Consider the following 144,179-nt stretch of genomic DNA (forward strand, 5'->3'; position numbering starts at 1 on the left):
AGGAGTAGGAGGGTTGGTCAGAGAGTCAGCACAGGGCCAGATCCTGTTAGGCCGTGTAGAGTGCAGTTGGAATTTTTTCACTTTTACCAGGAGTGAGGTGGCAGGCAAAAAGGGTCTTGAGCAGAGGTGTGATGTAACAGGATCACCGTGGCTGCTGTGTCAAGGATAAGCAGAAGCAGGGAGAACAGTTGGGAGGCTCCTGAAAGTGTCCAGCCAAGAGATGCTGGCGATTTGGAGCTGGGTGGTAGCAGTGGCAGTGGTGAGAAGAGGCTGGATTCTGGATATTGAGTGAAGGTAGAGCCAAGAGGATTTCCTGGCCAGTTGAATGTGGGATGGCTCCAGAACTCTTGGGCTGAGTAACTGGAAGATGAAGTTGCCATCCTCTGAAATGCGGAAGGCTGCAGGCAGAGCAAGCCAAACAAAAGAATCTGGAGCCACAGAGCCTGGTGCGAGCGCTCAAGGAGAAACATGTCATGTTTTCATTTCATATGTCTGGGAGCAAGTGGTTTTCAGTTTTTGTTGGAACATGTAGTTAGGTGTCTCCCGCTCCCCCACTTAAAAGGAAAAACTAAACTATCGGATTACCAAGTCCTCGCAATTGTCAACAGTTGGCAGGCACTAAAGGCATCCGAGCTAGTACATCACCCTGAGCACAAACAGTGAAGACCCAACTCATTGTGATGGAAACGGAGGGCTGGACGGACCGGGAAATCAGGTTAGCGCCAGAAGTCACACCGCCTGGTACCGCCCCGGCCCCATCCTCGTTCTCTCAGAACGAACCTTCAGTGAAAGCCACTTGGTGCTTGGCTTCTTCAGGCAGAGATGAAGAGAGCCTTCCTCTGCCTACAGGGCCACCAGTGAGGCCAGGAGAAGACCTGTCCAGGGCACAACGTGGCCAGGCTTGGTCAGCAGCTGGAGACCTCTTTTTTTTCCCCCGGGTTTACTGAGATATAATTGATGTGTCATGTTGTGTAAGTTTAAGGTGTACATTGTGATGATTTGATACACGTATATATTGTGAAATTATTGTCATAATAAGGATAATTAACACATCCTTCGCCTCACATAATTACCATTTTGTTGCTGTTGCTATGGTGAGAACCTTAAACCTCTACTCTCACAGCAACTTTCAAGGATACAGTAGAGTATTGTTAACTAGAATCACCAGGCTGTACATTAGATCCCCAGAACTTACTCATCTTATAACTGAAAGTTTGTACCTTTCGACCAACAACTCCCCATTTCCCCACCCCTCAGCCCCTGGAAGCCCCCATTTTACTCTCTGCTTTTATGAGTTTGATGTTTTTAGATTCCACATATAAGTGCAGTCATATGGTATTTGTCTTTTTCTGTCTGACTTATTTCACTTAGCGTAGGCTAAGTGAGGCTCCTGAAAGTGAGCCTCAAGGTCCCTCAAGGGACCCTCAAGGTCCATCCCTGTTGTTTCAAATGGCAGGATTTCCTTCTTTTCTTGGGCTAAGTAGTGTCCCATGGTGTATATACATACCACATTTTGCTCATCCATTCACCTGTCATGGGAACTTAAGTTGTCTCCATGTCTTTGTCTCCAGCATTGTAAATAATGCTGCAATGAACATGGAAGTGCAGATATCTCTTCAAAATAGTGATTTCATCTCCTTCGGATATATACCCAGAAGTGAAATTGCTGGATCATGGGGTAGTTCTATTTTTAATTTTTTGAGGAACCTCCATACTGTTCTCCATACTGGCTGCACCAATTTACATTCCCACCAACAGTGTACGAGGGTTCCCTTTTCTCCATATCCTTGCCAACATTTGTTATTTGTAGACTTTTTGATGATAGCCATTCTGACAGCTCTGAGGTGATCTCTTATTGTGTTTTTGATTTGCATTTCCCTGATGATTACTGATATTGAGCACATTTTCATGTACTTGTTAGCCATTTGGGAAAATGTCTATTCGAGTCCTCTGCCCATGGGATTGTTTGGATTTTTTGCTATTGAGTTGTGTGAGTTACTTATAGATTTTGGATATTAACCCCTTATCAGACATATGGTTTACAAACATTTTCTCCCATTCCATAGGTTGCCTTTTCATCTTTCTGATTGTTTCTTTCACTGTAGAGAAGGCTTTTAGTTTGATGTAGTCGCATTTGCTGATTTTTGCTTTTATGGCTTATGTTTCTGCTATCATATCCAAAAAGTCATTGGCAAGACTGATGTCAAGGAGCTTCTCCCCTATGTTTTCTTTTAGGAGTTTTACAGTTTTCGTTCTTACACTTAAGTCCTTAATCCATTTCGAGTTAATTTTTGTGAGTGGTGTAATTTGGGGTCCAATTTCATTCTTTTGCACGTGACTATCCAGTTTTCCCAACACCATTAGGAAAATGGAAGAGACTATCCCTTTGCTGTTGAGTATTCTTGGCAGTTGGGGACCTCTTGATGGAACCTTTATGAAAACCAACAAGGAACATGCCAAGGCCACCTGACATATGTTGTCCTTTAAAAAAATTCACTGAATTTGTACACAGCCCTATGAAGAACATTTGGCTTATATCGTGCAGTTTCAGCACTAGGAGCCTTAAAAATCATCAGTTTGATGATTTTACAGATGATGAAAAAGAGTCTATAGGTTAGCGGCGGTTACACAGCTAGTCAGGGGCAGAGCTGAAACAGAGATCCCACCATCCTGACCCCCCCGGGGCCATGAGTGTGCCTGGGGAAGCCAAGAGATGGCAATGGTCCACCAGTTCTTGTAGAGAGAAAACTTTGAACCTGTTTCTTATGTATACAGTTGAAATTATATTCGACCAGGATTTGTATAGCCCTCCCTGGAAGCATCCTAAATTCCCAATTATTATTTTGACCTGTGAGACTTCAGGGTAGCATCTGCCTCCACAGTGCTACATCTAATGTGGCCACATTTCACAGCACCACCCCCTGTTGTGTTGCTCTGATACTGCGGGTTTTGTCAGTGCCATGATGTGAGAAGGGTCGAGAACTTTTCCTTTTTATATATATTTTTTTATCTTTTGATAATTTTAAAATATACCAATGTTGGTGGAATCTACTTTCCAGGTCATCAACCCCTTGACAATCATATTTCTTGAAAAGCTTGGCTGAGTACTTCCCTGGTGGCACAGTGGTTAAGAATCCGCCTGCCAATGCAGGGGACACGGGTTCGAGCCCTGGTCCGGGAAGATCCCATATGCCGCGGAGCAACGAAGCCCGTGCGCCACAACTACTGAGCCTGCGCTCTAGCGCCCATGAGCCACAACTACTGAAGCCCGCGTGCCTAGAGCTTACGCTCCGCAACAAGGGAAGCCACCGCAATGAGAAGCCTGCACACCACAACGAAGAGTAGCCCCTGCTCACAACTAGAGAAAGCCTGCACACAGCAACGAAGACCCAACGCAGCCAAAAAAAAAAAAAAAAGCTTGGCTGAGGGTCGTCTTAGACCAGCCTTTCCAAGGGCAAAGGAAAGATGCTCAGTGTGGCACATGATGGGAGGAAGGAGGCTGTACCTCTCAGGCTTCAGCCACAGTGACGGGAACCCGTCAGGAACGCTCAGCCTCCATAAGGAAGGCGGCAACTGGACCTCCTTTAGACTGTGATCAATTTCCTTGTGATAAATGTTCTGAAGCTCTGAAATTCTTGCATTGTTTCTCGAAGTTTTCTTCAGTCCAAGTCCATTTTTTAAAGTCTTCTAGATCCCATTTTTTTAAGTCTTAAGAATAAGGTGTGTGTAAGGCTGGCAAAAAGAATGTTCAATAAACGTGTGTTGAAAGCATATTGTGGTTAAAGTATACAAAGTCGTATGATAAAGTAAGTGATCATGCTCCTTATCGGCTTTAACTGAATGTTTCTTAGGACTTTTCTAAGTTGTAAAAAAAATAGTAAATCGGTTCATTCAGTAAAACAAAACAGCAAATATTTGCTAAAAGGTTAACTTAAAAAAAAAAGATTGATTGAGACTAAATTCAGCAGGATCATCAGTGCATTATCACCAGGATGGTGTGATGTGATATGTAGATTATTTGCTTAATAATCCACACAAACAACCCCAAATAACCAAATGGTAGACTGTCTCAGTCACCACTTTATTTTTTTATCCAAGGATAATGTAAACTACATTGAAATTACTGTAATATGTGGAATACTGGCAAAGCCTTCTAGCTAGAAATATGCAACTGTAAATGAGATGAGCTTATACACTTTGTTCCACTGTGCACACCCATGGGATCTCAATTGTACAGAGTACTTGATTTCTTTGGAGAGTTATTGAGTTGAGGGTTTCATCTCTGTTCTTATATTTAAGGTCCTCCTTTGCTTCCTTTTGCGGGGGAGGGGAGAACTAGAGGTCCACAGCATGTCATGTCATATGGATATGCAATCAATATTAACCCCAAATAATTTAACAATATGTTCTTCATAAAAATAGGCCTTTGTTACTCTTTATACTCTAAGCATTCACACACACACACACACACACACACACACACACTCTATATTGTAAATGAATGTACCCCGATAAAATATATATATATATATATGTCAAAAAAAAGAAAAAGCGGGGCTTCCCTGGTGGCGCAGTGGTTGAGAGTCCGCCTGCCGATGCAGGGGACACGGGTTCGTGCCCCGGTCCGGGAGGATCCCACATGCCGCGGAGCGGCTGGGCCCGTGAGCCATGGCCGCTGAGCCTGCGCGTCCGGAGCCTGTGCTCCGCAACGGGAGAGGCCGCAACAGTGAGAGGCCCGCGTACCACAAAAAAAAAAAAAAAAAAAAAAAGCAACACTCTAATCGCCTACAAATTAACTATGTGCGTTTCCAGGAGCATTCACAAAAGCAATACCGTAGAATTATTGTAGGCTGAATTCCTGCCCTTTCACCACACAAACACACAGCCATTTCATCCCACCTGCCAAATGACCAGTTTGATGCCTATCAGTGAACTTCTGGGAATACTATACTCTATTTGTGAAAACATATTCTAATCCTTACCCCCCCATCTCTTTGTATTACCAGGGATCATGCTAAACTGCCCTTTAATCTGTCACCCCCCAGCATGCCCAGTGATCAATGGTTCCTCCACGTGAAGCCTCACTGTTCCTTTTTTAAATCATAATCCTTTTTTTAAACATCTTTATTGCAGTATAATTGCTTTACAATAACAAAGTGAATCAGCTATACATATACATATGTCCCCATATCCCCTCCCTCTTGCGTCTCCCTCCTACCCTCCCTATCCTACCCCTCTAGGTGGTCACAAAGCACCGAGCTGATCTCCCTGTGCTATGCTATCCTCACTGTTCCTTGACTGGAGCATGCAGACGACTCCTCAAGGCTTAGCCCCCTTGCAGTTGGGCATGGCCGTGTGACTAGTCCTGACCATTGGGCTGGGAGGAGGAGGGAGTGTCCTTTCCGGGAGAAAGCACAGAAAAACCCCATGGGACCCTCCAGGGTGATGAGGGGCAGCTTTTACTCCAATGGGCTTCTAAGTGGCTGTGTGGGCAGAGCCTCCTGCCGACCGAGGGGAGCACGTAACAGGAGCAGGAAATGAAGGTTGCTGCGTTAAACCCTGGAGCTTGGGGGTTGCTTGTTTCTACAGCATCCTGATGAATCCAGAGACTTTAGCTGGCATTGCTTCTAAGCCACCTGGACCAGGTATTGTCCCTATCAATGTTCTGCACCTTCTCCAAGAAGCTCTATTTTCCAACCCTGCGGAAGGACACAAAAATTTAGTTGCACAGATAGAGAACTTCTCCAGGAGGTGCCTCTTCTACCTCAAGAAACACCACCTTCTTCTGGCCCGCCTCACACGCCCCTCTGCCGTTCTTCCCAAACACGTTCGTGAGCATCCCGGAAAGACAGTAGCTGGGCATCCCTGTGCAGCTCTCTTCCAGGACGCTCCTCCCGGGCAGCTCATACCCAGAAACCAGCTCCCTCGGGAAACTAACCTGTCCTTAGCTGGCTGCCCGCCAGCCCACGCACTGAATTCAATTCACAGCCCACTTGTCTGCAAAGCAGACTGAGACTCGCCTCGGTACCTAAGGAGAGACGCTCCGTTCTCCCTCAGTTCATAAGCAAACACCTGTATTTCTGTATTTCTCTCTCCTCTACCAAGGAAGGAATCAGCTGCTTTCCACTGGGAGCGAGAAGCGGAAATCTGAAATGCAGTCCCGAGGTCACAGGGATGATCTCACACATCGTATCGTCCACTCCAACGCAGGCAGTTCCTGGGTACATGCTTCCACCTAAAACTTCCATGCTCCACTTCTGAGTTTCCAGGGTTTCCTTGTCTGCCGGTTTAAGCCTGCTCCCTCCTGTTATTTTTAGATTTGGTTTTACTCCTTATAAAGGGCCAGGGGTGGGGATGGGGAGAACATTTTTTCTTTTTCATTGGAAACAGATGACAAAAGACAAGTCAGTCATGGGGATAACAGGAGTCGCACTGTCTCTGTCCATTCCCTCCACCAGCTGCCACTGAGCAGAAAAGCAGCCACGCCAATCCAGTCTCCTCTGCCTTTTCTAGAAGATACGCATTATCTAAGCAGGTGCCTACTGAGATTCCACTGGAAAACGGCATATGGTGTTCCCTTTCCATTCCTGCTCACAGAATGACTGCATCTTAGAGCTGGTAGGGAGCATCTGTGATTGTCTTCATGTTACCAGGGAGGAGCCTGGGGCAAAGGGAGGCCAAGGGAGGTGACCTGAGAAGGTCTAGCTTCTTGAGGTCTCTCCAGTTCCACCTTGCAAACACTGAGCCTGTCTGCTGAATCCACGTTTCTCTGCTGCTAATAATCAACATAGAGCAAGAGCTCCTTCCAGGGAGGGACCCCTGCCTTGTATTTTCTGTTGCTCAGGCCTCAGGAAACTTGCCCAGGCAAGTCATGGTTCAGGGCGAATCACTCGGCTTTCACTCATTCTCCCACGCATGCTTCTTGTTGTTTACCTCCTTTCCAATGACTTTTTTCTGTCTCTCAACCAAATGTAGCCTTGTGCATACTCTGTAAGCCTGGATATTTGTTTGCTTGCCTGTTTCTTGACTCAAAGATAGTTTAATTCCAGATTTTCTTACAAGACTTCATTTAGATTCAAAGTCCCATTATTAAATGTGTTTACAGTTGAGATGTCCCTATACTGGATGTAATAATTCAAAAGTCCTGGTCTGTGTGCTCAGGTAAGTCACACCGAACAAGCACAGTACTTGTGGTCATGGCATGGAATGCAGTTTGCTACTGTCAGACTCTTGCCTTCCTTCCTTGTTTCCCCAAATGTAAGAAGGCGGCCATGGGGCGAGTGTGACCAGATGACGTCACTTTCAGGTTTTCCGCGGGATTGAGCCAGGGAAGGCCTGCTGAGGACAACCTCCGTTTCCTGTCCTACAGCTGATGGAAAAGGCGTGTGTTCTGGAATCTCTGTGCTGCACACCAGGAAAATTAGGACACTCGATTGCAAAAGACAGAAACCCAAACTAGCTTGAGCGAAAGGGCAAACTTACTGGAAGGCTCACATCCCCGTCTGGGGTCTGGGAAGGGCAGAGAGGCCGCTGTACATCAGAGGCGGGGCACGGGGGGGTGGGGGCCAGGGCCTCACAGCCCCCATGTGCTGTCTTTCTCCCCCTCTTCCTCTGAGTCAGCATTATTTCTCCCAGGCAGGCTTTGTCCATGGAGTGCAACCACGACCTCTTCCTCATCCCCAGTTTAAGCACTGGGGAGAGGTTAGCTCCCTCTCCCCAGTTCCAGCTGCAAAACCCCTAGGGAATGATTCGGTTGGTCTGCCGAGGGTCAGGTGCCTCCCCCACGCCTGGGTACTGTGGGCCTTTCTCAGATGAGGGGAAATCACAGTCAGCCCCGCAGCTACCTTGATTCACTTCCACCGCCACATGTGGCGATGGGCAAATTCCTTAGCTTCCCTGAACCTTGCTTTCTTCACTGTAAAATGAAAAATTAGGGGTTTTTTTTGGGGGGAGGCAAAAATAATCGCTTCTTCAAAGAGCTGTTGATCATTTTACATAGACAATCAATGTCAGTGGCTGGTGCAGAGTCTGGTGTATATGAAGCATCAATAAATATTCATTTTCTTTCAAGGTGAGTCTTAAAGTCAAGGAAGAAGTCAGTATGTTAAAATGGAGAGGAGAATTATTTGGAGCACAGGGAACCAAATGGGAAATGCTATACAATTCAGAGTAAGAGGCACTACAGTCGTTGTTAAAAGGAGGGTAATTGAGTCTTAAATCATTCCTACCCTTAAATCACACACAAGATCTGTATTCTAGAAAAAGGGGGGCCAGCATTAGCTATCGGGAACCTGGAATGTCAAGTGGATCAATCCATCTGTAGTTTGTGAGACATTCTCTGCTATCCAGGGGAAGATTATTTCAGTCAAGTAACATTTTAGGGCCAACACAGAAAGAATTGTAAAAGGTTTGGATTTTTATGAACTCCGAGGAGTAGAAGCTGCCTTTGCTCACATTCCCTTTATAACCTTTTGGAGTCAGGCCAATGAACGGACGCAGCTGTGCAGTAGGATAATTTGAATTTACTACAAGTTCTACAAAAATATATCCGTGTTGTCTTCCCTCATACATTTCAACCTTAAGTTTTTGTTTTTGTTGTTTTTTTTTCGGTACGCGGGCCTCTCACTGCTGTGGCCTCTCCCGTTGCGGAGCACAGGCTCTGGACGTGCAGGCTCAGTGGCCGTGGCTCACGGGCCCAGCCGCTCCGCGGCACGTGGGATCTTCCCGGACCGGGGCACGAACCCGTGTCCCCTGCATCGGCAGGCGGACTCTCAACCACTGCGCCACCAGGGAAGCCCTCATCCTTAAGTTTTATGAGAGGAAAAATAGACTTCATATTATACATTTCTTAGGTACGATTACTACACCAGTGCACCAATGGAGCACTGAAATCAATAGATTGTAAAATTTCCAGTTTTCCCAAAGCTTAGAGAATTTGGTACACCTAAGATTTGGTGGTTTTTGCATTTGAATCAATTTAACTCACACCAATATCTGCTCTTGATAAAATACTATGAGATTTAATATCTTCCTGGTGGCACAAAATCAAACCCTATCCCCTGTCCCTACTCTTCATCCCTTTCTTCTGTAGTCTCCATGTCATCTGCTCCCCCAGTTTGTAAATGACCATGACATCTGATAACTCACTAGAATTCACCCACCCCACAACACACTTGTGGTGTGTGGCGTCCTGCACAGTTCAATCTCCACACCTGTCAGGTTCATCCCACCCCCCTTGAGCTTTAACTCAGCCCAGAGCCTGGCCCTAAGACCCAGCGCCTCAATGAAAGCATCCCTTACTGTCCCAGCACAAGGCACATTCTCCTCCCAGCTCTTACTTAACAGCATCAGTACTTTGATCTTAATCAAAGGCTGCCTGGTATTGCAATTTCATCTTCACGTGCCTGTGTCTGGGACCTTGCTGAGTACTTGTTCCCTGGTACCCAGCACAATGCCGATACATGGTTGCGGCTCCATAAATACATGCATGCGTGAATGAGTGAGTGAATGGAACGCTTTTCTACACAGCTTGGCATTTAAGTCTTTGGGAATTGAGGTCTATGTGTCATATTTAGGTCTAAAGACAGCAGATTTTGGCTCAACCCTGTCAATTTCTCTTATAACAAATTGTCTCATGGATCTGGAGAAGCTAAGATCAGCATATGGAGATAGAATGAAACAGGGGGACGTGAGGGATGAGCTGTGGGCAGGCACAGATGTGGGGATGGTGACACAGGATGGGGCAAACATCCCCAATCCTTGTCCAAGAACCACGTGACCTGCATTCTGCCCCTGGTCAATCACGAAAAAGCAGGTTCTGTGATCTAGGGCAAGTCACTGAATCTTCCTGAGCCCAAGAAAATTCATAGACATCTACCAATGTGTATGTAAATTCCTCCTCTTCATTGGCAGAACAAATTCCAGCACCCATTTGAAAATCTAAGTCATGGACCCACTGTCAACCTGGCAGGAGACTTGCTACCCCAGGAGAAAATCATATGCAGGCCTGAGGGCTGCTGGGGTAATCACGACAATGTGGGCAGGCCATCAAGATCACTGACAGGTGACCTTCATATTTAAGGATCAGCTATCCCCTCTCCCTTGACACACTGGACACCTGAGCATCCCCCTACACCAGAAACCAGATCGGCTTGAAGAGGAGGAAGGGGGAGAAACTCCCAACGTTTGAGCATTTACCAGTAAGACCCTGAATTAACTGTTTTAAAGCAGAAAATAGAGATATCAGTCTTCAGTTTTCAATTAAAAATTTTTCCCCATCCCCTAAATCATCTGTGGGATGGGGTTCAAAAATAAGTTGAGGCAGGGCTTCCCTGGTGGCGCGGTGGTTGAGAGTCCGTGTGCCGATGCAGGGGACACGGGTTCGTGCCCCGATCTGGGAGGATCCCACATGCCGCGGAGCGGCTGGGCCCGTGAGCCGTGGCTGCTGAGCCTGCGCGTCCGGAGCCTGTGCTCCACAACGGGAGAGGCCACAACAGTGAGAGGCCCGCGTACCGAAAAAAAAAAAAAAAAAAAAAAAAAAAGTTGAGGTAAGTTATATTCTATACAGAAAAGCCCTATAATGCTGAGCAATGTTCCACAATAGACCCGCTGCTTTAGCTGAGTCATTCTATACCATCCGTTAGGAGATCCAGTACTAATGCCCAATGCTGAGTTTGGGATGAAAAGAGGGGGAAGTCCTAAAACACTTTTAGTGTTTTTTTATAAATATATTTATTACAACGTTTTTTAAAAAAAAATTATCAGCAAAACCACCAGTAACTCCAAAACTCCAAACTCACATATTTATTTTTCTAGCATAGGCTTGTGGGTCTCCTTCACTTCATGTTGCTTTAAGGCTGCATTTCCAAACCTCCCCAAAGGTAAGAGCCATTAGATGCCTGTTAACAAAACTAAGCCCAAACCCCTCCCTGGACAGTCTGGGCAGGACCCAAGATCCTTTGTTCCTTAACAGGTGCCCAGGAAAGGAGGGGAAACACTGCTTTAAGGCAGTGGTTCTCAAAATGTGGTCACTGGACCAGCAGCAACAGTGTCACTTTGGAACTTGTTACAAATGCAAATTCTCCTCCACCCGCAACACACACACATCTACTGAGTCAGAAGGTCTGGGCGTAGGGCCCAGTGATTTGGATTTTACCAAGCTCCCCAGATGATTCTGATGCACATTAAAGTTTGAGAACAATTGCCGTCAGGAAAGGATAAACAGGGAATGATGAAAGTTTATTATAGCTAAATGCCACTCATGAACCCACACCCCACCCACACCCAAGAACCCAACAAGAATTCACCTGTATCCCTGTGTCCGACATGGCGTGAGGTTGCTGTGACAAAGCTTCCCAGACCTTGCTGTATGTTAGAATCTCCCAGGGAGATTTGAAAGCTCCCACTGTCCACAGGGCTCCCCATATGGATCAAATCAGAACACTGGGGTGGGAGCCAAGCACCAGTATTGGTTTCGGATACTCAGGTGATTCCAGTGTGCAGAGAAGTTGAAGAACCACTGGCAAAGCGCTAAGCAAAGCCCCTGGGATCAGACTTGCCAGAAAAGATAACAAAATGCAGACAAGAGGCTGGATAAAATAGGGCAGGCCCAGCAGGGAGACTATCCTTTATGGAATAAAATGACTAGAAGCTGCTTCCCAGGAGTCACTGGAGAATTAAGAACACACTTTCATCCTCTTGAATGTTCATCCAGAGGCAGCGAAAAGTGGATAGGTCAGAACAAGAAGGGTGAAGCTTCCCCTCCCCCTCCCCTTTGACCCTTTTCTGAACACATGTAGCACTATTAGCATTTTAATTAACATCTGACTCCCTAGTAGGGCTTGGTAAATAGCTACTGAGCAAGACTGGGTCCCTGGGTGCAGAATGTTGGTGGCAATGAGGAGGAAGAAGAGGAAGGCGAGGGAAGGAAGAGGGCAGCAGGAGGAAGAGAGCTAATGTTCTTGAGAGGTTCCCATGTGCCAAGCTCCAGGCCCCAGTCATTTTCTTGTCTCCCTTTTGCAGAGGGTGACCTGAAGCCAGGGCAGGGTAAGAACTTGCCCCTGGTCACACCTGTGAGTAGCAGAAGTTCTCACCAGTCAAGATGTGAAGGCTGCTGAGGGATCAAGGATGCCAAGGGACAGGAAAGAGACTCGAAGAGGGCAGACAGAGGATGCTTGAGGCTCACTGGGGCCAGATCTGTGACACAGTGACACTTTCCAAATTAACCTTACCATCAGGTTTAGTCTAGGCATGACATTCTGGATCATGGGGGAGTGAAGGGAGGCTTCCCGTGGGGTCCAGAGCAGCTGGGGTGAGGGAGAGGGCTTGGCACAGGGGCTTGGGGCAGGGGCATCTACCAATGGGCACAGATAGATGTCCACATTCAAGCAGCGTGTGCCAGCAAAAGATGAATCCTGGTTTAACCCAGTGCGGACACAGAGCATAAGGTTTTTTGTGGTTTAGCAGATTTAAATTTTTTTAAAAGCCCTTTGGCATCCTCCTTAACCCATCTTTAATGAGGTCCCAGATGTCCCAATTGGGCCTCGAGCACAAGCGTATCCAACTGCATCCAAGAGAACACGGCTCCCCTCCCTCCACCGGAAGGCCATCCTGGGGCCTCTGATTGGAACTTGAGGTAAATAGTCATTGCACGTGAGGAACTAGTAGGTAGAGTGGTAGGGAGAGGCGGGGGAGAGATTCATGAAACACTACCCAGATTTATCTCAACTTTCACATTTGAGCTCGGAAAACACACCCAAAACATAACAAGTAGGAGCAGCTCATTGCTTCAATATTGCAAGCTTCCAGTCTGCTAGGCATGGGTATCACAGTTTTGTCATCTTCAGAGAAAATGTCGTCCAGCTGGGAGGGAGGGTGACTGAGAGGAGGGAGGGGCGAGGCCCACAGGAGGGTCAGAGGATTATGACAGAGCTGGGAGTCTCGGGAGATTTCAGTGAAAACAAATCACAAGTTTGCCACTTCAGAGATGTTAACCAAATTATGGCACAAAAATTCCTCAAGAAAAATGTGGACTGAAATGTATTGTTTCTGCAATGCTCTGGCAATCGTTTTGCACAGGTTTAAGAAAATCAGAGCGTAGAAAAGGGGGCATCCAGTGCCAGTGACCCTGGTTTGAACTTTAAGCCAAGCGTCTAACCGTCTGTCAATAGTTACAGGGTGACGGTGAAAACTGAACTACTTGGATGTAAAAGTCACCTAAAAGCTAAATGTCACCACTCCGAAGATCCCAATTGATGACACAGCACTTAGAATAGTAGCAAACAGCACGTGTGGAAAGTTTACCTCGTGCAAGCACGTCCTGGCTATGTTCTCGAGTAGCCAATGTGGCAACCTGTCCCCAAGTTACAAGGGAGGAACAAGGGAGGCCACACAAGTGGCACAAGGAAGAGCCTAGGGGTGACCTCAGGCAGCCTGATTCCAGAGCCCATCATTTCTTTATAGTTACGTGCTCTTTGCTTATGCTGTAAATCAGTGACATTTCCAGGCACTGTCCTAAGCAGTTTACAGGTATTAATTCATTTCATTCTCATTGTTATGAGATACTACTCACACACTTTTCTTTTCTTTCATTCTTTCTTTTTTTCTTTTTTTTTTTTTTTTGACAAATGAGAAAACTGAGGCACAGAAAAGAGATGTAAATTTTTCCCAGATTTCATAGTATGCAGTGGAGCCAGGGTTCAAAATTAGGTAGCCTGATTCTGGGCCTCACCAGAATGCTCCTCACCAGCCAGTAACTGCCTAAGAAACACACACATCAGTGTTGAGGAAAAGCTTTCACTGAAAGCGTGAAAGCAGGAAGAATTTCTGCTGCCTGAAATCTAATCATGGTCACGGGTGGGGAAAACCTCCACCCGACTGCCCGCATTAAGGCCGAGGGAATCATGGGAGCAGGTGATGAGCTCACCCCTTGGTGTTGCTGCCGTGCGAGCCTGGGTCCCAGTTTAACATGCATAGCTTAGCCTGGGTACCACCCTCTCGGCACAGGTGGGATGGATCTCCACCCAGGTCAGGGCATCCCTGAACTCCTTTGTTTCTCTCATAAAGATGGTCCCCCTCTTTAGTTTCCCAAGCATGTGAATCTGCCCCAACTAGTATGTTGAGTAACCAACACTCCAGCCGTGTCAGGGAGCCTAAGTTCAGACTGCTGCAGCCTGCTCCAACCCAAACCCACGGGAGGAAGTGACATCTATGGAAAGGTATATTTACTCTAGGTCCCAGCCTTGCGTTTAGATGCACCAGCAGAAAGCTGAATCCCTGCACTATGTCACCCTCGTCCCTCATAGAATGTCTTTCCTAGAGCTGCATTTGGATATTTTTCTGTCAACATTTACCAAAAATCCTTTGTGAAGCCATCAAATGAAACTCTTTACAGCATCTGCCATGGGAAAATTTTTGAGGATATTTTCCTCTGTATCACCCAGGCCCCAAAGGAAAAGCCCCCATAAAAAACTTCCTTTTTTTAAAAGCTGAGTAAAGCTTTACTTACCTTGAAAAAATAATATGTTTTGTTATTTCTGAGCATGAAAATTATGTCCTAACTGTCCATCACTCTTTCTGTCTCTCTCATTTTTTTAAGCTTCTAGGAAGCTCAGAATCAAACTTGAAGTTGTGGGCCTTTATAGCCTATACCAGGGGCCCCAAAACCTTTTTGTTTTTTAATCTCACCATCTCCATAAGGGAAAAATTTAAAGATAAATCCCTATTAGGTATAGGGATTTATCTTTAAATAAAAGGTAATATAAATCATAATATACACAGAGGTTGAAGTTCATTGTTAATGAACGGGGATATAAATGCATATTTCAAAGGGTCTTCTAATAGTTTCAAAATTATTTTAGCCTCTTCTTTCAGCCCCAACTAGATTATATTTACTTTTAATGAGTCTGACAAAGAGCTTGCTCAAGCAACACCAGTACCTTCTTTGCTTGAAGATAATACCAGTATGACAAGCAAAACCAGCAGTTTCTTTGCAGAAATATTTTTAAGCTACTATCCTCCTTTTGTGAGGATATACTTAAACATGGGCAATACAAAACAGAAATCCACTTAACTGGACACACGTGTGCTGCAAGATGCCCCAGCCTGCTGCAAGCAGCCAAGCAAACAAGGAGGCTCTGGGGTTCTCCGGCTGTAGGGCGTCTGCCCAGGGTTCCTCAGACGCCTTCCAGAAGTGTCAGGAGCCAGCTGAGGGAAGCACATGAAAACACATGTTAGATGGCAGTAAATCTTAACACCTCTCATTCTAGATGAAAAATGTCTCTAACTAGACATTCTAATGTATTTTCTTCCCATACCACAAATGTTCTTATATATGCACACCTCTCTGGAGCCTACCTGTACCTCTGTCTGTTTTTATCTTTTCCTGGTCCTGACCCCCTACTTATGCTTTTCCTCGCCCTCCCTCTATTTTTATTTACACTACCCATTATTTTGGCCTGCGTTCTCATTAAATCCTCTACGGAATGAGAGTGTGTGTACATTCCTACATGTTGTGAACAGAACAGATACGAGAAAGTGAATGAAAACACTTTTCCTCAATGTCCTTATTGTTATTTTAGCTGATCATATATTTGAGGATCTGTAAGTTTGGGGTTATTTCATACACCTATGTCTCCGAACATTTCAAGGCCATGTTCAAAGGAATAAATGTGAGCTGGCATTGATTATCTGCTGAAACAGAAACATTTCGGCTTTAACAAGATGTTAAGTATCTACGTAATCAGGATTAGATTTGATTAGGAAACCCCGAGAAAACAGTGAGAAACCCTGAGAAAACAGTGACTTTAACCCACTAGGTTTTAGCCTTTCATGTAAAAGAAGTCCAGAGAAGGGTTCTCTAGCGTTAGTCTGGCAGCTCCATGAAATTATCTGGGACGCAGCCACCTTCAGTCACTCCCAGGATGTGGTCTTCATCCTGGTGTCCTAAGAAGGCTGCTGGGGCTCCAGCCACCTCGCGCCCGCTTTCCAGGCTAACAGCAAGAGGAAGAGGGGAAGGGCTTGTGTCCCTAAGGACACACCGCAGGGGGCTCCACACCACTTCCCTCACATCTTCTCAGCCAGGACACAGTGAGACGGCAGGTGGGCGGGAAACTGAGGCACTAAAATCGGGGAGAATGGATATTAGGAGAACAGCAAGCAGTCTTGGCCACAACCGCTTTAAAATTTGAGCTTTTCATTAGCCAAGTACAGGATCCAATACTAGAATTGCATTCAACAGAATTCTAATTCTAGGCCATCAACTTATAACTGATTCCAACCTTTTTTTTTTTTTTTTCTATTCGAAGACCCATTATCCATTGTTACCCAAGGGTATTTAAAACAAGAGTCATCCCAGGAATACGTTGTACATTGTAGAAGCCCTGAAACATGTCTCTGTGAATGCACAACGAATACAGACATATCGAAGGACAAACTTTTTCTGCCTAATAGAAACCACAGTAAGTATCTTCCTAAGACATTGTTTTGCATCAGGTTTTGCAAACCTGATCCTCCTTCAAATGCATTAGGAAAGTCAGCTACTTCATGGAACCCACAGTGAATGTGAGGCAGGGATTTGGGGGTGGGGGAGACTTCCATCTTATAATGTGAATAATCACACTCTAAAACATCTGTATCAGAATCTGAAACGTTCACTTATCAGATTTTCCTAAATTAATACAATCTCACAGGTGATTTGAGCAAACTAAAAGAAAGCCTCTGAAATAAACCCCAAATGTGAATCTCATTATGGGTCATCATTTCCCTTTTTAAGTCTCATCTCAGCCACTGCCGTGTGTTCTCCAGTAAAGGCCCCACTGGGAAGACAGTCAGTGGATTTTGCTACTTTCCCATCGACTTGACTTCCACAGTGGGAGACGCGGGCAGACGCTGAGTGGCGGTCTTGCTTCTGTCGCTGAACATGAGTCAAGCGAGGATTCATTGTGCGACCACGCGCCCCTCTCATCTTTCAGATGCCAAATGTTCCAAGCAGAAAAATACCTCAACTGGTCACTGAGTGGAATAAGACAGGCCGTGTTGCATTCATGAGCTCACACATCATGGGTGACATCACACTCTAACCAGGAGGGCCTGTGCAGTTTATAACTCATCAACCATCAAGCCTCAAATAGACAAACGTTCTCCTTTGCTGGGCCTCATGCCCCCTCACCAAAGCTGGAGTGCTTGCTCACTCGAGTTTTCAGGAGAAGTGCAGGAATCTGGAGAGCTCCATTAAGCTGAAGAGTAAAACATGCTGGGGGACAGGGGTTGAATTAAACTGTGTCCCTTACCAGTAATGAAACGGCCATCTCAAGAGGTGTGGTTTCCAGAGAGCTGCCACCATTGTGAGAACATTCACCGACCCATCAACGTCACTTCTAACCCACAGGAGGGGAGGAAATCTCTTCCTCCGTTTTGTATTTTTCCTCTCTGAATTTTAAGGGAAAGAGGAAAATTATAAAATCAGGAGACTGCCTATCCCCTGAGACATTTAAATTTAAGCTGGACCAAGCACTACCCCTGTATCACAGGCAACAATTTCACCCTGGCAGGGAAGTGGACTAAGTGACTTAATGGGTATTTTCCATCTCTAATTTCCATGATTAAAAGAAAGAGGTTGAGAGGGGTACATGTGGAGCCTATTGTGAGTTTGCCAATGAATCCTAATTTAGATCAAAGAGAGCCTATGTGACACTGAACCATAAACACCCTAGTGTGCGTTACTTCAAGGAAGTTGTTAGTGTGTCCCCGATGGCTATTATGGGATATAGTTGCGCTCTATAGGCTGCACCCTTTAATTACTAATATAGAAGAAAATCCCATATAAGAGGGAGGAATGTAAATGAGACCTCTGCTCTTTTGAACATTTTATGCACTTGCCAAATTAAAATTTGCTGTGGACTTTGGTTTTCCCTGAACACTGTTGGTAGTGATCATTTGGCTCGTGGGATTAAATCTGACTTTCCAAAAACTATTTCCAATCAGTGTACAGATTTCCAATCTTTGTGTGCACTTTGCTTAAGACATGGATCATCAGAACCAGACTGGGAACAATTTCTTTGACATTTTCAAAGGTAGGGAAGAAATCCTCTTTCATCCTCATCTTTCTTTGTGCCAGGCACTGTTCAGTGCAGGTTGAGAGGGCTGCCACTGAGAGAGGAGCCCAGGGGTCCAGAGGCACAATGTCACACCACACTCGTGCACTGCCCCCAACACATGCATGTGCTCCCGCACTTTAGGGACATGGGTCTGGCTCAGTAAGCACAACCATGCTCAAAGATGGGGGGCTTGCTCACGCTGAGTTTTAATGCACAATTTCAGGGTGAGGACAATCACAAAGGAAAGCATGGTAGGTCTCTAGGCAGGAAACATAAGAGAAGGAAAAGACCTACAAAAAGAAACCCAAAACAATTAAGAAAATGGTAACAGGGACATACATATTGATAATTACCTTAAATGTAAATGGATTAAATGCTCCAACCAAAAGACATAGACTGGCTGAATGGATACAAAAACAAAGCATGATTTTAATGCTACTTCCTTCCCTAGGATTCTCCTGTCCTCGGCCTTGTGTAGGGGAAAAGGATTGAGGACAACTTCGCATTTAAATGAGGAGCTGAGTGTAGGTTCACATGGATGAATGGCCCCAAGGTGAGGGACAGACGCCCCGCCTCTCCAGGGGACTCTTCAAGACCAGCAGCCCTGTGGCTGACAGGGTCTTGGTGCTCCGGCCTGGCATCAGGCCTGAGCCTCTGAGGTAGGAGAGCCGAGTTCAGGACATTGGACAGCCAAAGACCTCCCAGCCCCACATAGTATCAATCGGCAAGAGCTCTCCCAGAGATCTCCATCTCAACGCTAAGACCCAGCCCCACCCAACGGCCAGCAAGCTCCAGTCTGGATGCCCCACGCCAAACAACTAGCAAGACAGGAACACAACCCCACCCATTAGTAGAGAGACTGCCTAAAATCAGACTAAGTTCACAGACACGCCAAAACACACCACCGGACGTGGTCCTGCCCACCAGCAAGACAAGATCCAGCCTCATCCACCAGAACACAAGAACCAGTCCCCTACACCAGGAAGCCTACACAACCCACTGAACCAACCTTAGCCACTGAGGGCAGACACCAAAAACAACTGGAACTATGAACGTGCAGCCGGCGAAAAGGAGACCCCAAACTTGTTTGTAAGTTAAACAAAATGAGAAGACAGAGAAATACACAGCAGATGAAAGAGCAAGGTAAAAACCCACCAGACCTAACAAATGAAGAGGAAAAAGGCCGTCTACCTGAAAAAGTATTCAGAGTAATGAAAGTAAAGATGATCCAAAATCTTGGAAATAGAATGGAGAAAATACAAGAAACGTTTAACAAGGACCTAGAAGAACTAAAGAGCAAACAAACAATGATGACCAACACAATAAATGAAATTAAAAATTCTCTATAAGGAATCAAGAGCAGAATAACTGAGGCAGAAGAACGGATAAGTGACCTGGAAGATAAAATAGTGGAAATAACTACCACAGAGCAGAATAAAGAAAAAAGAATGAAAAGAATTGAGGACAGTCTCAGAGACCTCTGGACAACATTAAATACACCAACATTCGAATTATCAGGGCCCCAGAAGAAGAAGAGAAAAAGAAGGGTTCTGAGAAAATATTTGAAGAGATTATAGTTGAAAACTTCCCTAACATGGGAAAGGAAATAGTCAAGTCCAAGAAGTGCAGAGACTCCCATACAGGATAAATTCAAGGAGAAACACACCAAGACACATATTAATCAAACTATCAAAAATCAAATACAAAGAAAAAATATTAAATGCAGCAAGGGAAAAGCAACAAATAACATACAAGGGAATACCCATAAGGTTAACAGCTGATCTTTCACCAGAAACTCTGCAAGCCAGAAGGGACTGGCAGGACATATTTAAAGTGATGAAAGGGAAAAAGCAACAACCAAGATTACTCTACCCAGCAAGGATCTCATTCAGATTCGACGGAGATATTAAAACGTTTACAGACAAGCAAAAGTTAACAGAATTCAGCACCACCAAACCAGCTTTACAACAAATGCTAAAGGAACTTCTCTAGGCAGGAAACATAAGAGAAGGAAAAGACCTACAAAAAGAAACCCAAAACAATTAAGAAAATGGTAATAGGGACATACATATTGATAATTACCTTAAATGTAAATGGATTAAATGCTCCAACCAAAAGACATAGACTGGCTGAATGGATACAAAAACAAAACCCATATATATGCTGTCTACAAGAGACCCACTTCAGACCTAGGGACACATACAGACTGAAAGTGAAGGGATGGAAAAAGATATTCCATGCAAATGGAAATCAAAGGAAAGCTGGAGTAGCAATTCTCATATCAGACAAAATAGATTTTAAAATAAAGACTATTACAAGAGACAAAGAAGGACAGCCTCTTCAATAAGTGGTGCTGGGAAAACTGGACAGCCACATGTAAAAAATGAAATTAGAACACTTCCTAACATCATACACAAAAATAAACTCAAAATGGATTAAAGACCTAAATGTAAGGCCAGACACTATAAAACTCTTGGAGGAAAACATAGGCAGAACACTCTATGACATAAATCACAGCAAGATCCTTTTTGACCCACCTCCTAGAGAAATGGAAATAAAAACCAAAATAAACAAATGGGACCTAATGAAAGTTAAAAGCTTTTGCACAGCAAAGGAAACCACAAACAAGACGAAAAGACAACCCTCAGAATGAGGAAAATATTTGCAAATGAAGCAACTGACAAAGGACTAATCTCCAAAATATACAAGCAGTTCATGCAGCTCAATATCAAAAAAACAAACAACCCCATCCAAAAATGGGCAGAAGACCTAAATAGACATTTCTCCAAAGAAGATATACAGATTGCCAAAAAACACATGAAAGGATGCTCAACATCACTAATCATTAGAGAAATGCAGGTCAAAGCTGCAGCAAGGTATCACCTCACACTGGTCAGAATGGCCATCATCAAAAAATCTACAAACAATAAATGCTGGAGAGGGTGTGGAGAAAAGGGAACCCTCTTGCGCTGTTGGTGGGAATGTGGATTGATACAGCTACTGTGGAGAACAGTATGGAGGTTCCTTAGAAAACTAAAAATAGAACTACCAAATGAACCAGCAATCCCAGTACTGGGCATATACCCTGAGAAAACCATCATTCAAAAAGAGACATGTTACCATAATGTTCATTGCAGCACTATTTACAATAGCCAGGACATGGAAGCAACCTAAGTGTCCAGTGACAGTGAATGGATATAGAAGATGTGGCACATATATACAATGGAATATTACTCAGCCATAGAAAGAAACAAAATTGAGTTATTTGTAGTGAGGTGGATGGACCTAGAGTGTGTCATACTGAGTGAAGTAAGTCAGAAAGAGAAAAACAAATACTGTATGCTAACACATATATATGGAACCTAAAAAAAAAAAAAAAAAAAAGGTTCTGGAGAACCTAGGCGCAGGACAGGAATAAAGACGCAGATGTAGAGAATGGACTTGAGGACATGGGGAGGGGGAAGGTAAGCTGGGATGAAGTGAGAGAGTAGCATTTATATATATACACTACCAAATGTGAAATAGATAGCTAGTGGGAAGCAGCCGCATAGCACAGGGAGATCAGCTCGGTGCTTTCTGACCACCTAGAGGGGTGGGATAGGGAGGGTGGGAGGGAGACACAAGAGGGAGAGGATATGGGAATATATGTATACATATAGCTGATTCACTTTGCTATACAGCAGAAACTAACACACCATTGTAAAGCAATTATACTCCAATAAAAATGTTTAAAAAAAGAGACACTTAAATTGTAATTTTAAAGAAAACTTAAATTAAAAAAAAAAAAAGAGCTGAGTGTAGAACCAGGCCCTGTGCAAAAGCCAGGATGCTTATTAGAAAGAATGAATACTGCAGATATTAACCATTCAGGGAGATTTGCCATGTCCAACACTGCATCTTGTGCAGTAAAGCAAACTCCTTCTTTGCCATCTGTCTCATACTACAAAGGGATAATAATACTAAAATCATTGCTTAATGAGTAAACTAAGTAGAGGATAATTCCTTGGTAGATCATACTGGTGTTCTTCTCCAAAGGATGCCATATTCTCAATGAGGCAGAGAACACAGGGGAGAGTGTGTGCTCATGCACAAACGAGGATGCCTAAAATCAAAAACCACTGCAGCATATGTCAGTATTTAAAGCCCCATCAAAGAAACATCCAACTTTTCAGCTGTAACCCAAATATAAATTTTCCTTACCCCATCAATTAGCAGATTACAAAACTTCTGTAGCAGGAAGACCATTCTGCCAACAAAGCCATAGTGTTTGGAATGGGTCCAGGTCTGACAGATGGTGTGGAAAAGAGGTGCAATGAGACGTTCCCTATCAGCAGAGGCAACTATTCTTCCGTGCAGCAAACGTAACCATCGAAGGGAGGAGCCCCAAGTTGAAATGCATCTCCACACAGCTGGAGAAGCCTACACTCGTCCAGAATCGCCATAGTAGTCAGTGACTAGCACAGCAATGGGCTGGCTTATGCCGAAGCATTTACAGAAGGAAAATATGCAAAATATTAAATAACCGGAAACCTTGGTTTTTGGCACCTAAAATGTGCATCCCCAACCCTAAGCCGATGGGCATAAAAAAGCAGAATCACATCTTCTCCAAGTAAGACATGATTGCTAAGTTAGGATAATAGTTCTTGCTCTCTTTGGAATGCTGACTATACTATAAACACTTGAATGATGTAACCACAAGGGGAAGACAAAGAACATGTGTTATACTATTATTAAATGCCGCCTGTACATGTCACAGTCTGTTTGCAAAACTGGCTCACTTAGAAACAGCACCTACCCAGCTGCACAGAAAAGCTTGATTCAGAGTTGGTGATCGGTGAAGTTATTATGAATAGTAATAACAGTAACAGCTCATTGGATTTTAAAAGTGAGTTAAAAAACATAAACACTAATTGATGACTTAAATTTTTTTTTAAGAATTTAAATTCGCTTTCATTAAAATCAAAGGAGCAAACCTACTTCTTTAACTGAAATATTTTTAGGTCAGTAAAAGTGACCTTGTCACTATTTCTTTAAATTAATAGTGAGCAAGCCACTAGTAAGCACCAACAGTACACAACCTTTGACGCTTTACATGTGTCAACCTACTTAACAGCCCTCTAAACAGCCCTACAAAATGGAAAAATTCTCATCATTTTAGAGGTAATAAATTAAAGATCCAAGAAAGGAACCTGGCCACAGCAGCAATAACTCAAAGCACTGATATTCCAAATCCTGGGGTCTAGCTGGAAGGCTGTTTTCTCTCCACGCCACTGCAACGCCCTCAAGGAGGGAGTGGCTGCTTCCTGCAAGTTCTAAGTCAGACTTTTGCCTTCAGATGGAGAAGTGCCACCTGTTGATGTGCAGATGAATTGATCCAATGCAAAACAACCGGTTTCTTTATGTCCTAATTCCTATTTTAGCTAGCTCCAGGTCTTGGCTAGTAGAACATGATTTTGCACCATGACGTTATTTGCGCCCAAGCACAGGCTGGAGTCTTACGTTGAAGCAGCCCTTCCTGAAGGTGTTCCTGCAGGACAAGGAACCTGGTTCCACCCGGATGACTGTCTTCCGCCAAGTGAGAGATATACACAACACATAAGGAGGGCCTGGCACTTTAGATCTTCTTGGTGCCCTTCCTCCTTCTATTGGTGCCCACTCACAGAGGCTGTGGTGGCCAGGTGCTCTTGTTGACACAGTGTAGAGAGGAAGACACCAGGGCCATGATCCTGACCCACACTGGCTAAATTCTTTCCTGCAGCTTTAGCAAAAGTGGACTCTGCCTTCACACAGAGGATGCGTTTTCTTTGCCATGATCTTGATCGAACAAAATAGCACATGTCATGCTCTGTCTGCAATAGCCCCTGATTAAAGAGACTATAGACCTGGCAAAGCATTTGATGCTGTAGAGATTTCAGAACCAAAACAAGGTTCACCCACCAAGCCTGGAGTGAAATTTTATGACTAGCACCACTGTTTTCACTTTGCAATGACCTATAAGAAAGGTCGTGATTAAAACACAGTGATTAGGACTTCCCAGGTGGCCCAGTGGTTAAGAATCCTCCTGCCAATGCAGGGGAAACGGGTCTGAGCCCTGGTCCAGGAAGATCCCACATGCCGCGGAGCAACTAAGCCCGTGCGCCACAACTACTGAGCCTGCACTCTAGAGCCCGCGAGCCACAACTGCTGAAGCCCGTGCACCTAGAGCCTGTGCTCCGCAACAAGAGAAGCCACCGCGATGAGAAGCCCGCGCACCGCAGCCAAGAGTAGCCCCCGCTCACTGCAACTAGAGAAAGCCCGCGCACAGCAACAAAGACCCAATGCAGCCAAAAGTAAATAAATAAAATAAAATAATTAATTAAAAAAACACACACAGTGATTAAAACAACGATTAACTTGGTCATCAGTTTAAACTTTTCAACCCAGGCCCCTGCCCTATATCCACACCCTGAGAAGAGAAGAAAAAGAAAGCACAAAAGCCTCACAGAAGTAACAATTGCCTACTTTAATGTTGGCAACGTATAAGTGACAATTATGTTGTTAATTGATAGTTATTTCAGCGAGTTGTCATCCATGTAGATTGTTCAGATTAGCTATGTTGTTTTTGCATTGTGATTAAAACACCGAGTAGCTGCACAAAAACTGTTGTATTCTATGGTAGATACACTCTAACAACTCAGAAGAGAAAAGGGGCCAAGCTTTGTTTGTTTGTTTTTGAATTTTTATTGGAGTGTGTTTGATTTGCAGTGTTGCGTTGGTTTTGGGTGTGCAGCAGACTGGATCAGTTATACATATACATATGTCCACTCTTTTTTGGGTTCTTTTCCCATATGCGTCATTACAGAGTATTGAGTAGAGTTCCCTGTGCTATGCAGTAGGTCTTATTAATCTGTTTTGTGTATGGTAGTGTGTATGTGTCAATCCCAATTTATCCTTCCCCCCCTTTTGTGTTTTGGTTGGAGTCCTCCTGGGTTTCAAACTCTCTTTTCAGTGTGTGCACAATAAATTTTTACTAATTACAAGAAAAAAAAAAAAGATATAGATGACTTTTAAAAGAGTCTGGGAAATACAAAGTTTTGTTAAAATGTGATTTTTAGCAGAAGGCTGGATTAGTGAAATGCAATGTTTAATTAAAGAAGTTTTTTTCTATGTAAATGAAGTATTAATTAGACAGAAGGCAGTGAAAGAGGGGAGTGATAGTTAGCAGCACGGTTACCGAGCATGCCAAGGAAAATATTACTCCTGCCTGCATGAGGCTAACGGAGCCTGTCCCTGGAACTCTCTCTCAAACTCATGACAGGGGCTGGTTTCTTTTTAGGGCTGAAGACCAGAGCAAGTAAAACCCCAAAGAAGTCTGACCTGAAGGAAAGATTTAGAATAAATTCACAGCCCAAGACTAAATAGCAATGGATAACCCTACATCTTTTAAAAGAAACTCCCCAAACTCTACATCTTACTTAAGTTTTCTGTGGCTTTCCAATCTTACAAAAACAGATTGAATTTCAAAGTTTTCCTACTGTGTAGAAGCTTAAAGCTATAGCCACTTGATTAGTAACATAAAACAGTGATCTTGAAATCTGAGGGCAGCAACTCCAGAAGGCCTACTGGCCCCTCCAATCTCATGGGGCAGTCCTGGCCACAAGGTGGCAGCTGCCCAAATCTTGGGTAAGTGACCTGTTGGAAGTAAACAGAGTCTAGAGGCCATTTCATAGAGTTTCTCCTTTTGGGTTGAGGTCTGGCAGGTCTCTACTAAAATGTAAATGCTGTGGCCCAATCTATAAATATTCATCCAAGTTGTATCTGGAAGAGTAATATATTATTAATCATTAGCAACTTAGCATCGATTTATTAACCAGATTAGAAGTCTAAGAGGAGAGACCTGGATTGTGTGCTGACTTTGGGGGAGCCAGGTAGCAGGACCCAGGTGGAGGGAAGAGAGAGGATCAGAGAGAAGAGGAATAGAGAAGGAAGACTGGCACAGTGCCAAGAACAATCTGCCTAAGTTTCCTATCTGCAGCTGCCATTTGCAGGAATCATATCAGCCTTGTTTAAGGGGCGTATTGGATCAGAGCCACCACGTGCCGTTATGCAGGACATAACCTGGACAGGAGTGCAAGCAGGGACTGAAATCTAGCCAAGTCCCCTTGCCAAGCCCTGAGTCCAAGAGGGGCTGCATCTGCCCCGAGTGCCTTTCTCTGGTTGGTGCAAATACTTGTCAGTGGGAGCCCTTCATCAAAATCATTTTCAAGCCTTTTTTCACCCATGGAGGGACAAGAGCATGTTGATACTTCCTGGTGGCACAATCTTCTCCCACTTTGGGGAAAGTGATAAGGGACCTCGTCACCTTCCACGTCAATGGTACACCCAGGGCAATGTCCCCCAGTCACTCTCCTGACATTCAGGCTTGTTTGGGAGGTGACAGAACGCAGAGGACTGTAGCCCAGGAAAGAACATCGCGGCAGTTATCAAATTATTTTCAGTGACAGAGCTACTGGAGCCAAGTCTGTACTGGAAACATTGTGGACACTGATCTATCATCAGGGTGGTCAGAGAAGGACAGCGGAGGAAGCTTCCATGTTATAAGAATCCTAGTCAACAGAAATCAAAAATGAAACATTTTTATCTTCTCTCTTTTCTGCTATGTTATTTACTGGAAAAAACAACAACAACAACAACTAGAATCAACGTTAGGGAGACCCTTGTGCCCTATAAGTTCTCTCTCCCGACACTTTCAGGACGTTAGTTTGCAGGGTTGCTTCTATCATATTTTGACAAGGAAGAAGTGGCCAGTTAGCTCATTATTTCTTTTGAGCAGTGCCAAGAGGCTCAGAGAAAATCCTGTCTGGCCTTAGAGTATCTTACCTGCTGCACATAACCAGCAAATGTTCATTCTAGTTTTGCCCAAATTCTTTTCTACAACAGCAGGCATCCTTGGTGAGCCCAGAAGGGAGCCCAAATCCCAGTCACGAAGGAAGCTTAGGCAATCACCATTGCATTTACTCCCTTGGTTTTTCTTTCAGTATTCCCAGTTAATGACATAATGCAGACGCTGAATACAGAGGAGATGGCCACCTAGGAGATTTTAATTTGAGGCACCAACTGCACTTAAGCTCTTCCTCCCAGTTGTCTGCTGCTGCCCAAAATGTTTGCACAGGGTTAAGGGATCGTGTCTCCCAATGGTCCTGTTAAATGCAAGCCTGCTATTCTGGAGGGACAGTACATTAGCAGCCCCTTCCTATAATCATGTAACAGGTACTTATTGATGACCTACTGTGCCCAATGAGGTCGTATGCTAAGCTCTGAGGAGACAGGCCTAACCACACAGATACATGGAGCTGCCTGCCTAATTTGCCATTCTCATCTATCCAACTTTTTCCTCTTCAGCTTTTGTCACTGCTCCAGGAAGCCTTCCGTGAGCCTCAACTCTGGTTTACATGGCCCTTTCCTATTCTCCCCTAGCAGTCTGTGCATCTGCCCACAGCCCCCAGCACTAAAAGGAAACTCCCGGTTTCCAGGATTTCAAATAGGGGCAGAGGTGAGTGTACATCTCAAAATCTCCTTTCATTTTCCCTTCAGTTGTAAAGGACCAGGTAAAATTCTTAAGTGCTCCTCAAAGGAGGGAACAATTGATATTCATTGCACAAAATCTGGAAAATATAGAGTCCATATTGCTCAAAATGGCAAAGGTAGGTTGTGAGTCATGAATCTGGTCTAAATCACTAAAATCCGTAAAAAAAATAATTACAACGTGTTCGTAAAACACCTCCTGAGAGACTTTCCATGACAAACTTGAGGAGGTAATGAAACATCAGACAATGGGAAGTGCTAATTAACTCAGGCAAAGCCTTCAGAGGCTTGACTTTATTATCTTTATTATCGTGCATCACGAACACTGCACCATCGACACGTGCCTCCATCACCCGGGGTTCTAGTACTGATGGGCAAAAGGGCTAGAGTTCTTTCTGCCACCGGACTTATAGCCCAGATTTTATTTATGAGCTTCACAATGTACCTTCATATGTCTTCCTGCCCATTCCTGGGTCACCAGATAGAATAGCTCCTGTAATTGAGAATTGAGACTGTTAAGGGCCCAGGTCCCAGGTTCAAAAATTGAAATTAAAACCAGACCTATAAATCATAGTGCAGGATGTGAAAGGAAAGTAGAGGGGAGGAAAATTACCAAACAGGTTAAGAAAAGTCCTTTCACATCTAGTTTCTCGCATAAAATATGGAGTCTTCGGAAAATTCATAGTATCTTGGATTCAGAAAGCCCTTTTTACTCTTTCTCCTCTTTGCATTTTTCTTTTTAATCCATAATAGTCTTGGCCTCTGTTCTTAGGTTTCCCAGACCCACTAGCCATTCTGTATTACCATGGTGTTTATCATCATCTTGAGCTCTTGACAAAAGCAGAGGCAATTCTCCATCATGGTGAAACATTTGCTAAGTACTGACAAATACTGTTTAATACTATCTCCAAGAGGAACTACTTTTGACGTGATAAAATGAAATTAGATTACAGAGAAATCTTTAGTCATAATAATCTTATTATTCATGATGACCCATTTGATTTCACAAAAAATAATTCAAAGGGAGGAAGGGAAATGCACCAATTACTAACTGTCAAAATATATTAAGAGCTATCATGGCAAGAGTAAAGTTATTAGGTTAAACTACAGAAACTTTGATTTCTCTGGGGTCTCCCTGCCCACAATCTTCTGTTCAATATTTACTCTGATGACAATACCTTTTAATGCCTAAGAACTGCTTTAAGATTTTTGAAACAGGAAAAATGTCATTAACATATATTTGTACCAAAGTTGTACAGACACTGATGCTGTAATTATATATCATAATAGAGGATATATATAATTCAATGTCCTAAAAGACAGCTTGCCTGAAAACATGTAGGAGATGATTTGGGCATGTGTTCAGGGATGGAGCAATTTGGTAGTTAGAAAATAATTTAGGCAGCAAGCAATGTGGTCTGCTTTCCCAAACCACAGAGCAAATGTAATTAAAAGGGGGAATGGAAAATATTGTGGGTTTGACTTAAAAAAAGTGGATAGGGACTTTTCCTGACTATAATTGTCTCTTGTTACAAATGTCAGCATAAGGAAGAATGGATGCAAAGAACATGAAACGATGGTAGATCTGTCCAGGCTTTTCCTCTTAACCACCTGGTACGCAGACAAATAGTGAGAAAGACAGAGATAACTCTAAATGGTAAAGCTGGTAAATTCAGATATTTCATCCCCTCCGATAAAAACCCTGCACCAGCCCCCCCTTTCAGTCTTTTGCTGAACTAACATGTAAGAAAAGAAGTCAAGAGAAGGAAGACAAAGAACCTGGAGGTTAACATAAAAAGAGAAAGACGTATTTCAACACAACATGGCTATCCCTGCCCACCCCTTTCTGCTGCTGGCAGGTTGCTGCAAAAATGCCAGAGGAGATATATGATATAATGCTAGGGAAATCACCATGCTCTCTGTTATACATTATTCTATTGATACTTGGAATTTCTTTCTTCATAAAGTTCCAATTTTACCTGAGACTTTCCAAACAGCACAAGGTCTTGAAAAAAATATTTAGGGCAGCATAACATGGTTATATTTTACTATCTAACACCATCAGTGCCATCCTCAGGACTAGAGAGATTGGTCATTTTTCTTTTGTTAAGGTCAGGTTCCCCAAGGGGAAGTAGTGAAATAGGGTGAAAGCAGGAGAACCAAGAGGACCCTGGTGCCAGGAGTTGGGGACCTGGATAGGCTCCAACTGAGGGAGCCAGAATGTGAGCTGATGATACAGATATGCAGAGCAGTTCTCTGCTTTGAGCTCAGACTGACCATTGCCATCAATTCACATTTCTCACTGGAATGGAAGCTGAGAATAAATCCACTTTCTATCCTACTCAGTGAGCCCCATCTGCTCTACAAGGCACAGGAGGTCTTCCCAGTGGACATTTCACAAGCTGGAGCTGCCCATCTCCTGGTGCAGCAAAGATGCAATAGAAGGATCTCAGACAGAAGGAAAAGAATTCAGGGTGCAATTAATGGCCGGCACAGTAGGCACAGTAGTGCCTAGGCTCACAATATGTTTAGAGGCCCACGAAAATGTTTTCAATTTCTTTTAAAATCAGGAGAATAATGAACCCAGCAATTATGCTCCTAGGTATATACCACCCCCCAAAAGTTGAAACAGGCATTCAAATAAATACTTGCACACAAATGTTCACAGCAGCACTATTCACAATAGCAAAAAGGTTAACCCAAATGCCCATCAGTGGATGAAAGGATAAACAAAATGTGGCAAATCCATACAATGGAATATTATTCAGCTGTGAAAAAGAAGCAAGTACTGATACATGCTACAACATAGATGATCCTCCAAGACATTGCGCCAAGTGAAAGAAGCCAGATACAAGAGGCCGTGTACTGTATGATTCCACTTATATGAAATATCCAGAATAAGTAAATCCATGGAGACAGAAAGCAGAATAGTGGTTCTCAGAGACTGGGAGGAGAGTAACTGCTTAATGGGTACAGAGTTTCTCTTTGCAGTAATGTTTTGGAACTAGACAGAGGGGGTGGTTGCACAACATTGTGACTATATTAAATGCCACTGAATTGGACATTTTTAAATGGTTATGTGATTTTAATCTTGACAGAAAAAAGAAAAAGAAAAAAAATCCAACCTGGATTATATTTATCTTGGTACCAATGTAGTCATAAAATATATGGTTTTTTCTTATTATTTATGAAGGAGCCCTTAAAGTCAAAAGTGCCTAGAACCCACAGAAGTCATAATGCATCCCTGACAGAATGCATGATCCCAGAGGCAAGCTGAAGGAACGTGAGGTATCCGAGGAAGTGAGAGATGGATTGTGGCTGGAGCACAGCAAGTGAGGTACAGACTCATCTGAGGAGGACCAACGAGGCCACGGCAAAGACTCAGGATGCTATTTGAAGTAAGTCAATAAAGAGTTTTAATGAGACTGATATATTTTTGAGAATGTCATTCTGGGCTGCTACTTGGAGAGTAGATTAGTAGGGGTTCAAGAAGAGTGGTTATGGGGAGCCCAAATTAGGGAATATTGCCATAATCCAGGCAAAAATGATGGCTGTTGGCCAGGATACTGGTGGAGGAGATGTAGAGTGATCCATGCCTTTGAGACACCTGGAATATCAACAGGCCCGATATGGGGGATGAGGAGGGGGCTGTCCAGGTTAACTTTCACTTTTCTGGTGTGAGCATCTAGATGCATATGATGATGCTAGTCATTCAGATAAATCCTGAAGGTCCAAGTTTAGGGGAGGACATGCAGAAACAGTTTTGAACACATAAAGTTTGAGGTACCTTCAAAACTGCCAACAGAGGAGCCTACGAGATAGTTCAATATCTTAGCTGCAACTCAAGTGAGGAGTAGAGACAGAACTCTTAGGGAGTTGTCCATGTCTGAAGTAAAAGGAAATCCCCAGAATCAATGAGGTTATCCAGTAAGAGTGTAATGTGAGAAGAGAAATCAGCTCAGGATCAAGCCTGGAGAAAACCCAACATTTAAGTGTCGGGTAGAAAAGGAAGAAAAGCCAGCAAAGAAGAGGAGACGTGGAAGGAAACAGAAGGAAACCCAGGAGGACCGTGGATGTCAAGGAAAGCGACTGTATCAAGAAGGGGAGAATAGCCAACTGACTCAAACACTCTTGAGGTCAAGCAGGATGTGAATGTTTGTGTCACAGTGTTTAGTGACATGGAGGTCATTAAAGACTTTTCAAGAGCACTGTCAGTGGAGTGATGGGGAAGAAGAAACTGAGAGGAAACTGAGAAGAGTGAAAGGAAGGTAGGTAGAGGGTGTGGACCACTCTTTCAAGAAGCTGACTTCACTCACCCTCGCTGCCTGTCCATCTGGCAAGAGGGAAATGAAGGCAGAAAAAACTTGGCCAAAAACAAAGGAGCTAGCAACCTGGTGCTGCTGATTCTTAGAGATCCGTGATAAGCATGAACAAGGCCCTTCTGCAGCTGGAGGCCCGTCTGGCAACTTGATAGTAGCCACCCTGGGATCCTGCTAGTTTTATAACTGTTTGCAAAGGGACAGTTTTCTCTGCCCTTGCAAAGCAAAACCAGAGAAATAAAAGTTTGCAGCTTGCTCCCCAGCAGCTTTCAAGTTGTGAGGGAGAGCCTCAGGAACAAAGACTCTGGGGCCGAATCCCAAGAGCCATCTTCAAATAATGTTAAAACTCTGTACCAGCAGCAAGAAGTTGGCTCCTGTGAATGAATTCAGAGGTTTCTTCTGTATAGATGGTTAAGAGCATGCCCAGCACCAGGGCTGAAGGCTGAGCCCCGCCCCTGATTCTCCTGCAGATTCCTCCACATCATCGGCTCTTACCTGCTCACTTCCTTTCTCCAAGCCTCTTCTCCCTGTGTCCCAATCTTAAATTTGGGGACACAAAAAATATCTCAAAAGCTGTCCCTTTATCTTTTTACCAGTTGAAGAAGGAAGCAGGCCAGCAGAGAGGAGCCGGATACGACAAGCCCCTGGGCTTTCTGGGTGGTGTTTACACCTACTGCCCCTTCCACCTCGTCGTCAGAGCAATGATTTTACAGGGCGCGATTATTATTTTTTTCCTTCTCACCCACTGTGATGAGAAAGTTGTTTGTGCACATATGTTGCTGCCTTGTAGTCTCCAGTTTCCACTTCAGGGCTGTCTCCAGTAGTAGAACAGATTTGAAAAGACTTTGGCCAGAAAGACAGACCCCATAAGCAACTTTTCTTACTTTGTTTTTTTCCTACCCTGAAATTTGGCGTATCAAGTAAGCCTTGAGCTCAGCAGTAGAGCCTGAGCAACTCAGCCACTATGTTCTTTCTTTGAAATGTCATAGAAGCTTTATTAGGTGCCCCCACATATATAATCCCATGCCAAGCAGAGGGCCCACATCAGGCTCTTGCTTGGTGTATGATGTTCAGATGTCACATCTGTGGACAGTTAGCAGGTTTATGTTGTAGCTCTTAGAGGATCATGTGTATAAAAACAAAACAAAAAACAAACCTAATCTTCCCCTAACTTTGAAATAGAAGGAATATGTTGCTATAATGGAAAGAGTACATGAGACTAGAGAAACCAGGTAGAATTTTTAAATTTAAGTCAGAAAGGTAATTGTAGTCAGAATGTCATCAGTGTCTCTAACTATACCTTTCAGGACAGGAACTATGAATTGATTATTTTTTTATCCCAAGTGCCAAGTATGTATCAGAAGAATCAAACAGGGTTACGTGTGGGAAAGAAAGGTAAATGGTAGTCAGAAACAGGACAGAGATGTCTGTTACCACCACTTCCAGTTAATATTAAGCTGCCAATGCAGTAAGATACTTTTTTAAAAAATAAAGGTATCAGAATTGGAAATGAAGAGACAAACCTTTTCTTATTTGAGGCCCATTTGACTGTCTACATAGAAAATCTTATAGAATCTATAGGCAAACTATTAGAACTAGCAAAAGAATTATGTAGACAAAATCGATTTATAAAAATCAATAGCATTTATAAAGACCAACACTGATCAATTTACACATTAACTTTAAAAAAGCCTATTCCCCAGAAAAAAAAAAAATTACATAGGAGTAAACATAAAAATAAGATGTGTTAAGACCTTTCAAAGAGAACACAATAACTTATAAAAAGGACATTAAAGTAGACTTGAATAAGTGGAGATAAAGAAGGTCCATGGATAGGAACAGTCAGAACTATTTTGGGGGCTTCCCTGGTGGCGCAGTGGTTGGGAGTCTGCCTGCCAATGAGGGGGACACGGGTTCGAGACCTGGTCTGGGAAGATCCCACATGCCACGGAGCAACTGGGTCCGTGAGCCACAATTACTGAGCCTGTGCGTCTGGAGCCTGTGCTCTGCAACAAGAGAGGCCGTGACAGTGAGAGGCCTGCACACTGCGATGAAGAGTGGGCCCCACTTGCCGCAACTAGAGGAGGCCCCCGCGCGGAAACAGGGACCCAACACAGCCAAAAATAAATAAATTAAACTAAATTAAAAAAAAAAAAAAAAAAAAAAAGGGCTAAAAAAATAAAAATTTTTAAAAAAAGAACTATTTTGAAGGACAGGTAAGGGGGGCGCAGAGGAGACCTGCCCTACCAGACATCAAGATGTGAAAGCCATGCTGTGGACACGGCAGGAAGGGGAGGGTGGGATAAGCTGAGAGTAGCACTGACATATATACACTACCATGTGTAAAATAGACAGCTAGTGGGAAGCTGCTGTATAGCACAGGGATCTCAGCTCTGTGCTCTGTGGTGACCTAGAGGGCTGGGATTGGGTGGGCTGTGGGGTGGGAGGGAAGCTCAAGGTGGGGGGATATATGAATACATATAGCTGATTCACTTTGTTCTATAGCAAAAACACAACATTGTAAAGCGACTATACTCCAATTAAAAAAAAAAGTGAAACCCATGTTATTGATTGCATGGTCTTAGCACAGGAAAGGCAGAAAGAAATCAAGGAATAGACCCACACGTAAATGGAAACTTGATAAATGAGAGGCAGCATTACAACTAGTGGGGAAAAGTTGGGCCATTCAATAAGCTGTGCTGAGACAACTGGTAATCCACATGGAAAGTGTTAGGAACTTCACACCATAAACAAAAATCATTTCAAAGTGGATTAATAAGCCAAACTGAAAGACAAAATAAAATTTTTAAAGAAAAATACTTTTATGACACCAGAGAATTTGAGAAAGACAGAAAAGCTACAACGCATAGATTCAATAATACTTTTGTAGAACACTAGCACACATACAAAACACCATAAACAAAAGATAAGCCAGACTGGGAAAAGATATTATCTGCCCATATATATCTAAAATAATATGTATCTGGAATATTATTAAGAATGCTTAAAAATCAATGCAAAATAAAAATAACCATAATAGCAAATGGGCAAAGAATTCAAATAGATAATTCCTTTCAGAGGAAACATGGGTTACAAACGTAACAAAAATATGCTCGACCTCACCAGAATACAGAGAAATCAGAATCAAAATCATGAATTATTTCATATCATTCATGTAGGGATTGAGATATATATATATTATATATATATAATATTATATATATATAATATATATTTAAGTGGCAACACTGGGGTCTCTGCAAGAAAGGATTTCCCCAGTTTGAAGTGGGTTTCTGCAGCTGATGGGCTGATCTATGACTACTTGAGTTGGAGTATGGGTGGAGATGGAGGGGGAAGAACTGGAGAAAACAGGGCAAGAGGCCACAGTGCAGACTATACTCCCAGCCCCTGGGAGAAGTGAACATCATGGAAAACAGCTAGCTAGGCCTGAGCCTTCTTTCCAATATTCAATCCAAGAGGGCTGTATACTGTGTGAAGAAACCCCTACAGTGAGAGGCTGTGAGGAGTACCATACCAAGGCATGGGTTGAATGAAGAGTTAAATGGTGGAACCAGTAAGAAAAACATGCATTTTTTTCTGCTATAGTTTAACATTATGTTTGGTTATGCCTACTGGCATCAATATCTTTATATATACATGGCTTTGTTTTTCTGATTCCTTTTTAACTTTTTACACTTGCTTGTTTTGCTCCCAGATGGATTTTAAAGCACTTTGTCAGACTCCAAAATAAAATTGCATTGGTTTTTTCATCGGAAAGAAATATCTGCCAAGTCCAAGGATTTGGGGACAGTGTGGGAAAATGTGAACTCCTATGTACTGTTACTAGCAGTTGAATTTGGCACCATGGAGATCCATTTGGCAATATCTGGTAAATTTGGAGAATATCTTATTGACCAGTGACTGAAGTTCTAGATACATACCTCAGAGAAACACTCACACACATGCACAAGGAAACATGTCAAGTATTTCATTGCAGCATTGTTTATAATAGACAAAAATTGGAAATAACTGAAATGTGCATCAACAAGAAAATGGATAAACTGTGATATACTCAAAGAACTACAGCATTTAAAATGAATAGTTTAGAGGAACATGTGTTAACATGGATACATCTCAAAAACATGAGTGCAAAAACAAGTGCCCAAAGATTATGTACAGTATGATACCATTTATATAGTTTCAAAAACATGAAAACAACCCTATATATGCACACATATAGTAAGCATTTAAAACCATCCATGGTATCATTCTGATAAACATCAAATTCAGACCAGCAGTTACCCGTGCGTGGGAAAGGAGAGAAATGGAATGAGACAGGACTATATAGATTTCAACTATACCTATAATCGTTTCTCTTTAAAAGAAAACAAGCAAATATGTGTAAAATACTTAAGACTGTAAAAGCTGGATGGTGGATACACAGGTATTTGTTATATTGTTTTTCTATATTTTTTCTATATATTTGAAATGCTTCATCAAAAAGGCACAATACTAGCAATTTTGTTAATGTCTGCTGACAGAAAACTAGGTGGATCTAAGTGAATGAACACTTTAATACAAGATGGGGATAATTATTTCCAAGTGTAGGAAGATTATAGATTTCTCTAAGGGTAACATTTACTAATACTTAACTATGTGTCAGGCACTGTGGGAAGTGGTTTACATGCACTAACTTATTTAATCTCCTCCATCACCCTTATGAAGATGATGCTACTACTACCCCCATTTTACATTTTTAAAAACTGAGGCCCAGGGTGGAAAGGTAGAGTCCATGGTCACATAGCTAGTAAGCAGCAGAGCCAGGACATAAACCCACGTGTGCCCAAGTCCAAAATCTATGCACTATGTTATACTGTGAAAGTTTGCACCTTTACTAAATGATTCAAGATGAAAAAGCCACACAAAGTTACCAACAGTAAAAATGGGAAAGGTGCAATTAACTAAGAATTTTTAAAGGATCTGGATGGGAGGAAGCTAAGTAATTGGGTACACACAATTAAAAGTGAACCAAACTGCACCTGAGTCTGAAGACATCATGAAAATATAGACCATGTGGTGGGAGATACTAACCATAAAGCTAATGCTGGCAAAAAGTCAGTGCTCCGTAAGACCAAACACAGACACAGACATAGACACAACCCTCTGATAAGTATCCTCAGACTGTAGATGGACTTCTAGGCCTTTCCATCAGTTCTCCTGGGCACATCTTATTGGACCTTCAAAGCTCACCCTTTCTGACTCATTCAGGCTCTACGCTGAGTTTTCCCTATCTAAACCTAACTGATCTGGCACTAACCATGACTTTTCGTTGGTATTTTCTACAGCACCAAGTCATCAACTGTTTCAACCAGTGTATTTTATTCAAGAAGGAATTGTATCTCAAGATGTTTTAGTTGGCACTATTTGGTAGCAAGTAACAGCCTCTCAAACTTAGGAAAAACCTGAAGATAGAAGTGGGGGAGTCTCTGGAAGGTTTTGAGGGTATCTCATGGAACCCAGGAACAGGAAATGCACAGGCACAAACACTGGAACAAAAACCAAAGTTATCAGGAATCAAGGCAGCCGTTCTCTTCATCTTTTTTTTCTGGGATTGTATGGTCTCTCATTTTGATTTATTCTCTTTCTGCTTCACACGCAGGTTCCAAATGCAACTTCCCAAGACATCAGTTTTCCGACTCCGAACTCCTGGGAGAAATCATCTAATTGGCTCAAATTTGACCAGATGTCCACTCCTCGTCCAATCATCTAAACAGCTCGCCCCTGAAGGTGGCAGGAAGTAATATTCAGAAAATGGGACATAAGTTGGGCAGATATCCTAAAAATTATCTAACCTAACATTTCCTGTTATTTCACTGTTGCCTATTAATTGGAGGCTTATACATTTTTTGGAGAAATAAGCTGCATTTCTTTGATGACCTCTTCCAAGTTTAAGGCTGGGACCACTAAACTGTAAATGTTACCTTTCAATCAAAATGAACCTAAAGATTCCTTGGCTGATTCCTAGAAATGTTAAACTAGAATTCTCTATCAGGGTGTAATTTCTGTGTTTCCTTCTTTTCTTCTTATTCCATCCTTCCTGATGAGGCAGTCACTTCAGACACATTGTCCATTATCAATTTAGATTCTATAGCTCTCTTTTCAGATTTCTGCTTTGAAAGCTCCCCCTCATTCTGAAGGTGAAAATCAATGCATGAACCGTATTTAAACAATGGACACCCCAAAACACTGGTCCCTTCACTACGGAAAAGTGAAATCTCCAGTTAATAAACGTGTGGGGGATAGGGGAAGATATCATTTATTGAGTCCCTACTGTAAGCCAGGAACTATGCTAAATGCTTACATTTTAATCCTCGCAACAATCCTATGAGGAATACTATTGTTAGTTATCTCCTTTTTATGGATGATGAAAATTAGGTTTTAAGAAGAAAAGAAACCTACCCAATATCACACCATATAGTATGTAGCTTAATATGGATTTAGGAGAGAAGCAAGGCTGTTAAAAAGCTGGGGGGTGGGGAGATGACGGCTAAAGGCAATAGACTCCTTTTTCAGCACATCATATATCTTAAACATATAATTTTAAAAACCGATATAAATCATGTTACATGACAGCAAATCATGCAGCTTTTTCTAAATTTCAACTCCAACTTTGATATGCATTTTCAAAGGAAATAATAGTTATCTCTGAGTAGCTCAGGTTATTTAAATTCCTTCATACTCTTATTTTCTTAATATTTATCAATATAAGTATCACTTATATAATCAGAAAATTTTCCAACAATTTTCTTAATCCTGACTGGGCCACACATCTGCCCATCTTTCTTCTCTTCACCACTTAATTTAGAATATCCTATGCTTCCTGTCTCCATAGCCTCCTTTCCTGTGTCCTCAGTTTTTGACCCATCGACTGCTAACAAAGATCAGTTGGCAACTCCTTATTGCCAAAATCTTCTCTTTTCATCTAACCTGATCTCTCTACTGCATTTGATGCTCATCACCATCTTGACACTCAGTTTCTATGTCAGCCTCCTTGAGGACTCCTCTTTCTCCACCAGTTCCTTTAATGTGGCTATTTTCCAAGGTTCAGGCCTTTGCTCAAATGAATCCCCATGTAGTGTGTGAACAGTTTTAGCAGACTACAATGAATTAAATGTGCATTTTCTAAGACCTATGATCCCCAAAAGATTAGGAACCACTGGTAAAGATTAAAACCTGATCTCCTTCTCAACTTGACAGCCCCTCCTCCAAAACGTCCCCACTCCATCTCTCACAATTTCCTCTATCATCCATAGCAAAATTGCACTGTTCCTTTGCTAGAGCCATTTCCTCTGCCTGAATTTCCCAACTTCTCCATGCAAAATTCTCCCTCTTTTAAGTTTCTAGAGCGCTTTTTATCTGCCACTAGCATGTATTTACAATATATTTGATTATACACAAATCTGCCTGAACAAGAAAAGGGGCCAAGTCAGTATTATCTTTGTGTCTCCAACACTAAATAAAAAACATGATTTCACTAAAGTATCAAATCTTGTTTCCAAGATATCGACCAATCTTGTTCTGTGCTGATTATCAGACTACAAAAGACTTACTGCTCACTCATGGCAAAAAGTTTTAAAAATACTGTTTAGTAAAACAAATTGTTCTCTTACACTGAAAACAATTCTTGTCTACTTAATTAAAACTGAAAACCAAATTGTCTACTAGTAGGGAAGCATGACCAACAATATTTTAAAACCAAATGTTATTATTAGTAACCATTAGTAACCCCGTTTCAAACAATATTGAATACAATAAAAATTTTAATAAAACAAAAACTTTGGAATCTTAAGTAAGTCAGTAATAGGATCCTTACTACAATTAAGATACTAAAGGGATGCTTGCTCTATTTAGAGTGATTCTAACCCAGGAGTGTTTATCAGAGCCACTTGAGGAGCTGTTAAAAATACATACAGTTGATCCCTGAACAACATGGGGGTTAATCCACATATAACTTATGGCCCTCCCTATGCCTGATTCATCCACATCTGTGAACTCAACCAACCAGACTGTACAGCACCGCAGTATTTTACCCCTGAAAAACAGCCACGTTTAAGCAGACACCCCACAGTTCAAACCCACCGCCATTCACGGGTCACGTGTGCATACTCTCCATCTCCAGAAATGTAGATTTAGGTCAAGAACGAAGCTAGGCCTGTGGACATTTTAAAACAGCCCCAGCATTTTCTGATGAACAGTACTGGCTAAGAACTATTTTCTATGAAATATGTTTGACATGCCTTCAAATTACATGTACATGTACTTTTACTATTTAAGTGTTTTCACTATTCTGAAATAACTTAAGCATCTTCATTATTTTGCCCAAAGTTACTTACAGGGCACCTGACCTTTTGCAATAGGTGTATGTCTTTAAAACTTTATTAAAGTAATTTAATAATTACTTTTAATTTAATTACTTTTCAAAGGCATTAAGTCTCAATCAACAGAAAATAAATTTTCTTAAGTGATTATTTTCTTTAAATTGAGGTATAGAGTATAGACACCTAGTCCACTAGATGAGTATGTTCTGATAAACAGGAATTATTTGTATGTAAATATACTGAATATGCACTAACTCTAGCCTTTACAAAAATAAAGCAATGGCCAAAAACACCTTATTGAAGAATATACTCACACTAAGAAATATTATACCCATACACAATACTAATAGATTTTACAACTAGAAAAAAATTACTTCAGGGTAATTCTTCAAATATTAAGTTTCCAGAGTATATTCAACATTTTTTCAATAAAAATCAAGAAGTATTAAAAATCACCTTGGTTGAGGTTGAACACTAACTTTCATTTCGTTAGGTAAAGATCCAAAATTCATAGGTATATTCCAGATGGGCACTCAAAAAAATCTAAAAACTTACTTAAATAATATTTAAGACTACTTACTTTCTTCATTGCATTCATGTTCTAAGAATTGATGAAATTTGCTTGGGAACTCATGGATCAAAAACTCTCTATAAGCTTACTATAAATTTTCAATATTAAAAACAGTTCTACTATCGCACTCTAAAAAGTTTTTTAATCTCCTGACTTAATAGGTGTTTTTGCTCAAGTGAGCAACCTCCCTCACATAATCCTCTTCACACAACCTAAATAATTTTTTAAATTCTAGAAATTATTTACAGGAGTTTGAAAATTAAAATTCTAACCATGTAACTTCAAAATAAATGTACATTCATTAACTTCTTTGATTCCAAGTAAAACTTCCTATTTCACGACACAAGCTTAAGTCTCACATGAGAAAAACTTTGTGTTTATATGTGTATCTAGCATTGTCCTATACGTTCAAAAATATTACTGACAGTATCAGATTGGGCCTGGAAAACAGACAATGGAAATCTTTAACCCCACTGTATACATGTAGAAAAGTAATTGGATTTTTTATTTTAAAATATCTAAAATAGTCATATTAATATCCTGTTAATTTTTCCTTCCCTCTTACCCTGCCTTTATGATTAGACATATATAAATTCAAAAACATAACCCTTTCAAATAACTCTTGCCATGGTTACCAAAGCATATCTTATGCTTATCATTTTCAAGAATCTTCATGTAAACTCAAGTTCTTGATAAATCAAAATATCCTGCATTGCTTTAACAGGGGAAACAAACAAAGGAAAAACAAGGTTTGCAAAATGGATTGATAAAATTCTAATGAATCAATGTGGGCTAAAAGATCTTTTCCAAAAGTTCTATTTAATAAGTTCCTTTTTAGGCGAAAAAAATAGTAATCTGCTAGAGCCCCTACTCTTCCCTTTTTAATATACCTGTTTACAATAATCTCAGCATCTGAAATCAAGAATCTGCAAATAAAATGCTAAGAAAAATAAACCACATTGATTTTCTTATCCCATATTACTGCAATTATTTCAAATGCATAGGAATACAACAAACTCAAAAGAAAAAAAAATAGTGTTTTATTAACTACCACACTGTTATAATACACTTTAAACGTACAATAAGGTAGCCTTTAAATTTGAGGTGGTCTTAAGAATAACAAATGAACAGAATCCCAAATTTCTGAAATAAGTGAACTGCTGCAGTTATAGGTATACATTTTGGAAAACTGTATAGCTCTTACAAGACCAGCAATGAATTTTATTTTGTACATTTTTTAATAATTGAAAATATAAACAATAATTAAAAAATAAAAAGAAAATACAGCATAATAAAAAACATACATTTCTCAATTAAATGTACTGGATACATATAAATTTTAAGGGAAAAAGCAAAAAAGGAAAATGACTGATATTTAAGTGCAGACTGACTACCTAGACCAAAAACAAAACAAACAAACAAAAAAGACTTAAAAAAATATCATAAAACCTCTAGTTCTCTATGACTAATATCCATATGGTTGGAGTATCGTCACTATGGAAGTGATTTTGTTATGTTTGCATATGTTATACTTTACTGGTAATTTACATGATGGCTTTTAAGGCCCTGGCAGACATGTGGTTTTTGGAAACAAGATTGGATTCAAAAAAAAACAAAACAAAACAAAACAAAAAAAATCACTGCTAAGACGCAATAACACCTTATTTTTTTTGGTCCTCCAATACTCAAGAAAAGGGATAATTCACTATAACATTTTCTTACCACCCAAATGCCTCAAGCTATACATTTTAAACTTTTTTAAACATTGGTTATATTGCCCAACTTCGTTATTGAAAGAATATTAACAAGACATTATTTTGGCAAATTAAATCTTAAACATGGCTTTTCAACAGGATTTAAAAGGTGACTATCCCTAGAGTTCCATGTTAAAATGTAGTTTTCAAAATCTTACAAGAGTAATGCTTAAAATATTGTACATAGTTAACCTAATTAAAATAATTAGCTTCAAAATGACAAATTGATAAGCTAAGTAAAGCCTACACTATGTAACATTTGCTTGGAAACTTGATTTGTCAGTTATGCATAATAAAAATTCCAGTCATCAAGAAAATTACAAAAATTTTTTTTATCATAACATGATTTCTTTCACCCACCAACTTTTTTTTTATCTTACAATAGATAAATACCAACATGTTCTCATTTTTACACTAAACCACACAGGATTGATGCATTTGGTTAGACTACCATTCGCATTGTTAAATTCAATTTTCTCTTTATATAACTTGGTAAAATTTCATTTCTTCTAGATTCCAAAAGTACCTACAAAACCCATGCAATTTTACCATTTTTAATATACTATGGAATATCATACAAAGTAAGGCATTTCAGTGTCATGTATAACCAAGTTACTGTCAATCCAAAAATTTTTGCACATCAATAAAAAGATATCTAAGAACTTAGGAACAATGTTCTTCTCACTACTGTATAAAAATAACCACAATGAATAAGTATTTGTGTAATATTTACTCCATTGTCTCATTTCCAGAAACTGTGACAAGCTGTAAAGGTATTTCAGTGTTGGTAAGGATATCTTGATTGCTGGTGGTGGAAGTATTAACAGTTCCTATCCCTGAAACAGAACCTTGTTGAATATTTGCAAGGATAAGTGTTGTTCCTCCTGCAGTAATCAAAGTATCATCTCGTGCAGCTTCCACAGATGCCAGCACTGTACTGCTAGAGTGAATACCTTTTTTATTCTGATGTGTTTTAATATGTTTGGCAAGGTGATCACTTCTCATAAAGCGTTTTGAACATTCTGGACAAACAAATTTCTTCTCACCTGTTGAAGAAATTAAGTTACTTAGTCTTTTAAATTTAACATTAATGACTCATCATTCCCTGAGAAAGAAAATATGCCAACACTGACAGTTAGGGACAGGGAGCAGAGTTCAATTAGAACTATATTAGCTTCATGAGCTGTCCCTGCAAGATTTCTCTCATAGAATATTTTTCCTCAAAATAAATCTGTCACCTTTATTTCTGGATGAAAAGCAATCTTCAAAATTATTAAATTATACACTGATATTCAGATAAAAATTTAGTACCTCAACTATGCTAATAGTTTTGAAACATCTGTTACAAGATACCAGCTTAAAAATGACTATCTGTAGCATACTTCTCTAAAGAAAAATACAGTTTTAAGCTATATTTAAGGTATTATTAACATGTCAGATCCCTGATACTAAACCTTCAACTCTTAAATGTGAATTCAAGTAACTATACAGAGTACTTCTAGATTAAAGCCAAAACACAAGCTTGAAGTCTAATAAAGACTGAGTAGTCCCAAGAATAATGGAGATGGCCAGCTGACCTTATTTCAGCTGGAATAATCAAGAGCAAGCCTAATACATCATGATGTTAAAAGTTAATAAGACTCTATGATGCCTAAATTTTTTTCCCAGCATAAATAAAATACTTTTTTTAAACACAAAAGACAGACAGAACTTGTATTATGTTGAAGACCTACTATGTAAGACAATTAGAAGGCAAAAGAGGCCAACCTACAAGGAATCTAGGGAGGACTCAATCAATAAACAAATCCAGTATTTTCTTATTTTCTTCAAAATGTCTTTCTTACCTATCTCTTGTTCCAGCACCTCTCCTCTCAGTAGGTCCTCATCAGACCTCATGCCTGAACTATATTACAATGGCACGCTAATCTCTCCCTTTCCAATCCAACAAATCAATGCCAGACAAACCTTCCTTAAATACCAAATTTTATTACAGTACAAAACTTCACCACTGTACTAAGTGGTATGGGAATGCAAAAGTAACCTGCAGATAACTAAACAGTTTAGACTCTCCATTACCTAACTTCCAATGACTTCTATAACGTGGTTCAATCCTACGTAACAGAAATGTGTTAAATAAAATCTCATCTTCACTCGTGACAAATCATCTCTCACTTCTTCTATTCATATACTATTCTATTCTTCTGGGAAGGTATTTCCCAAAGCTTCTCTTGGAACATTAGTCCTGAGACATACTCCATGGCAAAATGGCACAATGAGAGGTTGCCACTACCTCCCCCGACCTGGAGATGTACAGTGCTCATTAGCATTCTATTAAAGGTCCTAAGAGGCATTCCTTGAAGGTACTTGTATAGTAACCCTCTTTAACACAGTGTTTCGTACACTTATTTGATCATAGCTTTTTTCCCTTTCACATTATTTCTTTTTATATCCTGCTAATCAAATTCCACTGAGGAAAATTCTATTATAGGGCCATCTTAACGTCTACCCCAGCCCAATGCTCAAAAATGCCTTACTATCCCAGCAATAATGATCTCTGCCTCCAAACACACTTTTATCTACTTTCTTATATTGTCCATTGCAGTTTCAAACAAGTTAAGCTCATATGTCTACCTACCTGATGAGACAAATTAAAACGAGTAGAGCATGTAACATAATACTACATACTTCATGGGTTATTTTATATATTTAGATCTAAGAGACTTCAAAATCCGTATCGTCCACCGTTTCACCATAGTTCTTTCTTCTAAGCTCTCTAAACTTTGTAAATGCATTATATATTTTTCAATTCTTCAGTATTGAGCATAGACTGATGAACACCTTGATCATTACATGGCAATAGAAGAAAACTATCTGTATATGTTATATTAAGGTAGAATTTGGGTCATTCCTAGGTCCATTTCATGTAACAACCACACAACACTATGTGTTAAAACAATTAAATGAAAGAGTCTTCACATCAACAATGCCTTGGTTATTCCTCAGCAAAATATCTTTTGCTTACCTCACACATATTAAAATAAGAGAAAGGGTGAAATGCCTGAATTTATCAGAGGAAAAGGAATTATTCTTTATTACAGTGTTAAGGAGGAGGAAGAAGATAATGATCAAGAGTAAAAGCACACAACTAATTTAAAACATTAACATAATTTAAAATGATGAGATAAATGTGGCTTAAGACACTGAATAATATGAAAATAAAAGCTAACCAAAGTCTGCATAAAATAAAACATTATTTTATAAGATAAGCCATACTGGCTTGTTTGGAATTAGTGTTTTTAAATTGGTGTTACTGAAGATGGAAATTTGATGTAATTGGTCATACTTTAAAAGATTCAGTTCAGTAAGGTATGCTTAAAAAAAATTCAAGGTAATATGTAGCCTTACAATTAATTTTTGTCTGTTAAAAGTAAATATTAGTAACCTGTATGTGTTCTTCTGTGCCTCTGTAATTCATCACTTCGAGTAAATCTTTTACCACAGAACATCCAGTTACAAATAAAAGGGCGCTCCCCAGAATGCCAACGCAGATGAGCTCTCAGATGTGAGGTCTTCCCATAGACTTTACCACATCCTGGTATATGACAAATGTGTTGCTTCTTTTTCCCAAGATTGGTACCTCTAAAAAACACACAGAATAATATATACTTATATGAAAATATTCAAATGGACATTATCACTCATATCATACTCCCCATGTTGAATTTCAAACAGAAGACATTATCACAGCGAGGTCAATCAGAAACAAAGACCATTTAAAATCAATTTATAGAAAAATTAATAAGTTTTACATATTCATTTTACTCCACAACTAATGTGAGTGTTGTCCAAATGTAAATATGCTCAAGAAATATATAATTTAAAAGAACATTTCATACATAAAGAGTATATAGTAAAGTTATTTATTATTCGGCCAGAACCATTTATTATTCGGTCAGAACCATTCCCAAATTCTATGCACAGGCCCGATCCAATTAAATTAGTGGTACCGGAAACTAAATGGTCTATTCAAAGTCACGATGTCAGCTAATTTAAAAAGTAAATAAACCAACAATAAATGCATAACTAATCCTAGGTACAATTAAGACACCTTAAGAAGACTTTAAATTAAGATGATATAAGCATTATTTATTCACATATTTGTATGGCCGCACCCTGAATATACACTGACTTGGAGAAAATCAGAGAAAAAAATCTAGACAGGACTATTGTCTTAGATCCCTAGAACTACATGAAATAAATTAAAATTATCTTTACAGTTAAAATTCCCTATTAACCATGCAAAGATACCCAAAGAGAGATAATAAAATGCAGTTTCTCCACATTGCAAAACTTGACATCTGTTACATTTCAGTATTTGATACCAAGAACAGGGTTTAGAAGATATGTGCTTATTAGACGGGTGAACACAGGTATCTTAGCCTAAGCAAGAAGAAAACTTTTTTGATTCCAGAACTGATATTCAAATCATATTAAACACTATAGAAAATGTTATTACTCAACCTCAAAAAAAAAAAGAAAAAGCCTAGTTACTGAATAAAAACAAATGAGTTTATAAAAAAACATGACATTTTAGACTCATCAACTGTCAAAATCATATTATATAAACTTTGCAGTTTCTCTGAGATTACAAAAAGGTACATTTAAGACCCCCCCAACTTCCCCTCCTCCCACAATCTCATAGTCTAGGTATAGCCTATAAACCTTCCGTAAGCCTGCAAATCCTCCTGTATATAATATACCTATCGTTTTTCAAATTTTACTGGAAAATGCATATTTCCCCACATTTATATTTTAATGTACTCACACTCAGTAGCATGTGAAATTGCCATAGGACAAACAGTGCTAAACGGTGCAGTGCTGGCTGTTAGATGCCATAGGTGTTCTGAACAGGGAGACATCAATGTGGGCTCCAGTAGTTAGAGAAGACTTCGTGGAGGAGGTGGGTAGGATTTAGATAGAAAGGAGGGAAGGCATTCCAGGCAGAGGAATAGCATAAGTAAAGACAAGGAGGAGTCATGCTGTTGTCTCAAGGGCAAGGATGTCATAATCTAACACAATTCTAGTTTCTGCTCCAGTCCACCCCCAATTTCTACAACTCTCTTCAAAGAGCTGAGTTGAGTGAAACAGGTTTTGCTGGCTCACCTGCAATGCCAAAGTCTTAACCAAAGGCAATAATATTTCCATTTAATTTAGCTTTTTAAATGTTTTATTCTTAAATGGCCCTAAGAAAAAGAGCAATGTCTGTGGCTATTGGTGTACAAACTGATTTTACATATTGTGTTCACCATAGCAATTTCACAGAGAACCCAATTCAGTTCACTCTACACTCATAACTTCTTGCCTCTCTTCTAATCCTACCACTCAGGTGAATCAATGTGCTTTTATAAATTCGAAAGTGCTATTTTAGTAACTTAGCAAAATTTAGCTGTGAGGGCACAAACAAAGCACAAGACTATAACAAATTACAGCAACAAATATGAGTTCCCAAAGAACCAAAAATCCAGGCAAAGATGTTTTCATCAATTGAATTATAAGGAAACAAGACATACTTGTCTGAAAATGGGACAGGCAACTAAGAAAAAAACATGGAGACGGGGCACACAAAAATATACAATATAAGGGAAAAAGTCCAATACCGAGGTCCAAGTTTTTATTTAAAAAAAATTTTTTTACTCACAATTAGATCTAGATATGCCAGATATGGATTTATGGCATGTGATGTGAAGGAAGAGAACTTTAGTGAATTTATCAACAAACTTCAAGTAGTAAAAGATTACTGTAAGTTTTCCTCTTGATTTATATAGTTACAGCATTAATACCTATTATATGATCTTAAAAAACTAACAATTTTAAGTTCATTTTCTTGACTGCTTAAACTTGCTCCCAAAATTTTAATAATGCAAAGACAAGAGTGACACAATAAATAAAGCTAAATTCTGAGTAGAGGGATTAAGAAAAGTTAAGTAAATTGAGTCTTTTGCTTGGGACAGGAGAAACGGAACACAAACTGAAAGGCTAACAGGGAAGAAAACAGATTTTACAAATTACTTTTTTTTAAAATGGACTGAGGTTGTCTAAACCACACAAAACCTATATAACAATAACGCCTTTAGAATTTATTTTACTTTATAAAATTGTCTCTTCTACTAGAGTATAAAGTTTCTGAAGTCTGGTTCTGCTTAATAAATATTGGTTAAATGCCCAAATGAATAGTTTTTAAATATTTAATTATATTTTACACCTTGCTCAAAAAGGTAAAAAAAATAAAACTTAGTTCTCTGAAGATGCCACTTTATACATACTATTATTTTTTTAAAAGAATACTGTTGCCGAAAGAAAGGCTAATATTCTAAAATGTTTAAAGTGCCACCTACCTCACCTTTGCAGAACAGGATTTACTATATGCTATGCTTCTATTAATTAGATGCATCAACTGTCAATGATACAATTGTGCCTATCATGAATATTAGTTGAATTTTGTTCAAATGAGCTCTAAGAAACAATATTTTTTCTTAACTTCAATTTTAATTGTTAGAATAAGTTATTAAAAAATGAACTCATAAAAGTTCTGGAAAAATATGAGTATTTTTATAATCCTCAGTTTAAGGAAGACTTTTAATAGCATGATAATAATGCATCTCAACTAAAAATTTTGTGCTTAAAAATAGTTTTGCAAACTTTAAATGAGAACTTTACTTGGGTAAATAAATGCATTTTGCAAACCACTAACAAAGTTGAAAGACAATGTAAAACTGGAAAAAAATATGTGCACATATGACAGACAAATTAACAGATTCACAAGACAAAGAAATAATTCACAAAAGAAATTCTGAAATGGTAAAATAACACAACAAAAAATGTTCAATCTAATAAAGTAAAAAAATATACTGAATAAAACAATAGTGAAGTATTACTTTTCATCTCTCAGACTTTAAAAGGTTTTTAAAAATTATAAAATCCATTGTTGGCAAGGGTGTGGGAAAACAGATACTCTCATACACCACTGATGGAGTATAAATTGATACAACTTTTCTAGCAGACAATTCCCTTTGATAAAAAACAATTCCACCACTGCCAACTTATACTGATGAAATAATCAGATGTGCAAAGATATATGTGTAAGAATTAGAATTTCAACAATAAACTCCCAAAAAAGTTGTTAAATTCTTACACATCCATACAATAGAATACTATAAAGTCATAAAAAATTAATATAAACTCTATGTACACTTGGAAATATGATCACCAAAATTTTCAAAAGAAAAACAGACACGTAAAACAGTGAGAGTAAAGTCTGGAAGGATATATACAAAAATGTTACAATAGTCATCTTGAAGTAGGGTAGAAGTTTGGTATTCTTTTAAAACTCCTCTATATTTCTGAATTTTTATGAGCATGTATTAATTTAATAAAAATAATTTTAAAAGATTTTCTATTTAAAGAAAAGAATAAGCAAAACACAGGGAAGGCCTTGACCCTCAGTTAGATTTGACTTTCATGAACAATTTATCTTGAAAGTGCCCATAAAAATGAGAGTAAATTTCAGAAAAGTTGTTTAACCAGAATTCCACACTAACTTATTTAAATTGACCAAAACATTTCAAAGAATAAGTAAAACTTCAAACAAGTGAATAATTACCAGTAGGAAATACAAATGCCTAAGGATCAGATGCAGAAGAAGCAAATTCACCTGGGAAGCAGTACAGTGGTTAAGGCCTTGGTAAGAAACTGGGTCCAAATCCCAGCTGTGTATGCTGTAAAGAATCATTCAACCTCTCCATGCCTCACTTGTAAGACCATCTAGAACACGGTAAGCTCTCAGTATTAACAGTTACTAGTCATTACTATCATTGTGAATGGGCTGGCCAATGCACAAATCAACTCAAAGGCAGAGAGGCTCTATTAGATCAAGTTCATTAACTGTATTAACAGGGTTGGGTTTTTTTTTTCCTGGTCTATTTAAATAGTTCATTTCAGGGCTTCCCTCGTGGCACAGTGGTTGGGAGTCCGCCTGCTGATGCAGGGGATGCGGGTTCGTGCCCCAGTCAGGGGGGATCCCACATGCCGCGGAGCAGCTAGGCCCGTGAGCCATGGTCGCTGAGCCTGCGCGTCCGGAGCACCTGTGCTCTGCAACAGGAGAGGCCACAACAGTGAGAGGCCCGCACACCACAAAAAAAAAAAAAAAAAAAAAAAAAAAAAGTTCATTTCTGAGAGAGGTATATTAAGGTCTTTCACTATGACTAGAGGATATGGTTATAATGTCTTTAGAGTTCTATCAGTTTTTGCTCTATATATTTCAAAGTTGTGGGGAAAAGGTACCATGGCTATTAACTCTTCTTGGTGAAAACTTCATATTATTAAGAAATAATATCCCTATCTATCCATTTGATATTTTCACCTTAATCTTACCATGTCCAAGTTTCCTTTTTGTTAACATTTGCCTAATAAATCTTTTCCATCCCTTTATTTTCAACATTCCTGCACCAATTTTGAGATGTTCCTTATAATCAATATAAGGCTGGACTTTGTCTTTTAAATATGATCTGAGAGTTAATCTCTCAATTATTAACCTTAATCCATCCACATCTAATATAATTACTGATCTGTTTTGAGTTTACTCCTGTCGTGTTATTTCTTAATGTTTATTTTTTAAAACACTGAATGGAAATATTACAGTTACACTTTTTAAAAAATTCCATCATTAAGGCTTATTATTCATTTCTGTTGAAAATGGAAAAACTTATGCTTTATTTCTGAACTTATTTTATATTTATATTTATATATTATATAACTGCTATTCTCAAGCTAAGAATCAACTTTTTTTAAAATTTATTTTTATTGGAGTATAGTTGCTTTACAATGTTGTATTAGTTTCTACTGCACAGAAGAATCAACTTTTTAATCAGTATTTAGGCAAATCCATTGCTGGTTTGCAAACAGACTAATATCCAATATGGGCCTGTTAAATGGCATCTTACTATACTTTTTTTTTTTTAAGTAAACTAATTTTAGTATTTTTAAAAAAGGCATTTAGAACTGAAAATTTGATTTCACATATTTTGTTCTCTTTTTCTGCCACACTCATACAGACAAATACACAACATGATCATGTAATGAATAATTTCCCTTAGTTAAGTGACATGGCATGCAGCATTTCAAAAATTAGGGTGATGATATTAACAGTCTAAAAAGAAAAGTATGTTTCATGTGTGCATACCTCCCACCACCTTCTTTACAGTTGGGACAGGTGCAAGCTACCCTTCGAAGTCTTTTTCCTTCTTGATGTTGTTGGTCCCCTTCTTCATCTACCACCTGTACTCTTAAGTGTGTTAGATCATTGGTATTCAATGTAGAATCACCACTGAGCTGCCACTCTTCAGGATCAGGTTCTTCTTCCTTGATCCTAATATCTAAAGAAGAAAACAAATACAGATGAGAAGCAGCCCACTGGCCCAAAAAGATAGCATGAGATCTGAGCCTCTCTAAGGTAAAATGAATAAATACTATGTAAAAGTAAAAAATCATCTGTTTGTGGAGCATAATCATTGCTCCTTGTTGTGGATTATTCTTTTAAAACAATCTATTTTATTCTAAATATCAGAGATTAAGCCCAAAAGAGAATAAAGCCACCATGAGAGCTTGTTTTTTTTTTTTTTTTTTTTTTTGCGGTATGCGGGCCTCTCACTGTTGTGGCCTCTCCCGTTGCGGAGCACAGGCTCCGGCCGCGCAAGCCTAGCGGCCATGGCTCACGGGCTTAGTTGCTCCGCGGCATGTGGGATCTTCCCGGGCCAGGGCACGAACCCGTGTTTCCTGCATCGGCAGGCGGATTCTCAACCACTGTGCCACCAGGGAAGCCCGAGAGCTTGTTTTTTAAAATTCATTAAGAAAGCCAATTGAGCAAGCTGAGTCATAAAACAACCTGAAACTTCAGTTATAATTGTTCGAATAGTCAACGGTCAACTCAGAATAGAACAAATTCTAATGCCTTAAACCTCTTTTTTACAGCCTGTATCAATTACACATATTTGTAGGTCCTATGGGAATGCAAAATGTAGGTCCTATGGGAATGAAATTATGCCTATCTGTAGGTACAATGAAATTATTACTCATAAACTTAAGTTTTAAAGTCAATCCTTACTAAAAATCTCTAATGGACACAACCACAATATCATTGTGGAAGGAGGTGCATAAGTATGAGAGAGTTTCTATTTTCAATGAGTTTTATTATAAACCAGACTGGGAAACAAAATGAGCATGCAATGGTGAGGAAGAGTGGATATGGCAGGAAGTTACATCATTCTGTCAGCATAGCCAAACATTTTTCTTTATACCGATAATGATATAACATCATTTCCTATGTGAAACTAAGAGGTTTTTTTCAACTCGGGAAACTAAAAAAAAAAAAAAAGAAAGAAAGAAAACAATACATGAGTGCTAGCTTTGGCAGCACATATACTAAAATTGGAAGGATAGAGAGAAAATTAGCATGGCCCCTGTGCAAGGATGACACACAAATTCATGAAGCATTCCATATTTTTACAATTTGTATGGCAACACAAGACCCTGAATAGCCAAAACAATATTGAGAAAGAAAAACGGAGCTGGAGGAATCAGGCTCCCTGACTTCAGACTATACTACAAAGGTACAGTAATCAAGACAGCATGGTACCGGCATAGAAACAGAAATATAGATCAATGGAACAAGATAGAAAGCCCAGAGATAAACCCACACACCTACGGTCAACTCATCTATGACAAGGCAAGAATATACAATGGAGAAAAGAAACTCTCTTCAATAAGTGGCACTGGGAAAACTGGACAGCTACATGTAAAAGAATGAAATTAGAACACGCCCTAACACCATAGACAAAAATAAACTCAAAATGGATTAAAGACCTAAATATAAGACTAGACACTATAAAACTCTTGGAGGAAAACAGGAAAAACATTCTTTGACATAAATCACAGCAAGATCTTCTTTGGCCCACCTCTGAGAGTACTGAAAATAAAAACAGAAATAAACAAATGGGACCTAATGAAACTTAAAAGCTTTTTTGCACAGCAAAGAAAACCATAAACAAGACGAAAAGACACCCCTCAGAATGGGAGAAAATGTTTTGCAAATGAAGCAACTGACAAGGGATTAGTCTCCACAATATACAAACAGCTCATGCAGCTCAATATCAAAAAAACAAACAACCCAATCAAAAAATGGGCAGAAAACTTAAAAAGACATTTCTCCAAAGAAGACATACAGATGGCCAAGAGGCACAAGAAAAGATGTTCAACATCACTAATTATTAGGGAAATGCAGATCAAAACTGGTCAGAATGGCCATCATCAAAAAATCTACAAAGGATAAATGCTGGAGAGGGTGTGGAGAAAAGGGAACTCTCTTGCACTGTTTGGTGAGAATGTAAACTGATACAGCACTATGGAGAACAGTATGGAGGTTCCTTAAAAAAACTAAAAATAGAACTACCATATGACCCAGGAATCCCACTATTGGGCATATACCCAGAGAAAACCATAATTCAAAAAGACACATGCACCCCAATGTTCACTGCAGCACTATTTACAATAGTCAGGATATGGAAGCAACCTAAATGCCCATCGACAGACAAATGGATAAAGAAGATGCGGCACATATCTACAATGGAATATTACTCAGCCATAAAAAGAAATGAAACTGAGTTATTTGTAATGAGGTGGATAGACCTGGAGTCTGTCATACAGAGTGTCATTTGTAGAGGCGTGGATGGACCTAGAGTCTGTCATACAGAGTGAAGTAAGTCAGAGAGAGAAAAACAAATACTGTATATTAACACATATATGTGGAATCTAGAAAAATGGTACAGATGAACCTATTTGCAGGGCAGGAATAGAGACACTGACATAGAGAACGAATGTGTGGACACGGTGGGTGAGTGGTAAGGGAGAGTGGGATGAACTGGGAGATCGGGACTGACATATACATACACATTACCATGTGTAAAACAGATAGCTAGTGGGAACCGCTGTATAGAGCAGGGAGCTCAGCTCGGTGCTCTGTGGTGACCTAGATGGGCAGGATTGGGGCGGGGAGGTCCAAGAGGGAGGGGATATATGTATACATATAGCTGATTCACTTCATTGTACAGCAGAAACTAACACAACATTGTAAAGCAACTATTCCCCAATTTAAAAAATAAATAAAAATGAAAACAAAAAAACCCACACAATACATGATTTAGAACAAACACTGAATATAATCATCTTTGATAAAACATAAATTCCTACACATTTTTATTTTGATTTATGTAAACTAAAAATCTTAATGGAAATTTATTTTAGATTTATACCAGTCACTAATAATTGGAGCCAAAAATAGCCTAAAAAAATCAAATGTGCCCTAATAGCTCTTGAATTTATACTAATGCAAACTATAATGTACAACCAAGAAAAATGCCTCAAACAGTTTTAAATTAATTTATTTTATCAGAAAAACTACAACTAAGAATCAAGGGGGGAAATGGGAAGAGAGGGCACTCTGGCCTGGGCAACAGGGTAGATGGTGGTGCCATTCACTGCAATAGGAAATGCTGGAGAAGGTTCAGGTGGAGGTAAAGAAGGACAGTTAATGAATTCAAGGCTGTTGGTCACGGAGTCTGAACAGCTTGTGAGACAAAACAGTAAAAAAGCTGGATCTACACAGATGGAGTGCATCCAAAGTAGTAGGTTAGATCATTCAAGGACTATGAGTAGAATGAGAAGAGAAAGTAGCCTATGAGGAATGCAGACATTTAAGGAACAGGCAGAAGAGGATGAACCTGTGAAGGAAAGGTGTACCCAGAAAAATGTGCTACATTAAAGAAAGAAAAAGTGGTCAACATCAAATACTGCAGAAAAATCAAGAAAGAAACTAAGAAAATGGGCAAGAAGTGAAAAAGTGTTTAATAACAAGTACAGATATGTTTTTTTTAATGTCTGGCTTGAGAGGGAGACAGAAACATGACACTACAGGCTAAAGGGCACCAAAAAAGAGAGTCTGGGGGAGGAAGTGTTTTGTTCTATGTTTGAAGACAGGGAAGACTTGAACGTGTGTAAATGTTCATGAGAAAGATCCACTATAGATGGAGAGACTGAAAACACAAGAATAAAGTCCCTAAGAAGTCAGGAGGGGATGATGATCCTAGCACTTACAGGCTTAACTGCTGGAGCACAGCCACCTCTTCCTCTATTACATGAGGGAAGAAAAGATACAGGCACATTCATTCATTCAATAAGTGATTAGCTACTATGTGCCATGAACTGTGCTAGACCCCAGAGGCAGAGAGAATTTGATGCCTAGAAATTAAGGGGAAATGGTTTCTATTTCCTCAGTGAAAGGATGAAGAATTAGATATGTATAAAATTCATACAAACACACAACATAAATGAGTACTGACCTCTGTTCCTTTATAATCACCTGCATCATTATGACAAGACATTTAAATATATGCACAAATATTGCATAGTATTAGCTTTTTTACAAGTTAAATAAAAGACACAGCATATGGATTTCACATATCCAGAGTTGGATAAATTTTAAGTCCATAAAATGAGGAATTTTGTCAGATGTTTTTAAAGCTACTCATCTTACATTATTTGTGACAAGACAGCAAGGAAAAAGGACGACAGAATAATATTAAGAGCAGATAAAGGAGTCTAGAGAGAGAAGATTTAAAGAAATCATAGAGAACAAATAAAGCAATGAGAGAGGGCAAGAATGAAATACAGGGCCTCCCTGGTGGCGCAGTTGTTGAGAATCCGCCTGCCGATGCAGGGGACATGGGTTCGTGCCCAGGTCCGGGAGGATCCCACATGCCGTGGAGCGGCTGGGCCCGTGAGCCATGGCCGCTGAGCCTGCGCGTCCAGAGCCTGTGCTCCGCAACGGGAGAGGCCACAACAGTGAGAGGCCCACGTACCGCAAAAAAAAAAAAAAAAAAAAAAGAATGAAATACAACCTGACTTGGGGTAATCATATTACAGGTCATTCCTACTCCTAATGCTAATTCTCTTACTGAAACCTACAAAATATCTTTAAAGAGTGTGTCATGGCCATGGATACTTATAACTTAGTTCTCTTTCTTACTGAATTCCAATAAAACAAAGGCACATAGAACATAACATGTCTAAATTGAACACATCTTGTCCACTCACCAAACCTTCTCCTGCATACCCCTTTATTGATAATTATAAGCCACCTAATTGCTCAAACCATCAATTTCAGGTGAGTCCTGTCAGTCCATTCCCAGCCTCTCATCTCTCTCTTCTGCCAATCCAACTTCTACAGAGCTTCCAGAATCTTCTTCCTAAATACAAAATCTAATGGCATTACTTTCCTGATTCATTACCTGCACTAATTCTCTATTTCCTACAGTATTAAGTACTAACTTGTTAACTTGGTACTCAAGAACCTTCTCAATCTGGCCAGAACTGCTCTTCCAACTTCAGTATTAAAATACTGAAATTCTCATCACTGTCAGAACCCATGTCCTTTCTCAATGTCACACCTGTTAAGTACGTGCCTCTCTTGCCTGGACTGTTTTCTAGCTCTTTTCCTTTTTCATGTAACTAACCTCTCCTTATCCTTCAAGATTAGTTCAAATGTCATCTCCCTTATACATGCTTATGGTAGAATTAATTCTACTTACTGGCTCATACATCCCTTTAGATAATAAATGCTTCACTCAAAAGTACTCAGAAAATACAATCTGACTAAATGAACAAACCCTTCGTTAAGGAGGAACTTCCAGTCTAGGTAATAATCTACCTGGAAAACTCTGCCCTCTACTTCTCTATGCTCCTTCTATCTGCAAATAATACATACACAGAAGATTTTAAAAATTTAATTTTATCTCAAATGGATACTTAATTTTCTAGCATCACTTATTGAAAATAAAAAGAGTTCATATGGACAGGACCACAAAGTGCTCATTAAAGACAATAAATTATTTGCCCAACAAGTGTTATACCCAATTTTCAATGATTTTTCTTGCTCATACACATCTGGGGTATTTTAGAATCTTAATCATAAATTTTACCCATCTAGTAAATCTTAAATAATTCCTCTTTGCCAACTTGCATTATCAATTTAATACAGAAAACTTAAAAACAGGTCTTCAAACTAAATAGACATTTCTCCAAAGAAGATATACAGATTGCCAACAAACACATGAAAGAATGCTCAACATCATTAATCATTAGAGAAATGCAAATCAAAACTACAATGAGATATCATCTCACACCGGTCAGATTGGCCATCATCAAAACCTCTAGAAACAATAAATGCTGGAGAGGGTGTGGAGAAAAGGGAACACTCTTGCACTGCTGGTGGGAATGTAAATTGGTACAGCCACTATGGAGAACAGTATGGAGGTTCCTTAAGAAACTACAAATAGAACTACCATACGACCCCGCAATCCCACTACTAGGCATATACCCTGAGAAAACCATAATTCAAAAAGAGTCATGTACCAAAATGTTTATTGCAGCTCTATTTACGATAGCCAGGACATGGAAGCAACCTAACTGTCCATCAACAGATGAATGGATAAAGAAGATGTGGCACATATATACAATGGAATATTACTCAGCCATAAAAAGAAATGAAACTGAGTTATTTGTAATGAGGTGGATAGACCTGGAGTCTGTCATACAGAGTGAAGTAAGCCAGAAAGAGAAAAACAAATACTGTATGCTAACACATATATATGGAATCTAAGGGAAAAAAAATACCATGAAGAGATTAGTGGTAGGATGGGAATAAAACACAGACCTACTAGAACATGGACTTGAGGATATGGGGAGGGGGAAAGGTGGGCTGTGACGAAGTGAGAGAGTGGCAGGGACATATACACACTACCAAATGTAAAATAGATAGCTAGTGGGAAGCTGCCGCATAGCACAGGGAGATCACCTCTGTGCTTTGTGACCACCTAGAGGGGTGGGATAGGGAGGGTGGAAGGAAGGGTGACGCAAGAGGGAAGAGATATTGAAACATATGTACATGTATAACTGATTCACTTTGTTGTAAAGGAGAAACTAACACACTATTGTAAAACAGTTATACTCAAATAAAGAGGTTTTTTAAAAATAATTAATAATTAATAATTTAAAAAAAAACCCTGGGGAGAGCTTAGCACTGTGTTCACCCAAGGGCATGCTTTACTGAGATACTTTAACTGCAAAAAAAAAAAAAAAAAAAAAAACCCCACAGGTCTTCAGTACTAGGCAGTCAAGTTTGTATCTTCCTCTATATCTTAGTGTAGATAATAGCAAAATATTTTTTACCATGCTGTATTAGTGTCCTACATGGTACCCAGATATTCTTAGAAATCTAGTTTATAAAGCTCAGGAGAAGGGGAAGTAATACCCATCAAAATGGCTCACAGAAGTATAAAAAGGTACTCAATATTATTAGATACCAGGAAAATTAAAATTAAAATCATAGTGAAATATCCTACACATCCACCAAGATGGCTAAAACTTTTTAACAGGCCACCTGTTAGCAAAGTAATAGAGCAAGTGAAACTCTCCCACACTGCTGGTGGGTGTGTAAATCAGTATAACAACTTGGGAAATCTTTTTGTGTGTGTGTGTGTGCTAGGCGGGCCTCTCATTGTTGTGGCCTCTCCCGTTGCGGAGCACAGGCTCCGGACGCACAGGCTCAGCGGCCATGGTTCACGGGCCCAGCCGCTCCGCGGCACGTGGGATCTTCCCGGACCGGGGCACAAACCCGTGTCTCCTGCATCGACAGGCGGACTCTCAACCACTGCGCCACCAGGGAAGCCCTGGAAATCTTTTGACCGTATGTTTTAAAGATGAACCTATGTATACCCTATAACAGAAGCAATTTCACTCCAATGGAAAGGCATATACACATGACACAAAAAGTACAGAAATTCATCCTAAATTGGAAGTAACTCATGTGTCTACTAGTGTTGGAATAGAAAAATCATATATTCATTCATACAGTGGAATATGTTAAAACAATGAAAATTAACAACTTACATGCAACAGGAGCATCACAGACATAATTTTAAACAAAAGAAGGCACACACACACACTCTCTTACATATAATACCTACATCTATAGAGAGACAGATATACCATTTAAATAAAGCTCAAAGCAACAGGAAACACTACTATACAGTGACTGACTGCCTACCTTTACGAGGCCTAATGACTGGGTACAGGGAGACTGAGGAACTGCTGGCAATATCTATTTCTTGATCCAGGTGGTAATTTTTCCTATGTGTTTGTTTTATAAAAATTCATCAAGTTACACACCTATGATTTGTACATTTTTCTGAGTGTACATTATACTGTGAAACATCATTCTAAATAAAATATTTTTAAGTAATCTATAGGAGATTACTTAGGGAATTTGTTAAAGACAGTCAATCAGTGTTTGTTGTGGTTTCATCTCTAGTTCCTATATAGCCAACTAGCCCCTTCTCCCACCACTGGAATTAAAAACAAAAACATAAACAAACAAAACCTTAAGATGACTGGGCTCCCAGCGAAGTATTGCACTGGATCTGAACCCAGGCATTTGGATTCCAGAGCCTGCACTCTTAAGCACTAGTCCATACAAAATTAATAAACCCCTTGTCATTAAGATAACACAGTAGCAAGACCAAGAAATTAATCACATTTTATTTCTCATTTGAATTTCCATTGTCCTAAACTCATGACAATAGACTTCCATATTCAGTAAGTAATTATTAAGAATCTACTGGATATCAGACACTGTGCTATGGGACAAAGAATTAAAGGGAAAAAAGAGAAAAGGAAAAAAAATGTCTAAGGGATTTTATCATAAAAGAATAAAGTCATAATCAAAAGGAAATAAAATGACTGCTCCAAAAATTAAGTCAATTTGAAGTTTAGGACATAACGTGATTCTCTACAAATATGTGAATGATTACAATATGCCAGTCACTGTTCTAAGGATAAAAGTTAACAACAGTTAAACTCATGTCTTTATCAAGTTTCCTTTTTAGTGGGAAAAGACAGAACAAATAATCGAGTAAATATGGCCGACCCTTGAACAATGCAGAGTTAGGAGTGCCACTGTGTAACTTATAGTTCTCCCTTCGTATACACCTGCCGATTCAACCAATTGCAGATCGTGTAATACTGTTGTATTTACTATTGAAAAAACTCTGCGTGTAAATGGATTTGAGCAGTTCAAACCAATGTTCAAGGGTCAACTGTATACAGCATTTTGTGTGGTGGTGAACTGTTATGGGAATAAAGTGAGGTAAGGATAGACAGAAAGTGAAAGGAGAGAAGTACTTGCTGTTTTAAATAAGTGGCCAGAAAAAGCTTTGCTAATACGGTGACATTTGACCCTGAAGGAGGCAAAGGAGCAAGAAGGTGGGGGAAAGTATTCCAGGTAGAAGGAAGAGCAAGGTGCATGTATGCTTGGTGTGTTCAGAGAAATGCAAGGAGGCCTGTGTGGCTAGAAAGAAATGAATGTGAAAGAAGAGTAGTAAGTGACAAGATAGCAGAGATAAAAATGTAAAGGTGGGATAGATTATATATGATGTTATACATTGTGTACTACCTTGTAGGCCACTAAAAGTTTACATTTTATTCAATGAGTGAAGCCACTGAGAGTAGAGGGGTGATATAGTGGCGTTAAATTAGTTGTTAATGAGGAAGTGGTAAGGAATGGTCAGAATCAGGAAATATTTTGTAGGTAGAGTCAAAGACATTTGCTAACAGATCTGATAACAGGGTTTTACTGTGAGGTGTGAGAACAAGGAGTTATATTTAACTCCAAGGTTTTAGTCCCGAGCAACTAAAAAGATGGAGTTGCCATTAACTGAAACAGAGTAGAGTGGAGGTAGAAAAACTAATGGGAGAGGGGTGCCATTCAGGGGTCCGTTTTTGGATATGAAATTTTGAAGTACCTATGAAATACCCAAATGATCATGTTGATTAGGTAGCTGACGGATCTGGAGTTCAAACAGAAGTATGGCCCACAGATATAAATTTGGGCATCGTTAACATTTATAGTTGGTTACTGAGAGTCACCTGGAATGGAGTGTGTGTGTGTGTGTGTGTGTGTGTGTGTGTATATATATATATATATATATATATATATATAAATAGGAAGCAACCCTAGGCACTTCAAAGCTGACAAGCAGAGATTAAAAAAAAAAAGAAAAAAAGCTAGTGAGACAGGAGGAAGCTGGTATCCAAAAGCCAAGTGAAGAAATCATTTCAAGAAGAAAATAATCAAAGATGTCAAATGCTTGTCAGCCAAGTAAAATGAGGATTGAGAAATGACTTTTGGATGTAACAATGTGGTAGTATCTTTACAAGAGCTGCTCCAAAAGAGAAGTGAGAATACAACCCTGCCTAGAGTACATTCAAGAAAATGGAAGGAGATGAACTAGAAACAAGTATATACAAGTCTTTCCAAGAGTTCTGCGGCAAAAGCAAGCATTATAAAATGCGCACTGAAGGTCCTAAACTAGCCCACAAGGGTAGATTTAACACAACACTACCTGAAATAGTGTAAATAACCTTTATTTTCAGTAGCACTACCTGTATGATATACACTAGTAATATAAAAATGAATATGCTTATTTAAACTTGACTTTTGGTACTTAAGGAATAACAGGTTTTAAACACAAGAAAAAAATGTACGCAATGGAAACAAATTCTCAAGGACATTTGAATATACATTTAAGAACTTTATAAACTAACAGCACTGGTTTTTGATTATATCTATTCTCTACCTCAAAATGCTTAAATGTCCGCTTCATCTGGCCTGGTATATGACTGACAGTTATCTTTGTGACATAGTTATAGTTGTTTTCAAGGCCTACCCCAATAAAGCAAGTTTGTGAAAGGGATATATAAATTAAAAAATTTTTTTTCAAATTTCCTGCACACCTCAGTAAGAGCTAAAGGAAAAGAGAGAGAAACAGAGACTTTAAATGATGAAAAACTACACACACACAGTACGGTTACAAAGGTAAGACTAATTTTCTTGTATAGCCTATGGACAAACAAAATAATAGAAAGGTATTATTTTAGCATGTCATTAATACACTTTAAGTAGAGGAATACCAAAAAAGTAGAGACTGGCGTACAGAAGTGTGATGGTGAGGGTGTAGATGGATCCAATTTCCCATAGACACCACTATATAGCACTGATGACTTCAAAGAGTTTGGCTGTTTTTGTGGATTAGGAAGAGGATGAAGCCAGTCGTCTCCAAATCTTCTTGATTGCTCGACACTATTAGTAAAGTTGTGAACATGCATCCCATAAATGTGTTTATTAAGTATATACAAGTAATACTATTCTAACTGATTATTAAACATTATAAAACACAAATAGTTATATAAGATAAACAAATGTATTGTTAACTGGAATAGCTCAATATTAGATAATGTCACAACAATATTTAGGTAAGATTCAGTGTTATCAAAAGCAGATGGAAACTACCATTTTCGGTGATACTTGCATTTCTTTTCTATTCAATCCATGGTTTCTTTACATGAATATTAAAGCCACTAGTCCACTCTGAAGGATATTCAGTTAAAACCAAAAAATAAAATTCCACTTAATCCAAGCATATCCAAGTACATATAAACAGCAATATGCAGCAGCATGCTAAAAGCAACAAGAAGTGGGCAAGTGAGCAGGCTTACCATATGTAACACAAACACAAATGACATGGAATTAGTGAAGGCACCAATGGTAATCTGTATAATCAATATTAGTTAAGCATTAGTAACTCAGGGCATGTTTAGATTTCTATTAAAAATATTACAAGAAAATGTTAAGTGCTTCCTCCTGAGACTATTTGTTACTTATGTGTCAATAGAGCTAATTGAATATTTAAGATAAATTCTTTACTGGTTTATCAAGTCTGAAACATGCATATTTAATTTAAATAACACTAGATAAATATGAATTACAATACTATTGATAAAATGAGACATTCTCCTTTATCAACAGCGTATCATTAGGATTTTGTTGTTCTTATCAAAGGCTTTCATGTTCTCTGCCTTCAATTTTTAAAGTACTGATGAAATTACTTCATTTGATTCTGAAAGTTTATTTTACTTACATTTTTACTTTAATCAGTTTCACCTGCTATAAAAATCACCTAAACAGAATTACAGGATAACCCTACAAGATCTCGTACATTATTTAATTAGATTTTCATGTTCATAACTATTTAGATTCCTATGGACATTTCAGAGCTACCAAGTCTTTTTTTCTAGTTTTTCTTTCAAGGGGATAGTTATAAACTATAGACATGGATTCCTAAAAATATAAGTTCACTAATCTGATCAAAAGAGGTTAACACTTTAGGGGAAGGTTTTAAAACCAAATTTTCTTTAACAATTATAAACTTTATATATATAAAATCTCTGCTTTAACATGAAGCAATCTCTTTCCCATAAACCCTATCTCCTTAGATTTGGATCATTACTCTTCTATGACTGCTCCCTTCCCCCTCCCCCACTTAAATTTAATCTTTAATTTCATCTCTACTAATCTTTTTCAAATCCAACCCCCTTCTATTTTTTTTTTTTACAGCAGTTTCCCAAATTATTTTCAAACCTTTTCTACCCAACTGGAGATTATACATTAATAGGAGTATTCTTCCTAGTAAATCTAAACAATACAAGCTTTTGTAAGACACATACACATAGATATAAACATAACTGCAAATGACTGATTTTCTAATATGCCTAAAATGTCTCATTTTACAGACATACCACAAATATACGAGAAAGACTATGACCTGCAATTAATACACTATGAACAGTGAAATACTAACTTCACTTTAACCTGAAGTACTAAATAAGTCACTGTTAAAGGAACAGTGTTCAATACCGTATGCTCACGCATATATATGGAATTTTAAAAAGCTGTACTCGTGAACCTAGTGGCAAAGCAGGAATAAAGACGCAGACGTAGAGAACGGACTCGAGGGCACAGGGCGGGGGAAGCTGGGATGAAGTGAGAGAGTAGCACTGACATATATACACTACCAAATGTAAAATGGATGGCTAGTGGGAAGATGCTTCACAGCACAAGGAGATTAACTAACTTGATGCTCTGTGACAACCTAGAGGGATGGGATAGGGAGGCTTAAGAGGGAGGGGATATGGGGATATATGTATACATATAGCTGATTCACTTTGTTGTACAGCAGCAACTAACACAGCATTGTAAAGCATTTATACTTCAATAAAGATGTGGAAAAAAAAAGGAACAGTGTTCTACTCTATGATGACGATATAAGATTTACTACTTGTTGGACACTATTACAAGCACTTAACATACACTGACTTACTTCATACTTCCAACTACCCTAAGGTTTTAGTCATACTTTTCTCCCTACTTTCCAGATGAGAAAACAAAGAGGTTAAGTCATTTGCCTGGAGTCACACAGCTGAAAATTGGTGGAGCCAGGACATAAGACAAAGAATTATGCAAAACCATATTATAAGTTTTGCTAAAAATCAGTTCCCTCACTTTTGAAAATGTCTGTACCTAGCACCGCCCCTCCATCCAAATACTGGCAACCCTACAGTGGTCACTATAATAATTTGGGGAAAACTGGGATGGGAAACATTACCTGTGTGTAACTTTGCAAAGTCTGAGACCTCTGAGGCAGAGCACAATGTAGGGTACAGCACAATGTAGGGTAGATTTCAAGGGCCCGACAACATCTTATTCAAAGAATCTATGTCCTTAGAGAACAGACTTGTGATTGCCAAGAGGGAGGGGGTATGGGGGAGGGATGGATTGGGAGTCTGGGGTTAGCAGATGCAAACCATTGTATACACAATGGATAAACAACAAGGTCCTACTATAGCACACACGGAACTGTATTCAATATCCTGTAATACACCATAATGGAAAATAATTTTTAAAAGAATGCATATATATGTATAACTGAATCACTTTGCTGTACAGCAGAAATTAACACCAACACTGTGAATCAACTATACTTCAATAAAAAAACCAAACTAAACCAAAAAAAAAAAAAAAGTTCCCTCCCAGGGCTAGTCCCCAGGAATAGCAGTCTAGCCTCCTTACATATGAATATATGGTTTTAATTATAGTTTGTTCAAATCAGTGCGACTTAAAAAATCTGGGGACGATAAAGAAAATGTATATACATACAATGAAATATTGTGCAGCATTAAAAAGGAAATCTTGTCATGTGCTACAACATGGATGAACCTTGAGAACATTACACTAAGTGAAATAAGCCAATCACAAAAGGACAAATGCTGTATGAGTCTACTAATATGAAGTATCTAAAGTAGACAAAATCATAGAAACAGAATGTAGAATGGTGGTTGCCAAGGGCTAGGAAGAGAAAAGAAGGGGAATGGATACAGATTTTCAGTTTTTCAATATGTAAAGTTCTACAACCTGTTGCACAACAGTGTGAATATATTTAACACTACTGAATTATACACTTAAAACGGATAAAATGGTAAATTTAATGTTATGTGTTACTATAATTTTTAAAAATCTGGGAAAATCTCCCGTTACTTCCCACTCCCACAGATGACTTATGTTAGGAATCTCACAGATAAAATCTTCAGTGTCACAGATAAGAAGTTCAAATAACTATGAAGGATACACATCAATATAAGATATTACTGCAAACAGTACTCTTTGCTAAGATTCATCCCTTCCTCCATTAGCTTCAGAGACTAGTTTTCCTCTCTAATTTCAGATTTATAAAGACTACTTTAAAACTATTCCAAAGTTTTTTAAAAAGTAAAAGCTGTTTTCCTCCAACACTCCCCCAGGTTAAAATAATACCAAAAAGAGTTCTCAAAAAGCCCTGATTGCCCTCTAATAAACAATAAGGAAGTGATTTGTTACCAGCAGCTCTCATAACTCTCACTATTCAAATCCTAACAGTACCAAACATTCATCCTACGAGTAGATTCAATTTTTAGAGACAAGATGATGACCAGAAGTCACGTTATGAATAATATTAGTATTTAAACTGGAAGATATAATTTTGCTCTTCATTCAAAACAAACCATGACCACAATATAAACTGGATCCCTAAAGTAGCTTACCTCCCTAGCACCTAATCATTGGAATAAGCAAAACACCTCCTTAGCCTAAGCAATTCAGGACCAATTTTTTTTTAAGTCTTCTTAGGAAGGCCAAGAGGGGAAATATACAAAAACGTAGTAAGTTATACATGATTTTTTTTTAACCGAACCTCTCACAATCCTATTCTCAGTTTTCATATCATCCATCCAGTAGATAAACATATCTTCTCCCATGTTCACAAATCTATGTTTATGTTACTCACCAAGGGTGCAAAATATAGCTCTACATTAATTCTACTACTAATCCATTCTAATTTCATGTTGCAAGGAAATTCTCTTCCAAACTGGTTTGCAGTCAGGAATTCCCTGGAGGGTCAGTGGTTAGGACTCGGCGCTTTCACTGCCAGGGGCCCAAGTTCAATCCCTGGTTGGGGAACTAAGATCCTGCAAGCCTCGCAGTACAGTCAAAAAAAAACTGGTTTGCAGTCATCTGTTAAAACACTTTTTAAAAATAGCTGTGGAAGAACAGATAGTTGTTTGAATACTATATATTATCATAATTTGTTGAAATACAATGGCAATAGCATATAGCATACAGTATACTATATGCTCATCTTCTCAAATTTATATAACCTGGGTTTCTTTTGTAAGTTTTAATTATTAAAAACTCTTTAAAAGGACTTCCCGGGCTTCCCTGGTGGCGCAGTGGTTGAGAGTCCGCCTGCCGATGCAGGGGGCGCGGGTTTGTGCCCTGGTCCGGGAGGATCCCGCGTGCCGCGTGAGCCTGCACGTCCGGAGCCTGTGCTCCGCAGCGGGAGAGGCCACAACAGTGAGAGGCCCGCGGACCGCAAAAAAAAAAAAAAAAAAAAAAAAAAGGACTTCCCTGGTGGCACAGTGGTTGAGAATCAACCTGTTAATGCAGGGGACATGGGTTCGAGCCATGGTCCAGGAAGATCCCACATGCCACAGAGCAACAAAGCCTATGTGCCACAACTACTGAGCCTGCGCTCTGGAGCCTGTGAGCCACAACTACCGAAGCCCGTGTGCCTAGAGCCGGTGCTCCACAACAAGAGAAGACCCTGCTCGCCGCAACTAGAGAAAGCCCATGCACAGCAAGGAAGACCCAATGCAGCCAAAAACAAACAAACAAACAAAACTCTTAAAAAAAAATTAAACGTTGGAAAAGAGTATTATTTGTATATCACTTTAAAAATACATAGAAAGTATCTAAAATTTTAAACCTTCAGGGCATGAGTTGTTTAGGATGGTAGTTTACCAGATAACTACAGGTTACCATATTTTGAATGGAAATCTCTCCAGAATTAATTATACATTTACCTACTTTCTTTAGTGGGAAGCTCAGTCTAATGACAAATTCATTATTAAAAATAACTTATGGTAGTAAACAAGCCCTAGAACATTGTACTAAAAACACACACAGAATTCTGGCTTTTTATTTCTTGTATCTACTTGTGGGTTTTTTTTTTTTTTTGCCTTCTTTCCAACTCTTCCATCCTCCATCTCTCAGGCCACACATCCACTGTCCATCCTAATGTTTATCTTCCAAGCCAGTTTTAAACTTGGAAATCAGCCAGGATTGTTAAAACTGTGTATAAATATTGGATAAATTAGGTCTACAGAAAGAACCTAAAGCTTTTCCTAAGAAACCCAAACTGAAAAAAATGAAGATGGGGACTTCCCTGGTGGCACAGTGGTTAAGAATCTGCCTGCCAATGCAGGGGACGTGGGTTTGACCCCTGGTCCGGAAAGATCCCACATGCCACAGAGCAACTAAGCCTGTGCACCACAACTACTGAGCCAGCGCTCTAGAGCCCGTGAGCCACAACTACTGAAGCCCATGCACCTAGAGCCCATGCTCTGCAACAAGAGAAGCCACCACAATGAGAAGCTCGTGCACCGCAATGAAGAGTAGCCCCCGCTCACCACAACTAGAGAAAGCCGGTGCAGCAACAAAGACCCAACGCAGCCCAAACTAACAAATAAATAAATTTATTTTTAAAAAATGAAGATGGCCACGGGGGCTATACCTGCTCCAGCACAGGGATTTTCAAACTATAGTTCCTTAAAAGACACTACAGGTGTCAGCAGAAAAGATGACTATGTATAAAGTCTCAGACCCTCATATAAATCAGAGCAACCCCATAAGATCAGTGTTATACACTGGAGTTCTACCTAAGGCTTCATTTGAGGTTAGGTTCTACTCTAGCACTGAACTAAAACTGATGTTGCTGCCACTGACACTAGAGTTAGAAAAAAATAATGGTTTGGGGTTTTTCCCCTACCCACCTCATTTAAAAAAATATTCCCTTTAAATAAGAGTCCTTTGATCTCCTCAATCCTGTGTTTAAAATGCATATTACTTTTTCTAAGGATTATTCACTACACTTTCTATAGATTCAACAATCTTAATTTGAGTTTCTACCATCAGAAATAGGAAACAATGCTTTAAATGATCCAGAAAACCATAATGATGCTACATATAGCTTTGAACAATTATTTCTAGTTAAAACGTTACAAGTTTCATTGTTCTCTAATTTTTCCTGTGTCTTCTACAATCTCTCTGCCATATTACCTATACATAAAAGAGGGCACTTACTCCATGTGTGGGCTTGGCTTTTGTAAGGAATATAAGCCAAAAAGCTGTATCTTGGCAGTTTCAGAATTTGTACATTTTCTTCTGCCCTCAAATTTCAATGTATTCAATTCAAACATTTATTGAGCACCTACTGTGACTAAAATTATAACCTAACACATCAATCGGAACTAGTGAGGTTGTGGCACAGTAACAAACAATCCCAAAATCTCAGCGGCTTAACATAACAAACGTTTATTTCTCATTAATTTTACATGTCCAACTCTGGTTGGCAGGAGAGATCTGCTTTTCACAGTCCCTCCACTTGACACATGCTTCCAAGATTGTCTTGCCAAGGAAGGTAAAAGGTAATGTGGTAAATCACATCCTGCTCTTAAACTTTCATTCACATTTTATTGGCCACAGTAAGTCAGATAGCCATGCCTGATTTCAATAATGACATGAAAGGGCAATCCTATCACATGCTTAGAAGAGAAGTGGTCTATTTATGAAGAAGCATGATTCCCAAGTCCCTGTGCTGATCAAATATTCAATTTACTTTTCCTCCCACATTTGGATACACCTGTCCCCTTCATGCAGAAGATAACCCAAAAATCCCACCTAGTTAGAGCTCCAAGCTCAAAGCTCTCAGGTCCAGCCAGTGGCCCTTGTTTACAAAGACCTGTTTACTAAATCAAGTTATCTACCTCCCTTCACAGACACAATACACAATGACAGAAAAAGCTAAGTACAACTGTAAAAAACAGCCTCTTCAAAAGAGGAGGAACAGGAGATAAAATAGTCAATAGTTCACAGCAATTCACATACCCTGCTGAACAGATAGTGTAAGTGCTCTCTGTTCTGGGGGAGAGAATTATCTGACTGATCACTGGGAGGAGTTTCTCAGTCTAGTATTCTCTGAGCCTTTTGGCTCTACCTTCCAGGAGGTTTTTTTTTTCTTGCCTGCTATCCTCCTCCACCACAAGTGAAGTGGACACAGGGAGTGTGCATCCTTAGCTAAGAGGAATTTTCAGCCTGCTGGTAGAAGGTTAGGGAGTGGTGACCAACTCATGCAATTACACTTTCTTCACACTTTTCATGCTGGTTTCTTGGGCTGTACAACTCCCTGAAAAACTCAGAGGCTTCTTATCTGTTCTAGCCATTTCCAAGTGCCAATGTCTAGAACCATAGCTTTTTTTCTAGATATGTCTTTTAGACCTTCTACATTTCATTGCTTTCTTGCCCCATGAGACTGTGTGCTATCTATTTCTCTCTACTTAATTGTGGGTGCCTTGGAACTACCTGGCTTTAGTAGGGAATCCATACCTTTTAAAAAAATCTAGGGCTTCCCTGGGGGCGCAGTGGTTTAGAGTCTGCCTGCTGATGCAGGGGATATGGCTTCATGCCCGGGTCCGGGAGGATCCCACATGCCTCGGAGCAGCTGGGCCCGTGAGCCATGGCCGCTGAGCCTGCGCGTCCGGAGCCTGTGCTCCGCAACGGGAGAGGCCGCAGCAGTGACAGGCCCGCGTACCGCGAAAAAAAAAAAAAAAAAAGTCTCTTTTCCCTAACCCAACTGAAAGGCACCACCCCCTTAAGTAGACCTTTACTCTGAATCACCTTAATCCATTCAGACTTTTTAACAATGAGAGTGATGGTCATAACCCTGATTGCCAGAAAAGTTTTAATTATCTGCTCAAAAGGCTTCTTAGTTTCATCTCTTACTGATTGACAGTGAGAAACAATTGCTTCTTCCAATCCTACAATTCCCCAAATTTCTGGACTCTCTCTATTGCTCTTCATTCCCACTTGCAAACTAGCCAATCATGTTCTAGCTCATTTTTTTCTTCCATCTTGTCAAATGGAGCCAACAGCAGCTAAAATACAATTTCTTTTCCAGCCTCATCCCCTAAAGCTATAAATGCATTAGGTACATTACTGGCCTTCTAAGTTATTGCAGGCAAGTTTTACCAAATGCTTCTCCGCATTGCATCTTCCCAGCCTCTGATTTCACTTTCCTTTGACCAATGCAACAGTTGAGAGGTTTTGTTAGAGCACCCTACCGCTTGTACCAACTTTGATTTTGGTCAGGATAGGTTACATAAATGCTGCCCGACAGAAATATAATTCAAGTCACATATGCAATTGTAAAGTTTCTAGTAGCCACATTTAAAAGATAAAAAGAAACAGTGAAATTAATTTTAATATATTTCATTTAACCCAATATACCCAAAATAATTACATTTCAACCTGCAAGCAATGTAGAAATTATTGAGCTATTTTACATTTTTTCATAGCAAATCTTTAAAATCCAGTTTTTATTTTTACACTTAATCACATCTCAATTCAGTCTAGCCACATTTCAAGTGCTTATTAACAGCATCATGGAGCTAGTGGCTACCATATTAGACCATGCAGGGCAAAATAAAATTGCAGTAGCTAACAGCCCCTGAAATCTCAGTGGCTTAAAACGAAGGCTTATTTTTTATTCATGTCCACCGTAGCCAAGAATGTTCTGCATGCTTTCCTCACTTACAGATCAGGCTGGTAGAATAGTCAGTAGAGCATACATAGTTCATCGGCCAAAGCAAGCTACATAGCTGCATCCAACTTGGTTGTGCCCAGAAAGAAATCTGGAAATATTAGGTAGATAGCTCTAATGACTATCACATCCAATTTTTAAACTGCAATTAAAAACTTCCAAATTACGTCTTCAAAGAACTGTATCTTTTAAATTTTCCTTTTTTCCCAATAGACACCAACTTCAAAAAGCAAATAAAGCAATGAAGTAGTAAGCTACTACTAGCTAGTTAAAACTCTAGTACAAATGCAGTTTCTTTGCTATGAAACAACTTTTTTAATAGACTTTCTGAAGAGTCAGTAAAAGCAATTGAAAAGGTGTGACTAGAGCTCAAATACTATTCCTTTTACTTCGTTTTGGCAAACAAGTACTTCAAATCCTCTTTAACTTCTCTTATCAAGCCTTTCCAAGGGACTACTGCCACTGAAACAAGGCTAAAGAAAAATTAAATGGCAGAGGAAAAGCCACATTTATTCCTCAAAAGTGGACAAAAGAGAGGAAAATAACATTAATCAAAACTAAAGATACTTCTACTACTTTTTTCAAAAAGATTTCCTTATCTCCTTTAGAAGTTAACGTTCTGCCATTTAACACTGTAACATAAAGACCAATTGCCTATTTATTCATCCAAAATAAAGGTATTACTTCAAAGCCTAAAGTTTTACTTTCATAGGTCTAAGGCTGAAACCTCTTTCTTCTAAAAATAAACTCTTACACTCTATTCCACCTTCACTTAAGCATCCAGAGAAAGAATTTTAGCCTATTAGAGGACCCAAGATACTGGCTGGATTACTTGAAGTTTTAGGAATTAAAGGGTATCCCAGTGAGGTATAAGTGGTAGGCAATAAAAGAGCATCATGGACTTTCCTGACGGCACAGTGGTTAAGAATCCGCCTGCCAATGCAGGGGACACAGGTTCGAGCCCTGGTCTGGGAAGATCCCACATGCCACGGAGCAACTAAGCCTGAGTGCCACAACTACTGAGCCTGTGCTCTAGAGCCCACAGGCCACAACTACTGAAGCCCACGTGCCTAGAGCCCATGCTTCGCAACAAGAGAAGCCCCAGCTCGCCACAACTAGAGAAAGCCTGCGCACAGCAACAAAGACCCAATGCAGCCAAAATTAATTTAAAAAAATAAAAGAGCATCACAAGGAGGGACTAATGTAAATAAAACAGCAAATTTTGCATAGGGAATACACATGTGCTGGTATGTATGGAGATTGGTTTCATATAACCATTAATACCTCCCTACAAAATCCTTGTTTTGAAGCCGGGTATTCTAACTTAATTATGAATCAGGGTAAAATAAACTCTTAAATAAAGAGTAAGTGATAACATCTCGAACTGATAAGCAATCAACGACTTTCTGAGAGAAAATAATAAGACAAAGACAAACCCCAAACAAACAAACAAAACCAAAACTATACTGAATCCAAACTAAACTTTCTGATGCCAGACATCAGAAGAGAAATACCTGTTTTCCTGCTACCCAAAGAAATCTACTACCCACTAAAACTTTATAATCCTAAAAGAATATCTTAGAAATGGTACCAAATACACCATTTTCATGCATTTTTATTAATGCTAACAGAGTACCTAATTAATTTATAGTCCCCATCCCCTAAAATCTCCCCCAAATCTTCTTTTTTATAACTTTCTCATTCAGTTTACCTACTCATGACTTCATGTTATTACCTCTCTTCTACAGAATTCCCGTCCTCTGTCCTGAGCTCAGTCCTCTATCTCTACTACCAATAGTAATTGCAACCTAGCACCACAAATTCAATCCATTAAAACTGGTATCCCTTTGCTTCCCCCAGATCAGTTTCCCTTCCCAACTCTGCCCATGGTATGATCTTTTAAAATAAAGGACTCATCTTTTATTCCAGATAGCTTATCACTAAATCCTGTAGATTCATCTTCTGAAATGTCGAGCATTTTTACTTCCTTACTTTATCCCTATATAACTGAAATAGCTTCCTATCATCTACAATGCCAGTTTCTTCCCATTCCAATATATTCCTGAAGTACATCTTCCAAGAGTTGACTTATTCATGTTATTCATTTGTTCAAAAACCTTCAAGGGCCTATGTTAAAAACATTAAAATCCTCACCAATAGTACTTAGTGCTGTCTACTCTTACCCAAACATGTCCTATCAGTCTCTGGTCCCCAGACAACATCAAAGCCTTATATTTATGCTGTTACTGCATTTCCCAAAGCGAAAGCATTTCTCACAACCCAATGAAATACTTATCTCCAGAGATGTATAATCTAAAAAAGAAAAAGGATGCTGCTTCCTTTCCTTAAACAGTCAGGTTTATTTTCCACAGGACTTCTCAGACTTTAATAAGCTAATGAGAATTTTTCATAACCTATTTAATAATACCCATTAATATCTTACAAGCCATTTTTTGGGAAATGCTGGGCTATTAAACTGTCTTCTGGCCAGACTGTCTCTATTCTCACTTACATGGCTTTTTGCCTTGTTAGAACATATCTTCCCCACCTCTTTCTACCTATACAAATCTATATTCCTCTACTGAAGTTCTCTCTTTTCCATAAAATCTTCCCTGACAGCTGGAACCCTCTTTGATCTAAGACTTCTCTGAACTTTAATCCTTCTAAATTTCCTCATAGGCAGACAAGACTAAATCTAAATTCCTTTTGCTTCTCTTGTTTTTTTCCCCCCAAAGATTTATAGATTGGTTTCTGAAACATAATTCTCAATGCCAAGAGTCTTTAAAAAGCTAAACATTTAACACAATTACACAATTGGAAGCAGTATAAAATAAACAAGTACCAGGCATCTCACACAACTGAACAAAGTTAATCATTTCAGAAGCAAGCAGGTAAAATTTACATCATATGTTACACCACACAAACCTGTGTTTATCCTGTACCTATTACTGATATTTCATTCGTTCACTCTCAAAAAAAGCATAGAGATCAAAAGATGAATAAGAAATAATTGCTAAATTCCAAAAGAAGACAAACATGTTAACTGTAATACACAAACGTGCTATTAAAAATAAAGGAGGCAGGAGTCAGGAAAGGCTATGGGATGAGGTAGTATCTGAGCTAAGCCTTGGAAGATGTCAACTCAAAGGTTACTCCTCTACTCCTCCCTGTTCCCAACTCTGGTTCAATATTAGTGTACCATTTACCACACTACACTAGAATCTTCTACCTGACTACTGCCTAACCCAATGGTTCTCAAAGAAAAGGGGGGAAATTTTGCCCTCCAGTGGACATTTGGCAATGTCTAAAGCCATTTTTTATTGTCATGAATGAAGGGTTAGGGGGTGCGACTGGCATCTAGTGAGGGATGCTGCTAAACATCCTACAGTGGAAAGGATAGCCCCCACAACAAAGAATTATCAGGTCGAAAATATCAATAACGTGGAGACTGAGAATATCCAGTCTAATCTTTAGATTATGAACAATTTTGGTGCAAGAAGTATCTTATTCACCTTTGTATGCCCAGCACTGGACACAGCAGGAACTCTATACATAGTGGTAAATAAACCTCAATTTAAAGGCAATGGAATACAATTTTACATGTCAATTATACCTCAATAGAAATGAAATACAAAATAAATAAAGGCAATGGAAGAGCCAGTGAAGTTAAAGAAGGCAACAACATGATCTGTGTTTACTGATGTAAAGGATATACTGGAACAACTTGCAGTATCTTCCAAACTTAAAGATATATATAATCTCTAGATATATATCTATTCTTCAGATACACATATTTTCCATAAGTGAAAACAAATATGTGTATAAGGATATTCACTGCAGTATAGTTTGGATAGAAAATAAATACCCACCAATAAGGATCTTATTAAATGACAAGATACTTGTTCAATAGAATACTGTTACTGTCACTGCTAAGAATGAGATAACTCTCTACTTGTAATATTAAGAGATCCAACATAAAAATTTTTTATACAGAAGAATGGTACAATTTCAGGGAATGGTAGAGAATACATAGGTATGGTAGTGTTTGTAAATGTATCCTTCCACCAGAGATATTCCATACAGTTAAAAAAAAAAACCCAAACTGGTAACAATGGCTATGTCTGGGGAGAGAAACTGGGGGGTTAAGATAAGGAGGGAAAGAGACTAACTCTTTAATGATTACCCTTTAATATATTTTCTGAATGCATGCCTTGTACTTATTATTCAAGAAAAAGTTTTTCTAAAAATAATTTTAAATGCACTATAAAGAGGAAAGATTAGAGGCATGGAAAACAAATTAACTATTATAACAACAGCCTAGGAGAACAGTAAAAGCCAAACTAATAAAATGAGAATGGACAGGAAGAACAGATCACAAAAACATGGCAGAGAAAAAACCAAAAGGACTTGGAACTTTCTACCAGGAAACAGGAAAGAGTTAACCCTGCACCTGACCTGCATGCAAGCAACTAAAGGTAACTGGAGAAAAAACACAATTGTACTAATTATTCAACTGTGCACCCAGTAACACCTGCAATTCTGTCTCACCAATAATTTCACTTTGCAATTGTCTCAGATGACCATTTCATGCCTTTTTCCTTCTTAAATTTCTAAAACCTGTCCTCCTCACCCATCTCAGCTTCTTGTAACAAAAGGAAATTAGAAGCAATGTGACAAGAATGACCTTATCTTCCTACCAACAAATCTGTATCTGCAAGGCCCTATCCCATGCCCTTCCCATTAAAACATGATTATTCCCACTCTTCTCTGTGGCCAACCTCTATACCTGTGTTCTGTATTTCATCTTGCTTGCCTTCTTAATAACTTTCCTCTATTATACCTTCTTCCTGCATCATCAATTTCTTACTTTTTTTTGAGACATTCCCAGAAAAACCCACCCTGACCTCAAGCTTACCTCCAACTACCATGTCTTCTTTCAACATTCCTCTTCTTAACAGGAAAAAACCCGTAAAATACTTGTCTATAATTACTGTTGCTACTCCCTCTTCCCTTCATCTCCTTTTCAATCACTCTATTCAGGCTTTTCTCCCCAACACTCCACTGAAACCACAACAACTGGATTCCCATTCTTTACCATCTTATATGCCCTCCACGAGATCTGAAAAGTTAAGAACTCTTCCTTTAAGTGGTTCATTCACTTGGCTTCCAGGATATTGCTCTCTGCTGGAAGCACCTTCCATTTCCCTTATTGGTTGCTCCTATACTTCTTGCCCTCTAAATGTTGCAAATGTCCTCAGATTCAGCCAAGGATTTCCCTCAATTTTGGTCATTTTAAGTTTCAGTTCCTGAATTTGTACTTGCTTCTTTTACAAATCTGCCATGTCATTTTCATAACAATCCCCAACTCTCTGTTAAAAATTTTCAAGCTTCCAGACCATAGTAAAACAACTGTTTTAATCTATATTTGGTATATAAAGTCCCAGTAAGTCCTATTTCTATTGTCTGATGTTTCTGCTGGTTCTCACTCATGGCACGTCATCTCCTCATATGCCCAACTACCTCTGATTCTGTGCTAGACACTGCATTTGAAAAATCAAGGAAAATAATCTGAGGCTCAAGATGATACTATTTTCCAATCTCTTCTTTATCTATATTCTTTCTGTATTAAGTTACTACTTTCCAAACCAGCTGCACTTCAAAATCTCTTGGGGGCTACAAAAATACATCTTTCCTAGGTCTAATGCAGCAATTAAATTAGAATTGGGAGGACGATCAACACAAATTGTTGGCATTTTTAAAAAGTTCCCTGTGAGACAGAGCAGACAGCAAAGCAAGAACTACAATTCTGCAGCCTGTGGAAGGAAAACCACATTCACAGAAACACAGACAAAATGAAAAAGCAGAGGACTATGTACCAGATGAAAGAATAACAAATAAAACCCCAGAAAAACTAAATGGAGATAAGCAACCTTCCAGAAAAAGAATTTAGAATGATAGTGAAGATGATCCAGGACCTCAGAAAAAGAATGGAGGCAAAGACTGAGAAGACACAAGAACTGTTTAACAAAGACCTAGAAGAATTAAACAAAAAAACACCTAGAAGAATTAAAGAACAAACAAACAGCAATGAACAATACAATAACTGAAATGAAAAATACACTTGAAGGAATCAACAGGTGAATAACTGAGGCAGAAGAATGGATAAGTGACCTGGAAGACAGAATGGTGGAATTCACTGCTGTGGAACAGAATAAAGAAAAAAAGATGAAAAGAAGTGAAGACAGACTAAGAGACCTCTGAGACAACATTAAATGCAACAACGTCTGCATTATAGGGGTCCCAGAAGGAGAAGAGAAAAAGGACCAGAGAAAATATTTGAAGAGATTATAGTCGAAAACTTCCTTAACATGGAAAAGGAAAAACCCACCCAAGTCCAGGAAGCACAGAGAGTCCAAGGCAGGATAAACCCAAGGAGAAACACACCAAGACACATAGGAATTAAATTGGCAAAACTTAAAGACAAAGAAAAATTATTGAAAGCAGCAAGGGAAAAATGACAAATAACATACAAGGGAACTCCCATAAGGTTAACAGCTGATTTCTCAACAAAAACTCTACAAGCCAGAAGGGAGTGGCATGACATATTTGAAGTGATGAAATAGAAGAACCTACAACCAAGATTACTCTACCTGGCAAGGATCTCATTCAGATTCGATGGAGAAATTAAAACTTTTACAGACAAGCAAAAGCTAACAGAATTCAGCACCACCAATCTACAACAAATGCTAAAGGAACTTCTCTAAGTGGGGAACACAAGAGAAGAAAAGGACCTACAAAAACAAACCCAAAACAATTAAGAAAATGGTCACAGGAACATACCTATTGATAATTACCTTAAATGTGAACGGATTAAATGCTCCAACCAAAAGACATAGGCTCGCTGAATGAATACAAAAACAAGACCCATATATATGCTGTCTACAAGAGACCCACTTCAGACCTAGGAACACATACAGACTGAAAGTGAGGGGATGGATAAAGATATTCCGTGCAAGTGGAAATCAAAAGAAAGCTAGAGTAGCAATACTCATATATTAGATAAAATAGACTTTAAAATAAAGAATGTTACAAGAGACAAGAATGGACACTACATAATGATCAAGGGATCAATCCAAGAGAAAGATATAACAATTATTAATATATATGCACCCAACATAGGAGCACCTCAATACATAAGGCAACTACTAACAGCTATAAAAGAGGAAATAAACAGTAACACAATAATAGTGGGGGACTTTAACACCTCACTTACACCAATGGACAGATCATCCAAAATGAAAATAAATAAGGAAAACACAAGCTTTAAATGACACAACAGACCAGATAGATTTAACTGATATTTACAGGACATTCCATCCAAAAACAGCAGATTACACTTTCTTCTCAAGTGCACACAGAGCATTCTCCAGGATAAATCACATTCTGGGTCACAAATCAAGCCTCAGTAACTTTAAGAAAATTGAAATCATATCAAGCATCTTTTCTGTGAGATTAGAAATGAATTACAGGGGGAAAAAACATAAAAACCACAAACACATGGAGACTAAACAATACATTACTAAATAACCACGAGATCACTGAAGAAATCAAAGAGGAAATAAAAAAATACCTAGAGACAAATGACAATGAAAATACGACAATCCAAAACCTATGGGATGCAGCAAAAGCAGTTCTAAGAGGGAAGTTTATAGCTGTACAAGCCTACCTCAAGAAACAAGAAAAATCTCAAATAAACTAACCTTACACATAAAGGACCTAGAGAAAGAAGAACAAAAAAACCCCAAAGTTAGCAGAAGGAAAGAAATCACAAAGATCAGAGCAGAAATAAATGAATTTGAAACAAAGAAAGTAACAAAGATCACTAAAACTAAAATCTGGTTCTTTGAGAAGATAAATAAAATTGATAAACCATTAGCCAGACTCATCAAAAAAAGAGAGGGTTCAAATCAATAAAATTAGAAGTGAAAAAGGAGAAGTTACAACAGACACCGCAGAAATACAAAGCATCCTAAGAGACTACTACAAGCAACTCTATGCCAATAAAATGGACAATCTGGCAGAAATGGACAACTTCTTAGAAAGGCATAACCTTCCAAGATTGAACCAGGGAGAAATAGAAAATATAAACAGACCAATCACAAGTAATGAAATTGAAACAGTAACTAAAAATCTTCCAACAAAAAAAAGTCCAGGACCAGATGGCTTCACAGGTGAATTCTACCAAACATTTAGAGAAGAGTTAACACCCATCCTTCTCAAACTCTTCCAAACAATTGCAGAGGAAGGAACACTCCCCAAACTCATTCTATGAGGCCACAATCAAATCACCCTGATACCAAAACCAGAGAGAGACACTACAAAGAAAGAAAATTACAGACCAGTATCACTGATGAATATAGATGCAAAAATCCTCAACAAAATACTAGCAAACAGAATCCAACAACACAGTAAAAGGATCATACACCATGATCAAGTGGGATTTATCCCAGGGATGCAAGGTTTCTTCAATATATGCAAATCAATCAATGTGATACACCGTATTAACAAACTGAAGAAGAAAAACCATATGATCATCTCAATAGATGCAGAAAAAGCTTCTGACAAAATTCAACACCCATTTATGATAAAAACTCTACAGAAAGTAGGCATAGAGGGAACCTACCTCAACATAATAAAGGCCATATATGACAAACCCACAGCAAACATCACTCTCAATGGTGAAAAACTGAAAGCATTTCCTCTAAGATCAGGGACAAGACAAAGATGTCCACTCTCACCACTATTATTCAACACAGTTTTGGAAGTCCTAGCGTGGCAATCAGAAAAGAAAAAGAAAAAGAATACAAATTGGAAAAGAAGAAATAAAACTGTCACTGTTTGCAGATGACATGATACTATACATAGAGAATCCTAAAGATACCACCAGAAAACTACTAGCGCTAGTCAATGAATTTGGTAAAGTTGCAGGATACAAAATTAATGCACAGAAATCTCTTGCATTCCTATACACGAATGATGAAAAATCTGAACGAGAAATTAAGGAAACACTCCCATTTACCATTGCAACAAAAAGAATAAAATACCTAGGAATAAACCTACCTAGGGAGACAAAAGACCTGTATGCAAAAAACTTATAAGACACTGATGAAAGAAATTAAAGATGATACCAACAGATGGACAGATATACCATGTTCTTGGACTGGAAGAATCAATATTGTGAAAATGACTATACTACCCAAAGCAATCTACGGATTCAATGCAATCCTTATCAAATTACCATGGCATTTTTTACGGAACTAGAACAGAAAATCTTAAAATTTGTACGGAGACACAAAAGACCCCAAATAGCCAAAGCAGTCTTGAGGGAAAAAAACGAAGCTGGAGGAATCAGACTCCCTGACTTCAGACTGTACTACAAAGCTATAGTAATCAAGATAATATGGTACTGGCACAAAAACAGAAACACAGATCAATGGAACAAGATAGAAAGCCCTGGGGCTTCCCTGGTGGCGCAGTGGTTGAGAATCCGCCTGCCGATGCAGGGGACACGGGTTCGTGCCCCGGTCCGGGAAGATCCCACATGCCGTGGAGCGGCTGAGCCCGTGAGCCAGCGCGTCCGGAGCCTGTGCTCCGCAAAGGGAGAGGCCACAGCAGTGAGAGGCCCACATACCACCAAAAAAAAAAAAAAAAAAGATAGAAAGCCCAGAGATAAACCCACACACCTATGGTCAACTAATCTATGACAAAGGAGGCAAGGATATACAATGGAGAAAAAACAGCCTCTTCAATAAGCGGTGCTGGAAAAACTGGACAGCTACATGTAAAAGAATGAAATTAGAACACTCCCTAACACCATATACAAAAATAAACTCAAAATAGATTCGAGACCTAAATGTAAGACCGGACAGTATAAAACTCTTAGAGGAAAACATAGGAAGAAGACTCTTTGACATAAATCACAGCAACATCTTTTTTGATCCACCTCCTAGAGTAATGGAAATAAAAACAAAAATAAACAAAGGGGACCTAATGAAACTTCAAAGCCTTTGCACAGCAAGGGAAACCATAAACAAGACAAAAAGACAACCCTCAGAATGGGAGAAAATATTTGCAAACAAATCAATGGACAAAGGATTAATCTCCAAAATATATAAACAGCTCATGCAGCTCAATATTAAAAAAAAACTCAATCCAAAAATGGGCAGAAGACCTAAATAGACATTTCTCCAAAGAAGACATACAGATGGCCAAGAAGCACATGAAACGCTACTCAACATCACTAATTATTAGAGAAATGCAAATCAAAACTACAATGAGGTATCACCTCACACCAGTTAGAATGGGCGCCATCAGAAAATCTACAAACAACAAATGCTGGAGAGGGTGTGGAGAAAAAGGAACCCTCTTGCACTGTTGGTGGGAATGTAAATTGATACAGCCACTATGGAGAACAGTATGGAGGTTCCTTAAAAAATTAAAAATAGAATTACCATATGATCCAGCAATCCCACTACTGGGCATATACCCAGAGAAAACCATAATTCAAAAAGACACATGCACCCCAATGTTCATTGCAGCACTATTTACAACAGCCAGGTCATGGAAGCAACCTAAATGCCCATCGACACATGAATGGATAAAGAAGATATGGTACACATATACAATGCAATATTAGTCAGCCATAAAAAGGATCGAAATTGGGTCATTTGTAGAGACGTGGATGGATCTAGAGACTATCACACAGAGTGAAATAAATCAGAAAAATGAGTATCATGTATTAATACATATATGTGGAACCTAGAAAAATTGTACAGATGAACCGGTTTGCAAGGCAAAATAGAGATACTGATGTAGAGAACAAACGTATGGCTACCAAGGAGGGAAAGTGGCGGGGGTGGTGGTGGTGGTATGAATTGGGAGATTGGGGTTGACATATATATACTAATACGTATATAACAGATAACTAATAAGAATCTGCTATATAAAAAATTGAATAAAATTCAAAAATTAAATCAAAACAAACAAACCAAAAAGTTCCCTGTGAGATTCTACCATACAGTCAAAAAAGCTATGACCCAAATTTTTTCATCTGGTCACTTCTATCTATATTAAAGCCTTCCAAAATTTTATGTCTTGCTTGACCTCAGCTCCAGATTCTGATATACAACTGTTTACTTGAACCATCCACTTGGCTATCTAATAGACATTTCAAATTTAACAAAGCCACAACATGTCTTACTTCTCCCTTCACCCCTCCCTTCTCCAGGCTTTCCTTACTACTAGGCCTAGTCAGACTCACTAACTCCTTTTGCCTGTATTACTGCACTAGCCTTATTCTTACTCTTGTCATTCCAACCCCCATCCCCCATCAGCACCTGCCACAGGGATCTGCCAGAGTGATCTTCTTAAAACATAAAAACCTCCAATGTTTTCATATTAAAAAAAAAAATCCAAGTTTCTTACCATGGCTTTTATTATCCCTGCCTACTTCCAATCTCATATTCTGACTCCACCCATTCACTAAATCCCAGCCACCTTTGCTCATTACTTTTCCTCCAGATGTCAATAAGACAGCTCCTCAATGTTCAGATCCGAACTTCTTTTTCACCTCGTTATAAGGAGGTTATTTCCTAACCACCCTACCTAAAATAACAACCAACCTCCATGGTTTTCCTTATTCCCTAGTATTCCATAACCCTAACTTTATTTTCTTCAAACACTAGTCATGTAAAATTACCATGTTTGCTTATCTGTCTTCATCTAAAACACAAAATTTATGAGACTGGGGACTTTTTCTCTTTTACTGTTGCAAAGAACCTAAAAACATTACCTGGAAAACTGTAGTACAGACTCAAATATTTGTGGACTGAATGAATGATGACTGACTTCCCTAATCTAAGTTGCCAGCAAGATGATGGTACTGTTCATCAGAGGAGAATTTATGAGATTTATGAAGTGTCACATGTCAAGTACCCTCACATAAAATAAAGCTGGATACAAAATCTGTCCCCAAGAACCACTAAAATGACAAAGTAGTTTAAAGACTAGCTTTAATAAAGTTATTCTCCTAATTAAAAATAATATGGAACTACAATATATCAAAGAAGGCATACTAATGAAAAACACACATTAATTATGTGCTTTCCGTTCTGTTATGTCCATCAAGAATTCTAATTTGCACTATTACTATTACATTATGAGGTAAATTTGGTTAATCATAAATTAAATACACTATTTCAGAAAACAAAGAGAAATGTATTTAAAAACAGACACCAAACAGCCATTTGTTGAAGATGCATCTGATGAGTTAAACTAGTTGACCTCTCTACGATTCCATGGTTTAAATAACAGATACATAATACTGTTATTATATATCCAATGTTACTACATATACCGTATTAATAATGATACTACTATTGAATATTATACCTAAGCTATTTGAGACCTCTAAAAGTATCACTGTCAAGGGATAACTCATGGATCTGTGAACACTAATTTTCCATAGGATACTAAGAAAATAAGTGTGATCAAAAACATACATTAAAATGATTTATTTTAAAAGGCACATAGTGTACTCTACATATTTTTCTAGGCATAGTTATTATAATGTGTAATTCCCAACTTCTTGCACAAATTGTTGAATTGCATCAGATGACTTGTAAATCAATATAAACTGAGTTCAAAAACTATGGTTCAAAGTTTCTAAATTATTTTACTCAAAAAAAAGTCTAGTAAGAACTTACATGTACTAAAACTCACCACTAAACAAACTTCATGGCAAACAAATGGAGAAAATACCTGTGGTTTGTGACAAAAGAATAATGTCCTTAACATAAAGATGTCTTACAAATCAGTAGTAAGGGAAAAATAAGCAAAAAACATGAAAGGGCAGTGACCAAACACAAATAGACAATAAACATGCAAAAATGTTCAAGTTCCCCAATAATAAATGAATGTATTAGATTCTATTTTTACTACCCCAAAACTCTGCCATTTGATAAAATGATATCCCAGTACAAAAAACCCCATCCTCGCATACAACGGGTGAAAGAGCATTTCTGCAGTATATATAAAATCCTTAAATTCTTCTGCATAAGGAAATAATCAGAAGTGTGAGCAAAGATAGAAATCTATCTTTGATAGATTTGATAGAAATCTTTGATAGAAACGGGAAAAAAAATGAAAAATAACCTAAACACCTAACAAGAGAGGATTTGTTAAATCATTAAATATCCACACCAAAATACTTAGTAATGAAACTAAATAATCATGTTGTGGAAAACTAATGATCTGGGAAATGCACACAATATATTACTTGGAAAAAAAAAGTTATAAAGTTGTATATATGACCCCAATTTTAAAGTGACCCCAAAGCGTAAAGACACCGTATGCAATATGCACAGAAAAAAGACCAGAAGATTACACAGGCAATTTACCAACTTTATTGGTTGTAGGATTACTAATTTTTCTTCCTTTTCAGGACTGTCCTGAATTTCTACATCTGATATTAGTCTTTTTCTTTGCTATACTACTCCCTTCCTATTTTCTGTTGGATTGATAGTTTTCTACCTCCTACCCCAGTTTAGAAGTTAAAAATTGCATTTTTGGAATAGACAGAACACAGAGGGTTCTCCAGGGCAGTAAAAATACTCTTACAATACCATGATGATGGATATGTTATTATACATTTGTCCAAACTCAAAGAATGTACAACACCAAGAGTGAACCATTATATAAATTATGGATGTATAATTATGATGTATTAATGTAGGTTCATCAGTTTTAACAAATGTATCACTATGGTGAAAGACGTAATGATGGGGGATGCTATGTGTGTGTAGGGGCAAAAGGTAGATGGAAAATCTCTGTACCTTCTCTTCAATGTTGCCGTGAACCTAAAACTGCTCTAAAAAAAGTCTTAATTTTAAAAAAAATATATATAAAATCTCACTTTGTTCTCTTAATTACTTATACCCAAATTACAAATTGATGTAAAATGGCTAAAACTATTTTCTATAAAGCTGATCCCCCTAAAAATGACAAGAGGGCTTCCCTGGTGGCGCAGTGGTTGAGAATCCGCCTGCCGATGCAGGGGACATGGGTTCGTGCCCTGGTCCAGGAAGATCCCACATGCTACGGAGCGGCTGGGCCCGTGAGCCATGGCCATTGAGCCTGGGCGTCTGGAGCCTGTGCTCCACAACGGGAGAGGCCACAACAGTGAGAGGCCTGCATACCACAAAAAAAAAAAAAAAAAAAAAAAAAGACAAGAACCTCTACCCAGGAACCAATCCCCATGAGTCCCCCACCACTATTTCTTTTTTAGGCTTAGTACTCCATTTCTTAACAATATAAATATTAATTTCCAAGAATAATGAATACCATGTATTAAAATACAACTGATAAAAAATGAGTTCACAATGATATACCAAAGAAAAAAAACAAAGAGCAAGAGAACCTCTGATGGCAGCTAAGACACCAACTCATTCTGAAAACATAAATAAAAGGAATGGATTTAATAGCTTATCCTGCCTTTCTTGTACAAACTGTGCTTCGGGGGTAACCAAATAACTAACAAGGGAAGGATCTTTTCATAAAAAAGTCACAGCTTAACACAAAAGGACTGAGAAAATTAGAAAAATCACCATTATGCAAATCTTAATGAAATAATGAATCCAAGTGACAACAATGAAAAGCTGCTAAAACTATTATTTGAAAAGCTGAGACTTGGAGGCACATGAACCAATAAAAGACACAGTGCTTGTTTGAATCCTAACTTGATCAATTCTAAAAAGGTATTTTTTAATCAGTTGGGGAAAACTAAACATTACAAGGCTATTAAATAATATTAAAGGATAACTATAAATTTAGGGTATTGTAAATAATGATACTATGGTTATGTTTCTTAAAATCCTTATTCATTAGCGCAGCAGTTTTCAAACTTTTTGATATCAGAATCCCTTTAAGTTTTAAAAATTACTGAGGACTTCAAAGAGATTTTGTTTATGTGAATAACACCTATTTGCAAGAGAACAAGGGTAAAGGAGAATGGCTGACTATGAAGTGGCATATGGGAATGGAGAGAAGTGGTAAAATGATACTATATCTTAATTATGGTGGTGATTATACAACTGTGTTCAGTTACTGAAAGTGCAGAATTATGCACTAAAATTTTAGAAGGAATTTTACTGTATGTAAATTATGTTGTTTAAAAAAATGGGAAAAAATCCATTTTTTAAAAATTTGAAGATTTCAATGGGCCTCTGCTTATATATCAATATTTTCTATATTAGGAATCAAAACTGGCAACATTTTAAAGGTTGATTTATTAATTTCAAAGTAACAAACTCATAAATGTTAACATAAGTAACATCTTCTTATGAAAAATATATATTTAAAAAAATCAGAATAGACATTTAAAAAAATATCTTTAATATCTGGCTTCTTAGAAAATAGCTAGATCATACTAAGTAAAATAAGTCAAATATATGTTATCACTGACACAAATTAACTTATTTACAAAACATAAATATAATCACAGACATAGAAAACTAACTTATGGTTACAAAATGGGAAAGGAGAGGGAAGGAATAAATTAGGAGTTTGGGATTAACAGATGCACACTACTGTATATAAAACAAGGACCTACCGTATAGCACAGGGAACTATATTCAATATCTTATAATAACCTATAATGGAAAAAAATCTGAAAAAGTATATATACATATATATATACCTTTACTGCTTTGCTGTATACCTGAAACTAACACAACATTGTAAATCAACAATACTTCAATTTAAAAAAAAAACCCAAAACAGCTAGATCTTTATATCTGCTTCTGTGTTCAATCTGCTGTGTTATCACATATCATATAGCCTCTGAAAAACTCCACTGTACACCACTTGTGAGGCAAAAATGAAATAACCAAATAGCATCTTGGTATTATTATGAAAATAACTTGGACCTCACAGAACCCTATGAAAAGGGTCTGGGACTCCTAGACCACACTGTGCAAATCACTCCATTAGTATCATTGGGTAAAGTTATACACTCTCTGGAATTTACTTTAAAACACTCCAGCAAGAGTAAAATTTTAAACAGTGGGAATAGAGGAAAGAAGAACGGCAGAATGTTGATAACTGTTGCAGCTGCTAGGTGGTTATCTTAAGGTTCATCATACATTTATCTGCTTTGGTATATCTCTGAAATTTTCTGTAACTTAAAGTTAGTAGTGTTTTACAGTCAGTTAAATTATTAATTTTTTACCCACTGTGATCACTACTATGTCCTCATTTCCTCTGGATCCATTTTTCTACTTAATACTTCAGTAGTTAGTTTCATAAGGGTCTTTGAATAATAAACTTTCAGTCCTTGATGATTTTAAATATCTTTATTATATTCTAACTCTTAAGTAGGATTTTTAACTGCATACAGAATTCTTGCCTGCTGGTTATTTTCTCTCAATGCTATAAAGATACTACTACATGATCTTCTGGTATGTGTGTGTGGCTGATGAGAAGTTTGTAGGTCTATAATTTCTTTGTTAGCAATCTGACTTTTCTGTTAAAATTTAAGATATTCTTTCTCCAAAATTTTAGTTTAAGACAGGGGTGGACTTATTTTTGTTTATCTTTCTTAATACTTGAAGCAAAATTTTCATCTGTTAAACTATATATCTCCAACACAAGAAAATTCTCAGCCATTATCTCATCCAATACTGCTTCTCTTGCCATTCACTCTGAAAATCTTATGTTGGTGACTCTCAATCTTTCAAGTCTCTACTTGTTCATAATCTCTAAACTATATTCTGGGTAAAGTTCTAAGTATATTACTATTCACTCATTTTTTTCTATGTCCAGCCTAAAGGTTCTCCTGTTTGTCCCGCCAAACTTTTCTATTTCATCTAGACAATGCTACCAAGACATACCACTACCAGTAAAAAAGAAAAAGCACTGTAAATTAAACACTGACATGCCATGGTCGGTAAGATATATTCAGATCTCAGAAGAAATGTTAAAATGTTAAACAATGCGTATCTTAGAATCAATGAAATATGCTTCTCCTTTCCAGGATTTCTTGTTGTTTCTTTTACACATCTACCTTTTTTGTTTCACAACTTCTTTTCTAAAGGTGCTACAGCTTCCTTTTATCTCACTGACAGGTATAAACATACTGATTTTAAAGTCTTTCACAGATTTTGAAATTATCTTTCTTTAATTGGACATGAATTCATCTTGACTGTTGATTTTACTGGCTATCTTTCATAGATTTTCCCTTCCATCATGTAGTTTGGAATTTTGGTTTTCAGGCTTATATTGAGTATAATTTTTCTCTCTGCATTATACCTCCACGCCTGGCATTTTTCCAAGTGTTTCCACCAAGTCTCTCTGGCCCTAGTGCAGATCTAGGTCTTTTATTGGTTTCAGAGGTAATACTGGAGATGTCATAAATCTAGACACCAAATTAATAACTCAGTGGTTCAGACTGGTTCAGAATCTGATCACAAGACCGTTGATGTCCTCCTATTTCCCCATGTCCTCTTCTCATTTCTGTAAGTGTACAGCCTCATCTAAGCTGTACCTTAGAATAACAGACAGCAACAAACTTTTTTTTTTTAAGCTCGCCTCTATAAAAAGGAATCCTACTCCAGGCCCTGGTTTTAGGCAGTGTATTTGACTCTCCGCTCTTTCTCATGTGGGGTCTTTTAAACTATATTAATAGATAATTAAATAGAATAATTCTTGACCTAAATACTTAACAGGTATGGTCACCCTTACCAAAAAAAGTAACTAAAAATTAAGCAGGATAAAAAAACTGTACAGGGCTTCCCTGGTGGCGCAGTGGTTGGGAGTCCGCCTGCCGATGCAGGGGACGCGGGTTCGTGCCCTGGTCCAGGAGGATCCCACGTGCCGCGGAGCGGCTGGGCCCGTGAGCCATGGCCGCTGGGCCTGTGCCTCCGGGGCCTGTGCTCCGCAGTGGGAGAGGCCGCAGCGGTGAGAGGCCCGCATACCGCAAAAAAAAAAAAAAAAAAAAAAACCAAACTGTACAAGCAGTATAGTTACGACAATATTTTAAAATGTGTAGGACACCAGCTTTAAATATACCCAATCTTAGAGGATAAGCCAAAATCGGATAGAGAACTAAAATTTGAGAAACTGGGTAAGTCTTGGCCTGCATTTGGGAGAAATTTTCTGACTTGAAAAGATGTTAGAAAGATCACCTAGCTTCAAAAACACAGCAAATGGTAGACAGAGTAAAAATTAAATTTCAAAAACAGCATGCATTTCTCAGTGGGCAAGGAAAAGAAATAAAGGGAGTGAGTGGTGTTGCAGCTTGGGGCCCAATGAGCTCTAAGTTCCAAGGAAGATGGGGGTTTGGTTTCTAAGGGATAAGACGCACTAAACATACCCCTCATGAGGAGAGGCCCTGAATCAGATTCACTTCTTAAAACAGGTTGGAATAGAGGTCATTTTTGTGAAAGGGGAGCTTAGAAAAAAGGTCAAAGAAATTGCAGAGTCCTGGTAAAAAAAAAAATGGTGTGGTCTCATTTATTTGGGAAATGTGTTACATTGTTTCCATACTCACCAAAAAGCAAAATGCAAACCAATGGTGTCAAAATTTTAAGCAGTTCATCTGTGCATACTATGCTCTAACACCGATAAAGTTTTTTTTTTTTTTTTTTTTTTTTTTTTTACTGATTTTTCATGTAAGAAAACACATCCTAAAATAATTTCTTCCTTCTTGCCAATGAAAAAGACAGTACACCAAGGGATAGTTTTCCTATTACCAAACTATCCCCAAATTACAACTTCCTGGTTTTTATTTCTAAATATGCTATGTATTATGCAGCATTTTTATTCTGATTCTCTTTAACTTTTATTTTCTCAAGTTCTTTCCCCATTCCTTTAAAACTGGGAAAAAAATTCAAATTTAATGGCCTTCTAGAGTGCTTATTTTTACCCTTCCTTGACAACAATGATAAACTAAATTATCATCCTAAAAATTCGGTTTTGTATTTAATTCAAACACTTGCTATTTTGATAGTATTTTGGAAAAAAATTACTGTACTGAGCACTTAGTGCTTTATATCAATCTAATTTCATGACCAATATAAATCCACAAAATCACAAATAAATTCTCTAAAGGTGTTTTTCTAACATGTATAGATCTCCATAACTTTAACTTTGTGGAAGCTTTAAAAACTGGTTACTAAAAACTATCTCCTATGTCTTCAGAAGTCTGTCACTCTGCCAGTATCCTCAAACTTTTTGGTCTCAAGACTCCTCCTAAACTCTCTCTCTTTTTTTTTTTTTGGTGGTACGCGGGCCTCTCACTGCTGTGGCCTCTCCCGTTGCGGAGCACAGGGTCTGGACGCACAGGCTCAGCGGCCATGGCTCACGGGCCCAGCCGCTCCGCTGCATGTGGGATCTTCCCGGGCCGGGGCACGAACCCGTGACCCCTGCATCGGCAGGCGGATTCTCAACCACTGCGCCACCAGGGAAGCCCTAAACTCTTAAATATTACTGAGGCCCCCAAAAAGCTTTTGTTAATGTAGAGTATTTATTTTGATATTTACTGTATTAGGAATTAGAAGAGAAATTTTTAATGTTTTAATTCATTTGAAAACAATAAATCCATTAAATGTTAACACAAATTAAGATTTTATGAAAAACAACTATTTTCCAAAAACATACATAAAAGTTTAATGAGGAGAGAGATGTTTCACATTTTTGCATATCTCTTTAATATCTAGGTTAAAAGAAGACAACTGGAGTTTCATATTTGCTTTTGCAGTGTGTTGCAATATGTGGTTTGGGCTGAAGCATATGAAGAATATCTAGTTTCACAAAGATATGCGGCTGGAAAATGAAGTAATCTGATAGTCTTTCAGCCAATTGTGGTTATTCTTCTTGGATACTATACCAAATCTGACAAGTGCTAAATTTCTTAAAGATCAGTTGTAATGTAGAATCTGAAACTATATTGGTAAACTTTCCACATGCTTATTGTTGGTCTATCTTGAACTCTGAACGGATGGATCTTTTACCCATGCAGGATTTTGTAACATGAGTTGGTCATCTGAAAACTACTGGTTCACTGAGTTATCATAAAGATCTTCCAAATGATGGCATATTTCATTATAATACAGTATCCCAAAAAATCCTATTTATTAATATTAATATCACTGTCCATTTCATCAGAAAAGTATGTAATTATTAACAAGTTACCAAGTTCATAGTAGTAGATTCAAGTTTTCCAATATTCTAATTTTCACTGGAAAGCCCAAATTTTATCATTGGTAGCGAACAGTCAAGTTTTTTCCCTTTAAGGGACCGGCTCCCTTAATTCATTATATTTTTTAGAAAATATCTGTCACTTAAGTACATGAGTCTCTCAATAACCATAGTTTGTCAGTCTTTCAAGTAAAACGTGTTTCAGAAAAATAGCACCTAGTTCAGCTTGTAACTCACACAACTGCTCAACTGAAAACAATATATTTTTTCAAAGATAATCATCTTATGTTGGTATGTAGCAGAAGTGCTTTATTAAAGTATACTTCCCATTTTGTCACAAAGAATATTACAAAGACATGCAACAGGAACTACAAATCAGAAACACAATGAGATACCACTTCACACCCATTCTTAGTATATCTAAAATCAAAAAGGAGGACAATGATAAATGTTGGTGGGGATGTAGAAAAACCGGAATCCTTTTGCTGGTGACAATGTAAAATGGTACAGTTACTTTGGAAAAAAGTTTGGCAGTTCCTCAAAATGTTAAACATACAACCCAGCAATTCCACTGCTAAGTATATACTGAAAAGAAACAAAAACATGTCCACATCAAAAAACTGTACATGAACGTTCATAGCAGAATTATTCTTAATAGCTAAAAAATGGAAATGTTGTCCATCAATGGATAAATGAATAAAGTGTGGTATATCCATACAATGGAATATTATTCAACCACAAAAAAGAACAAAGTACGGTTAAAGGCTACAAGACAGATGAACCCTAAAACTATTATGGTAAATGAAAAGTCAGACACAAGAGAGCCACATACTGTATGATTCTACTGATAAGATATAATAAGCAAATCTAAAGAGACAGAAAGTAGATTAGTGGTTGCTGGGGGCTCAGGGGATGGGGCAGGGAATGTGGAGTAACTGCTAATGGGTATGGGGTTTGGGGGAGGTGCTGAAAATGCTCTAAAAATAGACAGTGGTGATGGGTGCACCAGTCTGTGCCTATATTAAAAACCACTAAATTGTATACTTTAAAGGGTGAGTTTTATAGTATGTGAATTATATTTCAATAAAGCTATTATTTTAAAAAGGACATGCAGCATTCAAGGGTCAAGGTTTAGCAAAAATAACTCTTTTGACTTGTTCATCAAGGTCATTGTTAGTGAAGCTAGCTAGCATTTTTCTTTAACTGCAAGTGGATGGTCATAAAGAATACAACTACTAGTACAGTCTAGCATCACAGCTTTGATTTGTGCTAAGACACAGCAGTTTTAGCCACCATCAGTGAAAATGTCTATACAAGAAAAAAGGCAAATAAATTGTACTATTATTATGAAAAGTAGTTTGATATCAAGGACCTCTGAGAGGGTCTTAGGGATCCTCAGAGATCCACAGACCACACTTTGAGAATGCTGCTCTAAAGCATAGCTTCAGAAGGCTCAAATGCAATTAAAGGCTTTCTAAGTACAGACAATTCCTGTTTTCTAAGGATATATCACAAATTTCTCAAAAGAAAAAAGATAATACCATTACTTCAAAAAATTAAATCCAAGTGTCCCAATTTAAGAGTTTATAATCACGGACTCAGTGGAAGGTTATAACAGCACTATCTCCACAAAAACCCAAATAATGAAGTAAAAGAGTAAAAAGTAAGAATTTAGTGTACAACAAAGCATTCAATAAAACACTATCTAAATAAATAACATCACTAAGGTAATGATGATATTATCTTTTAAAAGAGATTATCTACATGTTTTATTAAGTAATTATGTATTACTTAATTCTTACACAACAAAAAGTAGACTTCCGAAATTCCTACCCATACTATCAATAATAACATATCTAACACAGCTAGGTTTAACACCTACTTCACACTTGTAAGAATAAACTATCACAGAACTGAAGAATTTTAGGTTTAGAAGGTACCCTAGATATAGTTACCTAGTCCAACAGCTGCATTTTACATGCTGAGAAAACTGAGTTTGCAAGAGAAAAAGTAACTTAGCCAAAACCACACAGCTAGCTAATGGGTGAGACAGCATAAACAGTACCTACTCCCAGTACCATGTTTTCACTATACCAACCTGATTGCCCTACCAAATAAAATGCATAAAACATTTAATTTACATCACACCAAGGACAGCCAAGACACCTTACATAACAAAAATTTTGTGATGCTTGAGAATACCAATCAGATGTGAAAAAATGTACAAAACTAAGTGATGAAAAACAACAAATGTAATTGGCATAACAGAGAAATGAATCCTTGACTTCAAAAACTACAATCTTTCAATGAAGAACAATTTGGAACACATTTTGGTGTTGACTTTTCACACAGACACAGGGAAATGTATCACCACCTTTAAAGATAACCAGATGCTGATAAACACCTCACTGAACTTATCTATAGCATGACATGACTTGGAAAACTCACCTGCAGGACTGTCAGCATTCTCTCCGGGGTGTAGTTGTATACCAGTAGAATCTATAGAGTTTACTGTAACTGTCTGTAGATTTGGCAACTGACCAGTGCTTAGACTAACTGGAGTTGAAGTCAAGGCTCCACCTGCTGCAACTTGACCAAGCGTGAGTGTCTGAACAGGCGTCAAAGTTATTTGTTGGGCAGCAGTATTCTGTATTTGCAAATTCTGCAAGTTCTGAACCCCTTGTACTTGAAATGTTTGCCAAGTTATCTGTCCAGAAGGGGTCACTGTCTGTGCCTGAATTAAAAAGGTTCCAGGATTCAGCTGCAACTGAAGATTTTGCAAAGCCTGTTGTGATATATTCTGACCACTGGCTTGCACACCATGGATTGTCTGTGGTGTAATACCTTGCACAATTTGGGCTTGACTGGTTGGCTGCTGAGACTCTTGAAGTTGTAGATGTTGTACAACAGGCTGTGCTGTAGAAACCTGAATATTCTGAGCCTGTGTCTCTTCAGAAACAGGCGACTGGATATAATTTCCCTGAAGATCTGAAGAATGGACTTGCCCACTAGTAGTAGTCAAGCTATTTGTATTTTGTTGTAATATACCTGTACTATCTATAGTAACAGGCAACTGTGATGAAGAGGATGTTGGCACAAATAAATCTGTATCAGTATTAGTTTCATTAATATCAGGAGAAACCCGCTCACCAGTCCTTTCTGAATTGTCTGAACTATCCATAGCTTGTCCTGTGTTTATCAAATGTCCATCAGCATTAATGCCTGCGGTCATTGTCTGAGAACTGCCCGAGAGTCCCAAAGAATCTAGATCGACACTATTGATTGGTACAAAGGTAATATTTCCTGGAAGACCAAGAGGCACATTAGCAACTACTTGGGTTTGGCCAGGAAAAGATGAACCACCAATTGCAACTCCCTGAACCTGGACTTGACCAGTCTGTGGTATGAGATTCTGGATATTAGAAGGAGGTGTTCCAGAGGCAAGCAAGGTTTGATTAGAGCCAGGAATGATCTGAATTTGACCACTTTCTTGATTTATACCCCCATTATCTGAAGAGCCTGTGAAACCAATCTGAACCTGCTGACCATCTGATGACTGAATCTGTGGTATTACTTGATACTGAACATTGGACACTGTACCATTTGATGAATCTGATCCTGGTGCAACTGAAAATATTTGCTGATTCTGCAAATTCTGAAGGGGAAGGACATACTGCCCACTGGAAGTAGCAGCACTTGGAATCTGTACTAGATTACCAGCTTCATCTTTTATAGTTGTAGGTGTGGCTGACAAAACCTCCCATCGGTTTGGTGCTCCTCCTAACTGTGCAGAAGCCAAATCACCTGTCTGGATAAAGAAAACAAAAAATGTTATGTGATATGTATTTGTGGTACATTTAATCCAATCCTCAAAAAACTCTAAAAACTGATATAAACCCTACCACCTGAAAATAAAAGTTCTCTTAGTAACACAACACAGCTCAAATACAGAAGTACTATATAAACTACAATAATCATCATTTCCAATTTTGTTAGTTACTGCAAAGATAACCCATGCTATGTGAGCAGGAAAAGAGTTCAATTAGAATATTCTGTTTTATGACTACCAACTGATTTTCTAATCCCTCACCTATGATCTACAGTTAAAAACAAATAAAAGTAGATCATAAATAAATAAATAAATATAAATAAATAAAAGTAGAAGTAGCTAGAGAAAAGATTATGGACAGCTCAAACCAAACATACCTCACTGAACAGAGTTCAAAAGGTATAAAACTCACTAAATCAGGTGCATTACATTTGCATACAAAAAAGAAATATCAGAGCAGTGTCATCAGTTCCTTGAGTTAGAAAAAGTTAAGATTTGTATATAACTGCTATCAACCTTAAATCAAACAATTAAAGCTACTCTTTCATGGCAGGTATTAAGGTACTCCAGAGTAAACTCAAGGTGAGGGCGATTCCTTTAGTGAGCCATCAAATTCTTTACTTTTCCCATGAACTACTAAAAAAAATATGAGACCTTAAAAATTTTTAATGAGGAAAGGTTACTACCCTGTGACCACCACTGCAAAGTCAGCCCATCTGAAAGGTTTTTCTAGAATCTATAAGCTGGAGGATATAGACTTGCTTTACCTACTTAAGTTTGCAGTAGAATGCTAGACATATACGTTTTGTATTCTGTGATCTGCTAGAATCTCAGATATCATCTCCATATTTTATGGACTAGACAAGACTAGAAATATTCCAATGGAGGAAAGTAGAAAGCAATAAAACCCAAGAAATCAATGTCAATTTTTTTTTGACATTGACATTTGACATTCAAAGGGTAAATTTTTTAAGGAATAGTAACAGTAACATCTAACATTTGAACTGTTCTTTTATAAGCCAAAAACCACTTTTATATGCCAAGAACCATGATAGGGATTTATAAGATTATATCACCTGTTGCTTACAACTATCCTATGAGGTATTATTATGACTATCCCCATATCACAGATGACAAAACTGAGAGACAAAATCACACAGCTATCAAATGGCCAAAACAGGATTTAAAACTAAGCCAGTCTAACTCCTGAAGCCAGGCTCTTAAATACTATACCATACTTGTCTCAGACGAGGGGTAAAGACATGGGGAATGAGACCCTATATGAATTAATCACCATCAAAATAATGCCATCCCTAATCCATTTCCTTCTAGATCTGTATATAATTTCTGTAACTCCACACACCACTAGACAATGAGAACATCAGCATATCTAGCCCAGAATTCTCAACCTAGGATCCATGCTTGGGATTCAAGGGATCTTTAAATCCTCTAAAATAGCATACCAACTTTTTGATAGATGGCCGGGGTGGAGGTGGGGGGGGCAATGGTATCTAGAGTTTCTTCACATTCTCAAAGGGGGTCTGTGACCATAAAAAAAAAAAAGTTAAGACAAATACTGTTCTCTCAACATAAACCATTCCACAAAATTTAATACAAATATTGTAGAACCAGATGAACCTAAAAATTTCTTAAGGAGACTCACTACCTAATTTTCATGTACACACACAGTTGAGTATATATTTCAAAAGATGAACCACAGTGTAATGACTCCATTCAAGACATTTGAGCCTATCTGCCAAGATGAAATAAGGATGAGTAAGCCCATGAGATATACAAGCTCATCTTCAAGTGTTTCACAACCTATCCAAGCAGACATACACATACAAGCTACTACTATGTGAATAGTGGTGTACCCGAGGCATATAATCAGAACACTTTGGGGGAACATAGAAAAAAAAAAAAAAAAGATTTCACAGAAGAGTTTTTTAAGTAATTGTGGATAAAATTTAAGATTTCACTGTGGGTGGTTAGGAAGCAGAAATACAGGTATTAACAAGCTATAGAAATAAAGTCACAGACTTTTAAGAGACTCTAAAAAAATAATGTGTAGTTTGGAGTTCAAGAGAGGATCCAGAAAACATTCATATTCATAGAAAAGAGTAATGGGGAACAGGACTAGACATTTTTATCAGGGCCTGTAGTAAACAGTTTCACAGGTCCTACTAAGGAGTTTGGACTTTATCCGACAGATAGTGAATGAAAGCTATAAAAGGTTTTGAGGCAAGTGAGTGGCACAATCAGATCTGTGCTTTATAAAGATAAACTAAAGACCTAGTGAAGGAGACCAAAAGGCTGAAGACAGTAAAGGCAGAGAAACCGTAGGACCCAGGACAAATGTCCAGGCCTGAACTAAAATAGTGATCTATCTTTTAAACACAAACATTTAAACTTATCAAACTTAAATTGTTAAAGTGAAGCACCAGACTTTAAAAGTAGCCTATATTCTTCAAATTCTACCTGGTATACAAATTACAAGCTTAGTCTTCTTTCCCTATATTAGAGTAACAATTCATGTTTCACTTCAGTCTCTTGGCATTTTAAATAAAGATATTTAAATCTATCCTTTATATTGAAATCTACACTAAAGTATAGTGCTTCAGATCCAATTCTTATCTTCTTAAGGTTCACCTTTGGAGAATCAACCTTGAATTTTTTCTGACCAGCATTAAATATATAATTTTTCAACTTATATCAAAGAATATAGTATCTTACATACAAATTAACTTTACAATGCAGTCATCCATAGGTATCCCCAGGGGATTGGTTCCAGGACCCTGCAGATATCAAAATCCCCCATGCTCAATTCCCTTACATAAAATGTATACTACAGGCAGACCTCCAAGGATGCAGAACCCACAGATATAGAGAGACAACTGTACTGGCATTTTGTCTCTTCTTCATCCTTAAAATAAAAAGTCAAATTTATGGCATCTGAGTATTTTTTTAACAAAACCTTAATAAGAGCAGATATTCAACCATAAGCGAACAGCTTTCTAGTTCAAGAAATTCCTTGAAAATAAATACAACTACTCAAATGACAAGTCTGAATAAATACTACCCAAGAACCCCCTTCTCCAGAAGCTAAATAAAAATAAACTATAGTACCACTTTTCCCAACAACGCAGGCCATTAATTGAAGGGAAATCCCCAAACCTAGGACAAAACGATGTACTTGAACTTTTTTGAGTAAACCTAAGATTAAAAGCATATATAAAAAATATTTATGAACACTGAAACAAGAATACTAGACTTTCATGATATAAGCTAAGACTATAAATGCTTAGAGAAAGTGAGTACACTGCACTAGAAAGGAAAAAATTCACAAGTGGGTTCTAGCCTAGCTAGAACCATGGAATTATGTGTGATTTAGAGCAGGACCTTATGGGAAAAACATTACCTTGCAAGGTCATAAGATCCTAAAGAAAGTGTTAAGCTTCATAAACTGTAAAGCACTATATAATCCTAAAGTATCCTTATGATAATAACTAAGATTATGAAGACAGACTTGAAAAACATCCAATTGTGCCTAGCATAATGATCGATAAATACTTATTGAATGAATAAAAGTATTTTACTTTAAAATTACTGCAAAGGAAATGATAGGAAAAATGAATAAAACCGACCTTGAGATATTACGGTCTTCAATGAAAAAACTCTACACCAATTTTAAACCAATTCCACAATGAATAACCCCCAAATATTTCAAAACTACAAAGCCTACTAAATCCACTCATTTGTAAGAGAAATTTCATCAGCAACATAGCAAAAAAATAGATAAATTAGAATCTGAGACCAAAAAAAAGTTATAAGAATGTGTGATGGGGCTTCCCTGGTGGCACAGTGGTTAAGAATCCACCTGCCAATGCAGGGGACACAGGTTCAAGCCCTGGTCCGGGAAGATCCCACATGACATGGAGCAACTACGCTCGTGCGCCACAACTACTGAGCCTGCGCTCTAGAGTCCATGAGCCACAACTACTGAAGCCCACGTGCCTAGAGCCCTTGCTCCAAAACAAGAGAAGCCACCGCAATGAGAAGCCCACGCACCACAACGAACAGTAGCCCCCGCTCACCGCAACTAGAGAAAGCCCGCATACAGCAACGAACACCCAACCCAGCCATAAATTAATTAATTTTTAAAAAATGTGTGATGTTAGGCTACTGGAAACACTACAAAGGGAGAAATAAAAACATACAACCCAGGCAAGAATTAGTATTTGGTTTGGATTCAAGATAACCCTCTTCATTAAGCCTAGACATTAAAAGAAAAATCCACCAGTATTTCTTTCAGTAATTCTAATATTCTTATTGACAAAACACCAATTAACATGGACACTGGCATTACTGTAAAAGGTTGTAACTGAAGGTAATCCGAGTTTCCCTCTGTATACAAACACATAATCACATGGTAAAAAAGACCACATCCAAGAGTAGCCCTGGAACACTGCTATAGCAAATTCATTACAAGGGCATTCTCCACTACAACCAGGCATAAAATGGGTACACACACACACACACACACACACACACACACACACACAACACCCAAGGATATCTTCTCCATAACACCTGTGTAAAGGAAAAAAATAAACTTCACACCAACTTATTACATCACATTTAGAAAGGATTATTAACCTCTCAGTTAATGGACTTATAAAAGCCAGAAATGGGCAAGGAAAGAATATAACTGGAAACAAGTGTGAAGGTAAGGTGAAAACAAACTTAAGAACCACTCTTTGGCAAGTACTAAAGTTTCTTAAAATCTTCAAAGGGGCAGTAAAGAACACAGACTGCAGATACAAAAACAATTACCTAATGAATTCCTTACAATGACAGTGTAAGTCTTATTTGAAATAACAGCCAAAATAACTTTTTTTGAAATAAGTTATTATTCACTTTGTAGTTCACCAACATTTACGTAATAAATGAACACTAAATTTACAAGTTAAGCTGAAATTCAGGCAATGCCTTTCATAATATTTACTTGTTCAATTTATTACACTGAATTACAAGCGAAATAAGCAAAATAGTAATTCACAGGTTCACACAAATGTAGATTGGACAAGTTAGTATCTCACAAAGGTCTACTTTTTCTATACCTTGATCTATTACTAAAACTACACAACTTTTAATAATAAATATAAAAGAATCTTGCCATCAAACCAATTTTAAGAGTCCACGCTGTGGGACATTACAGGTGAGAATGGTTTGTGATTAGACCTATTCAGCTCTGTACTGAGGGTAACCAAACACTCTTGGCCAGGATCCAGGATGAACACACATCATACTCTAACAAATTCTAAATTGAAAATACGTGAAGCAAATCTGCAGTACAGCTATTGGCTTTTCAATGCCCTTTTAATCTTAAAATGCCAAACTAGAGCTTCCCTGGTGGTGCAGTGGTTGGGAATCCGTCTGCCGATGCAGGGGACACAGGTTCAAGCCCTGGTCCAGGAAGATCCCACATGCCGCGGAGCTCCTAAGCCTGTGCGCCACAACTACTGAGCCTTCACTCTGGAGCCCGCGAGCCACGGCTACTGAGCCCATGCGCCACAACTACTGAAGCCCACACGCCTAGAGCCCGTGCTCCGCAACGAGAAGCCACCGCAATGAGAAGCCCTCGCAGCACAATGAAGAGCGGCCCCTGCTCGCCGCAACTAGAGAAAGCCCGCACGCAGCAACAAAGACCCAACGCAGCCAAAAGTAAATAATAAATAAATAAATTTTTTTTTAAAAAAAAAAGCCAAACTAAACTAGTATAAAGTTGCATCTTATGTGTATATTTCCCCTTGGTTTTAAACACAACAATACTATATGCAATGTGGTATCCTGAACTGAATCCTGGAACAGAAAATGGGCATTAGTGAAAAAAATCGTGATATCAGAATAAAGTCTATAGTTTAGCTAATAACACTGTATCATTGTTAATCTCCTAGTTTTGACAAATGTATCATGGTTATATTAACATTAGAAGAAGGTGGGTGAAAGGTAAAAGGTACCTTCTCAGTTCTATCTTTGCAACTTTTGTGTAAATATGAAATAAACCCAAAATAAAATCTTTAAAAAGCACAGCTCCAAAAAATCTCTCCCTAAACCTCTCATAATTCCCAGCAATTTGAATAAACTAACACTATCCAAGCACATTTTTAAGTGGGGACAACTACTATGAAATCACTTAAATTCTTTCATTTTCTGAGTTGTCCATGTCTAAAATTCATCTTTGAATTGGAAAAATAATTTTCCCATTCACTAAGGCAAACATACTCAAGCAGTCTTACTAATTTTTACTCAGTGAAAAATGTTAACGCACAGGTACCAAACATACAAAGAAAAAATGCTCAGACTGATTCTGGTTCATGTTCATCTGGCGGGAAATGTGATGTCAGTAGAGATTTGGTAGTTCAGAGGAGCTGAAGAGGGATGGAAACAACTTCCCTACAAATATATGGCCACAGTAGGGTAAGATTGGAGACAGTATTCTACTCTTTGGGTGAGATTCATGTACATATACATATTTTTTACCTGTAACTTCCTCCTTCACTTCTCTCCTCCCCCAATCACTGAGCTGATATCTAAAGATTTGGTAAGTTGCAGTTACAAAAAGTTTTCTGTTCTATTCGAAAGATTAAAAAAGATAAGTAGAAGCAATCTGCTTTGCAATTTTACTCATGCAATGGTTTTTAAGATAAACTTTTTTTTTTTGTGGCACTGTGGGCCTAACGGGATATAGTTCATAAAAGAGGTTTACCAGTCCATAAATTTGTTTAAAAAGTAACAATGCCTCTCACATACATGATTTTAAGCCTTTACATTTTAATCTGCTTACAAAAGGACAAAATCTGAAGTCATACTTTTTTTAAGTCATTAAATCTACTCACATCCCTCTACGGTATAATTTCAAACACTAAAATTACAAATACAATATTTAACAATATAGCTTAACATAAGCTTCACTTTTAATGCCTTGGAATACTAGGAATTTCCTGCAGACTATACCAAATATCAAACTTTTTTGTCCACAGTGACAATTCAAAATATCACGACACAAACCAATTCCCATAATCCACATTTAAAAAAAAAACACGCAAAAATGATGGGAGAAATTTCAATTATTTTAATAAGTGAACACATCTACATGTTAAACTAACGTAACAACAAAGATTCAAACAAATATAAAATTCACAGTAGTCTTAGAAAGTTTCTAGCTAATAGGTATGAAGCCCTCCTGTAACACTGGCCGGCTCCTCCCCCTGCCCCCGACAAACTAAAAACCCTATAAAGAGAATCCCACCACATCTTATCAAACTGGCAATCACAATAAAATGAAAATATAGCTTTGCCAACCAAATTCAACTAAGTATGGTATGCATTAGCATTCATGTAAATATTGATATAATTCCATACACGTACTTTTGTTTCTAACCTATTCAATTTCAAGAACCAAAGTACTAAGTAACTTCGCCGATTTCAACGGTAACTTAAACTCCATTTATGAAAAATTACTGTAAATTTAAGTAGTTTGCAAAAACTAAAATTCGACAATTTAGAATGGCCATCAAAAAAGCACTCAAAAAGTATTCAAGTGTTCATTCTTGTATACAAAAGAGTAATTCAAAGAGTAAACCTCCGTTCCTTTTCTAAAAAAAGATTTAACACTTAAATCAGTAAGATCTAGTAACTTCCAGTAGGAAAAGCCCCGAGTTCAAAAAATACTAGAAACTGAAGACACTGCCTCCGTAGCTGATACTATCTATGGCCGATAGGCTGTGCCTGAAATTTCCGTAGTGCTCGGCGAAGGAGTTTTCAGCACTGATATGAATTGCTCTAACATCCATTTTGGAGTCCTCTACCCCCACCCTCTCAGACTTCATTTTGTAGTGAATTTGGATGGAGGTGCCGCAGCGACAATGCAGAGAAAGCCTGGTCTGGCTTCTAATCCGTACAAGCATGCGAAAGAGCAAGAAAGGGCGCCCCGGCCGCGCGACCGTCCCTCTCCGGGAAGGCGCGGGCTCCGGGGAGGCCTTTCGGGCGGGATGGCGGGCGCGCCGCGGGCCCGGGATGGCGGGTGCAGGGCCTCTGCGGGGGCGGGCCGCGCGCGAGACTTACCGCTCCGGCGGCGGCGGGGGCCCCGGCTGCGGCGGCCGCCTCCTCCTCGTCGTCGCCCGGCGATGGTGGCCCTATCTTGCTGCAGGTAGCGGCCAGCAGAGCGAGCGGTGACGGCTGAGTGTCCTACCCCCGATGGGCGGGTTCAGAGAGGGAGACAGGGGGAGGGGGTGGCGGTTAGGGCCGGGCCGCGCTCGCACAGGAAGTGCGACTCGGGCCTCGCAGGCTGCACCCGGGCGAGCGCCAGCCCGCGCTCTCCTCCTCCTCCTCGCCTCCGGCTCGCACGCACACGGGCTCCACCGTCCGCGGGAAGGCGGGCGGCGGGCCGCGCGCCGGGCCTCCACCTTCCGCCCGGAACCCACCCCCGGGAGGGCGCAAGCTCACACACTCACACTCTCTCTCTCTCTCTCTCTCTCACTCACACAGACACACAGACACACACACTCACACACACACACTCACTCACACAAAAAGACGGCGGGCGGGGGAGCGCGGGCGGGGTCGGAGCGTTGGCGCCTCAGGCGGGCAGCTCCCGGGGCGGGGGGAGGGGAGGAGAGAAGCGCGGAGGGAGGGGAGAGGCGAGGGGAGGAGAAAGCGGCGCGAGGGGGGAGCCGGGCCGGGGCTAAGCCGCTCCTCACCTGGGCCGCCGCCGCCACCACCGCGCCGTTTCCGTGCTGCTGCTGCTGCAGATACTCGCCGTGGCCGCCGCCGCCGCCGCCGCTGTCCACGTCCAAGGCAGCCATTTCCTCTTGTTTCACGGGCTTTTCGGGAGCTGCAGGCACAGCGCGGGGGGGGTGGGGGTGGGGAGGAAGGCGGGTGGAGGAGAGGGAGGGGGCCCGCGGGCCGAGGCGAAATTACTCCGAAAGCCCGGACCGAGTCCCCTTCCCCTCCCCCACCCGCCCCCCGGCGGCGGCGGCGGCTGCTCCCTCCTCCCCTCCTGCTGCTGCCCCCGCCCGCCGCTGCCTGTAACCCTCCTCCTCCTCTTTCCCTCCTCCTCCTCCTCCCCGCGCTGCCCCTGCCCCCTCTCCTCTCCTCTCCTCCCCTTTCCCTTCGCGCCGCTCGCTCTCACTCGCGCTCGCTCCTCTCGCACCGTCAGTCACTCACACGCTCGCCCGCCGCCCGCGCCCGCACACAGGGGGATGCGCTCCCGGCGGCCCGGGCCGCTACCCCCGGGCCCGGCGGGGACACTGCGTTGCTGGGGCTTGAGGGGTGGACGGTAGCTGGCGGGGAGGGGAGGGAGGCGGAGGGGAGTGCGGCTTTCTGTCTCTCACAGACACTCGGTCGCACACAGGGGGCCGGGAGCCGGCGGCGGTGGCCCCCGGCTGGCTGTGGTCGGCGGTAGCGGCGGCGGCGGCAGCAGCAAGGGTTGCTCTCTCTCGGCTTTACGTACCGGTCATAGTGTGTTTAGGGCACCTCAGGCGGGGCTCCCCGCCGCCTTACACATGGTGAGGAGCGAAGGCGGCGGCGGCGGGAGAGGATGCGGGAAGCGGCGGCGGACACGGCCGGAGCGGTCCGGGGATTTTTTTTCCTATTTTGATTGACTGTGCGGGAAACACAAAAGGTGGAGCCTCCAGCCCAAAAGGGGGGAAGAGGGTGACAGCCCGCCCGGAAGTTCCGCCCCTCTTCTCCGCGCTCATTCGCCACCACGCTCTTCGTAGGCAGTGCTCATTGGTCCGGATGCCCGTCCGTCACTCGGCCAGGCGGCGCGCTTCCTGTTTGCCCCCCGGGTGGAAGGGGAGAGACAATGAGCGGTCGTGGCGGCGAAGGTTCCCGAGAGCGGCTGCGGCTCGCCTGTTACCCTGCTGTGGCCGCCTAGTTCGCCGGCTGCCGCTGCCAGGCCGAGGCGAAGGCCTCTTCCACCTTGCAGGCGCTCGGAGCCAGCCCCAGCAAGCTGTAGGGGGGCTGAGCTGGGGAGGAAATCCGTCCCCGGAGGATCCGGCTCCACTCGACGCTTCCTCCATCCCGGCGGCAGCCGGATCTCCCCAGGGCGCTCTCGGAGCCTCTGCTTCCCTGCGCTGCCAGGAGGCCGCCACCGCTCAGCCCCGGGGCTGCTGCTGCGACCGCTGCTGCTACTGAGCAAACCGGGCCCGCCCCGCGAGCCCGGGAGGAGGGAGCTGGTATTGGGGGAGACACCCCCTCCGAGGCTGGAGGAGGATTTTCTCTCACACACGTTCAGCTCTTAGATTCAGTCTGAGCCATGTCGTTCCCATCCCCCTTAGCCCCTGGTTTCCCAACCAATCTCCCACTTTTACGTACCCTGGAAGCAGGCATTTTAAACAGAAAAGAAATCTCAATTCACCTAACAGGAGAGCTTTCATTCTGGCCAGTGGCACCAAAGCAGACAAATATATTTCATTTAATACGTAGTGCGTATATTCAAAGGGACACAATGCTTTAAAAAAATTTTTTTTCGGCCACATAATCATTTTGTTGCACAAACATAAACTATTCCCTGCTTCTTAATCGTCTTGGTAACAAGTGAAATATCTGAAAAAGCCCATCAATAATTGCCAGCATTTTTTAAATAGTGAATCTCAGCGAAGTTTTTTTTCTTGGAACATTTTAGTTACACTTTAATTTAAAATCCCGTTTCGCTTACTGGATTAGGTTAATACTCCTTTGCTCTTTGGCATCCTTGACATCTTGATGTCATCCTGGGTGGGAGAAATACTCAAGGGGTGGGTGTGTGTGTGTGTTGCCAACTAAGAGACATCTCTGCCTATTACCTTTAGATCTAATTGCCAAGAGAGAGGTTAAGCTCAAAAGGTAGAAATGCTGTCCACCATACGCTTTTTGTTAGAAATCTGACTCCAAGAATTAGTGTTCCAACTGTGATCATTAAATTTGTTTCGTAAATAAAGTTGTGCTGGGGGCTGGAGTTGTAAAGCCCAAGCACTTGAACTAGATTTTGTGTGCGCTAACTGAAAAGAATTTAATAATTCTTTTATGAGAGAGCTTGCATCTCAGTTTTTATATTTTCATCTCATAGGATCAGAAACATTGAATGGTTAATGGGCACTTAATTGTACAAAAGATGGAATTTCCAAGGAAATGACCTAAAAACCACAAACATGCAAAAACAAGACTTGAAATTCTAAATCTAAGAATGAAGATGTCTTCTAACAGTGAGAACTTTTGTCTCATAAGTGGAAGAATCACTTTTTAAAGTAAATTGTATAAACCCTGTACCGTTTTACACTTAAATTCTAAAGGAAAATTAAAGTGTTATAGAATAAGCTGATTTTTGAAGAAGAAAAAGAGGGATGGGAGGCTTCAGGGGAGGACAAGTGAAAACAAGTGGAGTGGGATAGAGGGAGGGAAGTCACAGTATTGTCACTCTTTCTACTTACATGGATGTAATGGATAGAGAATAGCTCTTTCCCTAGAAGAGATACTTCAGACATTTTCAGGTGCTTTTCTAGGAGTGGGGATGTGTTTTATGAGTCTAAGCATACTACCTCCATGCCCCTTTCACAAAGTCTTAGTCTAGCCACCCATAGAAAGCAAAGTACTTGGCCACAAAAATTCAGTTCATTTCCTCACTGATACCAATTGACAAATGGAAATGAAAAAATCATTTTCAAACATTTTTGGTCCATAGACCATTCTGACAAGATGCAAAAACACTTCATCTAATCTAACTGAAGAAATAATAACCTACCAGAGCTAACTATTCTGCTTTTAATGCAATGTTTTTAAGAGACACATATACCAAAAGTATCACTACTACATAATGAAATTCAGAGGACCTGCTCAGACCACACTGAAAAGAGTTATTGTCATGGAATATCTTAAGAAGACTGGAAATGAAGGTAGTCTCTGGAAAGAACATCTTTTCTTAGCTATTCCAGTACTGTAGTCAAATCTTGAAATACAATTTGTGTTAATTAAAAGGTATTTGTTTTTTGGTAGAAGACGGCCTCTCAATGGCACTTACTGCTACATTACATAGGAACTCAGAAATTGCAGTTGCTTATCAAGAAGGGAAGTGCTGTGCTGGATATTATTTATACTTTCTCCTTTCCAAAGATAATTTGAGGAAGCTCTATGCTGGTCACTGTTTACATCACAGCAGGAGATCTGAATGTCACTTTATTTTCCCTTTTTCTCAATTTCCTCACTTATTTTTTTAAATCTTATTTGTGTTTTTTGTAAGTTAAATCCTTTGGAAACCGTGATGAATGTCAAAGGGCCTCAAAGACTTCTATAGACCCACTGGCATGACATCTTCACGCATCTTCAATCCTCTTTTTCTCTACAAAGAGAAGAGGGCACTAAATAATACTTGATTCACATCTGCAGGAGCCTAGCCATTCTGTATTAAAAACAGCGAAAGCCCTGGTTAACTGCACCACAGCTAAAGGGCTCTGCCCTTTCCTTCACAGCCCCTACTGCCTTTCTTCCCTTCTGAGCATCTATTAAGAGAACAATATTAAATTGCCAATATTCACTCATTTTTTGTCTAAAAAGGTGGCAATTTTGTATAGTTCCACCTAAGTCAATGTCTTTAACATAAAATTTGTTGCTATGATTGTGACCCTCCTTTTACCCACCTCTGAATCTCTTTAGCTTGTGTACACTGGATTTCAAGAATCTTCAAGTTTGTTCTACTTATGTAATCACTATCCTATTTCAGAAGCATTCTAGTTGACATTGACTAGGTGTGCTTAACCCCCTTCATATTTCACATCTTCCCTACTTTCTCAAAAATACACCTCAAAAGCCATGTCTCCTGTCTTATTTTTACTTATTCTACCAAAAAGGAGAGCTTTTTGAGCTTTTGCTATGTGCCTACTCCTTTGTATCTTTAATCCTCACAGCCCTAAAAGGTAAGTATCATAGGTTCATCATTGTATAGATAAGGAAACTGAGGCTAGCGAGGTTTTCAGACTTGCTCAGTGTCATTTTCAAATAAATGGCAGAGTCAGGCTTCAAACCCATGTGTCAGTCTCACCAATCAACATATCAAGTCTTCTTAAATGATCAACTGAAAAGACTCACCCGTTCTATAGAAAATAAAGAGAAAAGATAAAGGAAACAAAGTAGATCAAACATACATATTTATAAGGAAGATCATTTTTAAAGCACATCTTCTTAGAATGTGAACTCCTTGTGTTAGGGGTCATATATTTTGAATGCTCTAACCAATACTGAACACGTTGTGGATGTTTAATTAATACTAAGCAGAAAGACTGTCACAATTATCTTGTGGGAAAATGAATGATGAATTTAAAAATTACAATTAATCAATACATACTGTATGATAAAATTTCTTTGACCTTATAATAGTTCACCTCTTTCAAGATCAACTTTCCCAAGTGAGTTAGACTCTCATTTTCATTCAAGCGCCACACCAACGATATCACCATGGTACGAAAGGACTGATATTTTTACAATTCAAGAAATCCCATTCTTTTCATTCAGGCTGTTGACGTCCCTGGGTATTCTAAATTTTCTAAGTATCCATAACACTTCTGAAGTCATCTTCATGTCAGTCCAGGAAGCTTAGTCTACTGCCATATTTCTGAGTTGTTGCAATTTTCTAAGAAAAGATGGATTATGCATTTCTACCTTGTTAATAATCTGTCTTAGAAGAATATAAAGTGCTAGAAAGTATCTTGTGAATTATCTTTCTTAGAATAATATTAAAATGCTAGAAATTATCTTGGTTGTAAGTTAGAAAACTTATGAGGTAGCTTTACTTAAAAATATTAACACTTACAAATATACTTTAGGGACTTCCCTGGTGGTGCAGTGGTTAAGAATCCGCCTGCCAAAGCAAGAGACACGGGTTTGATCCCTGGTCTGGGAAGATCCCACATGCCGCGGAGCAACTAAGCCCGTGCGCCACAACTACTGAGCCTGTGCTCTAGAGCCCGCGAATCGCAACTACTGAGCCCACGTGCTGCAACTACTGAAGCCCGTGTGCCTAGAGCCCGTGCTCTATGACAAGAGAAGCCACCGCAATGAGAAGCCCGCGCACCGCAATGAAGAGTAGCCCCTGCTCACCACAACTAGAGAAAGCCTGTGTGCAGCAACGAAGACCCAGCGCAGCCAAAAATAAATAAATTAATTAATTTTTTAAAAAAGATTATTATAAAAAAGTATACATATATACTTTAATAATACTTAAAAGTAAACCTGATGCCATTAAGTGGTGTCCCTCGATGAACAATAACCTTCAACATGAAGTGTATTCATAATTTATTTCATGATTAAATCTCTATCTTATAATGGAATTTGTTTGTTTGTTTTTGGCCGCACGGTGTGGCTTGTGGGATCTTAGTTCCCTGACCAGGGATCAAACCCCTGGCCACGGCCGGGGCGCTGAGTCCTAACCACTGGACTGTCAGGGAATTCCATTTTTCTATCCTTTAATCCTATAAGCCAGACAGATCTACCAACTATTCTCAAAAAGAGCCAACAATGCCCAAGGCCTAGTTAGAGGAGGTGAGAGAAAGAAGAAAACATAAAGAATGAAGTGGCAGAGAGCAAGTTGGATAGAACTGTAGAAAATATTGAAAACAGTTTTTACCTGCCTTGAGGAATAGAATTTTTCCAATTACCAAAAAAATGGCTGAAATGCTACACCATGTCATCACTCCATTTCAACTCTAGAGTCGAGTAAAAAAATAAAAGCAATTAGACACACACATATATTTATTATATATACAAATGTGTGTGTATATATATATGTATGCATTATATACAGTAAAATGCACAATGGTTAATAAATTATGGTATATTCATTAAATAACATTTAAAATCAATGAAAGATGATTCATCATGGATAAATCTCAAAAATAATAGTGAGTGATAAAAAGTTATAGTAGGATAAACAGTATACCACCATTTACATAAAGTTTAAAACCATACCGACTTATAGTCTATACTATATATGGATATATGTGGAGTAAAACTATAAATCTTGCATGGGAATGATAAATACTAAATTTTAAATGTTGATTACCCTTGGAATGGAGAGAAGGATGGGATCTGAATGGATTTCATATTTCAAGTTTTTCTTAAGCTAGGCTGAGTATACTATCATTATGATATTGTTCTCTATTACTACCCTGTTTGCCTGAAATATTTCACAATCATTATTTTAAACAAACAAACAAAAGAATAAATTAATACATGGGTCTATGGCAGAGGTATTAAAATAAGCATGCTCAGGCAGCTGACTGACTGAAGGAGTGGAGGGGAGGGAGAGAATGATTCACATATGACTAAGTTTTCCAGCTTTAGTAACTGGAAAGATGAGCTGGGAATAAAGAATATAAAAAATGGAATGGGTATGGGACAGACAATCATGAGTTTGATTTTAGATGTGTTGAGTTGGAGGTGCTAGCAGGATATTCATGAGAGATCCAAGTTTACAGACTATTGTAAACTTGAACTCATAGCTAAAAAGAGAAGCAAATGCAGGGCAGGGATTTGGGTGCCTGTGAAATAACAGAAAATACATGTATTGCTCTCTGCCCCCTCCCTACGCCCCCAGCCCCGTTCCTGGCACAGAGCTCCTATCACTCTTGTGATTTCCTAAGTGATAGGAGCACTAGGAGAATCTTTTGTTCAAATATTTGGTCTTTGACCCTGGATCTTGACACAGAGCTCCTAAATCCCTTGGAATTTCCTGGATGATAGGAGTATCTTTTGTTCTAATGAACTGACTTCGAATGGGCTCCTGGACGGGGGCCAATCACTATAAAGACCAAGCCATGATTAGAAACTTGGAACTTTCAGCCCCACCCCCTATCCTCTGGAGAGGGGCTGGAAAACGAGTCAATAATCGGTCGTGCCTATGTGATGATGCCTCCTTAAAAATCCCTAAAGTATGGAGTTCAGAGAGCTTCCTGATTGCCAGATGCTAGGAAGGTGGCATGCCAGGAGAGGGCATGGAAGCTCCTAACCCCTTCCCCAAACCTCACCATACGTATCTTTCATCTGGCTGCTCATCTATATCCCTTACGGTAAATTTGTCTTCCTGAGTTCTATGGGACATTCAAGAAAATCATCAAACCCAAGGATGATGTTGTAGGGACCCCAACTTATCGCTGGTCGGTCAGAAGTACTGGAAACAATCTAAGACTTGCAACTGGTGTCTGAAGTAGGGACAGGCTTGTGGGGCTGAGCCCTTAACGTGTGAGATCTGACCCTAATTCCAGACAGTGTCAGAACTGAATTGTAGGACATCCAGCTAATGTTGGAGAACTGGTTGGTGTGGGATTAAAAACACACATCTGGGGACTTCCCTGGTGGTCCAGTGGTAAAGAATCCTCCTTCCAATGCAGGGGATGCGGGTTCGATCCCTGGTCAGGGAACCAAGGTCCCACATGCCAAGGGGCAACTAAGCCCGCGCGCCACAACTACTGAGCTCGGGCACCTCAGCTAGAGAGGCTGTGTGCTGCAAACTACAGAGCCCATGTGCTCTGGAACCCAAGTGCCACAACTACAGAGCCCACGCACCCTGGAGCCAGTGCACCACAACTAGAGAAGAGAAAAACCAGCAGGCCACAACTAGAGAGAAGCCCAAGTGCTGCAATGAGGAGCCTGCGTACTGCGACGAAAGATCCCACATGCCTCAAAGAAGATCCTGCGTGCTGCAACTAAGACCCGACATAGCCAATAAATAAATAAATAAATATTTTAAAAAACACACACACACACATTTGGTGACTAGAAGTGAAGTGTTCTGAGGATTATGACTATGACAGTAAAAAGAGAAACCAGGAGTTTTTCCCAGACAAAGCCCTTAACATCTTCACAGGCCTCTGTCCATTCTCCAAACATGAATAAGTCTCCCATCTTTAAAACCCCTCCATGTAACCCTGCAGTTTTCTCTAACTATTGTCTTCTTTCTTTCCTTTCCTTGTCCAAGGTCTCAATAACTTGCTGTCTACCTACTGCCTTCCTAATGCAATGCCACATCAATTTCCGTCCCTACCATACTACCTGAAATTGCTCTTAAAGGTCTCCAATGACTTCCTTATTGCCAAATCCATGGATTGTCCCTACCCCGATTTTCATTCTTTTTCAGCATTTGACACTGTAAACATTTCGTCCTTAAACTTTCTCCGCCCTTGAAAGGTCATCGGCTTTCTGGTTTTCTCTCAAATGAGTATTTCTCTATATCTTTGCAATGCTGTCCAATAAAACTATGATGAGGGAAACATTTTGTTTGCACTGTCCATTACAGTAGCCACTAATCACACGTGGCTAGTGAGCATTTGAAATGTGACTATTGGGCTTCCCTGGTGGCGCAGTGGTTGAGAATCCGCCTGCCGATGCAGGAAACACGGGTTCATGCCCTGGTCCGGGAAGATCCCACATGCTGCGGAGCAACTAAGCCCGTGAGCCATGGCCGCTAGGCCTGCGCGTCCGGGGAGCCTGTGCTCCGCAACGCGAGAGGCCACAACAGTGAGAGGCCCGCATACCGCAAAAAAAAAAAATAAAATAAAATAAGTAATGAAATGTGACTATTGTGACCCAGGAACTGAGTTTTTAATTGTATTTAATTTTAATTAATTTAAATTTAGATGGCCACATGCGGCTAGTGACTACCATACCAGACAGTGCAGGTTTAGGGTTTCTTTCCCTCCTTCCAGCTCCTAAATGATGAACATTACTCCAGACTCAGGTTTTGATTCCCTGAGCTCTTCTTTACAAGCTCATCCCCTGGAAGCTTGACCATTCCTGCAACTTCAGCCATCTCTAAATTCAATCCCAAATCTCTGTAGTTGTCTCCTGTCACCTGAGTTCCAGTTCCATAACCTCAAGCACTGTAAATTCCTCTGGAATGTCTCACTTTCACCTCAAACTCAGAATGTTCAAAGCTAAACCGATAACTTTCTACAGAACCAGCTCCCCTCTCCCTTGTGACATTCCTATCTCTGATTCTCGTTTTCTCAGATGCCCATACATGAAATTGCCTTTGACACATTTCTCTCTTCCTTCTCTCACTGGCAGCCAGTTACGAGGTGCTAACAAGTTTTCCTGCAGAATCTCTCTCAGCTACCCTCCGAAATCACAAAATTTATTGAACCCTATTCCATAAGATACTACTTGGTCTCTACTGCCAAGAAGCAGATAATCCATTTAAGAGACAAAAGATAAACATACACAAATCCAGATAAAACAGAAGAGAAATAACAAAGTCTAAAGTCCACTACATACATTGCTAAAGGAGTATCTTCCAAATTCAGAAATCACTGAGGGTTAGCTCCTTCTGAAAGAGATCAAAGGGTGCTTTGCCCTGTCTGGACTTCTGTAGCTCTAGGTGGTACTCCAGACTTTCCTGCACCCTTCTTTTCTGCATCTGCCACCAAATTAACCTTCCATTGCCTCAAAAATGTTAGTGATTCTCATGATTTAATGCATACAAACCCCTCACTGCCCTATGTGTGTAATCACTCCTACCCCTGAACGTTTACTCACTCTACCACCAGGTTTGTCCTGCCCTCTCCCCTGTGCTCTTGCAAATTCAAACAAGCTTTTAAGCCTCAGTTCAAGTCTAAACCTCTTCCATAAAGCCATTACTTCCAGCAATTAGTAATTCCCTTGCTTTTAATTTTCCAAGACACATAGAGTATGTACCCTTAATATTACGCTTAATTCATGACCACGTTGTCACCACTGTTTCAATCCTGTGTGTTTTGTGCCCCAGCATGATGTCTCACCTTTCTTCTGTGACTTGTAAGCAGTGATTCTCAAGGAAGGAGAGGAGTATGATTTGAAAAGAAAACACCTCTTCATTTGTCCCACTGGGACTTTTTTTTTTTAAAGCTATGACATTAACTTATTTGAATTTCAAATATTAAAAGAAAATGTTAGATTTTTATGTTTTATCAAAAGAGACATGTTTGATATAAGTTCAGGAAACAATACTATTTGTTGAGCAAAGAGAAGATAATCAACAAACATCCATTAATTGGTTCATTGATTTCAATACACCACGAATTTGGATTCTGTTAAGATGAAAGTCTCAGACATCTTATTTTCATGGAGAAACTGCTAGTGATATGACCTGCTGATTGTAAAGGGGCCACAAAACTAGCATTCACCAGCTAAACAAATCATCACAAACTTGTAAGGAAATCTTTAAATGTTTTTATTATATACCGTTTGATATATATAAAATATGTGCAATATATATGTAAATTATAAAGCATAATAAATAATAAATTAGGTGACTCTACCACCTAATAAGATATTTCTGGTATTGACAGACTACCCAGAATACAAGTGTTCTCTCATCCCTGACAGCAAATGTCACTATTTTCTTTTTTTTGGGCCGCACCACGTGTCTTGTGGGATCTTAGTTCCCCAACCAGGGATTGAACCGGGGTCCTTGGCAGTGAAAGCTCAGAGTCCTAACCACTGGACAGCCAGGGAATTCCCAAAGCATAATTATTTGCTCTAATTATATATATGCCAGTGAGGATTTTTTGCGGTACGCGGGCCTCTCACCGTTGTGGCCTCTCCCGTTGCGGAGCACAGGCTCCGGACGTGCAGGCTCAGCGGCCATGGCTCACGGGCCCAGTCGCTCCGCGGCATGTGGGATCTTCCCAGACCGGGGCACGAACCCGCGTCCCCTGCATCGGCAGGCGGACTCCCAACCACTGCGCCACCAGGGAAGCCCCAATGTGTTATTATTTTAGTCTACTACATTAAAAATACACTTAATGTTTTTACTTAGAATATTAATATTTAAATTCTATAGTCAATATTCCTTTCTTACTCATAGCATTTGAATTATTTTACTTCTAGCATGCTTATTTACTCACCTAATGAGTTTTCATTCTTTTACTCTATTTTGAACATTGTGATTTCATATTACTGTGAGATAATCTTTCTATTTCATATTTCCTCCACCTTGAATTGAATAAGCCACTTATCTGCTTCTGTTCCTAGTCTACTCAAGTCTTTTCATTCCTTCTTTGTATTGACTGTCTCTCCCTCTCGTTTTGTACAACAAGCTTACCGGATGTTCCTTCTTCTAAGTCACTGACATATAAAATGAATAAAATTGGTCCTAATATTGATCCCTAGAGCTTTGTAATCCATCCATTCCAAACTATTCCACACTTTGATATCAAAGTCAATGTTTAATCTACTTAAGTAGTTCATCCTTACACCTTACTTCTCTAACTTCCAGATTAGTTGTTTGTATAGTATTCTTTTCATGGTGCTTTTTCCCAAGGAATTGGTTCATGGCTTCCCTCAGCTGATATTTGTTGTTAGACCCAGAGGTTTTTTCACATAACTGAGGCAGATAAGACGTGAATTCATGCTGACTTTTAAAATTAAATCATAACTTTCTGATACTTTCAATCATTGATTTCCTACAGAATTTACCAATGTCTTGTCCTCCATGAAATTTAAACTTAATAATTCTGAATCTTGTACTCAGGAAAAAGGAATATTTAGGAAATGAACAATAATTTAATGAAGTTTTTATTTATTATAAGTGGTATAGACATAGTCCGTAAGTATTTCAAGTCACCTTTATCTTGATTGATGAATTCAAACATCTATTAAGAATCAAGAAGAGGATATTTGAATTACAATTGTAAAAAATCTAGTATAGTCCAAAATCCATAGAATTGTGCCTGAAAAGGATGTTTTACTGTATGTAAATTTTACCTTAATTTTTTAAATGGGAAGAAAAAAGTAAATAGAATCTTCACTTTAAAAAATCTAGTAGGGCTTCCCTGGTGGCGCAGTGGTTGAGAATCCGCCTGCCGATGCAGGAGACACGGGTTCGTGCCCCGGTCCGGGAAGATCCCACATGCCGCGGAGCTGCTGGGCCCGTGAGCCATGGCCGCTGAGCCTGCGCATCTGGAGCCTGTGCTCCGCAACGGGAGAGGCCACAACAGTGAGAGGCCCACGTATCGCAAAAAAAAATAAATAAATAAATAAAATAAATCTAGTAGAATACTGGAGTGAAAGACTCTATAAGAACAGTATAGGGACCTGTGCATAAAGGGGTTCAACCAATCATGGAAACTCTTTTTTGTGTTTTAAACCCCACATTTGTTTATTTATTTATTTTTGGCTGTGTTGGTTCTTCGTTTCTGTGCGAGGGCTTTCTCTAGTTGTGCCAAGCGGAGGCCACTCTTCATCACGGTGTGCAGGCCTCTCACTATCGCAGCCTCTCTTGCTGCGGAGCACAGGCTCCAGACGTGCAGGCTCAGTAGTTGTGGCTCACGGGCCTAGTTGCTTCGTGGCATGTGGGATCTTCCCAGACCAGGGCTCGAACCTGTGTCCCCTGCATTGGCAGGCATATTCTCAACCACTGCGCCACCAGGGAAGCCCCCATGGAAACTTTTTTGAGAGGAGATGAGAGCATATGAACAAAGGCTTAGAAATGAATATTTCAAAAGTAAGTAAAATCCATGGATAAAGCAATGGAATGAAAGAAGTACAAACTTTTAAAAGTTTATTTAAAGTATACTAAAAGTGAATACATTAAAAGGCCACCTGCAAACAAATATCTCTGAAAACACAAACAGCAAGATAATAAAAAGATGAGTAGTGTACATTTCATATGTAGAAAGTCCCTCTCCCAGGCAAACCAGAATGGTTAGTCACCCTACAATGTTAACATCTTATATTACCCTGGTACATTCGTCAAAACTAAGAAACCAGCATTGGTGAGTTACTACCAACTAAACTCCAAACTTTATTTGGATTTCACCTGTTTTTCCACTAATGTTCTTCTGTTCCTAGATCTAACTCAGGATACCACATTGTGTTTAGTTGTCCTGTCTTTGTGTCCTCTGACCTGTGACAGTTTCTCAGTCTTTCCTTGCTTCTCACAACCTGGACTCTTTTGAGGAGTAATTGTATTTTGTAGAATGCTGCTCTCAATTTGGGTTTGTCTGATGTTTTCTCATGTTTAGACTGGCGTAATGGGCTTTGGGGCCCTGATTTATTTTTAAACTCTGCAATGTCAGTGCTTATTTTCATGGTTACGTTAGTCCTTGTGGACTTTAATTTCCTCAGAACATCATCTTAATTTTAAAAGAGGATAAATCACTTGTCTAAGAGTAGGAGTGAATTTTTAATTCTAGAGCGAGTTCTCACATTACTGTTCCACAAAGAGCAAAATCAAATTGCTTCAAATTCAAAAAATTCTTATTTAAAATTTGAAAATGATAGAGCTCATTGCCCAAGTTACCTTTGAAGCCATAAGGCTTCTTCCACTGGCACCATCCTCAGGGGATAAAAATATACCACCATTTGGCTGAATATATAATGCTATGAAGGTTTATTTTTCTATTTATGAAAAGAAAATATATTCTCTGTAGAAAATTTATAAAGCAGAGATTATGAAAATGAAGAAGAAAAATTAACTGCAATTCCACTACCCTAGAAAAACCACTGGTTATAACTGTTAACTTTCTTTTAGATCCTTTTAGTCGTTTTCTCTATCCATCAGATTTTCTTTTGTAAAAATTGGATTATACTGTTATATGCTAATTTTTTTAAAAAATATGTATTTATTTATTTTTCGCTGTGTTGGGTCTTCGTTGCTTCGTGCAGCCTCTCTCTAGTTGCAGCGAGCGGGGGCTACTCCTCATTGCAGTGCATGGACTTGTCATTGCAGTGACTTCTCTTGTTGTGTAGCACAGACTCTAGGCGCATGTGCTTCAGTAGTTGTGGCACGTGGGCTCAGTAGTTGTGGCCCACAGGCTCTAGAGCACAGGCTCAGTAGTTGTGGCACATGGGCTTAGTTGCTCTGCGGCATGTGGATCTTCCCAGACCAGGGCTCGAACCCGTGTCCCCTGCATTGGCAGGCAGATTCTTAACCACTGCACCATCAGGGAAGTCCCGTTATATGCTAATTTTAATTAACTTTTAAAATTTGACATACTATGAATATCCTTTTATATAATTAAATACCTATGACATGATTTTTAATACCTGTGTATTTCATAGTATAGGTATATTATTTAACATCCTTGTAGCTAAATAGTTACACAGATCCATGATAATTCCTTAAAGTTAAATTCCTTTTCTTTTTTGGCTGCACCATGCAGCTTGTGGGATCTTAGTTCCCCAACCAGGGATCTAACTCGTGGAAGCACGGAGTCCTAATTACTGGACTGCCAGGGAGTTCCCTAAAGTTAAATTCCTTTAATTGGACTTGCCGTATCAAAGGGTACACACAGGGGCTTCCCTGGAGGCGCAGTGGTTGAGAGTCCGCCTGCTGATGCAGGGGACACGGGTTCGTGCCCTGGTCCAGGAAGATTCCACATGCTGCGGAGTGGCTGGGCCTGTGAGCCATGGCCGCTGAGCCTGCGCGTCCAGAGCCTGTGCTCCGCAACGGTGAGAGGCCACAGCAGTGAGAGGCCTGCGTACTGCAAAAAAAAAAAAAAAAAAAAAAAGGTACACACAATTTTAAGGTTTCTGATATGCCCTGCCAAATTGCCCTCCAGTTTATACACTCACTAGCTACTTACAAAAGTAAGTACCCATTTCTCACATACTCACCAACTCAGTTTCTATTTTTATTTTTAATCTTTGCCAGTTTGATAATCAAAGACATGGCTTTTTGTTTACATTGAAACTCTTTGATTACTAGGGAGGGTGAGCATTTTTATATAGTTAGTACCATTTGTATTTCTTATACTGTGCATTATTATATTATTATACCCTTTATCGAGGTGTTCGCCATTTTCTTCTTGATTTGAAAGTGCACTTTTTGGGAGGTGGGGGCCACACCACACAGCATGCAGGATCTTAGCTCCCCGACCAAGGATCGAACCCGTGCCCCCTGAAGTGAAAGCGCAGAGTCTTAACCACTAGACCACCAGGGAAGTCCTGAAGGTGCACTTTCAAATGACATTAAACTTCTCTTATATATGTTTCAGACAAACTTTTCCCAGTCTTTAACTTGTCTTTTAATTTTGAAATTCAGAGGCCTGAAATGTTCTCATTTGTTTTCTGCCTTTGATAGCTGTTTTTGGTTTTGGGTTTGGTTTTGGTTTGTTTTTAATATTGAGCTCAGTCCTAAATCCTGCCTGTCCCTATTCAGGGCACATCATGCAAGTCTAGGCATCCTGTAGCTCAGCACAGATTGACGTGTTCCCTTTCCTAATGAAGCAATGCCCTGAGTCCTCACAACCCCAAGCTTTAGGAGAGGAAAAAAAGAAACAAAAAGAAATGAAAGCAAATTCAAAAGCACACTGCCAAATTCAGGCTGCCACCAACCTCCAAGGAAATAAATTCCAAAGATAGTAGTAACTCTCAGTTAAAATTAAAAAAAAAAAAAAAAGCCCACCTCTTAAGACAAATCAGCTCCCAAACCTCAAAATCATCTGTTTTAGAAGCTTTAGTGTTGTGCAGAGTAAGGCTCCCCAGCCCACTGTTTGTGAGCACCCCTGCCTTCAAGTCCTTCCCTGGGGCTCCTGGCTCCTTCCGCACAGGGAGGAGAGCCTGGGCTCCGAAGTCAGGCTCAGGGAGGCCAGGAGTTCTCTTCCTGCTTCCCCTTCCTCTTGCCTAGAGTCATGGCAATTTCAAGGCAAATGTCAGAACTGAAAGTTATTAGAAAGAACCAGAAAGATTTAAAAGCCTTCTTCTCCCCATCCCTTTTTTTTTTAAATGAAAACATTTAAGACAGCAAAAGTTTTACATTAAATTTCAGCCAAGAAAAAACAAATAGAAAAGAGAAACATAAGGCAAGAAGAAGGCCTGGTTCACAAGACAGTAGACATAGTCGCTTTTGTGTTGTGAATCCAGGGGTCTCAGGAAGGCCTCCTCCTCACACATTCCCCAGAATATCACCCTACCACAAACTCACCATAAATGGTTCCTTTCTGAAGTGCCTGACCCAATACCCAGATAGAGTGGGTGTTTGTGAGTAACTGTTAGAAACGTAGAAATTCCTGGGAAGTACTGGGGTATATGAACTAGGTGTTTGTCCTCAAGTCTTCAGAGATACAGATTGCCCTCCAGAATAAAGAGGTACCGTTATACCCCCAGAGTAAAGTTCGGTTTGCTTTGCCCTTTCCAGTTGAGAAGGAGATCCTGATGGGGACAAGAGCCCATGTAGCTTTGATTAAAGTGGGAGTAGGAACTGGGACAGGGCGCTGCTGGTGCCTGAAGCACACCCTGCCCATCAGGTAATCCAGCCTTGGTCCTGAGGGAGATACCACACTGATGTTCAGTGGTATTAGAAATAGGAAAGGGGATGCGGTTTTCACCCCAACCTACTCACTACTCCCAGAAGCCAGTCTAATTCTGAAGCTGCAGATCAGAACAACTCAACATTCAGCCAACAACCCCAGGTCACATCCCTGATTCTAAAAGTTTCCAGCCCAGCTCCTGCTCAAGGAAGTTGTGATAGAGAAATATTTTAACACTTATAAACTGCCTGCTTTCTAGAGTTTCCTTGTTGGTGACCTTATTTTGCCATCCAGCTGCAATATTAATTCAGCATGGAAGGGGAGTGGAGGGATGTCCCAGCTTGAGCCTAAGCTGGGCTCAGAGCCAGGATTCAGATTTGTCTAGGCATGTCTGATGCACTTGCCAGGCAGGAGTTTCTCAGCACAAGGGATGGAGGAGGCTCACAGATAATAGCATCCTAAGGCAGTGAGCATGGAAGGACACATCACAGGTATCAGAATCACCAGGGAAACTTTTAAAAATATGTACACCCTGCACAAATGCATTCCCCACTCTGATAGTGTGTGTGTGCGCGTGTGTGTGTACCCATGGGTGCACACTAGCGAGGAGCACTGCTTTGGAACCAAAATTGGCCCTCGGAGTTACACAGGTCAGCCTGCACCAGGGGCACTGAGGACCCCAGAGAATACAGCGTGGCTTTCGTATGTGACAGCTCCCGACGCATTGACAGCAGGACCCTGCTGTGTAGCTCTGAACACTGATGGCTTCCACACTTCGGGGACTGTCTGCATCAGGAATTCTTAAACTGGAGACCATGGACTCCTGGGCGTCCAAGAATAGGCTGCAAGGGTCCACGAACTCTTGAAAACTGCATGCAACTAACTGGGTGTATGTTTATTTCTCTGGAAATAGGTTCTATAAGTTTCTCAGATGCTGAAAAGAGGATATGATTCTCAAATGGTTAAGAACTGGCAAGTGCCAAAAGAATACTGGAGCAGGCAGATTGGGTAAGGTTTAGAACGCCACTATCGTAGATTTGGACCAAAGCCAGAAAAATATTGTTTTTTCAGTTACCGTGGCTTATTTTTACCTTGAGGCATCAGTGACCTGGTGAAACATTGAAAATATGAAATCCCACCTATGCTTCAAGCCCACCTCAAATACCCGCACCTCCTCCCCAGCCAAAAAGTATTGCTCCCTTGCCTGAGCCTTGTTGGTGTACCTCTTGAAACACTGAACGCTTTCCCCCTTGTATTTTATTTTTTTATTTTTTATTTTTTATTTATTTATTTTTTTTTTGCGGTACGCGGGCCTCTCACTGCTGTGGCCTCTCCCGTTGCGGAGCACAGGCTCCGGACGCGCAGGCTCAGCGGCCATGGTTCACGGGCCCAGCCGCTCCGCGGCATGTGGGATCCTCCCGGACCGGGGCACGAACCCGTGTCCCCTGCATCGGCAGGCGGACCCTCAACCACTGCGCCACCAGGGAAGCCCCCCCCTTGTATTTTAGATAGGCATGTGCATACATCATGTCTCTTCTACAAACTATAACCTTTGAGAGTAGGTATCATGTCTACCCATCTTCTTTCTGTTACTGTGTCCAACACAGCATATTTACTTAGTTATTACTGGATGAGGGAATGAACAGATCACAAATCCATCCTATCTGCCAGACTTTTTTACTCTCTCTACTAAAAGCAAATAACCCTATTTTCTTGTAAATTATGCATTTTGAATGTATTCCTTGTAATTTATATTGTCGTAGTTAATTGATTTACTTCTTTACACCTTATCCAATATTTACCTGCTTTATCTGTTTACTTGGTTGTAAATTGCTTAGAGGGCAAGGATCATGTATAACTTGAACTAGGTAAACCCACTTGCCTCTTGGGAGGAACACACAGGGCTAACCAATGAGCTCAGTGCCTTGGCCAACACACCCAAGAGGAAATCTTTCATAAGAAGACACAGACTCAGATGGAACAGAGGTTGGTAAAAAAGAAAAAAGCAACTATTAACAGGAACTAAGCAGAAGAGCAAAATCATCAGGTTGTGGAACTGAATTATAAACAGGAGATAAACCAAAGAGAACAGCCTGAACTTGCCTGAGGAAGTAGAGTGTGAACCAGAAACAGGCCTGCCTCAGAGGAGGTGTGGCTGGACAGCAGTTCAGAGCTTTGGCCCTGGCTCCATGCAGGTTTTGCAAGAGCTGCCAGATTTTTCCTAGCCCTGTTACCCTATTTGGATTGTTCCCTATTTGTGCCAGGCTTTTCTTGTGTTCAAAAAACCCTAACTGCCATTATTATATGTGCAATGATGTTAATGAAATTGTTTTACGAAGTTAAATCTGTTTTCAGAGTGGAACACAAGCCAAGCAGAGAATTTTTCAACTGCTCTGAGCACATCCCTGAGTATCAGAGAGAGGCACGCGCAAAGACAGGGCAGCTCTCTCCTCTTTTTCTCCTCTTGGTCTCAGTTTAATATTTACTTACTTACATATCCACCCCCACGTTACCATACCCTTAGTTCTCCATGATCAAAGTCTGGAAGATTGTGTGATCTTGCTAACCATTTCAGCTTAATGACTGAATTGATACAGTATGATTATTCTAGGGAAGTTTATTAAGTGATGATGGGCAGAGCCATAAATGTCAGACCAACCATTCCACAGGCAAGGATCACACCAGAGAAACTGCAAAAGTAGAAGGAGGAAAGGCCAAGCCAATTAGTGGCTACATGAATAGTAGCTTAGCTAGTGATTTAGAATTATCCAGAGATCGGCCCTAGGGCACAGGGGGCATTTTGGGGTGAATGCAGTTAGATAAATTAGATACTCTCACATTGCTTACTTAGCTTATCACAAGTTTAAAGTATTCATTTGTCATTCAATAGCATATACTGAGTGCCTAGGTATGAGATCCATCATTAAACAGAACGAAAATCCCTGCCCTTGTGAAGTTTACATCCCAGTAGCAAAGAGTCCTATCTGGGCATCATCTGTCAATGCTTGCGGTAATTTTGTATCTTCTCTAGGTCTAAACTCTTAGGGGTCATTATCTTGCTTGTCTCTGTCATTTGCATCTCTGGACCCCAAATGAGTTTGTATTCAGCTCCCTAAGTCTTTAGAGAAGCAGGGTCTCTACATTTCTGGGTCCCAGGTGCAACTTGACCCTCTCCCATATGCACATTTAAACATGCCGTTTTCCTCACCACCTCAACCTGACCAGTGGAAATCTGTGATTACTGAGAGAGACTTCCAGGACAAAGGTTGCGGAAAATACGAAAGATATCCAGTCTAACCCACATACTTCTCAGATGTGGAAACTGAGACCCAGAAAGGCAAAGTGACTTGCCAGTGTCACACGCGGGGACCTGGTCTTATCCCTTGGCCCCTTCTTCCCAGTCTAGTGCTTTTCTACCATACGATAAATAACATAATTCTTGGGATCAAAGGGGCCAAAAGAGCCAAAAGTGACTATAGAACAGAGGTGGAGCAGGACAGATTCAGAGACAGCTCACACTTGAAGAATAATACTAGGGAGGACTGACTATTTTGTTAGACCTGAAATCCACCTTAGCTTATGTGTTTGAGTACCTTGGCATCACATCCTCTCCAGCACCCCAGACAGCATGAAAGCAAGGCCTAGGAACTGGAGTTGGGTGTCTGTCCTGAAAGCTAATGCAGCTATTGGCCAGACTGTAGTTAAGTTAGAATTTAAAAATCTGTGTTCCATAAACTAATCCATGTATGTGTTTTTACAATTGTTTTCTCAGTTTACTAGGGTGAGCCAATTTTGAAAGGGTCCAATGTTGTCACAGCTGGGCTGGACTCCGCTAAGAGGAAAGAGAATATTTCTAGATCTCATTCAATATTTGGGATGAGGAAAAACAGTTGCTTGAGCCAACAAACCTGACTATGGGACCGAGGGAGCTGAAGCCATAGGAAGCTTGAGCTTGCCTACCCGCTGAGAGTTTCTTTTAAAGAACCCTCACAAAATTTAAAACTTTAATAAGAAACCATATGATTCAAGGCACATATACATAATTCATTAGTTTTTAACAGTCCTTACCAGACTAATCAGTTAGCAGTTAAAGAAGAGCCTGGGGTTGGGATCAGAAGACTTACATTCCTCACGTGCCAGCTTTATGTCTTGGGACAAGATCCTTAACTTTCCTGAGACTTGACCTCTCCAGCCATAAAGTAGAGAGAGTAAAACCTGCCTCATCTTCCTCTCTATGTTGCGAAAATTAAATGAGCAAGCATATGAATGCTTTTTATAAACTGTAAAGAACTATAAGATTTTAATTATCATTGTCAATTAACGTTCAACTTGAAAATTTTCCCAATTAAATTCAATCTTAAATTTAGCAACAATATGAACTTGACACTCTGTTTGGGGGTGGGGGCAGGGGTGATGGTTGCATGTTACCAACATCAAAATTTTAAAATTCAAAGAAACAAAACAAATTCCTACAGGTATAATCATACGAATAAAAATAACTTTTCTTTCTTTTTTAAATGAAAAATACAATTTCTTTGCCTTGTCAAGGAAAAGTTTTTTTAAAAAAGAGCCACTGGGGTGAATTTTCTAATATACACTTCATGGAGCAGATAAGATATTATTTACTCAATTGTTGAGTGCTGGGGCAGAGTGAGAATCAGTATTAGCTGCCCATCCTTCAAAAGGGCTCACACGGGATTTTCCTCGTGGCGCTGCGGATAAGGCTCTGCATTCCCAACACAGGGGGCCCCGGTTCGATCCCTGGTCAGGGAACTAGATCCCACATGCATGCTGCAACTAAGAGTTTGCATGCCGCAACTAAGGAGCTCGCCTGCCACAACTAAGGGGCCCATGTGCTTGCAACTAGGGAGCCAGTGAGCCACAACTAAGGAGCCCCGGAGCTACAACTAAGGAGCCTGCCTGCCGCAACTAAGGAGCCCACATGCCGCAACTAAGGAGCCTGCCTGCTGCAACTAACATCCCATGCAACCAAATAAATAAATAAATAAATATTTTAAAAAACAAAAACAAAAGGGCTCACACTTTTGACTGCAGGAAAATCTTGTCTCATCAGATCCTCTACTTTCATTTTACACCATAGAAACGTTTGTTACTTGGTCCCAAATTGCATGAAGACCTTCTTTGCTGAGATAAACAAAGCTTTGCCATTTTTAGTACTTTTTTTTTTTTTTGCGATACGCGGGCCTCTCCCTGTTGTAACCTCTCCCGTTGCGGAGCACAGGCTCCGGACGCGCGGGCTCAGCGGCCATGGCTCACGGGCCCAGCCGCTCCGCGGCATGTGGGATCTTCCCGGACCGGGGCACGAACCCGCGTCCCCTGCATCGGCAGGCGGACTCTCAACCACTGCGCCACCAGGGAAGCCCCATTTTTAGTACTTTTGATCGCAAACTGATTCTACAGATCTGGCTGCCCAGACAAGCTGACTGATGGGCAGATATTTATGAGTCTGCACATAACTGAGGGATGACCTTACAATGCAATAATTCTTAAGCCCAAATCTGCCAACCTCCAGGGCATAATTATTTTATTTTAAAAATTGCACCCTGTGCAACACAGCCCTTGGGTACTTGTAGAGAAAATGAGCACATTATAAGAAATAAAATACTACAGAACAACGAATAGCTTAAACCCGTTAAAAATAAGAACCCACAAAATAGCCTTACTGCTGGGCCACTGGGAAGGAACAAAGTCCTTTAGCCACTAACACCAGGATGCACTGGAAAGAAGTGACTTTGCTTAGGCAATGCAGGAGAGGCAGAAGTAGGTAGAGGGAAGAGGGCTGGAGGAGGAAAACATCAAGCTTTATTTGGAGCACATTACGTCCCAGAAGGCCCACCAAAGGTCCCCACATATGGCCCAGGCAGCACTGGCCCACATCTGCCCTGAGGACCATAGGTAGGTAGGTCATATTTGGTTTCTTGAGATGTGTAGTCCAACTTTACATCACTAACTGAATGAAGCCTTCCCTATTTCATTTTCCTGCCAGACTTAGAACCTGATGTCTTCTCCCTCACTTTTCCAAATAGGAAAAGTTCTTTTATATGTTCTTTTCAAACTTAAATAGAACTTATCTATCTAATATACACAAATCATAACAGTAAAAATGTATAAATAAGTGTACACAGGCATATGGCATACACACATGTTTACACACACACTCCCACATGTGTATCTGTGAACTTGCCCTTCCCCAGATGACAACATAGGATAACATAATTAATCTACTAGCCAAAATACAAAGCCAGTAGGCATTCTTGAAATGAGTGTACTCTAACTTTTCTTTAAGCCTCCACAAAGTTTTGCATTGCTATCAAAATATTTTTGGAAATTCTGTAATGTTTCTCCTTTTCCCTTGGCTTCTTATTTCTGGCAAGGACTAAACCCCAAAATATCTTTCCTCTGGGACACTGAAATAACTGTCCCAAAGCAGCTGCCAGAGCTAAAGCTATTCAGAATTTTAGGACAAATTTCAAGGAAGGCCATTTGAAATTTTAATTATTAGAGTCAAAAGCCCCACCTTCTCAGATTCTCTAAGAACAGGTATGGGGGGAGATGAGGGGTAGGGGTGGTAATCTTCCTGGATTCTCTCATTTTTGTTCATGACTCTATCTGCTGTTTCATTTCTGCTTCTTCCCGCCTTCTGTCTTTGCCCACCCCTCCTCTGGGTTTTATTTTAGATGTAAAGAAAAAATCAGCAAACTACTCCCTCTCCCCTCAGTGCTCTGAAGTTGTATTCCTCCTCTGCTAACTTTCCGAAAGCTCCCTTACTATAATGGTGCCACAGAACTGGGTTCTTTTTACCCAGGACCACCTACCTCAAGCTTAGAACAAGTTAGAGGAGGTATGTGATAGATAAAGAGAGAAAGAAAGAGGTCTTCACCAGCAAGTACAGCTGCCTGACTGGCCCAAACTGAGGGACCTCCTGCAGACGAATAAGGTTTGGACCCATTATGTAGCACACAGGAACCTCGACTGTATTCGTGCACAGGCTATTCACCTTTACATGAGTGGTTCTCAAACCTGGTTGCATCTCAGAATCACCTGGGAATGGTTACAAAAAGTACCTTTGTCAAACAAAAAACAAACAAAAACTTTGTGCAAGTCGGATGCACTGAATCTGGGCCTGGGACTGAGAGTCTCAATTTTTTAACAGCTCCCAGATGATTCCATTGTGCAGCAGGGTTAAGATTTAGCTCGTGGAAGCTATCCAACCCTGAGCTTACTCCGTTCCTTCCAAATACACCCCAGGAGATTCCTCTGCCTGTTCTCACACCAAAGATTTCTGGGAGCCAGGAAATAGAGTACCACAGCCTAGGGAATGCAGTTTAGTTTTCAAAGGGAAAGGGGTTGAAAAGAGAGGAGGTGCCAGGGCATGGGGGAGGCTGGCCTTGGTGGTCCTCCGGGCCCCCCTGGATGTGACGGCACACAGCCGGTGTACATGAGGACACCTCCTCTCCCCAGGGTCTGATTCTCTTAGGACTTGGAGGATGAGATATGTTAGGAGTCATAATTCTCGGCTTCTTTCTTGCCTGGGTAGGAGAGGGGGGAAACTAAGTTATGGAGGACACTAGAGACTCAGGAACTATGATGCAGAGACTTGGGAAAAGAATACAATCCCCAGCCAGCAAAAGGGCAATTTAAAAATTAAGTCACATCTATGCTGAAAAGGTTAGGATACAATAACGAGTATGATTTTACATGCAGATCGTAGCTGGAGAGACACACAGCTGCTGCCGTGACTCAGCCCACTCTTGGTCACAGGACTCAGCTGGCCTGGGGAAAGTGGCTCCAGAAGCCCCCAAACATGACGGCCACTTCAGACCCTCCAGCTGCTCACCACACAGTTTGGAAAGAATAAGGAGGCCCCTCGTTGGAGCCCAGAGTTCTAACAAACCCCCAGGGCTTCCAACTAACCCCCGGTTGCTGAGGCAACTGGTGGGCACCATCTGATTCTTCTAGGCCGGACTGGTGCTGGGAGAGGGGCCTGCCCTGTGGCTCAGCTCTCGCTCAGAGATTCTTGGCTCTCTGCCAGCCTCCTTCTGGCACGTTGACGGCTGCTGTTGTGCTCTTGGCTTCTTCTATACAGACAAGGTCTCCCTGCTTCTCCCCGTCTTTCTTCCAATCTCTCTCTCCCCAGCTGTCTCAGGGTTTATGTGGGAAAGCATGAGCTTACCACCTAGGAAAGAGACTTTCAAAGCCATGCCTTCCCCTGCAGCCTCTGGAGTCAACTGTGTCCAGGCTGTGTGAAGGGGACTGAACCGGAGCAGGTGACTATTTGCATTCTCTGGGTATAGTTGCTAAATGTTTCTGGGTTTCCCCTGGCACAGTTCTGATTGGTGAGCATCCAAAACTCGGGTCCTTGCCCTCAGAAACAATCGTGAAAAGCATGGACAGCAGGACTAATACAGATGTGCAACACGGATGGGTTCCAGCTAGGATGGAGCAGGGGTTTAACTTGTTCAATTAAAACCCTCCCCATTCACACGACCTTGGTGCTTCCAACTTAATGAATTTCCATTACTTCAAATTCTGTGTGTGTTTCTTTCTTTTTTTTTTTTTTTTCCTCCAAAAGAAGTTCAAGCAATGACCAAATGAGAGTGAATGATCTCTCTTTCAGATAATGAACCTCCAGAGGCCAGGCTGAGCTGTGCCTCACCAAACCAGCATGTGTCAGCTTGTGCTGGTCACCACCACTCCTTCCAGACTCAAGCCATCCAGCTGACTCCTCTGGGGCTGGGGGATGGTCCCTTCTTAGAGCTTCAGCATAATATTAGTAAACATGTGTACCTCCCAACTTAAAGAATAGTGTTTTTTTAATGAAATGAAACCACGTAACCTACTGTATTTGCATTCTAATCTAACAGTCAGACCTGGACACTGAATGTGATGTGTATCTTTAAAACTTATCAGAGGGATCACATACCAAGGAAAGGGAATAGGAATGCCCAAAGGCAGGTCCTCCTACAGGAGACTGGCAGGAACGCCCTGCCTGGAACAAGCACTTCTGCTGGAGGGGTTTCTTACCCTGTTTTGTTTTTAGAAACCAGAAAAACATGAAATGTAAAAAGGGCTCCAGTTCTAACCATCTCACTCAGGCCTGGCCCCAGGCAAAATGAGAAACCCAGCCAGCCAGGCCAGGCCAGGCTTCCAGCCCCATCTGCCCCTGTAAAAGCCAAGAACCCAGTCAGGGACACCCTACTCCCCAGCCCAGAGGAGATAGAGCAGCTCAGGGGCACATGCATTCCAGAAATCTCTGCGTATAGGAAAGAGAGCAGAAAAGACAGAGAAGTATATCAGGGAGTCAATATAATAACCAGCATGATAATAATAACAAAAAAAAATAATGGCTATGAGGAGTCTTATCCTAGTTCTGCTACTTAGAGGCTTTGTAACCTTGGACAATCATTTAACCTCTCTCTTTCTTCACCTGTAAAATGGTTATAATGATCTACGCTGCCCTTATCCCAAAGTTGTCATTAGAACCAGTTGAGATCACATGAAAGTTATTTTGAAAACTGCAAAGTTGATTTGTAACCTGTTAAGAATATTTATTCTTTTTAAAACTACTTAACCACACCTAAATATTATACCTAGTAGATAGTATCTTAGTTATCAGTTGATGGCTAAATATACAGAATTTGGTGGGCACATATGCTATATTGTATTTTTCTTATACTAGTCCAAACTGTTACTGAGGATATGTAAATAGCCTCATTGCGTAAAACCAGTTATCATGGCATTTGCTAAAGTGGGCTTCTACCGGTGACGTGGTCTGGTTTCAAGGGTCCTTAAGGGGTGCTCTGCACAACTCTGAATGGATGGTGCACATCTTTAACCAGTCCACATAAAAATTCTCTCTAGGGCTTCCCTGGTGGCGCAGTGGTTGGGAGTCCGCCTGCCGATGCAGGGGACGCGGGTTCATGCCCCGGTCCGGGAGGATCCCACATGCCGCTGAGCGGCTGGGCCCGTGAGCCATGGCCGCTGAGCCTGCGCGTCCGGAGCCTGTGCTCTGCAATGGGAGAGGCCACAACAGTGAGAGGCCCGCAAAAAAAAAAAAAAAAAAATTCTCTCTATTCTCGTTGAGCGCAGCTATCTCTGTGATTTGTGAGTAGGCTGCTCAATGAGTTCAAAAAAACATTTCCCTCTAGCTCCAGCTGGCAAGATGTCAAGATTGAAAAACACATTTCCTGGTTCTCTTTCTTGCCTCAATTGGGATGAATGACCCTAATTCTCACCACCCCATTTCCTTAAGGCATTAGCAGTGATTGAATCTCTGCCCATCCCAATGAGCCTCACACAGGCAATTTTAATGCACAGCGGCACCCATAATAGAGAGAACTATGTTGTGAAACTTCAAATTTACCTTTAATTCCATCTTTGACAGAGCAAATTGCAGCCCTGGGTTATACTTTGCTATGGTCACTTAACACTAGTTGGAAATTCAGGCACCCTTCAGTTTGTAAAAGTTTCCCTCTCCCATTAGCCCCAGATCAAATAGAGGCATCTCCATTTCTCTCTTGATGGCTTTCAGTCCACAGAAAGGGTTCATCTTGACAAGGAGGTGGTATAGGAAGGACAGCCAGAAGCCAGTGTCCCTGAGGAATTGGGGTCGTAATAGGAGAGAGACAATGAGACAGCCAAGTGTCCTCTTACTGTACCTACATTCACTGTGCACTTGTTAAGTGCTGCTGAATGAGGAAGGAGTTTCATGAAACACAAAAACACTACAAGTAATATTCACTCATTCTTAAGTGACCAAGCATCATTTATCTGCTATAAAGTTTCAGAGAAGAGAAAGATAACAGCAACATCACCATTGACTACTATCTCTCTTTATTCTCATAACAAACCCATGAGGTACTATGATTCTCATTTTATAGATGAGGTAATAGGAGGCTTAGAAAGGTTGAGTAACTTGCCTAATAGTCAATAGACATTGGGTGGCAGACAAAAAATTCCAATCCAGAATTATCTGATTCCCAAGCCATTTCTCTTTACCATTATACTCAGCTCCCTACCATTGTCCAGAGGGGTGAATCAGGAAACCTTTAGGAAGGTGAGGCTTGAATTGGTGCTTGAGGGCAGTGTATGGTTTGGATTGCCTTGGTTGGATTAAGGAAGAAGGGAAGATGGCATAATCCAGATCACTGAGTTTGTATTCCCAGGACACAAAACATTGCTTCATATATGGTATATGCTCAATATCTATTTAAAGAATGAATGAATGAGAAACAGTACAAATAAAGACAAAGAGATGGGTCCAAGGATAGAGAGCAAGGGCTGGGAAAGGGAAAATGAGAAAGTGGAAGGGGAAAGAGGAGCAAAGAGAGCAGATTGGAGCCCAGTATTCACTGTGGCAAGGAGCTGAGGTCATCTAAGCCAGGTGGAACTATTTGATGGGAGAAAACTGTAGTGTGAGGAGTTTGGATTTAGTACTATGCATGTTGTAAAATTAATTCCTGGGCTTCCCTGGTGGTGCAGTGGTTGAGAGTCCGCCTGCCGACGCAGGGGACACGGGTTCGTGCCCCGGTCTGGGAAGATCCCACATGCCGCGGAGAGACTGTGCCCGTGAGCCATGGCCGCTGAACCTGCGCATCCGGAGCCTGTGCTCCACAACGGGAGAGGCCACAACAGTGAGAGGCTCACGTACCGCAAAAAAAAAAAAAAAATTAATTAATTCCTAAAGAGGGACCCGATAAGGTGAAAGCCATGATTTAGAAGGATTCATCTGGCTTTAGTGAGCAGGAGGGGCTGGAGGTGGAGGGACCAGAGACAGTGAGACCAGCAGACGATGAACACTGGGGGGCTCACTAAGGAGGACTTGGGGGCTCTGATTGGTGAGCTAGGGTAAGAGGCAAGCATAGACTTGTGTCTTAGTTAGACAAGAGACAGAGGTGTTTACAGCAAGCAGAGGACAGCAGGGAAACACAATCTCTCTTCATCTCCAGGGCACTCTGATATGGAGATACTTTGAAAATATTCAGCTAAGCCTCACTGCACAAACAATTACATTTAAAAATCTTTGGATACCAGGTCAAAGGAATTGGCTACTGGTCTAAGCAAATAGTTACATGTACTTTTTTTTGTTTGTTTGTTTGTTTTTGTTTTTTTTGCGGTATGTGGGCCTCTCACTGCTGTGGCCTCTCCCGTTGCAGAGCACAGGCTCCGGAAGCGCAGGCTCAGCGGCCATGGCTCATGGGTCAGGCCGCTCCTCGGCATGTGGGATCTTCCCGGACCGGGGCACGAACCCGCGTCCCCTGCATCGGCAGGCGGACTCTCAACCACTGCGCCACCAGGGAAGCCCTACATGTACTTTTAATGATCTTCATTGACTTGAGTTTTCAAGTCCTCAAATTGAAGCAGTTCTTTGGTTTAAATTAGGTGGATCCTCTTGCAAATAAGAGTTATGAACCATAGGTGGCCATTTCTACAGAAAATTCCCCAGCCAGATGGCCAGCTTGTTGAGAACAAGGATGGGGCCTTCTCCTTTCAGGAGAACCTCACAGTGTATTCAGCACTGGGTACATAGAAATGAACATTTCACAAATACATACTGTCTTGACTTTCTAGTCACTGAGAGATTTGTCCTTATGGCCTATACAGACTTGGCACTCAGCTGCTTCTATTAAATGCTCAAAGAGCAACTGGAACATCAAAGACTTGTGTCCAACATCAGTTCTCTGACTACACTTTGATCACATGCACCCACAGGGGTTGTGCCTTTAAGAAATGCACCTTAGGGTTCTTAGATATTAGTAGTAATCTCTGAACAGAAGATGTTTTGAAAGTACAGATATACAGATGTCCATCAATCATTCAACAAACATTTGCTGTGTGCCTGCTATATATTTACACACACACACACACACACACACACACATATGCCAGGCACTGTTTATGGCACTAAAAATATATCAGTAAACAACATGGGTAATCTTACCTTCATGAAGGTTACCTTCTAGTAGAAGGAGAAAAATGAAAAGCAATAAATATAATAAAAAAGTAAATTAGTAGATTGGAAAGTGATAAGTACCAAGGAGAAAAGAAAGAGTATGATGATTGCGGGGGGTATCACAATTTTTTTTTTTTTTTTTTGGTGGTACGCGGGCCTCTCACTGCTGTGGCCTCTCCCATTGCGGAGCACAGGCTCCGGACGCACAGGCTCAGCGGCCATGGCTCACGGGCCCAGCCTCTCTGCAGCATGTGGGATCTTCCCGGACCGGGGCACGAACCCGTGTCCCCTGCATCCGCAGGCGGATTCTCAACCACTGCGCCACCAGGGAAGCCCCACAATTTTAAATAAGGTGGTCAAAGTCGGCTTCACTGAGATGCTGATATTGATAAGCGACCTAAAAGTGATAACTGTTCGTGTTGTCCATTAGTTATAATACTTAAATTTAAAGTCTTTCTTCAAACTTAAGGTAAAAATAAACCATTAGCTTATATCTGGTATAAGGAGAATTGGGGACTGGCCTTCTTATTATGAAACTAATCAGACACATATTTTATACACTTGCATTTTAACAACAAAAGCAATTAGAAAACTTAATCTTCCAAGGGAAACTGTGTTAAAATACCATCTCTAAAATCTTTCTGTGTAACAAAACTCCCCTTGTTAAAACGGCCCCACCTGTCAGTGCGGTTCTCTCTCAGGTACCAGTCTTCCTCGGAAGACTACAATAACAACTGCTCTCTTCCCAAGATTAAAAACAGAAACCAAATTTTTGTAGGGAATAATTAGTAGTGGACAGCAAGTTTTAGCATTAATGCAGCGGCATATGAACAAATTACAAACATTTCCTTTGCTAGAGAAACAATCAGCTGTCTTACCAATCACTCAGCAGCCTTTATTTCCCGCTTGGTACTATATTTATGGCTTTTACGGGGTAAAAAAGAGGTTGAGAATTATGCTTTGAATAAATTTGATATCTGTCTAACCAATGATAACAATTCACGTTTAAGTGCATATTGTTAAATTTGTAATCTCTCTTCTAGATTCTAAGCTATTGTAATTTGCTTCTTTTCAACACTTTCAGATTTCTAATGGCTCCCAAATCTAGAAAATTATCTTACTGGTCAGCTAGCCAAGGCGTTGACCTTGAATGAAACCAGTTTAGAGAGAGCTCCCCTGGGGTACTTTCAAGAATTCTGAAACATAATGTGTCTGAGAAATTAGCAAATTCACAACATGTGTTTCTGTTACATGATTATAACTGGTTTTGTGAGTGGTGTTCACAGCTACTAAGTGGTTCTGCTCAAAGATTCACCCCCAATACCTCCACATGTCTGCCTCCTGCCTGCATTCCTTTGCTGGTGTATAAATCTTCACTCTGACCTTGCTCAACACAGCTCAGGTCTTCCCCGATTCTGGGCTGCCAAGACCAGAGTAGATGGCTGAAACATTTTTGAATACTCATGTGAAAGGAACTCAACTTCTGCTTTTGGGTCATTTAGTAACAGTTGCTCTATTTCCTTTTCTTCTGTTAAGCAATTCTATTTGCACAGGAAAATATAACCAACAAGTGACTTTATTTTTTTTACCAAGTAATAAAAACAATGATAATAAACTAAACTATGCCAGACATTTACATAACCTACTCCATGCTCACTGGTCACATCTGGCAATGTGTTGTGAGCCCTTTCAGAGGAGAAATAACAAAGAACTTAAAAGAACTTTACAGAAAAAAAAAAAGCATGGTTTAATTGTGATTTGACCTGATGAAAAACACTTCCTGCTTCAAGCAATAAAACTTCAGACTATTAGGCACATTATCAGACTGATGTTTGAATACCCCTGTTTATTTTCTCCTTCTTTTGCCAGATGCTCAATTCCAAGACTTGGTCTAGAACCAATCAATACTTCCTGTTAAAGCACGGGGAGGAAATAGATTCTTCCACAGGAAGGCTCAACAGGAAAGCTTAAGCACTATCCCCTTGACCTATCCATTCTTAAGGCTCCATTCATGACTTTCTACATGCATCGAGCAACCCTGTATCTCACTATAACCTCAACCATCTCCCTATTGTGTAGATGAATTGACTGTAACAAGATCTGTAACAGAAGTGATCTGCCCAAGATCCAAGCGCAGGTGTCAGCACCAGAACTAGAACTCAGGTCTCCAGACTGCAGAGGTGCTCTATTGCCCAAGGTTACACAAGTAATTAATGAAAAGTACAATTATTCCTTGCTTTCCAGCTTCTAGCAACACCCAACTCCCCTACCCTCTAGTACCTCCCTCAACACACCTAGCCTGTGCCTCACACACAATGGGAATGTCTTACTGCTATAACATGCACTTGAATACACTCTCTCTTCTATGTCATTTGGTTGAGTGCTCCCTGTCTTAGATGCAGCACTGATATTCAAAATATTTTACAACTGGTATGGCCTAGGCACTGACCAGTCAGAAGGGATGCTGGCTTACTGCTGGATCAAGGACCTGGAGGCTACCCTCCCCCTGCAATAGGCCCCTGTAGCTGCAGGTGTAGGGGGAGATTAGAGGGACTCCAAGAAAGCCCTGCTTAGGGCCAGCTTCTGAAAGGAAACTTGTAAAGGATCCCGTCTTCTGTAATTTGTGTACCATGTGCACAATGCTTCTGATTTATTATTCATTCAACAAACATTAAGTAACTACAATGTGAGGAACCTTATGAGAAAAGCAAAGGCAGTCACACATACCCCCATGTCCTACCTTATTTCCTGGTAGAATAGATAAGAAAGATATCTCAGTAGCTACAGTAGAAACCAGAACTTTGTCTGTTTTAGGATAGGTCCAGGAAAATGGGTATGGCTGTTAACAAAAAAAGAAGACATCTTTTCTGGTTGTAGATCATAGAAGGCTTTCTGGAGGGCTCATTTCAGTTGTGACTTTTAAAGGGTGGGAAGGATTGATGATCACTTTTGTAATATGCAGAAATATTAAATCACTATGTTGTACACCAGTAACTAACACTGTAGGTCAATTATACTTCAAAAACAAACAAACAAACAAACTCATAGAAAAAGAAATAAGATTTGTGGTTACCAGAGGCAGGGGGTAGAGTGAGGGAGAACTGGATGAAGGTGGTCAAAAGGTACAAACTTCTAGTTATAAGTACTAGGGATATAACTTACAACATGATAAATATAATTAACATATATGAAAGTTGGCAAGAGAGTAAATCCTGAGTTCTCATCACAGGAAAAATTTTTGCTTTATTTTGTATCTATATGAGATGGTGGATGTTCACTAAACTTATTGTGGCGATCATTTCATGATGTATATAAGTCAAGTCATTATGCTGTACACCTTAACCTCACACTGTATGTCAATTACATCTCAATAAAACTGGAAGGGAATGGGCTTCCCTTGTGGCGCAGTGGTTGAGAGTCCGCCTGCCGATGCAGGGAACATGGGTTCGTGCCCTGGTCCGGGAAGATCCCACGTGCCGCGGAGCGGCTAGACCCGTGAGCCATGGCCGCTGAGCCTGCGCGTCCGGAGCCTGTGCTCTGCAAGGGGAGAGGCCACAACAGTGAGAGGCCCACGTACCACAAAAAAAAAAAAAAAAAAAAAAGGAAGGGAAAAGAAATGAATGAATGAATGAAGCTAAAAGGGATGAACATTCCAGACTGCGGGAAGAAGATGAACGGCACACATTCCTGAGAAATGGTAGGGTAGAGAAAGGCAGCAGTGGCTGGACTGAAAGGCGCTGGAGGGCACTGGTGGTGCCTGTGTAGGCATCTGCTCCGAGTGGTGTGGCAGACCAGGTAAGGGGGCTCAGCAAGGACCACTTGCTCGGATCAAGGCTCTCTGGGGTTCAGCGCGTGCTCCCTAAGGGCCCTCTCATTTCCAATCTGGCCAGGCACTCCCTCCACACCCCCTCCCCGTTCTGACAATACTAGAGAACAAATAGGCATTTGCCAAGTGGCCTAAGGGATTACATGCCCTTGCCTGGCTCCGACGAATCGCTGCCCAGGAACAGGATGCATTCTCTCAGCCTGCTTGGAGGCAGCCCAGCGCTGAACCTGGCTCCAGTCCAATCCAGTGCGGGAGCCAGGAGAGAGTACGTGGCAATGGGCGGTGAGTGCTCCCTACTTCCTAGCACTGACTCAGTTGAGGCTGGAGGTAGGAAAGGGGAGGGTTGGTCAAAGGCAGATTTAAAATAGGAGTAGGCAGACAACACGGGGAGAAGTCATTTGAGAAGAATGATGGATTTCTCAGAGTCTGCTCTAGACAAAATTGGAAGGGAGTTAAAAGTCGTTTTTACCGTCTCCTATAGAATATAAGCGACCCTCATAATTTTAGTTGAATGACAAAAACTAGCTACGTGCTAATTGGAAAGAGCGTGGTCTCTGGAGTTCCCTAATCTGGTCCAAGTCCCTTCCTTGTCAGGAGAAGAGCACAATTCCTATTTACCTAGAAATGATGCAATGGCAGGGAGGGTTCATGGATTCATGATGAAGTCTAGGAAAAGGAAAGTTAGTGAACAATAATTTGGCATAAGGCAAGAAAGATGGAGCTCTGTTCTCCATGACTGGTAGAGTCTTAAACAAAAATATTTGTAGAGCAAGTGCAGGTTAGGATAACCAGCTACCCTTGTCTGAGGTCTGTGTTCCCTGAGAACAGCCAACTCCCTCTGTTCTTATTCTACACCCACCAATCTGCCTTCTGATCTGCAGTCTGGTTTCCTGAGTGGACTTGCTTTAGAGCATCCTGTATACATAACTAGCTCCCATTTTCAAACAAAGCCTTTCTTCTATTGCATTATTTTTCATATTGGAGTCTTCAGTCATACTCTTAAAGGTCCAGGAATTCTTTAGAATAATTTAAAAATTGTGTGTTTTCATTTTAAAGATAATATAAAAATTTTAACACAAGCATCACCTGGATCGCCACCTTTTCATAGAGTAATGCCAATGTTCAGACTAGATTTGCATTTCTGACTGTTTAGATCAAGTGATCACATAAAGTCTCATGATGTAAGTACAAATACAATATTTCTCAAAGTGGGATATATTCAAGAGTCTACAAGTTCTCAAGTTTGAGAAATATTTCCTATTTTAAATAATCTGACAAGCTGGTCTATACGTCAGTTTCTTGTAAGTTGGGCTATATGAATTAATCCTTTCCAGCCTAATCACCCTGAGTGAAGGGGCCCCGTAGTTACTTGATGTGTAAGGCTGAGGAATACATCTGTGGTGTCTGTACCAGTATACTGTCAGTCAGTGAAGCAACCAGCCAGATGACCTCCTCCTGAAAAGCTCTACTCTCTTCTATGTGATATATGGATTGTAATAGGTTAATCAGACAAACCCATCCTAGATTTGAAATAGAAGACTTTCTGATCCTGGGTAAATCCCTTAATCTCTGGTCTCAATTTTGTAAAATACAGATGATCCTAGCACCACCACTACTACCAACAACAGGGATCTTGTGCTAATAATTTCACACTTTCTGCCATGCCGGGTCTGTCTGGCCCTGCTCCTGACACAGTGCACTAAGGGGCTTACAATTTACCAAGCGACCAATGAGATAGGGCGGCATGAGAAGGAATATTTTGGGAGTCATCCCTGAGGTCTGAAGACTAGCGCTCTGGTGGAACTGTGATAAGTGTCTTTAGGCAAATAGCACATCTCAGAGACATCTTAGAGTCCGGGTGGGAGTAGCAATAAGCCTATTTTGGAGGCAAGTAACAAAGGACTCCTTGGCTCTTGTAACTGGAAGTGCAGAGGCGGATCAGGCTTCAGGATCAGCACTGCCCTCAGGACCATTTCTCTCTGCCACTCTGCCCTGCCACCCCCAGTTTGAATCTCCTCATGGGCACAGGATGCCTGCCATGTGCTTCCTCATTTGGAGATGCTTCTGTTCAGCATTCCAAGCAAGAAGTGTAAGGTTCACCCTGATTATAGTCCTCCTTGACATCTGCCTTCTCCAGCGTTCACATCCAATCTGTCAGAAAATGGGTCTACCTTCAAATTTTATCCAACATCTAACACCTCTCGCCATCTCTGCTGCTACTACCCTATTACCAATCATCAATATTTCATCTGAATTACTGGAGTCATCTCCTAACTGGTCCTCCCAGCTTCTGCTCCTGTCCCTCCTACTGAAGCCTGAACGATACTTTAAAAATATAAGTCAGATCATGTCACTGCTCAGAATCTTCCAATCGATTCCCATCTCATTGGAGTAAAAGCCGATGACCTTGCAATGCCCTGTAAGGACATGATCTGACTCCCCTGTAACCTCTGACCTCAGCCTCTGCCACCTCCCTCCCTTTCGTACTCCACTCCAGCCACACTGGCCTCCTGTTTCTGTTAACAGGCCAGGTGTGCTCGGCTTCTGACCAGGGACTTTATACTGGCTGTCCCCTCTGCTTGGGACAGTCTTCTTCCGGAGAACCACATGGCCCACCTAAGTCATGTTGTCAGTGAGGCCTACCCAGGACACCCCTTTGAAAACTGTAATGCCCACAGACCCTCTGCATTCACAATCCTTCTACACTGCTTGTATTTGTCTATAGAACTGCTCATCTAGTGTATTTATTGATTTGTTGACTGTTTACTCCCAGCTAGAATGTAAGGGATTTGTGTTTATTTGTATTATTGATGTATCTCCAGACCCTAGAACAGTATTTAGTTCATAGCAGATGCTCAAAAATTTGTTGAATGAATGAATGAACAAATTGGACTGGCTTGGATACCCACTCTTCTTCTGAACTCTTAGGTGGGAATGCCTAAGTCCTTAAAGCTAAGAGTACAACCTACCAAGGTTGGACCAAGCTGGGTGTCTCCAGAACCTGGAATTTAGATTATGCTCTAAGAAAGAATCTAGCACAAATCAACAGATAATCAGTGAGGTGAACAGCACCTATCATGCTTATTTAACATGATTATCCTTGGGTCCCACCATAAACTTACAAATCAAAATTTCGAGAGGCAGGGCTCACAAATCTGCTTTATTTTTTGGTGTGTTCATTTGTCTCTTTTAATCAGCAGCCTGCAGCTGATTCTTCCATTAACTAAAACAGAATAGTCTGGGTAGTACGTGTAAATGCTTGGCAGGAGCAACCCAAGTGTACTGTAAGACATAACTGGCGTATGGCAAAGAAAATTGAGATATGATACATGGCATTGACCTAACAGAAAAAGGAACATATAAACAGAAGAAGGAAGATGTAATATTATATCATCTGCAAATAGTGACATTTTTATTTCTTCCTTTCCAATTTGGGTTTTGTTTTGTTTGCCTAATTGCTCTGGCTAGGACTTCCAGTACTATGTTGACTAAAAAGTGGCAAGAGTGGACACACTTGTCTTGTTCCTGATCTTACAGGAGAAGCTTTCAGCTTTTCACCATTAAGTATGATGTTAGCTGTGGGCCTGTCATATATGGCCTTTACTATGTTGAGGTACATTCCCTCTATACCCACTTTGTTGAGAGTTTTTATCATAAACGGATGTTGAAATTTGTCAAATGCTTTCCTTCAATGGGGTGATCATATGATTTCTATCCTTCACTGTGTTAATGTGGTGTATCACATGACTGATTTGTGGATCCCTGGAATAAATCCCCCTTTATCATGGTGTATGATCCTTTTAATGTATTATTGAATTCAGTTTGCTAATATTTTGTTGAGGATTTTTGCATCTATGTTCAAGAATATTGGCCAGTAATTTTCCTTTCTTGTGGCATCCTTAATCCTGGCCTCGTAAAATGAGCTTGGGAGAGTTCCTCCTCTTCTTTTTTTGAAAGAATTTGAGAAGGATTGGTATTAATTCTTTGAATTCTTGGTAGAATTCACCAATGAGGCTGTCCGATCTTGGACTTTTGTTTGTTGGGAGAATTTTGATTACTCCTTACCAGTAATTGGTCTGTTCAGACTTTTTATTTCATCAAGGTTCAGTCTTAGTAGGTTGTATGTTTCTGGGAATTTACCCATTTCTTCTAGGCTGTCCAATTTGTTAGTGTATAATTGTTCATAGTAGTCTCTTATGATCCTTTGCATTTCTGCAGCACCAGTTTAACATCTCCTCTTTCATTTATGATTTTATTTATTTGAGTCCTCTCTCTTTTTTTCTTGGTGAGTCTAGCTAAAGGTTTGTCAACATTGTTTATCTTTTCAAAGAACCAGGTCTTAGTTTCACTGATCTTTTCTACTTTTTTCTTTTTTTTTTTTTTTTTTTTTAGTCTCTATTTTCACTCTAATCTTATTTTCTTCCTACTACTAGCTTTGGGCTTCATTTGTTCTTCTTATTCTAGTTCCTTGAAGTGTAAAAATAGGTTGTTTATTTGAGACTTTTATTCTTTCTTGAGGTAGGTATTTATTGCTATGAACTTCCCTCTTAGAACTATTTTTGCTGCATCCTATAAATTTTGATATGTTACATTCCTAATTTTTATCTGTCTCAGGGATTTTAAAATTATTCTTTAGATTTCTTCTTTGATCCATTTGTTGTTCAGTAGCATGTTTCTTCATCTCCACATATTTGTGAATTATCCAGTTTTCTTCATAAAATCAATTTCTAGTTTTATACCATTGTGGTCAGAAAAGATGCTTGATATGATTTCAATCCTCTTAAATTTATTGACTTATTCTGTGACCTAACATATTATCTATCTTGAAAAATAGAGAAGAATGTATATGCACATGAGAAGAATATATTCTGTTGCTTTTGGATGGAATGTTCTGTAAATATCTGTTAAGTCCATCTGGTCTAAAATGTCATTTAAGACCAATGTTGCCTTATTGATTTTTTGTCTGGATGATCTATCCATTGATTTAAGTGGGTTATTAAAGTCCTCTACTATTATTGTATTGCTATCTATTTCTCCTTTTAGATTTGTTAACATTTGCTATATATATTTAGGTTCTCCTATGCTGGTGCATAAATATTTACAAGTGTTATAAATTCTTGTTGGATTTACTCCTTTATCATTATGTAACGCCCTTCTTTGTCTTTTAGTCTTTGTTTTAAAGTCTATTTTGTCTGATATAAGTATAGCGACTCCAGCTTTCTTTTGGTTTCCATTTGCACGGACTATTCCATCCCTTCACTTTCAGTCTGTGTGTCCTTACATCTAAACTGAGTTTTTTGTAGACAGCATATAGGTCAGACTTTTTTTTAATCCATTCAGCCACTCTATGTCTTTTGATTGGAGAATATAGTCCAGTTATATAGATATTTAAAGTAATTACTAACAGGTATGTGCTTATTGCCATTCTGTTCATTGTTTTCTGGCTGTTTTTGTAGTCCCTGTCTGTTCCTTTCTTCTCTTGCTCTCTTCCTTTGTCGTTTGATGACTTGCTTTAATGGTATGCTTATATTCTGTTCTCTTTCTCTTTTATGTATTTACTATAGGTTTTTGCTTTGTGGTTACCATGAGGCTTACATATAACAACTTACATCGATAACAGTATATTTTACATTGATAACAACTTAATTTTTCTGCCATCCCTATTTATAAGAATGCCAGTTATAGTGGATTATGGGCCATCCTACTCTTAATCTTAATCAATTACATCTGCAATGAATGACTCTATTTCCAAATAAGATCACATTCCAAGGTACAAGGAGCTAGAACTTCAACATATGGATTTGGAGGGGACAAAATTTAACCCATAAGACCATCCACTTCTCTCATGTGATTCTGAGATCACCAAACAACTTTCTGGTTACTAGCATGGTTCCCCAGGTACACACGATTTAGCAGTGAGGGTCCTGGAGAACAAACAGGAGTCTCCTGATCACTGGAGATGAATTTCCCTATTGTGAACTGGCATTCTGTTCAAGAGACTTCAGTGAGTCTGGCTAGCATGAATCAGTCTCTGAGAACCTCATCACTCTAGTTGCATTGACAATGTGAGTTTTGGGGACTACACAACTGTGATTACCTCTCATTAGGCCTG

General features: G+C 39.8%; 1 protein-coding gene and 1 non-coding gene across 2 annotated transcripts; one reads left to right on the plus strand and one right to left on the minus strand.

Moving 5' to 3' along the window:
* Nucleotides 1-41,944: 41,944 nt before the first annotated feature.
* SP3 (Sp3 transcription factor) lies at nt 41,945-105,687 on the minus strand. The gene is made up of 7 exons (XM_059054540.2): nt 105,524-105,687; nt 104,772-104,905; nt 104,137-104,259; nt 94,629-95,988; nt 51,920-52,112; nt 46,124-46,320; nt 41,945-43,727 (listed from the first exon to the last, which is right to left on the minus strand). The coding sequence occupies exons 1-7, from the start codon at nt 105,528-105,530 to the stop codon at nt 43,411-43,413; spliced, it is 2,331 nt and encodes a 776-aa protein (XP_058910523.1). The 5' UTR covers nt 105,531-105,687; the 3' UTR covers nt 41,945-43,410.
* LOC131751773 (U6 spliceosomal RNA) lies at nt 53,134-53,240 on the plus strand. The gene has a single exon (XR_009334330.1). It is a non-coding gene; the product is annotated as a U6 spliceosomal RNA (small nuclear RNA).
* Nucleotides 105,688-144,179: the final 38,492 nt, after the last annotated feature.

The sequence above is a fragment of the Kogia breviceps genome, chromosome 2 (genome assembly GCF_026419965.1).
Source record: "Kogia breviceps isolate mKogBre1 chromosome 2, mKogBre1 haplotype 1, whole genome shotgun sequence".
NCBI classification, from domain to species: Eukaryota; Metazoa; Chordata; class Mammalia; order Artiodactyla; family Physeteridae; genus Kogia; species Kogia breviceps.

Excerpts from the sequence above, each read along its gene's own strand:
- SP3 (XM_059054540.2), bottom strand. Across the intron at positions 95,989-104,136 it reads CCCCCGCCGCCGCCGGAGCG|ACAGGTGATTTGGCTTCTGC; the intron begins GTAAGTCTCGCG and ends TTCTTTATCCAG. Across the intron at positions 43,728-46,123 it reads GCACAGAAGAACACATACAG|GTGAGAAGAAATTTGTTTGT; the intron begins GTTACTAATATT and ends TTTCTTCAACAG.